This window comes from Rhinolophus hipposideros, assembly GCF_964194185.1.
Source record: "Rhinolophus hipposideros genome assembly, chromosome: 22".
Taxonomy (NCBI): domain Eukaryota; kingdom Metazoa; phylum Chordata; class Mammalia; order Chiroptera; family Rhinolophidae; genus Rhinolophus; species Rhinolophus hipposideros.
In genome coordinates, this window is record NC_138068.1 from 17,878,747 (window position 1) to 18,015,412 (window position 136,666).

General features: G+C 43.4%; 2 protein-coding genes across 7 annotated transcripts; one reads left to right on the top strand and one right to left on the bottom strand.

Moving 5' to 3' along the window:
- Positions 1-23,057: 23,057 nt before the first annotated feature.
- On the bottom strand, positions 23,058-73,039 carry RPRD1B (regulation of nuclear pre-mRNA domain containing 1B). 3 transcript variants are annotated; one of them, XM_081034527.1, is made up of 8 exons: positions 72,476-73,039; positions 67,033-67,162; positions 59,120-59,253; positions 51,911-52,023; positions 49,941-50,067; positions 44,082-44,257; positions 36,925-37,025; positions 23,058-25,682 (listed from the first exon to the last, which is right to left on the bottom strand). In XM_081034527.1, the coding sequence occupies exons 1-8, from the start codon at positions 72,624-72,626 to the stop codon at positions 25,655-25,657; spliced, it is 960 nt and encodes a 319-aa protein (XP_080890653.1). In that variant the 5' UTR covers positions 72,627-73,039; the 3' UTR covers positions 23,058-25,654. The 3 variants fall into 3 exon arrangements, with proteins under 3 accessions (XP_080890653.1, XP_080890652.1, XP_080890654.1); XM_081034526.1 differs by lacking the exon at positions 36,925-37,025; XM_081034528.1 differs by lacking the exons at positions 36,925-37,025; positions 44,082-44,257.
- Positions 73,040-73,115: 76 nt separating this feature from the next.
- Positions 73,116-116,756, top strand: TTI1 (TELO2 interacting protein 1). Of its 4 annotated transcripts, XM_081034522.1 has the most exons (9): positions 73,123-73,165; positions 84,621-84,758; positions 88,218-90,560; positions 95,586-95,795; positions 98,688-98,836; positions 101,870-102,010; positions 103,987-104,191; positions 104,482-104,569; positions 115,999-116,756. In XM_081034522.1, the coding sequence occupies exons 3-9, from the start codon at positions 88,259-88,261 to the stop codon at positions 116,180-116,182; spliced, it is 3,279 nt and encodes a 1,092-aa protein (XP_080890648.1). In that variant the 5' UTR covers positions 73,123-73,165; positions 84,621-84,758; positions 88,218-88,258; the 3' UTR covers positions 116,183-116,756. The 4 variants fall into 4 exon arrangements, with proteins under 4 accessions (XP_080890649.1, XP_080890648.1, XP_080890650.1 ...); XM_081034523.1 differs by lacking the exon at positions 84,621-84,758 and having other exon boundaries at positions 73,116-73,165; XM_081034524.1 differs by lacking the exon at positions 84,621-84,758 and having other exon boundaries at positions 73,159-73,263.
- Positions 116,757-136,666: the final 19,910 nt, after the last annotated feature.

Below are 136,666 nucleotides of genomic sequence, written 5' to 3' on the forward strand. Positions count from 1 at the left end.
TCGTATGTTCTGGTTTGCTTCAATAAAATTGTAAAAAGTTCAGTACTCAGAGGTTCTAAAATTAAGTCCAAAGAAGGATGGGGTTTCTCTCCATTTCTTCTTCCAGGGAGCTGGTACACCAGTAGGATATACCTCTCGGGATACTGTGAGGCTTAAACAAGATGATTATGTAAATACAGGACCGTAAGGGCAGGGATTTTGTGTCTCATTTGCCATGAATAGTGAGTGGCACATTGTAACAATAAATACGTCGAATGAATGAACATAAAGCTATGTTTCTATGACCTCAGCTAATCCTCAGAACAGGCCATAGAGAGGATTATCTCATTTCCCAAAAGGGGAAACTAAGGTTCACAGATGTAAGACAGTTCACTCAACGTCACCTAGCAAGCTGATAGCACAACAGGAGTTAGAATCCAGTTGACTCTCTCCATGGCATCCCGCAGAAGGGTCTGAAAAGTGGAAGGGAGGACTTGATTCTCAGACCCTTGGCACAGCAATTCTCCACCCGTCAGCACCCCCAAAGGCAGAGCAAGAAGACTGAGCTCATAAACACAGTTATCACACGACCCAGCAATTCCACCCCTAGGTTTATATATACCCAAGAGCAATAAGGACATACGACCACTCAAAACGTTGTACACGAATGTCCATAGCAGCATTATGCATAATAGCCAAAAAGTGGAAACAACCCAAACGTCCATCAGCTGATGGATGTATAAATAAAATGTGGTATATCTATTAAGTGAAATAGTATTCAACAATAAAAAGGAACAAAGTACCAATACATGCTACAACATGGATGATCCTTGAAAACATTACACAGTGAAAAAGTCAGTCACAAAAGACCACATATTTTATCATTTCATTTATATGAAATGTCCAGAATAGGCAAATATATGGAAACGGAAAGCAGACCGGTGATTGCCCAGGGCTGGGGGGATTGAGGGACTGAGAAAGGGTGATGGCTAAAGGCTGTGGAGTTTCTTTGGGGAGGGAGGAGGTAATGAGCATTCAAGCAGATCTCCAATGCAAAGTGAGATGTGCCAGAAGGAAGGATTAGGGATTAGGATAATGGGGACACCATGACCATCAGAACAAAGGTGCCAAATACTCTCCCCAAACACTACATGCGTTAACGTGGGTCCTCACAACACCCTGTGAGGCAAGGGCTAGCATTACCTTCTCCACTCTACAGGTAAGAATACTGAGGCCCAGAAAGTTTACCTGATGTGTCCAAGGTCACGTAGCTAAAAATTAATAGAACCAGGACACCTAGCGGCAGGATGGGTGCACGGCAATTGCTCCTAACCTCCTGCTCTGTTGTCATCTGTCCTATGATGTGGACTTATGACATAAGAGGGTCTTCTTTGACAAGGAGGTCAAAGAAGGCCTCTCCGAGAAGCTACTATGGAAGCTGAGACCCCCAAGGAGGAGTAGTCAGGCCAGGAAAGGGTGGGGGATGGGTTGAGGGCCAGAGGCAGTGAGGGCCAGGCAGAGGCCATTATATTGCCCAGGAAGCTGATGACTAAGCTCTGAGACCCACTATGCAGGAAGCCTTTTTCACAGGAGGAGGATCTCAGGCAGCTGGGAATGTTTCCAGGCAGGGAGGAAGCCAGGTTACTATCAGGAAGCATTTCTATGCAAGCATTTCTGGGAAATCTCCTTAACAACTCTCAGAAGAAAGAAATCTGAAGGTTGAAAGTCTCCAGCAACTTGCTGTGATTTCTTTTCACATTCTTAATAAATATTCACGTTTGTACCCAATTTTATATTCATGATTTTATTTTATATTCTTTTTCTTAAAGATGGTTGCCCAAAATTAAAATTAAAATCACAGTGTTTTCACAATGCCTACCCACCAGAATGGCTCATAAAAAAAGCCCCTCGTCCCCCACCACACACACAAAGTGTCAGTTGAAGATGTGGAAGAACTTTCATGTGCAGCTGGGAGAGGAGTGGAAATTGTACGACCACTTTGGAAAATTATTCACAGTATCTTCTAAAGCGGAATGTTCAGTTGCTCCCTAGGAGGCAGTAATTCCTCTCGTGGATGTTTACCCAACAGAAATGAGTCCTTATGTCTCCCAAAGACACGTGCAAGAATGTTCATAGCAGCTTTTTTTTTTATAATATCCCAAAGGTGAAAACACACTGACAGTCCAATGCTAGTAGGATGGATATATAAAATGTGGTATGGTCGTTCAAAGTAATAGTATAAGAGTGAGAAAGAACGAACCAGAGCTACGTGCAGCAATTTTTTGAATCCCACAAACACATTAAGCAGAAAATGGAAGACACTGACTGGCTTTATTCACGTGAAGTTCAACGCCAGGCAACACTCCTGTGCTGTTAGAAGTCAGACAGTGGTTCCCTTTAGGGGTTGGGGAGTGGCTGGGAGGGGCACCAGAGGAAGGTCTGCGGTGCTGCTGATGGTCTGATTCTTGATCGCCCAGGGTGCCAGTTTACATGGGCATGTTCAGTGTGGGGGAATTCATGGAAGTGTGTGCTTATGACACGTGCCTTTTCTATATGCACGTTATCCTTTAATAACAATCTCCCCAATGGGATAACCTTTGAGTCCCTCAGAGCCTTGACCTGCCTTTGAGATCAGAGGAGGATTTGGATTTTATCCTCGTGCAGTGGTTCCCGCTGGAGGGATGTGAGTGGCAGGTGATATGATCTCCTGATGCTTTAGGAAGCAGCCCTGGGTGGAAGTGGAGACACTTGGGAGGTGCTGTGGAAGGGCCCAGGGAGGGGTAAAGGACAGAGAAGTCTCCCCTGATGGGATTTCAAGGGCAAGACAGGAATAGAGGAGGTGGAGGTGGGTGGAGAGGATTACTTGGGCAAAAATGGAATAAAATAGGGACAACCAGGGTGGGGGGTAGAGAGAGGTCTGGTCTCTGATTATCCCGCAATCAGCCTGGCGCCCTGGCACCACCAGGCTCTGCGCTACCTGGAAGCCAACTCTCTCTTGGCCAACTCCCCCATCATTCCTTCCCTGGGCTGGCCAACCCTGCTCACGGAAACTCCAAGGGGCCCACAGCCAGATCTTGGCGGTCACCCAGACCTTTACAGCACTGACAATTTGTCTCTCTCAATCGTGACTCATTTTTCTTTTTCCTCTTTCCTATTTTATGGACCCATGCCTTCGTGGGGGCTTTCTTGGGGCCGACTTCAAACTCGATGACGTGTATCTTATGTCATTGAGCCCCCTGGTGGCACTAGTGAAGTGGCTGGTACTAACCCATTTCACAGATAAGGAAAGTGAGAACTGACGAGGTGAAGGGACTTGGAGCCAACACCACTCGCCCAATAAGGAGCAGAGCTAGATGTAAACAATAACAACAATGGCGCCTGCCATGTATTCACTCTAAATGGTGCCAGACGCTGCGCTAAGCACTGTGCATACATTTGCCCACCTATTCAGTCCTCACAGTGACCCAGTGGAGGAAGTTGCAATTATTATCACCCCCTCCAAAAAACTTTTTATTGAAGTCTCACATACATATGCAGAAAAACACATAAATCATAACAGCCTGATGAATTTCCACGAACTGAAGCCACCCATAGGACCCGCACCTAGGTTAAAAAATATAACCATTGATACAACACCAAAAGCATAAGTGATAAAAGAAAAAACTGATAAACTAGACTTCATAAAGATTTCAAATTTTGGTGTTTCAAAGGACACCATCAAGAAAGTGAAAAGATGAGTCATGCAAATAAAAACCACAGTGAGGTATGACCTCATACCTGTTAGAATGGCCATCATCAATAAATCAATGAACAAGTGCTGGTGAGGATGTGGAGAAAAGGGAACCCTTGTGCACTGTTGGTGGGATTGCAAATTGGTGCAGCCACTATGGAAAACAGTATGGAGGTTCCTCAAAAAATTAAAAATAGAACTACCTTATGACCCAGCAATTCCACTCCTGGGTATTTATCCAAAGAAATCTAAAACATTAATTCAAAAAATATATGTGCACCCCTATGTTTACTACAGTGCTATTCACAATAGCCAAGATATGAAAACTACAGAAATGCCATCAGCAGACAATTGGATAAAGAAATTGTGGTCCACATATACCATGGGGTTTTCTCTGCCATAAAAAAAGAACGAAATATTACCATTTGCAACAACATGGATGGACCTAAAGGGTGTGGTGCTAAGTGAAATAAGTCGGACTGAGAAAGACAAATGATCTCACTTATATGTGAAATCTAAAGAACAGAATAAATGAACAAACAAAACAGAAACAGACTCAGACAGAGAGAACACACTGATGGTTGCTAGATGGGAGGGGGTTGGAGGTATGGGTGAGAAAGGTGAGGGATTAGGAAGTACAAACTGGGAATTACAAAATAGTCACAGGGATGTGAAATGCAGTATGGGGAATACAGTCAATCATATTGTAAAATCTATGTATAGTGTCAGATGGATACTGGACTTATCAGAGGGATCACTTCATAAATTATATAATTTCCTTCTATGTACTGATTTACCTACATCTACAAATTTTGTTATGAATTTTCCTCATTGTCAATTGATTCAAAATGTTTTCTGGCTTCATTTATGAGTTTTTGGCTTTTTTTTTAAAGTATGTTTTTCCAGGACCCATCAGCTTCAAGTCAAGTAATTGTTTCCATCTAGTTGTGGAGGGCGCAGCGCACAAATGACCCATGCAGGGATCCAACAGGCAACCTTGTTGTTAAGAGCACCGAGCTCTAACCAACTGAGCTAACTGGCTGCCCCTTATGAGTTCTTTTTTGATGCATGGGTTATTTAGAAGTGTATTTTTATATTTCCTGTCATATGGAAAATTTCTAATTACCTCATTATTGATTAATACTTTAGTTATAAGGAATAACTGTTTAGATAATATGTTCCATGTAATTTGGGTTCTTTTATATAAATGCCTAACCACTATGTTGTACACCTGAAACTAATGTAAAAAGGAGTCTTAAATGCATATGTCAGAGAAGAAAAAATGCACCAAGATAGTGCAAAAAGAGGAAAATTACAGACCAAATTTGCTCATAAACAGAAAAAGAAAATCCTTAATAAAATGTTAACTATAAAAATCCATCAATCTATAGAAGGGTACCACAGACAAAATGGGCTAATCTCTGGAACCCAAGGTTGATTTTAACATCAGAAAATCCATTCATGTAATTCAGCACATAAACTGATTAAGGACAAAAATGACATTCCAAAACACATTTGACAAAAATTTAATATTTATTCACGATTTTAAAACTAAAAAAATAATAATCTGGGAAAAAATGACTGGAAAGGATTTTCTGTAGTGTGATAAAGATTGTGTCTGCAGCTAACATAATCAATGGTAAATATAGCAAGGTTTTCCTTTTGAGATCAGAGACAAGTCAAGGATTCCCACTGCACCCATTTTATTCAACATTTTACTGGAGGTCTTAACCAGTGCCATACAGCAAGAAAAATAAATTTTTCTTAACATTTTAAGGGATGTTATCTATGCTCAAGCAGTAGTTCGCAGTCATTAGAAGTGTCTGGACGCTGATGGTAACCACTTTGAGCACCTCTTGTAATTGCAGAAGTCAAACGTGACTTGTATTCATCTTTTGTTATTGGTATATATTGAGTATTACAATTTTAGTAGTTTTTTCCTTTCTTAAACTGTGTATGCATTTTGTTGGCATCCTCTGTATAAGAGGTAACATTTTGGAGAAGCAATAAAAACAGTCATCTTTCAAAGATGGATGGAAAAAGGGGTTCTGTGGAAAGTACAGATCACGGGGTGATCTGATCATAAATTCCTAACTGGGCAGGTCATGGTGGGTTGTCAGGCCCCAGGCCTATAATTTCTTTAGTAAAAGGTTTATCTTCCCCTTAAGCAAGCCCTGTCCATTGTTCTTATGCCTCTAGGTTAACATACCTTTAAAATACCAGAGTAATCCTCTTTTTTCAGACCCCTGTGAAGCACCCACCCTCAAGAAAGCACATAATCTGGTTGACTATCCTGTAATCTAATCCCTGCCTTGCTCTCTCCCACCTTTGTGTAATCTTCCTTAGTTCCCTCCTTAATTCCAAAGCATAAAAGAAACTGCAAAACTGTCACTCTCCAGAGCATTTGAGATCTTGCTTCATGGCAATTGTCATTAGTTTTGGCTCAAATACACTCTAAAATTCTCTACAGATTTGGATGTTTCTCAGGTCGACAAAGGTGATATAATTATGTATAGAGAAATCTCAAAATAATCTACAACATGTTATTTAAATTAACAAGAAAAGGGGGGGTTATCATTTTGAGAATGTCTAAATGTCTATTACATTGCTTTGTATACCTGAAACATTAAAAAAATTAAAGAAAATTCAGCATTTTTATTAGATGCAAAATAAATATAATAAATTATGTTTCTATACAACAACCTACTGAATTATTGAATGAAGCTACTGAAGGGAAGATATGTGCTTGAGGAACAAAAAGCTCTTCTGAGCATCCAGAGATAAAGCTGAGGAAACAGGCTACTCCATACATGAGCGAGTTCCCCGTTATTAGAAGGATTCAAGCAGGGACAGGATGGGTTGCGTCCCGGGGTGCTGGAGACAGAACTTGGGCTCAGAATAAGAGGCTGGGCCCTCCCCAGGCTGGTCCTCAGCTCTTCTTACACTTGGCCCTGGAGTCGGCCTCTCTCCTCTCTTTCTGTGTCTCCTCTTTAAATCAACTTAATCCTCCTGGTAAACTGGGTAAAATGAGCCAGGATTTACAGTTCCAGGAAATGTTTGTAACAATCCCTAATCTTATCAGAGTCCACTCTCTTCTCGTAGGCTCCACTTTCAGAGAAAACCCACAACCGTTATTTCTCTTCCTCTTTCCCCTGCCCCCACACCACCAGACATTTTCCTAGTTCAAGTTCTCTGGCAGAACGCACGACTCCCCAGGTGTGGTAGGTATTGGGCTAGGGGCTTCTCTACAAGCACAAAGCAGAAAGGTCACTCTGGTCAAAGGTTCCCTTATTGCCAAGTGTCATGTTTTTCTTCAACCACACAGACCACGTTTACAAAGGCAAATCCTTCCTAGGTGGCCAGCACTGTGCTAGGGGCTGTGTAGGGTTGACTTCACCAAATCCGCCAGCCATCCCCATAGGTACGGTCTATAAATTGCTCCTCAGGTCACACAGTAAGTGGGTACTTGAGACTAGAACATGCTTATTTCAAATCACACATTCTGAAACACCATGCTACGTGGTTTGGTTTAGTTTAGTTTTTGTAACTGTTTTTCAAGTGACATTTTACATGGTCCTTCAGGGCACAGCATGAAACAGTAGAGCTGCTTTCTCTGAAGCAGGGATGGAGGACTGAAGCCCTGCCTCCTCCGCTTTCCCACCTTATCTCACCCAAACAGCTCCCCCAGACCACTAAGGCACCAAATCCATAACCCTTACCACAGAGGTGCTGAGGAAGCAGAGAGAATAAGCACGCAGACTTTGGAGTCAGCCAGCCCTGTACTTTCCAGCTACATGACCTTGGGCCTTGGTTTTTCTTACCTGCAGAATTGGGCTTACAGGCATTCTTACTTCTGCACGGTTATTGTGAGGATTTAACAAGATGGTGAATGTAAGGGTTCATCACCTAGGAGGTGCTCTACACACGTTGTCTGCGGTTATTGGCAGACAACACCTGGGGTTTGGGGTACCCCGCAACACCTTCCTCTGGACTCTCAACAGAGCAGAGCTGGAGCCATGAGCTGTGGAAATGCTGCAGCCCGGGGGCTCCAGCAGCCCTGATGCCGTTGGAGACACGGCCATAGAGCCGCACAGGCTCTGCTTGCAGCTAGTGCATCAGGGCAGATGCAGAGAAGCGAGGCCGATAATAAATCTGTCAGTGTCCAGGAGGCCCCCACTCCAGGGCCCTGCTCTGACAGGCACCACAGGAAGGCTGAGGCCCAGCTGGCAGCAGACCCCAATGTAGGCTGAGCCGCTAGATAACTCGTAATAAACTGTCCCTCAAGCTGAAGGCAGTAACCTTGCTGCCCACCCAGAGGCCTGGGCTCTGGGGTTAACCCTTCCCTTCCCAGCCCCAGGGAAACCGAGAGCACAGCTTGTGTGAGGGAGGGCAGGATTGATTATCTATTGCCACCTAACACATTATCCCAAAATTTGGGGGCTGCAAATAACAAATAATTATTCGCTCTGTTTTTGTGGATAAGCAATCTGAAAGTGGCTTCACGGGATGTTTCTGACTCCAGGTTTTTCATGAGAGTCCTATCAAGGTGTTGGCCTTCGTGGCAGTCATCTCTCAAGGCTTAACGGGGGTTGGGGGGGGGGTCAGATTCCAAAATCTCTCAGGGAGCCAGAGCCATTGGCAGGCTTCCAAAGATACATTCCTAAGCTCTCGCAGGGGCCTCTCCACAAGGTTGTCTTACTGACTTCCTCCAGCACAAGCAATGAAGAGAGAGCAAGAGAAAGCACCCAAGATGGAAGGAAGGCACCGTTCTTTTATAACCCAACCTTTTCATTCATCACTCCTGACATATTTTGTTTGTTTGCTGCAAGTGTAACTAAGTCCAGTCCACACTCAGGAGGAAATTACACAGGGTGTGAAAACCAGGAAGTAGGAGATCATGGGGGGCCATCTCAGAGGCTACCTGCTTCAGAGGACTGTTGCTGGGACACACTCATAGATCTGGGCCAGTTCACCTTCAGGTGCACCTGCCCAGAGACACAAGAGTTGGTCTCAACTCTTTGTTCCATCGCCAAGTCCTGTTGATTCAAAAACCTAAATGGCCCTCAAGTCTGACCACTCGCTCTCTCTTGACTGTCATGGCTCTAGTCAGCCCCTCATTTTGTCTCACCAGGATGTCGTCACCACCTCCTCACTGGTCCCCCCACATCTATTCTGCTCCCCTCAATCTCCACCCATCCCTTCCACCATCCCCTGTCTCTTTCCAATAGTATTCAGAGGAGTCTTTTCAAAATGCAGATCTAATCTGTCTTTCTATGCTGAAAACCCTTCTGAGTCATCCCACATTTTCTGCATGCCGACCCAAGTCTCCTCCAGGGCTGACAAGATGCTGCAGCGTCTGGCTCATCCAGAACCTCGACGGTCTCACCTCACAACAACACTGGCTCTTTTCAATGCCTCGAACATAATTGTGCCCTCCTGACACAGGCTTTACACATGCTGTTCCTCTTCCAAGAATGCCTTTCTTGTCCCCTTCACCTAGTTGATCTTTCATAACCCTTTGGATTTCAGTTCAAGAGTCACTTCCTCCAACAAGCTGTCCCCATTCAGCCCTGACTCGGTTGCAGTCTCCTGCTGAAAACTCGTCCTCTTGTTCTGGCACCTCTGCTAGGCACACGGTTCCTTAGCTGATTAGTTCCTGTTTGTCGCCCCCCAAGACTGTAAGTGCCCACGAAGGCAGGACTGTACCTGGTTTTCCTAGCTGCCTCCATAGTACCTATCACCAGTGGGTACTTAAGAAACAACTGTTGAATTAAAACAAATTAAAGTCCTTGTGCAGATGATAAAAGTACAAATTTGAAAACATGTTTTCATTAAAATCACAGAACTACAGGGCTCAAAGGGGGCTCAGTAACCAACCAGCCAACCTCCTCGTTTTCAGAAGAGGAAACTAAGGCCCAGAGACAGGGAGTACTTCCCAGGCTGTGGAGTGAATAAGAACAGAAAGAAGCCTGGCCTCTGGTGACCCCTCACCTGCCACTTTCCATCTGTCATAAGCCCCATTTGCCTTCCATCATCACTTAAACTTCACCATTGGCACCTGACAAATGCTAACATATTACCTCCATCAGCCCTAAGACCTTGGTACCAAGACTCTGCAAACTGCTGGCAAAGCCTCCTTTCTGGTACATTCTTTTCTTAATTTTGGAACTACGTAAGGACGCACAACCAGTCCTGAAAACAGCTGTTTGACCCAAATCAAGAACCAGCCCTGTTTTTGAAAAGTCTCCACATTGGGTTCCTCCCAAGTAGAGCCCTAGGCCATTTGAGCTGGCAGGGAGCTGAGATATTCTAGTCCAATTCCAGAAGGGGAAACTGAGGCCAGAGAAAGCCAGAGACTTTCCCAAGACAACACAAAGAATCAGTGACAGGGCAGGGACCAGAACCCGGCCTTCCCCACTCTCAGGCCAGTGCTCTCATCTCTACAGAGGGTTGCAAATAGCCGCATTGGGTTAACTTGCAGGTACCTGCAAGCTCTGATCTGAGACTAACAGATTCTTCTCAGAACTGGGAGCCTTTCTCAGATGGTGGTCAGCGACGCAGACTCCTCTCGCAGATCCTAAGCAGACAAGAACTCTCGACTTGCAAAAGTGGCAAACTGGCATTCCAAAACAAACAAACAAACAAAGTTGATTTTGCAGACATTGGTATTAAAAAAATCTTCCAACTGGGATTCAAATTGTTTGCCAACATTTTAAAAAATTGAGAGATTGTTACATGCAAATCGAGGTTTCCACCTTCTCAGAGACAAATCAGACAATGTGGCAACACTAGTCCCGCCTCCTGGCGTGCCAACACTTGGCTGAATTGCATAACGGTTATCACTCTCGCCTGTCCACAGCTGGCAAAATTCCCTCCTTTCCATTGCCTTTCCAGGTTGTGAAGGCATTTGAGTTTGCAGCACCTCTTCTATTGGATTTGAGAATCCCCTCTATAACCTATTCCCCAGATAAGTGGTCCCATAGGTCCTGTCTGATGCCTCCAGAGAGTTCATTACCAGTCTGTTCCATGGCTGGTCCAGCAGATGGTGGTGGGGAGGAAGAGCTTCATTTGAACCATGGTGAATCTGAATCCATGTTTGACAGGTCATGCTATAATGTAATTCCTGAGTCGAATAAACTTTAATTGCCTCATCACCAGGACTCTCCATGCTTGTTTTGGCTGAGGTAGGTAAGAAAGCCACTCTTGGTAATGACTTCAAAGATTTCCAGGCCATTAAAATTAAATCCAGATGCCACAGCATTCCAGGCAAACAAGGGGCCAGGTCTGGAAGGCCCTTTTGAAATTTCAAAGGCAATGGCCGCTGTTATGTAAAAAAGGGGTTTGGAGGTCCATTTTGGGGTTCTTGAGCAATGATAACTCTCAAATTGCCTTTCGATGACCTCGCCACCAGGAGCTGTCACCACCACCCATATTTCATAATCTATGGGAGGAGTACGGGAGGGGAGGGATCTCCCATTAATGTCAGGCTGCTGAGCACATCATCAAGAGGCAGCCTAGGGAATCCGGGCAGACACTCTTTATAGAGTTCTTGGCAAGCTTCACACTTTGGAACTTTAAAATATCAGTGGCTTTGTTCCCACCACACTTATCAGTCCTCAAATTTCAAAGCCAACAGAAATGTTACAGTCCAGGACTATTAGACCTGGGAGGGGCCTTGTGTGTTTCATCTCCTTCCAACTTTCTGCCTTCATCAAGAAGCTCCCTACAGCACAGCCGATAAGAAGTGTCATCATCCAGCCTTGTGGGGCAACTAGTGTTCCTGATAAGGAGGCAGAGGCCCCCCCCCCCCGACTGAAACTTCCATCTCCTGCCCTCCAAGTAAGAAGCATTTGTATGCTCGTCTTCATCCATAGCCTTTGAGCACTAGCAGGCTTGCCGTCCCCTGGTCTGCAGACTAACCCACTCCAAGTCATCTATTTCTTCCTGGGAGGCCTCGATTTAGAGGCCTGACCACCCTCCTGCCATTAGCCGGTGTCCCTCTTCAGCAGCGACTTCACAACAGCTGTGACTTTAAGAGGACACAGTTCTGGCTCCAGGCCCTCCAGAAAAGAAAGGCTGAGTCCAGCTGTGCCACATCCTCGGCTCACACGCCCAGGGTTTGCACAGATTGTTCCGTATCACCAAACAGCTTTTATTTATTTAATAAATACATAGCTCCGCTTACTCTAGCAGTATTGATTCATTACATCCCCATAACCCTCCGCGAGAGAGCGTCCATTGTTATCATCACCAGGGCACATACGATGGAACCAAGACAAGGGAAGTGACGTCCCTTGGCCACAGTGCCAGTTAGGTGAGGAGATTGAGACTCCAACTCCAATCATTGGAGTCTGAGCTGGTGGAGACCTGTGCCGTGTCTCCGTGTAGTTGTCAATATTAAACATGGGGACGGGTGCCTCCAGGGAGATCTTAGTATTTGAATCTCTGTAAAAGATAATCGACTGTTTAAACAGAAGTAATAACATATTTTGGGTTTATAACATAAGAAAGCAAAATGTATGACAACAATAACATAAAGGTCAGAAGGAGGAGACATGGAAGTATATTATTATAAAGATCTTATAGTATTTGTGAAGTATTATAATGCCACTTAAAAGTAGAATATGAAACGTTAACGATGTACACTAAAAAGTCTAAAACAACCACTAAAATAACCAAAGAGTTGTAGGTAATAAGCCAAAAAAGGAGAGGCAATGAAATCATAAAAATTATTCAACTATTCCAAAAGAAGACAAAAAAAAAAAAGGAGAGGTGAGACAAATAGAAAACAAATACTACGACATACTAAAACCTGATCATATCAGAAATCATATTAAATGTAAATAGTCCAAATACCTCAATTAAAAGGCAGACGTAGTAAGATATTTAAAGTGTGTCAAAGTCACCAAGGAAGACACGACTCACACAGGCACTTGGTGGAATGATGGGTCACTTACAGAGAGAGCAGACAGCGCAAGATCAGCTTCAAAAGTGAGCATCTATCCCCCGGGGCCAGCGGGTCTCGTCCTACAGCTGACACAGGGAGAGACCTGTACACGCCCCTCTTGTGCTGCAGGTGGAGGACCCTGCTTTCTCCTGCTGGGAACAGAGACAGCAGTCGGGTTGGACAGGTACCACATGATGCACACACTTAAACAGAACAAAGAAGTACACTTCTGGCCCTCATTTTCCTGTAAGGAAATGTTTCAGGCCCCAGGTACATGCTTATGCAACTGTGCAAGGGTCACCAGGCTGTGTACGACTGCGTTTCCCAACATATTTACTATCTGGCCCTTGACAAGAAAGAGTTTGTCCATCTCTTGGTTAATGTACACTTCAGCTAAGCAGAGACCACGATGGCTTCTAAGTTATTGGGTTATGAATGAATGAGGTCTCCATGTATTTTCTAACATGTGTGCTTTCAAAATATCAGATGCCTAGGTTGGGTAGTTCTCCTCTCCTTGGCCCAGGGACCCACTGGGTCAGTGTGGCCTGTCAGATATGCATGTGGGCTCCAAGCCAGGTTGGAATGTGCTCTACTGCCCTGGATAGGATCTTTGTGATAATGCTACCCTGGAGGATTTCACTTTGATTGAATCAGATTTGTCCACTCAGCATGCTCTAGGCTACAGCAACGAGCCCTGAACTTGGAATCCAGTTGAAGTTCCAACTCCGTCATGCAGAATGGAGTGACTTTAGACAAGTCACTTCACATCTCAGAGGTGGGGCTGACTTATCAGGAAGGTTTCGTATTTCTAGATCTCCCTGGAGGCACCCGTCCCCATGTTTAATATTGACAACTACATGGAGACACGGCACAGGTAACGTGCACCAGCTCAGACTCCAATGATTGGAGTTGGAGTCTCAATCTCCTCACCTAACTGGCACTTTGGCCAAATGACGTCACTTCCCTTGTCTTGGTTCCATCATATGTGCCCTGGTGATGATAACAATGGACGCTCTCTCTCAGAGGGTTATGGGATGTAATGAATCAATACTGCTAAAGTAAAAATACTTAAAAAAATACTTCCCCATGTAGTTACTCTTTTCAGTGATCTTCATTCCTTTGTGTAGATCCAGAATTCCATCTGGTATCATTTTTCTTTTGTCTGAAAAACTTACTTCAATGTTTCTTATTGTTCAGGTCTACTGGTGATGAATTGTTTCAGCATTTGTTGCTTTGAAAAAGCTTATTTTGTCTTCATTTTTGAAAGACATTTTTATCAAATACAGAAATCTAGATTGACAGGTTTTCTTCCCCTTTCAAAACTTTAAAGATGTCGTACCATTCTTTTCTGGCTTGCATAGTTTCTGATGAGAAGTCTGCTGCCATTCTGATCTTTGTTCTTCTGTATACGTTTCTTTTTGCTCATTATCACTGTTTCAGCAATTTGACTATGATGTGTCTTAACATGTGTAGTTTTTTCATGTTTATTCTTCCTGAGGTTTACCAAGTTTCTTGAGTCTGTGGTTTTATAGTTTTCATCATATTTGGGTAATGACCATTATTTCTTCAAATATGTTTTCTATCTCTGCCTTTTTCTTCTCCTTCTCATTTATATTTTCAATACTTGGTATCATCCCACAAGCTGTTCAGTTCATTCACTTTCTGGTATTCTCTCTCTGTGCTTTATTTTGAATAATTTTTATTTCTGTGCCTTTAATTTCACTGATCTTTCCTTCTGCAGTGTCCAATATTCTGTTAACTATTCAGTTTAGTTTAGTTTCAGATATTGTATTTTCATCCCTAAAAATCTGATTTGGATTTTTAAAATATATATCCTTTGTCTTTCTTTATTATGTTTATGTTTTCTGTTATATTCTTGAGTATTTACAATATAAATAATAGTTGTTTAAGGTCTTTATCAGCTGATTTTACCATCTGTGTCATTCTGGATCTATTGATTTATTTTTCTCTTGGCTCTGGTCATATTTTTCTACTTCTTTGCATGCCTGGTGATTTTTTTATTGCTGTTGGATGCCAAACATAGTAAATTTTACATTGTTGAATGCTGGATTTTGTTGTATTTCTTCAGACAGTGTTGGACTTTGTTCTGCCAAACAGTTAAGTTACTTGCAGATTAGTTCAAGGCTTACAATTAAGCGTTTGAATGGCAGGCTAAGAGCCGCCTGTACTCTAGAGCTAATTTGACCCCACTACAAATGTATGACCTTTTAGAGGATTCTACCTAATGCTCTGTGTATTACAAGGTCTCTCCACTCTAGCCAGCAGAAACTGCAACTATTCCCAGATCTGTGTGAGTTCTGGGAATTATTTGGCCTACTGCTTTTCTGTTTGTTCTTTCCCTGGTCTCATGCAGTTTCATCCCACATGTGTCCTGATCCGAACTCCCCTAAGGGTCAAAATTTTCTAAGATGTGTTTCTGCACAGCTCCCTCCTCTCTGTTATTTCTCCCTGCAAATTCTAGCCATCTCAGTCTTCTTGAACAATGATCTCTGTCTCCTTAATTCAGTGATACAATGGGCCTGTAGGTCCTCATCTCTGTACTGCAGATTGAAAGCACTTTGAGTCAGATGGGGCAAACACCTCTCCCTGTTTGTTGTCCTTCTCTCGGGGGCTCACAGTTCTGTTCTTGATGTCCAATGTCTGAAAACATTTTTAAAAATATATTTTGTCTTCTTTTCTAGTTGTTTATAGTGGAGGGCAATTCCCATAGCACTTAATTTTTCATGGGTGGAACTCTACACTTGTTGTTTTCATTATTGGTTTATACTTTAAAATATCATTTAACTAACAGATGGTGACTTCATTAAAGGTTGTTAGAAAATTGTGTTTGGAGTTAGTGCATGGATATTTTTGAGTTTTACAATTATACCAGGAAGCCAGGCTCTGTAAGGATTGTTAGGAGTATGTTGAACTGGAAAGAGATCTCAAGGCTAACCTGAGTGACCAAGACTTAACTCATCACAGGCATACCTCGTTTTATTGCGCTTCATTACATTTCACAGATATTATGATTTTTACAAATTGAAGGTTTGTGGCAACCCTGGGTCAAGCAAGTTGATCAGTGCCATTGTTTCAACAGGCTCAGATAATGGTTAGCATTTTTAAGCAATAAAGTACTTTTTAAATTAAGGTATGTACATTTTTTGGACATAAGACTACTGCACACTTAATAGATTACAGTGTAGTGTAAATATAACTTTTATAGGCACTGGGAGAAAAATTTGTGTGACTCATTTTATAGCCATATATGCTTTATTGTGGTGGTCTGGAATATCTCCAAGGTATGCCTGTATGTAAGATAACTTTTAAATTCACTTTTAAAAGTGTTCAAACTTTTGATAAGGGTACCAAAACCATTCAAGGGGAAAGAATAATCTCTTCAATAAATGGTGCGGGGACAACTAAGTACCCACATGCAAGAATACAGTTGAACTCTTACCTCATACTCTGTACAAAAATAACTCAAAATGGGTCAAACACCTAAATATAAAAGCTAAAAGTATAAAATCCTAGAAGAAAACATAGGAGTAAATCTTCATGACCTTGGATTTGGCAATGTTTACTTAGATGTGAGACTGAAACAGGGCCCAGTTGGGTCCCCCATAATAAGGCCTCGCAACGACCAGGCCTCACCTTTCTTTGACCTACACATAGCTTAACAATAGACCATCCCCCTATGGGTTGAGCTCGGAACATACCTTATCCTACCCAGTTCCCTGTTTTAGGAAATTACCCTGAAACTTGTGATTAATACCTTAGGCTTATTGATCACAATCTCTATGGTCTAGCATTCTTTCCAGGCTCTTCCCATCATTGTTCCTGGGTGGCTGACTCCACCAGAGAATCACATGGCCAGAAGGAAGGCTCCATGCAGACCCCTGGAACCATCTAGTAGCCTCTAAAGGAACACCCAGTTCTTCCCTTAAATACCCCACGCCGGTCTGAGAGTGTTAAGGCAGTTTTTGGAGGTGTTAACCTGCTGCCTTCTCAGACCACCAGTCCATTGATAATAATTCAATATAACTTATTCTGTGGCCCAATTCCTATGTCGGTCTATTGGGTGAGAGAAGCAGGCAGCATGAGTCCCAGACTCAGTTGTCCTCTGGTTTCAAGACCAAAAGCATAAGCAACAAAAGATAAAAACAGATAAATTGGAATTCATCAAAATTAAAAACTTATATACATGAAAGCACATTATCAAGAGAGTAAAATTATACCCGCAGGATGGGAGAAAATATTTGCAAATCATGTGTGTGGTAAGGGTCTGGTATCCAGAACATATAAAGAACTCTAACAACTCAACAATGACAGAGACAACCCAATTCAAAAACGGGCAAAGAACTGGAATCGACATTTGTTCAAAGAAGATATACAAATGTGTGACAAGCACAGGAGCTGCTCAATGTCCTTAGTCACCAGGGAAATGCAAATCAAACCCCCAAGGAGATATCACTCCAACTAGGGTGGTTACTGTTATGGATTGTGCCCCAGAAATATATGTTGAAGGTCTAACCACCAGTATCTGTGAATATGACCTCATTTGGAAATAAGGTCTTCGCATATTTAATTGGGTTAAGATAAGGTTATTAAGCTGGACCTTAATTCAATACGACTGGTATATTTATAAAAAGAAGGAAAATTCGGACCGAGACATGGAAGGAAGATGACCACGTGAAGATGGAAGCAGAGATTAGAGTTACATTGCCACAAGCCAAGGAAAGCCTGGCGCTACAAGAAGCTGAAAATGGCAAGTGTGGGGACAGAGTCCCAGAGAGCAGTTTCCAGGCTCTCGGCCTCACGTGGAAAGGTGGGGGCTCGGGTAGTAGATGGCCGTCAGCGGTGACTGGTTGGCCATCAGCTGTTACCGGTTAGCCATTAGCCACTGATATAACTGCCGTGGTTAAGTTAGCACGGGGGATTGCAGTTAGCAAGGGGTTGGTCAGTTGGCAGAGAAGCGGATGGCAGGATGGAATCGTGTGGTTCCTGCTTCCTGTGTCTCCAACCCAGGCGCCAGTGAGAATATAGTGGTATGACTCCCCTATCTATGGCTCCGTGGGTGTTCCTTTTTGGCCTCACCATGTCCTGCGTTCACATGTGGGGAGCGGGACCAGAAACCCCGCATGACACTCCGCGTGACAGCAAGGAAGGATCCTTCCCTAGAGGCTTTGGAGGTACCACAGCCCTGCAAACACCTTGATTTCAGATTTCTATTTCCCAGAACTGAATCAAGATATTTGTTGTTTTAAGTCACCCAGTTTGTGGTACTTTTTTACAGAGCCCTAGGACACTAATGTAGGTATGACTTTTTAAATGGAAATAAGTGTTGGCAGGCGCGATGGTTAAATTCTATGTGTCCACTTGGCTGAGCCATGGTGCCCAGATATTTGGTCAAACGTTACTTTGGATGTTTCTGTGAAGGTGTTTATTGGATGACGTTCATGTGGATGTGCCTCACCCGATCAGTCAAAAATCTTAATGCAACAGAGACTGACATCCCTCGAGCAAGAAGGAACTCTGCCAGCAGACTGCCTTCACACTTGAATTGTGATTCTTTCCTGGGTCTCCAGCTGCTGGACCCCCTGAAGACTTTGGGCTTACCAAGGCTCCACAATTGTGCGAGCTAATTCCTTGAAATAAATCTGCCTCTCTCTCTCTCTCTCTCTCTCTCTCTCTCTCTCTCTCTCTCTCTCTCTCTCTGCACACCCCGTTGATTCTATTTCACTGAAGAACCCCAACAAATACATCAAGGATGTGGAGAAATTGGAACCCTCGTACATGGCCAGGAGACATGTAAAATGGTGCAGCCCTGTGGAAAATCATTTGGGGGTTCCTTAATTAGTTAAACATAGAGTTACCATATGTCTCAGCAGTTCTACTCCTAGATGTTCACCTACAAGAATTGAAAACAGGTGTTCAAACAAAAATTTGTACAAGAATGTTCACAGCAGCATTACTGACAATACTCAAAAAGCAGAAACAATCTAAATGTCCATCAAGTGATGGATGAATAAATGTGGCATATCCATACAATGGAGTATTATTCAACCGTTAAAAGGAATAAAGTTCCGACAAATATTACAACATGGATGAACTTTGAAAACACTAGGCTGAGTGAAAGAAGTCAGACTCAAAAGGACACGTATTGTAGATTCCATTTATATCAAATATTTAGAACAGGCAATTTCATAAAGACAGATTAGTGTTGCTGGGAGGGGCTTGTGGGGAATTGGGGGGTAATGAGAGGGACTGCTTAATGGTATGAGGTTTCCTTTTGAGAGTATGAAAACGTTCCGGAACTAGATTGTGGTCATGGTGACACATTATGAATGTACTAAATGCCATTGAATTGTACACTTTTAAAATGGCTAAAATGGTAAATTTATGTCACGTGTATTTCACAATTTGAACAATGTATTCAAGTACACAGAGAAGGATAATTCATGAATTCATTAATCAACGAACAAATCAAAGTTGCAGAAGTGAACTTTTCAAGTTAACAAAAATGAAACAGTGAAGCAAGAACTAAAGGTGTTCAAATAAATCCTAGGAGTAAGGACTGCAATAAATAAGGAGGCTTGTGGAACCGGATTCACAAAATAACTTTATTGTTGTCTCCTACTGTCTCCTGACATCCAGTCTAGGGGAGTAGTGCATTCCCCAGCTCTAGAAGAAAGCTCGCCTCCAAAACTTCTCTAGTCAATCTTATTTAATAATAATAATAAAATAATAATAATAATAATAAAATAATAATAATAATAATAATAATAAATCCTGTAGTTATTTAAGGAGCAAAACAGTCTCAGAAATGTAAATGACCAATTCCACGTTATAATCAAAATGGCTTATCATTTGAAATGGAGGCTTCTGGGCCTGCTGCGGGTGGGAAGCCAGCATCTGGGAAGGGAGGCCTTGATGTTTATTAAGGTTTAGGGCAGTGGGAGTGAGGGAAGGAAGGCAAAGCAAGAGAAGAGCCTCACTTGAGGCATTGTGGTGACTAGGCACTGGCTTGGCAAATTTCTTCTTTCTCTGGACACCCCTCAGAGTGAATCATCCTATGCCTTCTCCCACCCATCCCGTCTTTGCCCCCATCACCAGGAATCTCTCAGGGGTGGTGCCTATCCCGCTGGCTCTTAACTTTCTGCTTGTTATTCAGCACTGCAAGTCAGAAGTGCATGTCCTGGAGAAGACCCCTGCCTCTTGGGTCAGCCTGAAATGACCCCACGTTGGTTCTCTTCCAGGCAGCTCACATCTGACCCACGGGAGTGCAGACACGCATGCCCTGCCCCGACAAACTTTAGGAATGGATGCTGCACCCAACTCAGCCACCTCTCCCTTGCTCCAGCATCAAAACACCTAGCCAGCCACTGGCACCGCCTCCTTTAGATTTTTTCCAGACATGGGTCTCTCTAGTCCACTGCATCACCACCTTACAGGGGACACATATTAAGCTCCACTGAGGCCCTTTTCCTAAGCCTTGAGGCAAGGGGCAGGTGGCATCTACTGGTCTCCCTTAGGAGATTCAAAACACACAATGGCTCTCGTTACAGAAATCCCCAACCCAAATCCTCTTCCTTCAACTCTAACTCCTGACTCTTATACACTCAATGTAGGTGAGAGTTTGAGGGAGCTATAGGTTTTTGCCCATCTTCCATTGTAAATACAGCATATGGTATCGGTATGTGGTATCTATTGTTGCCTTCCAAAACATGTCTTTTAACTGCTTCTTACATGTGCTTTTAAATACCTACACTGATTATTGAATATAGTAACAGCTACCATTGAACCCTTCATTTGCCCCAGACATGACACTAGGCCCGTTTTGCAAACATCTCATTTAAAGTTAATAGGTGTGTTTGAAATACTTCGATTTATGATTTTCATAATTAAGAGTTCATACAGATAACTGGCATTTAAAACTCTGTGAAGTGCGTAATTAATAAGATTTTTGGTAGGAAAATATATTCTGAAAGCCTAGTCACAGAACTTTAGTTCTAGAAAGGACTTCTCTGGTTAGTCAACCTCCTTCGTTTCCTTTAAAAAGTTGCTGAGGTCCCGAAAAGCTGAGGGGTTTGCCCAAGGTCATCACAGTGAGAGATCAGATGTGTTATCATTTGCCACAGCTGCCTCTTATTTGTAAAAAATATTAGATAAATTCTGATTCATGCTGCTAATTTTCAAACCAGTGGTAGAAATGAATTTTTAATGCAAAATAACTATTTCACAGTCTAAAAAAACTGAACAAACTGGGCTTCCAATACTACATAGAACTGCATGAATCCCAATCTACTGTGCAGTAGAATGGATTTTTTTTTTCAGTCATCGGGGAATAGTGTGTTTCTCCAGGGCCCATCAGCTCCAAGTCATTGTCCTTCAATCTAGTTGTGGAGGACGCAGCTCAGCTCCAAGTCCAGTTGCCATTTTCAATCTTTAGTTGCAGGGGGTGCAGCCCACCATCCCATGTGGGAATCGAACAGGCAACTTTGTCGTTGAGAGCTCACGCTCTAACCAACTGAGTCATCCGGCCGCTCCTCTGAAGCTCAGCGGCAGCTCATTGTCTTCAATCCAGTTGTGGAGGGCGCAGCTTACTGGCCCATGTGGGAATCAAACTGGCAACCCTGTTGTTCAGAGCTCGTGCTCTAACCACCTGAGTCATCCGGCTGCGAGGAATGAATTGAATCTGTGCCTCAGAGTGGAAGAATAATTTTTAAATGGAAAACCTCATGGAAGTGGTGATGAGAAATGAGTTGAGCCACATGAATGATCCTAGGAGAAAGTAAGATAGCAAAGCAGGCTGGAAAATACCTTTTTCTTAAAGATCTCAAGTCAACCAAATGCAGATTGTTTGTGCCTAGACAGTGAACTATCTTTAATACCATCTTCCTAGTCTTGGGACTCTTCTTGTGTTCTGATCCTTATAGATGACGATCTCCAGGATTTCATGTATGCTTACATATACCGGGGGTGCCAAAAAATTGTGTACAAGTAGACACTTTGGCCAATGTTACTCAAGCAGTAGTTCGCTGCAATCAGAAGTGTCTGGACGCTGATCGTAACCACTTTGAGCACCTCTTACAATTGCAGAAGTCAAACGTGATTTGTATTCTTGTTATCTGCATATGTTACAATTTTAAGTTTTTTTCTTTCTTAAAATGTGTATACATTTTGGCACCGTCTGTATATATTATTATTACATGCCACCCAGCGTTCTCAGGCTTTAGTCCTGCTTTCTTTTCATGCAACACAATCCTAAGCTTTCTGGGTTGGCAGTGAGCCTAGAAATCATTTAGTCCAATACTACATTTCAAAGGTAAGAAAACTGAGGCCCAGAGAGAGAAGTACCTTGCGCAGGAAGGTCACACAGAGTTAATGGCTCTCATCACGAGTTGAGCATTTTGACAGATTCATGAACTCTTGGGTAGTTCCATCTTCACCTCTGAGGACCATAGTCACATTTTGTAGCCTGAAGTGCTAATTAAACCAGAAGAATTATGGACTTACTATTTATAGGTAGGAGTGAAGACATTAACTAGGCCATGAAAACTGGGGACACAGAAGATCTTGTCTCCTGAGATCCACATATTACATTCCATCTTTATATTTTAAGAAAGAACTGGGGTAATGCACAGCCTCAACTTTCCTATTTCTCAACTTCAACTTGAGTTGCATTTGGTCTTGAAGGACCAAAGCTACTGCCATTTTCTGCCTAAGATAAGCAGGTAAACCCACTTCTTCTGGTAAATGCTACCTTCATCAAGTAGAAAAGTTTAAGCCATCTTTCCAAACACCAATGACTTCAAAAGGAACTATTTCAAACCATTTTCCTATTATTTTGAATTCTAACCAATAATAGTCAATATGCTTTCATTGAATTTAAAAGTGAAAGGGAGCAAGGAAACCCACAAACATGTTTTTAAAGGCATACCACTTGGGTTTCAATTATCTCAGTTTTCTTTTCACTGTTCAGAGTGTCTTTTGACTGTTTTGCCCAAATCAAATTCTCAGGAGGCCTCATGGTGCGAATGAAAGTGCTGAAAACAAAGAACTTGCAAGTTTTAATCTGTCAGAGACTGTGTGGCAGTGGGACGAGAGTCATTTTTCTCTCTTCACCAGTTCCCACTTCTGTACAATGAAGATAAAAGGATGGAGGTACCTCTCTCCTGGGTACTGTGCGGATTGGCTAATTAAGCCCCTGGAATGAACCAGAAAATACTGTGTAAGTGCTGAGTATTTATGGGCCACTAACAGTCACAAAAACTCCTGAGGGATAAGATTCTGTGCAGACAGCACAATCTCTACTGGTGATTACTAATTACCCACTGCTTACAAAGCACTGGGTTGGGTGTTCCATAACAGGGCAGGGAAAAGAAACATCACGCAATGTCATTCAACAACACCTTCTTTATTCAAAAATATATATCTATGAGACATTTCAGAATATACTGCTGCCACCAATGACAGCCTATACTTCTAAATAAAGTCCTAAATTAATATACAAATTTAAGCTTTAAAAATATTCTTTAAGAAAAAAAGGGGGACGATTAAAGACTTTCTGAGGAATATGACCTAAAGGAAAGGTCCTTTGAGGCCTATGGACGCTGGATGGATGCCCTCAGTAAAGATGAAAAAACCCAAAACAAAAACCACCCACCCCACCCCGCCAGATCACCTCATACATCCAAGGAGAAAGGTTCACTTAAATTAAACAAATGAAGTAAGCACACTTGGGGAGGATGTGGGAGGATTAAGATTTAAAAAACAAAAGCATTTAATTAAAAAACAGAAAAAACAAAACTAACTTCCTCACAGGAAGTCCACTAGTAACAGGTGTTAAGAGGCCAACCCATTCATTTACATAATTGCTAGTTTTATTTCTTGCTCTTGCTGTAATAATAATTATGTACCAATTGCTGGTCAAAGACTCAATCAGATAAAACATAGCAGGGGGTGAAATCCATTACGTTCTAACATCTTCTCTAGCTGATCAGAGCAAATATCTACTGTACCCTTTTGGTTGGTTTGTGGCTAGTAAAATTCTGCTTCCTTGGTGAAAGTACAGAGAATGTCCAAGGGTCTGTTGAGAAACAAGCTTGTAAGTAGGACTAAAGCAGCACGCCACACAGGGAGAGGGTATATATGCAGAAACAGGCAAGACTGGAATTCCACCTTTCAATTTTAGTAAAGTCACCCACTGCCCTATGGCCTCTGGGAGAAAAACTTTATATAGATGCATTAATTTAATAATGACAGGACAACAGGCAGTGTCAATAAGCGAACACAGTCCATACAGTCCGTATTCAAATCTGAAAGAGCTTAAATGCTAGTAGGTTCTACAGAGTTAAACTGAATAAATACCTGCTGTGACTTTCCATTTTTCTCACTTCATGGCAGGCAGGAGGGCTCCCTCAAGGGAAGCCCGTTACACTTTTTAAAACATAGGTTATGTTTTAACATGTTTAACATGTAAAATTACATGTAACTGGCTTTTTGGTAATCCTGAAAAGAGCAACTCAAAATAATGGAGATTCTGAAGCCCCCTCCGCTGAATCCTTTTATAGCTTTTGGATTTCAGCCTCTGGGCTATAATTCCTAATACACAATTGGGGCAAATCGTTTTCTGCCCTTTCCAATGTCAGAAATAAGCCTGCCAAATTAGAATGATTTAGTTAGCAGGCCTAACTGTTACTAAAAGCAAGGTAAAAACCCTAACTACGTTATGTAGTTTTAATGTCAGCTGGCATGATAATAGAATTAAAACCCCAAATTAATGTCCCTGACTTCCCTCCCTCCCCTGCCTGAGATGACTATTCAATAACGTCTGATGCAAAGTACCCCTCCTCCTACGAGCACAAGGACACGTGCAGTGGCATGAACTGACGGACAGACGAACACGCAGTGTCTTATTTGCAAGGGAGACATTCAAGTTTAGTCATCATACTGAGGCCATGCGCCCACAGTGAACTCAGCCCGACTCCCTCAAAGAAAGGGTCAGAGCAACACCCACGCAGAGCCGACTCTCAGCATGCCTTTAGCTCTTGGGGCCCACCAGCGCCATTTCTAACAATCGCCTTCACAACCAATTATGGTCAAAACATTGTGTTTTTAAGAACGAGCTCTATGACAGGGAGTGGGACCCTCGATAAGGGAGCCTGGAAGGCTGTGTGTAGGAACCTGAAGCAAATAATTTTGAACTCATACTTGTGATTCCTGTTACTCTGTCTCTGAACTGACTTTATGCCCCAGATGAGCTTTAAATCTTACTCTACATTCTCTAGTCTGCTTACGAAACAAATGCACCTAGCCTCTGACTGTACATGGCTAGAAGTAATGGTAAGGGAGAACCAAATTTGGCAAACTCCTTATGGCAAAGCTGCTCCATGGTTGTGCCTCCACCCTTTGGGGCGGATGGTAGTCAGGAAAGCCAACGATTCCAGAGTGAGTCCCTCAGGAGAAGCCTGGACTGAACTTGAACAAGCCCAGCTCAGATAGGAGAAGCTGCTTTCATGACACAATGCTGTCATCAGGAACAAGATTCTTCTGAAAGCTTCCAGAAGCACACGTGATTTTCATAACATCTTGGGTGTAAAGAGAGTGCTAAGAATGGAAAATCAACAGTGGCATAAAAACACAAAGTGGGAGTTTGTATTCTTTCCAAATATCCACTCGCCACTGTTCTGAACTGTGCTCCGCAGAGAGGCCGGAGAGGAGAATCAGTCTGTGGTTCTTTCTTGAGGCTGGGGGGCTGGGGGACTTGGGTGGAAAGAGGGATAGAACCAGGGCTGTGAGGTTATTTCCACCCATGACCTGCCCTCTTCTTTCTGCTGGTAAGAGACGGGAATCTGGGGCACGACATCTGCCCTAGTCAGTAGAAAACAGATCACCGGCAGAGGGCAGAGGGGCCAAGCCCCCGGTGACATTGGGCAGCAGGGAGAGGTCTGGCAGGCTCTGAATGTGGGACTTGAGTTCCTTGCGGACCTGGGTTACCCGAGCAAGCTTCTGTTTGTATTCCTAAGGAGACAAAGAGGAGACAATGTAGTTAGGAGTGTGGGCTGAGGTCAGGTTGAAGGAGCTGCTACAGACACCCTCACCCTCCTGCTCCACTTTCTTCCCACCAGATCATCCCTCCCCTATGCAGCTAAAGGGTTTTCAAACTCTCAAAAGGTAAAACTTCGTATAAAAAGAGGAAAGCAGAGCTCAATTCTGGCAACAGTATTCAATAGTATTTAACTTAGCACTTGAGATTTGGAAGTAAAAAGAAGTGACACTTTCTATTTGCAGTGTCCTTTTATTTGGTTCTTACCTATTTCAAAATACCTTATAAAATAAAATACAGATGCTCAGGAAATTATTTTGAGGGGTACCCCCTGGACATGGCTAGAAAAATCAGTATAAAGCTATACTTTCTGTGTTAAACTTAGAGATTAGCCCAGATTGATCACTTTCGCAGAGAAGGACTACAGATCCCATAATGCCCGACGCCACCACCTGTGTGCAGCACTTCCTTATTCCATGCACGAGTAACTGCAACAAGTCTCTCATGAGGCTTCCAGTCGTTTCCCCTCCACATGCCACATGTATCTTCCCAAAGCCCACCTTTCCTCAAGCCACTCCTCTCAGGTGAAGCACAGCAACCGCGCTCTCTACACGACTGCTCACAGCTCAAGGTCTAAGATTAGCGCCCGCCCAGATGCATTTCTCACAACTTCCCCGCCCTGGCTGCACAGGCCACTGCCTGCGTGGCCCTTTGTCCAGGATTCTCCTCAAGCCTAGAGGGGAACACAAACCTAGACAAGGACCCTCCACCCGGTCCCAGCGTGGTGCTGCCTACCTGCCGAGTCCCACCCGCCTCTCTGGGAAACCTTCTCCCCTCATCCAGGAGACGGGTCCCCATCACAGCCTGCTCTGGGTGGCGCCCTCCTGTGCGCTGAGCGTGCATCTGGGCCCCTCGGAGGCGCTCTCTCCTTCCCCACTAGAATTCCATGTTCCTCTAAAATATGACTCTCCTGACGACAGGAACTGGTATCCTATTTTCTCTCCTCAGCTCCCAGGTAAAGGTCTTCTTGGTCTGTATAGAACCACCACCCTGGGCCCTGGGAGGTCTGTGGTTTATGGTCCCCCTGGGGCTGGTCTTGTGTCCTCTAGCTGTGTCACCCTCCTTGGTGTTTCTGCATACTCCTGAGGCTGAGTCCCTGCTGACTAATGCCTCTCCTGCAGGAACGTTAATGGGAAGAGCTGGACTTAGACTCAAAGACCTGGGTTTAGTTCTGGCTCTGACTCTTACTTGCTGTGCAACTATGGACATGTTCCCTCTCTTCCTTCATCCTCACCTGAAAATGAAAGAACTGGACCACCCCTAAGATCTTCCTTCAAGTTCTATATACCTCCATGCCAGACACCTTATACCTACTTGAAGAGGCAGAGGGTTTGAGGCCATAAGCTTAAACACACCTGGGAAGAGCGGTAAGAAGAAATAGGTTAAATAAAGAACACTCAGTTCAAGTTGTAAAGATGATGTCCAAGCAAGGAGTGGGACAGGGGAACTGGGGCGACGAGCAGGGAGGCTCTGTCCCCACATCACTACAGGCCGTCAGCCTTCTACCTGAAATGAGCTGCTCACACAGAACATCAATGAAAAGACAGGAAAGAAAGTAAGCTCTCGTGGCACCCCATTTCTTTCTTGTGTAGACTTAATATAACTAAAACAGTGACTTACGTAAATGATTAATTCCTCCCCCATCAAACTTGTCAACTCCAGGAGGCTAGGACCACCCCATCTGCTGCACCCAGCATCCACCATGCCCAGCAGGGCCCTGAAAACAGCAGGTGACCAATACAGTTGCCCAAAGAATTAATAATATATAAAATGTATAAGTACACAACATTAATCAGCTTTCATTCTTAAAACTGAAGACTAATTTCAAATGTGAGGATGTAAAATGTCAAGGTTCCCTGTTCTTCCATCTACAAGATTTTTTCTTCCTTGGTTTTAGATACTTCAAGGGAAAAATAATAAAGAAGACCAATTCTCTATTACTTGGATTCATTTAACTAATTTCTTCTGAATTCTAGGTATAAAAAGGGTAAAATAGTTACTAAATAGGTACCCCTTGCTCCCTGCCCAAATCCTCTGACCACAGGCAACAAATGAAGCCATCTCAACGTGGAGCCATCCACTCCTGGGAGTTACACAGCACTTCAGTTTGAAGGAATTCCTTAAGAACAGTTTGAAATCATTGAGTCTCTAGTGAGCTGAGCTGAGATCAGAATCCAAGGCTCTCAACTCTTGGGTGATCCTCAGACTAACTTAGCAAGTCCATCCAAGGTTAAAAGAGAAGGCAGTTGGTATGATTCAATATCACCGAGTACCAATAACTCTCTCCCAGGTAATTGTTACACAAATAAACAACAAATTCCCATCTGTTCCTGTTTGGGGTGAGGTGGGGTTGTCTCATCATGCTTAGGCTACTATTATATTCTAGATATTATAAAAAAAAACTTCATTTTAATAGAAAGAGTATGTTTCCACATTAAAGTCCTCTCTTCAGTCCACTATGAAAGCCAACAGATCCTGTCCACATCTCCTCATGCCAGTGGGTTACTCTTTCCATAGGGATTTCTATTTTAAAAGCAGGTGCATGAGCCTAGGAAAAGGGCAGTGCTAGAGAAAGGATGAGAGTGGCACTGTCACTTAAGAACCATAAAGTTTAAAGATACACGGTTAATAATATACAAGCCAATCACTATGCTATGTATCAGCAACAAACAAGTGGAATTTGAAATTAAAACACAATACGATTTACATTAGCACCCAAAACAATGAAATACTTAAGTATAACAAATTAGGTACAAGATATGTATGAGGAAAACTATAAAACACTGAAGGAAACAAAGAACTAAATAAACGGAGAGATATTCCACGTTCATGGATAGGAAGACTCAATATCATTAAGACGTCAGTTCTTTCCAACTTTCTCTATAGATCCAATGCAATCCCAATCAAAATCACAGCAAGTTATTTTGTAGATATAGACAAACTGATTCTAAAATTTGTATGGAGAGGGAAAAGACTCAGAATAGCCAAAACAATATTGAAAAGAATAAAGTTAAAACCTACTTGACTCTAAGACTTACTGTAAAGCTACAGTAATCAAGACCATATGGTACTGGCGAAAGAATAAACAGATCAATCAACAGAATAGAAGGCCCAGAAACAGACCCATATAAATATAGTCAACTGATCTTTGACAAAGGAGCAAAGGCAATACAGTGGAAAAAAGACAGTATTTTTAACAAATGGTGCTGGAACAATTGGTCATCCACATGCAAAAAAACAAATCTAGACACACAAGATCTTTGGTTTGATGATGACTTTTTACATACAACACCGAAGGCTCGATCCATGAAAGAACTGATAAGCTGGACTTTATTAAAAGGAAAAATTGCTGCTTTGTGAAAGACACTGTCAAGAGAATGAAAAGACAAGCCACAGCCTGAAAGACAATGTTGCAAGAGACATCACATGTCATCAGGGGAATGCAAATTAAAACAACAATGAAATATCACCATGCATCTATTCCAATGGCCCAAATCCAGAACACTGGTAACACCAGATGCTGACGAGGATGTGGAGCAATAGGAGCACTCATCCACTGCTGGTGGGAGTGCAAAATGGTACAGCCACTTTGGAAGACAGTTTGGGGGTCTCTTACAAAACTACACATACTCTTACCATCCGAGCCAGCAACATGCTTACCGCCAAAACTTGGAAGCAACAAAGATGTCCTTCAGTAGACGAATGGATAAATCAACTTTGGTAAATCCAAACAGAATATTCTTTAGCATTAAAAAGAAATAAGTTATCGAGTCATACAAAGACCTGGAGGAACCATTCTTAAACGCTTATTAGTAAGTGAAAGAAGCTAACTTGAAAAGGCTAACTACTATATGAGTCCAGCTATATGACATTCCGAGAAAGGCAAAACTATGGAGAGAGGGGTTGGGGGGGAAGGATGAATGGACAGAGCACAGAGGATTTTTAGGGTAGTGAAATTGCTATAATGATGGATATACTAGGTGTGATAAAAAAAAAATACGACGAATGCTGCTGCCGAGTGCTATCCAATGAAAAGAAGGGATCTTCAATATGAGAAGTGGCACTTCCAACCTTAGTAACAGTGTGTGACAAGTTTCAACTTGTTCGGTGCAGTTAGGTGTGAGCTACAGGTGAAAGAAGGTGTGTTTTCAGCTACAGGTGAAAGAAGGTGTGTTTTAAAGTGTGCCGTAAATTGTGGGTCACGAACAACACATTAACATGAAATTTTGTTTCAAACTGCAAAAAAGTGCTAACGAAAAACACAAAATGTTAAAATTAGTTTATGGTGATGCTGCAGTGACCATGAAAACGATTCACAAGTGGTTCGAGCGATTTCGTAATGGTTGTGAATCAAATGAAGATGAGGAGACATCGGGACGTCTTCAACATCAAAAACCCAAGAGAATGCTGAAAGAGTAAGCGAAATGATTCAATCAAATAGGCGATTGACTGTTAGGAAAATTTCTGAGAAGCTGAACTTCTCTTATGGTTCCGTTCAAAGCATTTTAACAACAGATTTGAACATGCGTGAGTGCAAATTTTGTTCCACACGTTTTGATTGTTGAACAAAAGCAACAGCGTTTTGTCAATTTCACTGGAGTTGCACAATCACGCCACTTCAGATTTCAGCTTTCTAAGACATGTCATCACAGAAGATGAAACTTGGGTCTATGGTTATACTCCTGAGACAAAGGTTCAGACTTCTCAATGGAAATCACCCAGTTCTCCTACTGTTAAAAAAGTATGTCAATTAAGATCTAACATCAAGGTGATGTTACTTGTAATTGTTTATTGACCTTGACGGAATTGTGTGAGCTGAGTTTGTACCTGGGAACACCACAGTGAGCTTTGAATATTATGAGGGCTAATTAGAGCATTTAAGAAACGATGTGAGTAGAAAACGGCCTGAGAAATGGGCAAACGGTTTCATCCTCCATCATGACAACTCTCCGTGTCGCACATCACTTCTTATATGGCAATTTCTGTCAAATAAAAACATCCGGTGTATCCTCATCCACCTTATTCACTGGACGTGGCACCATGTGACTTCTGGCTCTTCCCCAAAGTCAAAATGATCATGAAAAGTAAACGTTTTGAATTGATTCAGGACATCGAGGCAGCCATGACAGCGCAACTAATGACACTCGTGAAAGAGGACTTCCAGAACTGCTTCAGAAAGTGGCAAGAACAATGGGATAAGTTTTCAAAGCAAGAGGAAATATTATGAGGGGGATTAATGGCAATGTGTCTTTTAGGGTAATACATTTTTAAAAATTTAAACATTCACTGTATTCTTTGATCACACCTCATATGTCATTATACATTTGTCCAAATCTGAAGAATGTACACCGATGTGAACCCTGTAAATGATGGACTTTGGGTCATTATAATGTGTCGATGTAGGTTCACCCACAGTGACAAATGTACCACTCTGGTGGGGGAAGCTGACAGTGGGGGAGATTACACATGTGTGAGGGTAGGGTAGGGGGTTTATGGGAAATCTGTACCTTCCTCTTACTTTTGCTGTAAACCTAAAACTGCTCTAAAAAAATAGCCTTAAAAAAAAAACACCACACACACAACTTACTAGGCCAAGAGTTTTAAATGCATCAGCAAAGGTGAGTAGGTATATATTCTGAATATCCAAATACAGGTAAAGCTTTCCTTTAAAACGGTTAAAACACGTACCTGCCCAACTGGGACAACTGAATGACCTAGTTTAATGCCTTGAGGAGAGATGAGCACGTTAGAATCCACGGCAAGCTCTGACAAGGTCAAACTGAAACTAGAGTAATTTTACGGTCCCCTAAATAGATTCAGTAGTAACTGACCGTGATCCCCCCTGCTTCCTTTTTAAAACAGATTCAGCTTTTTTCCAAATGAAGTCATCTATAAATGCTGCCATGAATCAACAAAAAAGTTAAGAGTGAATCCAATCAAAACCATCCCCCAAATACAACTCCAGTCTTTACTTGCCTCCCAATTCTCCCCCTTCTGAGGCTCCCTCAGTTAGGTTACATTCCCTCAGTAGCTGCCTTCCCAGTTCTTCTCTTTGGTTCTGCACAGCTTAAGGAGGCAAATCCAGAAAGATCCAAGAATCTTTTTTTTCAACACTACCAGCCTGCTTTTTGCCAAGTGCGGTCCATAAGCTTGGCTGCTCCAAGGTTCCAAACTGTGCCCTCAGACACTCCCGTTCTCAGAAATCCAGGCTTCTTTTCATGATACCACTAAAACCAACTTCAATGTGATGAGACCCATTCAAGTTCTTTTGACTCTTTAAGTGTGCCGCATCCCACAATCTCTTTAGTACACAAGTACCACTCAGACAGAGAGAAGATGTGGCAATATGGTTACGTGTGCTTTATAAATACCTGACACCTGTGTGCAACGGAGCACTGAGCCTTTAATCTAACACTCACGCCACGTGGCCTGGTATAGGGATTCAAGAGATCAAGACCTGCACGATTTTTATCGCAGGATGGCACGGCTGCAGCACGCCCGCTCATCACTCTTCTCCCTACTGCGTGATTCATCCCAACCACAGGCCACATGGCTCTTTTTGGTACTCTTGTCTTCAGACACCTGCCTTTCCTCCACTACCAATCTAAAGCGCGAGAAGACAAGGCAAACCCAAGCAATCCTGTTGCCGTTCCTTTTCTGCTCATGCATAATTTATACTGGTGCGGGGGCAGAGGAGAGGGGTTGAGCTGAAGCCTCCATTTGGCTACTTCCTGCAGCAAAGAAATTCTACCTCACAGCTGAGAGGCCATGGGGACGCATGAAACAGATAAATATTCTATCAGACTTCTGCTGTACCTTATTTTAGGATCCGTGGAGGGAGGTGGGGGAATGGGGCACTTGTGATAAACTGCCTGGGTTTATTTGCCTGCCAAGAAATGTTTAAAACGTACAGGGTAAAGGCCCAATGTGCAGTTCTGAGAGAATGCCTAGGATTTATGCTCCTGGCAAAGCTTTGGAATCTTGCCTCACAGACTCTCCAAAGTTGCAAGAGAAAATGTCCCCAACATGCCCCTGCTTCCTGTGAATCCAGCTGACACTGTGACGCGGACCTTTATGGAGCATCAAGACAACTGGCTGAAAGGAGTGAGCCTCACACATTCTTTGCCTTTTTTGGTTAGAGCAGTAAGCCAGACCTGACATGCTGCAGATGAGCTCCGGGATAAGAGGGTTAAAAATGACAGGCGCTGACATTGCAATGACCTTTCTGTAGGAATTTCATTTTCAAAACAAACAGAATTACAAGCATTTCCTTTAGCAACTCATGTAAGAAATACTGATCAAAATGTAAACATTGTCAAGCCTACATTTTTCTTGCTGGAAGTATTTACATAAGAAAAATTATGTTAGAAATAACACCACAGGCAGGGGCTTGACTTGACAATACAAGACTTCCAGTATCAAGACTCAGGTTTTCCTTTATCTTGCCCTGTTGTGCTATAGCACATATGGCATCTAAAAATCACCCACTGCTCGGCTACTGCCGATTAAGATTTAAGGGTTGTTATGCACAAAACCGTCTAAGAAGAACCCTGTTTTAAAGGTGACCTGCCTCACCGAATGTAAGTCAAAGAACTGATTCATCGCATGAAAGAGCTCAGCAGAAGGGGAAGCTGACTTTCACCCCACTATTATTTAACATGCCCATTCAGCCCTCCTAACCCTGCCAGGAGGCTTCACTTTTGCCACTAAGGCTCATGGGATCTACACTCAGAAATCAGTTTCTACTTCAATCACAACGCTCTGATTTTTCCTTCTGTTTTTTAGGGAAAATACAATATATAAATGTTTCGACTGAAAATAAGAACACCACTTCTAATTTTCCTTCAAGGACCTATGTAGGAACAAAAAAGCCATCACTGACCTGCACCTCTCTCCCAGCCAGTTCCACGCTCCCACATGACTTAGTGGCAGCTGCGACACTTCAAAATTATACTTTCTGAGGTGTCACAGCAAGGCTAGAGCTGCTCGGTAAGAGGCTGGGGAAGACACAAGGACAAGAGGAAGGTGTGGATGCCATCCCAGTGCTCAGGGCCTCTCCGCTCCATCACCCAAACCAGTAAGAAAGGCACACACACAGCATTTCCCAGAAGGAAAAATGATAAAATGGCTACCATGAGAGCCACGTTCTCAGAGCAATCCAACCATCCAGTGGAGAAATCAAGTGGGAATGCGCTTCTTAAGCCTGAAATCGTACCACGAAAAACATGTTTTCAGGGTACTTCCTCCCCCGCACAGGGCCTTTACACCAAAAGGTTTATGGGAGCTTCTACTGCCACCACAAACGCCTCAGACAGGGATTTGCAGAAGCAAGGGAAGAATAAAAAGTAAGTGTTTACACAAAACTAAGCTAATAAAAATAAAATCCATTTTAGGGCTGGGCAAATTTTCAAACCTTAATTATAAAGCTAAATATTTACAATGTAACAGATATCCATTACATGCTTTAAGAGACTTATTTAAAAATGCACCTGGGGCCTTCAAAAATTCTCACATTATTTACCCGGGTACCTCATTACATAAAACCAGAATACTAAAGTACAAGAAGAACTATTTATATAATCAGTTCTATTTTTTTTAAGTTAACTGTCAAAAATGTAAGCTTTCTGCAAGTAAGTAACAAAGCCTCACAAACAGGCTTCCTTAAAGTCCACTTTAATGGAAAACTGGGTTACTGATGTTGTGAAGGCAAACAAAGGTGCAGACCCTTCTGTTGTTTCTCCTTTGAGCCAAATACTGCGAGTTGAGCATTCCTGGAGGGCAGCTGAGAAGCAAAGGGTAGAAAGGAAAAGGGCAGTTTTCGCACAAAGTAATTTTAAGCAATGTTTATTATCATTTTAAGTGCTAGAAGGTCTGCCTGGGCAAGGCAGCCTGTAGGTTACTGCACTGCATTTGGATACAGCTCTATACAAGCAATAAAAAGACTTCAATTCCTTTCCATTAGCAAACAGGAAAGGAGGAAGTTCTCTATGTTAGAACAGAGTCAGAAAATCCAATTTCAAATCCCCCTGTACCACTTGCCTGTGCGGGGGGACATATGACTTCACCTCGCTGGGCTTAGCATCCTTCCATGTAAGACAGGAATAGAAATAATGCCTGCACCACGGAGTGACTGCGAGATTTGAATGAGACCAGGTACTTATTAGTCAATGTGAATTAGCAGATCTGAGAGGGAAAAGAACAATCACACCCCCATGTTTATTATTTTATGAGCCCTATTTAATCTTCCTGATTTATATGTTAAGACATGCAGAACTGAAGAAAAAGAATTATTAATGGGATACAAATGATTCGAGTATGTCCTGAAAATTTAGCACATTTACTAGAAGCTGGCTTGAGAAAATGAAAGGGCCCTTGAGCTCCAAGATGGGGGACAAGTCACAGAATTGTACGAACGTCCTCAACTTGGGAAGAGCTCCCACCAAATGTATTGACTCCTGAACCCCTTTGGGGGTTAGCAGTGCCCACATCTCGAGCAGTCAAAAACCTTGGTGTAACTTCTGACCACCCCCAAAACTTAACCAGTCTACCCTCGGGATCCATGGGAACTGGTTCTAGGACCCTCTGCAGATGCTCAAATCCCTTCTATGAAACGGCACAGAACAGTACAGACGGTCTGCCCTCCACATCCAGATTCCCAACTGTGGGATCCAAAACACTGCTTCTCACCCCGCAGTGGGTTGAACCCACAGATGTAAAACCAGCCACAGAGAGGGCAAACTGTATACTTACTTAAAAAAAAAACCCAAGTATAAGTGGGCCCAGGTAGTTCAAGCCTGTGTTGTTCAAGGATCAACCATACTCTGTCTGATGTAGCCACGCGATGAACCAAGCTGCAAGCGTACTGGCTACCTGTAGGGGGCTGTAACAGGACATGTGGGGAATGGGAGAGAAAATCCTGGCTCCGTTACGGGGTAGAAATGGGAGTGGGGTGTCAGGGAAACACTGTTTGACTTGGAATATAAACGATAAATAGGAATCAACTAAGGGTAATAAACGGGGCAGAGTGTTCTAGGCAGAGGGAATAGCGCATGTAAAGCCAGAGACAAAAAGGCCAGCGAGGACAAAATGCAATGGAACATGGCAGGAGACAATGGCTGATGACATCAGCAGGGGCCAAGTTACGGGGTGTATGTGGGAGAGGGGACAACATGTAAGGATTTGGGTCTATATTCCAGGAGCAATGAGAAGCCATTTAAATGTTGGAGCAGGGCAATGATGCTCAGGGCTACATCTGAAAACATCACAGAGCTGCCATGTGAAGAATGGACGAGGACACCTCCAGGCAGGGGAGACTTCTTCCGGAGAAAGGAGAATACACTGGCCCTTTAAGGCCCTGCGTGGCGGTTAGACAAGTGCTGGAACCTGTTTGTCCCAGGTGAGGGTAAAATTGTTCTTTTCTAAACGAGAACCACAGCGAAGAGAAAAGGCTGCCAGGACTACGGGCCTCGATAGCGAAAGCACAGAGTCTGGAAGAGGCATTGCAGACCCTCATCACTGAATCGTCACTGGGGTAATTGGTATCCTTATAGGAATAACTCCGAGTAAATCTGTCCCCCACAGACTAGAAACTGGGCAAAACAGCAGGACCTGGTAAAGCACCAAATATATCATACCATATATCATGATGAAAAAATAGGGTGTCCATTCAAAATCACTATCTAAACACCAAGAATGCTTAGAAGGCTGCTGGTAAATTTCTGGGTTCAAATTTGCAAAGTTACTCTGCTTAAAATGGTCCAAGTTTATAATGGCAAGAGAGCTGTCCACACTTTTTCCTAAAGATGCTTATAGGATCTGAATATGGAAGAGAACAAATAAGGGCTTAGGAAATCTGAAAAACAGCTGGCTGGTATCATCACTTCTTCACATGAAGCATACCACACGTTGGGAGCTCATGGACTTTGTTTGCAAAGGTTTCATTTTTGGATTCCTGATTACGACCATGCACATTTTTGTCTTAATCATGGAAAAAGACTCTTTCTGACCTTATTTCAGATCCCACATCTTATAGACAGGAAAAGGAAGTCAGAGATGTAATTTCCGAGATTGCAAAGTATACCACGATCGATTTTACTTTCTTCAAAGACCACAACTTGGAGTGGGAGTAGAAGGCCCACCTTAGTAACACAGGCATACCTCAGAAGATATTGCTGGTGGGGTTCCAGACCACAATAAAATGAGTCATCATCTTTTTGCTGGTGGAGGGTCTTGCCTTCGATTTGTAAAAAATGTAACATCTGTAAAGTGCAATAAATTGAGGTGCAATAAAACAAGGTATGCCTGTTGTATGAACATTTATAAAGACTAAAAATAGATCTTTGCTCAAAATAACATGTACCCACTGGGTCAAATAGACACTTAGACACCAGAGCTCTAATTTCTGTAATCTGAACTCTGCTCTCAGAGTTATGTGTACTCCAGTCAATGTTATAATAAGAAATATCTGCTATTTTTTCCACAACTGTTTCAAATGTAAACAGATAATTTAAAACCCAGGAGAGAGCCCCAATTGTATAATTAAACTATTCAATGTTCATTCCTTCATAAAACAAAGATTAGTCTTTAATTTGTAGAGATATCTATCTATCTTCTGTCTGTCTGCCTACAAAACTCAGTGAAATTCTAAACTGCTTAAGATGCTTTGGAAAAGAACAAGAATTCCTAAGGCAAGAATGCATTCTGGTGACAAAGACCTTGAAATGTGTATAACCTTCAGTGTATATAAGACAGGCAGACATCTGTCATACACACAGAATCCATTTTTAGAAATTACAGGAAAGAAATAATCCAAATACTGAAAGTTAGCCTAAAGTAAAAAAAAAAAGAAAAGAAAAAGAAACATAAATGCTCAATAAAAAGAATAGTTGAATATCCAACCACAGGTATTCAAGCAGCTATTTAAATGTTTATGAAGGGAAATGATCAAGTAAAAAAATAAATAAAATAAAAGCATGACAGAAAACTCGCTACACATTACGATCATTTTAATTTTAAAATAGGGGGGGAAAATAAGGAAATATACCAAAATTAAAAGTAGTTGTCTCTAGGTAGTGAGATTTTGATTTTTTTCCTTTATACTTACTTTCTAAGTTTCCTATGATGTGTTTCTTTTGTAATGAGAAAAAAGAAATAAAGAAAAAACTGAGAGTATCAGTTGAGCAAGAATGAATGTTCTGGCAGATAAGCCCAGTGAAAAGGGGCCCAGATGCTGTTTTCACTTTAACATATATGTGTACTTTATAAATGTAAAAAATTAGTGCTGCATACACCAGCTAAAATTCTGTGGAGCTTCAGAAAGCAGGAGGAGTCACCAAAAGTTGGGCTATACATATGAAAACAAGGCTATGGCTAAAAGTATGGGATTCTAGCTGGGAGAGCTTTGAAATCATGTCAGTTTTTCAATGTCAAGTCTCAAATGTTGGCAAACCATGCCTTTAGGTCACCAAATATGTGAAGTACACTACAATGATTATAATGTGGCATTTTTTCCCTGGAGTGAGGAGACAAATAAATACCAAACGTTTCACATCGTGATATGGAAAGAATGCACACACGTATCTTTGCACACGCACCTTGATGCTGCAGCTGCAAATGTGGCCTGAGCCATAAGGGTCAGAGTGACTGACATGAATGACAGGAATCCTAGGACCCAACATACAGTCTGACAGTTCATATTACTCACAGAAACATGCAACTCAAGAAAAGCCACCTACTGGAGGGAAACCTGGAAAAAAAGAGAGGCTCCCCTAGCAAAGCAGGGATGAGAAAAGCAGTGAGCAAGCCATGGCCTGCTATTGGGGAAGTAGGAGTGCAAGCCCCCATGATCACCTGACCAGTAGAAGCGGACTGACCTTTTTAACAACTGTTCTACCAGCCCATGGTGCTGATAGCACGGCTCATGTCGGGAGGAAAGAATTACAGGCTAAGGAAGAACAGTGAGTGCAGAGGACTGGTGGGCAGGCAATGCCAGGCCAGGCAGAGCTGTGAGAGGCGACTCTCAGCAAGGGCTCTCAGTTCCCTCCGAGAGTCAGAAGTCAGGAGATCGGGCTTCTGGTCCTCACTGATTTCTTCTGTGACCTTAAACTGCTCAAAGGAGCCTGGAACTTTGTTTTCTCATCTAAAATGAGGATTAGATCACCCGCTCCCATCTGCTCTTAATGGACAATGAGATAGTGGCTTTGATCATCATGGGGGAAGGGGAGAATTTCCTTCAAAGTAGACTCTCTATCTCCACCTATTGCCTACCCCGTTATTGAAACAAACGCTTTTAACCATCTGCACCCTGCAGGGAGGTGGAGCATGCTGCCAAAAACAACAGATGGCCATCAGTTTGGTTTAGTACTCCCTCAGCTATAGCCAAAGAATTTCTCAAGTTGTTATAACCAAATTACAAACAGAAATATGAAGAGTCACAAGGCAATGTTGGATTCTGGGCCATTTTCCCTCCCCAGCTGTGTTGTCTGAACTAGAAGGCTCTATTGCTGAGTATTCTTTACAGCCAAAGGGGAGGTGCAAGCTGGGGGGAAACAGCAGCAGTTTCAAGTTCAACGAGCCAAACTTCCCCTCCCTCACCTCAAAGCAAGAACATGCACAGTTACAGAGAGGAGGGTACTTAGAGCCTTGGCGGCAGAGTGAGTACTCCCCAACTGAAGGTATTCTTGGAGGCCAGTCTGGAATGCATCATGCAACCACTTTAATCCCTCTCCATAAAATGTCACTTCACCAAAACAAGGTTCTTGGGGATTGCCGACATGATTCAGTTTTGGCTACTCGTCTGTGTAGGATGTCCTCCTGCTGTTGATCTTATGGAATCAAATTTAAAAGAAACAAAACAAACGAAAACACAAACCCAACGGAAAGTTATCAGATGTCTGCCTTGGATTCTATTCCTGGTCTGTGGCTAACTCCCTCCTCTGGGTCTTGAGTTTCTTTACCAATTCGGGAAGTCAGACTACACAATGTCTAAAGTTCCATATCCAGATGTGTTAAAAGCCTTTATCTAGACATCCAGGCCTCTCTGTGCCGCTCTACTTTGCAGAGTAAAGTTGGCTGTCTTACGACTGTGCCCTAGTAACTTTGTTGAGCACAAATGCATATATACCCATTACCTCCTAGAGGTGGGGGGTAAACACTGTCTAGTGAAAGGTGACCCCGATACCTACAGCATCTAAACAGAACCGCTGTAATGTCAAATGCATCAGTAAGTGGTACTCTAGCATGCTTTTTAAAATTCTGCAGTAGAAATTAAAGATTTAAAAAAATGAAAAGAAATCCCATGTTCATGGATAGGATTGTTAAGATGTTAAGAGTCCCCAAAGCAATCTACAGATTCAATGCAATTCCTAATTAAAATTCCAACTGGCTTTTTGAAGAAGTGGAAAAGCTGATCCTCAAATTCATATGGAATTGCAAGAGGCCCTCTGATAGCCAAAACAATATTGAAAAAGAAGAACAAAGTCTGCGGACTCACATTTTCCAACCTTAAAACTTAATATGAAGCTACAGTGGTCAAAATAGTGTGACACCAGCATTAGATCAATGGAACAAAATAGAGTCCAGAAATAAACCCATGTATCTCTGGCCAATTGATTTTTGACAAAAGTGGCAAGCATTCAGTGAGGAAAAGAGTAGTCTCTTCAACAAATGGTGCTGGGATAACTGGATCCACATGCAAAGGTGAGCTGGTTCCCTACCTCACTCCATATAAAAAAATTAAAATGTACCAACGACCTAAATGTAAAAGTTAAAACTATAAAACTCCTAGAAGAAAATACACGAGTAAACCTTTATGATCTAAGATTTGGCAATGGATTCTTAAATGTGACACCAAAACAGGAGAAACCAAAGAAAAAAACAGATACTGGAACTTACCAAAATTTAAAACTTATGTGCTTCAAAGAGCATTATTAATAAAGTGGCTAAGACACAGAATGGGAGAAAATATTTACAAATCCTATATCTGACAAGAGTCTATTACCTAACATGTATACAGAACTCTTGCAATTCAACAATAAAATAAACCACCTAATTTAAAAAAATAGGCAAAGGTCTTGAAAAGACATTTCTCAGAAAGAGATATACAAGCACATGCAAAGATGCTCAACCATTAATCACCAGGAAAATGCAATCAAAACCATAATGAAATACCACTTCATATCACAAAACCATAATGAAATACCACTTCATATCCACTAGGATGGGTAAGATTTAAAAAAAAAAAAAGACAAACAATAACGTGTTGTCGAGAAACTGGAACTCCCATACATTGTTAGTGGGAATGTAAAATTGTGCACCTGCTGTGGGAAACAGTTGGGTGGTTCCTCAAAAAGTTGAACACATAATTACTATATGATTCCAATTCCTAGGCATACATATACCCGAGAGAAATAAAAACATTTGTCCACACAAAAAACTTTTACACAGGTGTTTATAGCAGCATTACCCTTAATGGCCAAGAGGTGGAAATAATCTACATGCCCATCAGTAGATGAATGGATAGACAGATTGTTGCATGTCCATGTAATGGACAATTTAGCCATAAAAAGGAATGAACTATTGACACAGGCTGCAATGTGAATGAACCTCAAAAAACACGGTAAGTTAAAGAAGCCAAACACAACTGTATGAGATATCCAGCACAGGCAATCCACACAGAGAGAAGGCAAACTGGTGGTTGCCAGGGGTGAGAGGAGCGCTGGCTAATGGGGTATGGGGTTTTCTTTTGGTGTGATGAAATGTGAAATGTCTTAGAATTTGATAGAAGTGGTGGCTGCACAATACTATAAATGTACAAGATGTCACTGAAATGTATGGAGTTTAAATGGTTGTCTTTAATGTTTTGTAAATTTCTCAAAAACAAAACAAACAAAACAAAAAACTGCAGATAAACCACTTTTCAAGCAACCTAAGAAAAAAACTCCTATATAGAAAAAGATTATATCAAGTGCTGGATTTCACCAACGAAATATTTACAAACTTAAAAAAAACTACTAATGAGTAAAGGAATTAGAACTTTGAGATAACAGACCCTCAAGCAAATAATTACATTTCCAAAGTTCTAAGAATTTGCATTAGGTTGGTGCAAAAGTAATTGCGGGCTTTGCAATTATTTTTAACCTTTTAAACCACAATTACTTTCACACCAACCTAATAGTTACACATGTATTTCTACATTGAAGGCAATGAAAGGATTAAAAAATAAAAGCACATTCCATTAGCACTCTGACATGACAGTTTTAAAACAAGGACGGGCAGTGTTAAAAAAATGAATGCTAAAAAGATAGGTATGCTTTATGCACTGTGCTCATCAATAAGACTTTTGGAGGCTTTAGAATTCAGAAGTAATAATGTATCTTTCAAGTGGCACACACTAACATGTTTTACCATCACCATAAGGAGATAACAAAATAAGACCAGTCTATTATGGGATGTGAGAGAAAAATCTTAAGATTCTAGAGAGCAGACTGTTCACATTTTTAGCAAGCATAAAGAACGAACTAAAGCCATCTCTCAACATCTTATGTTGTATCTAGTCATTTGCTTTTTCACATGCTTTTGCTCAAGTGGCTGAGAGACATGGCTTGGGATAAGAACCTTTAGTTCAGAAATCTGTACTTTCCAGTGGTGGGTCCTTCCAGCTCTGATTCTTCAGCAACAGAAGTCCAATGCCCAGGTGAGTAGGGAATTTAGGCTGGAAAGCTACAGAAAAGACCCAAATCTCTGACCATCTCTCTACTTCAATAACCTCTCATGGTTTCTAACAAACCTCTAGTTCTACAGACACTATAAGGAGGAAAGAATAACTGTAAAAAGGAAAAGGAACAAAGAGTTTATCCATTCTACCAAACCAATCTCCTTCCCAGACTCTGATCTCTATGGTTGCTTGCCACGTTCCGCCCAACAGCTGCTCATGATAATCAATGTGTGACAGATCAGAGAAAGCCCTTAATGTGTCGCCAAGGGGCAGTTCAACATATGGCATGGTGACTTACAACCAGAATCATTAATTACACTCTCTTATTAGTCCCGGGGCACAGTGCTAAAAATGCTTCCTCAGTGAAAGACGAGCATTTCAGATAAATGACCGTCTGGTACTGCCTATGAAGCTCCCTTTAGGATTTTTGGTCAGTGTTGATTTTTAAATCTAAGCCATACTATTTTTACAGTCGTTTCCCACATTCCACTTTCAAGCTGGCTAGGAATATCACGTTCCCAACACCATGACCCATCATCTTTCCCATAATCACTGCAGGGAAGGATATGATAAAAAGTGCCCATCATTCATTCCCCGCCTCAAGTCAGGTGACTGGGTTCAAAGGCAAACACAATAATCTCAGCCACCGGACTAGCTCGGTTTTCCCTCCAGCGGTGCCAGAGAACAGTGTTTCCTGAGCGTAGGAAGGGGTAGGGGGTCTATCCCCTCCCTCATCTACTCTGGTCCCTCATATAATATGTGATTAGTTCTCCAACTCAAAACTGTACCCTCCTCCCAAACCACTGGCTGCAACTTTTCTCCAAATCTCTTTTTAAAAAACGAAGGGCAGAAATTCCTGAAAAGGAAGCCTAGCAGCCTGCGGCAAGCAAAAGGTCCCCCGTGTCCACACTGCTGGCTCTGTTATCCCAAGGGACCAAGCACTGAAGTTAAACCACCACCTCCTTAATTAACAAGCCAAATAAATGCAAGTGAGGAACTCATTCTGAACCTCCTCTCCAAGGGCATTCAGACTCAAGTCAGCTAAGGGTGGAAATTAGTTCTTTCTCAACAGTCTGAGAACTGGATTCCCATAAACAGGACTGAATTTTTAGAACTGACTGCAGACAGGGCTTGGAGGCAGGCAGCATATTTACTGGCTTTTGCATGATACAAGTCAGAAATAAATCTCAATATGATCCAAAAGATAGACATGTTTAAGCATTTCCCAAATACTACCAAATAAATCACCACATAAATAGTCATTGGTTTTGCTGACCTCCTGTTCTTTTTTTGTACCTCAATCTCAAATCGTTTTTGTTTTAATGTGAGTTCAAACTAACACAACATTAAAATCCTATATGCTATGATTTAAAAGTTCATCGTTTGTGTTTCCTATATTCTGCTTTGTTCTCTCTTAGATATATAAAAATGTGACTTCAACTTTCAATTAGGTTCAAATAATTGCAATATCTGATGGATGTTCTCATCTCATAAAATTTTGAAAGACAAAAAAATGTGTCAAGGCATAATAAAAACTTTCTATTGTGGGCTACAGGAAAGGAAACTTGGGAAGTCTAGGTCTGCCTTGCAATGTACTCACTTCTAGTTTTTTCTCCTTTTCTGACAAAACATCTTTCTGGTTCTGGGTGTACTCCACCAACATCCGAGCCAGCTGGCGCCGGTCTTCAAGTTCTGCTGCCAGGCGCCCGTTATATTCTGCTAGTAACAGACATGCTTCATCTACTGTTTTCGAAAGACGTTCAGCTGCCTCTTTGTCTAAGCACAAATGAGACCAAAAAATAGAGACAATAGACAAATCACATAGGCACGATATGCAAACATTTCTGGGGAGGTTATCAGTTTCTCTCCCAAAGTACAAAGTCCAAGAATAAGCCAGAACCTGTGGACAAAAAATGGACTGGCTGACCAAAAAATCCAAAGGCTCTCAATCCTGTTAACAAGACAGGACATTTCTGAATTACCTGAAGTGAGGCAATTAATTGTACAAGGAGGGAAATGTGGCAAAAATTTCTAAATGCCTGTTACTGCAAAAGCTCTACAAATAAAACAAACAAAGTAACATTTAAGGTCATACATGAAATAATTTTCCTTGTCTCTGAGAATGTCAAAAGTGCTTTCATTCATATTACTTTCTTAAGTATTCTTTGAACATTCCTCTGAAATACAAAATACAAGTACTATATGAAATACAAAAGCAAGCATTCATTTCTTGGGTGTGGAAACTAAAAAAAAACAAAAAAAAAAACACAAAAAAACCCCAAAACACTACATAACAGGTTAGACAGAAGGCAGTTAACTAAGGAGTTGGGACTCAAAAACCAAGTCTCTAAAATGGACTTAGGGGACTCTACTGCTTAAACTCTGCAAGCCTTGAACCTGGGTATAAGCTCGCTTCTGCCATTCAGCAAAGTATCAGGTGTGATAAAACAGGCTTTCAAATGCTTCTGAACATGACCCACAGTAAGAAATACAACTTTAAATATATATACTTTATGTGAACATATATGAAAATGAAAGAAACAATTTCATAAAACAATATTCTTACTATGTACAAAATGTTCTGTCTTGTATTCCATTAAAAAAAATGTTGGTCATTACCTAACAGACTGATTTCGTGTCCAATTGATGGGTTGCAACTCATTGTTTGGAGAGAAAAGAAAAAACTTTGCTGAAATATCAAAGAATCTGAGAAAGGGTATTCTCAGAAAGAAGTGATAAAAAAGGCTCAACGTAGGAAATGAGAAAAGAGACAAAAGGATGATTTATATTTAAAAGAACAGATATAATTAATTATCCTTGGGTGATGGTGAGATTAGAACTTTAAATATGTATACCTCATTTTTAAAAGGTCTTTAAGGATCAAAAGAGGAGACGGGTGTTTTGAAACAAGGCACCAGAGACTCCAGCAGCTCTATGGGACAAATTAAAAGTGCGTTACACAGTGATACAGACGTGGTGCCACTACTCCAGGTTGTGAGAGGTGAGAGACCCCAGCATTCTCACAGGTAACTGGGGATTCTGAATTCCCAACACAGTGTCTCTGGCAAACGGTTTGTGCGGCTTTTCGATGCCTTCTTAAAATGAGTATTGGGAGATGAACAGTTGAGGGATTCCAGAGAAGGCCTGATGCCAAAGATCAGGCACTTCTACCCTCTTCAGGGATAGGGAAACAGAAAGATGCTCTTGGTGAAAGAGAAACAGACCTCAGCCTTAGAGGGAAGAGAGGACAGCAAAACATTCTTCTGGATTGGTGGTCTGGTCTGAGAATAAGCTGCTGGGGTGGTTAGGCTGGTTTTAGCTTTGTCGTTGCTTGACTACATGATTTTAAAAATGTTTAAGTACCTGTGGCAAAAACTGGCCAGGAAAACACAAATATATAAGATTTTTTTTAAAAAATCAATTCTCACCCTCTAAGAACTTATGCAAAGGAGAAAATTCAAACACACAAATAATTGCAACCCAGAAAGATAACTTGTACAAATTTTGAGCCATAAAAAAAATGCCATCAAAATGTAGCAGTGAGATGCTCACTTCAGAGAACTTACCTGTGGGGGTCCCTCAGGTGCTCTGCCCTCCCTGTTACATATGAGTGGCCGTGTGCCTCTTTCAGCCAGCCCTCCACTCATGCTCAGGCATCCCATTCCCTCTTGCTTACTCCAAGATTCAGTTTCTGCACCTGTCCCGTGTTTCCCCATCTCGCCAACCTCTCTCTTCCTCTCCTGCAGCACTACCATCAGCACGCAAACATGCTGTTCTAGCTTCAGACCACATGTCACGCCCCAATTACTGTCCCATTTCCCTGCTCCCTTTACAGCAGAACCCCTCAAGGGAGTTGTCTATACTCGTGGTACCCATCTTCTTGCCTCCCACTGTCACTAAACCCAATCCAATCAGACCTTTCTACCTGTCAGGCCTCTGCGCAATGAGCTGAACAGGTATTTGAGCTCCTTACCGTGCCCAGCACTGTTCTAGGCTCTCAGAGACAGCAGGGAACACAAGGGACAAAACAAAAACCTCTCTGCCAAGTTTACGTTCTCAGGTAGAAAAGAGAAACAATGTACTATGTTTCACTTACTTATCAGCTGAAGATAAGAACTCTAGAGGAAATAAGGCAGAGGAGAAAAAAACAGGGCATGGTGGGGGGGGGGGGAGGGAGAATTGCAATTTTAAATAAGGTGGTCAGGGTAGGCTTCACTGAGATGATTTGTAAACCAGAGCCTGAAGGAAGTTAGAGAACTAGCTGGGGAAGATCATTCCAAGCAGAGGGAACAGCAAGAACAAAGGCTCTGGGGGGATGGACGGGAGTGTCTGGCAAGAAGTCCTTGGGACCTGAGCAGTGAGCAAGGGCAAAGCAGTGAAAGTCTATGCAGTAATAGGGGCCAAACTGTAGAAGCCGCTGCAAGAGTGTGCTTTGTATTCTAGGTGACTGGGGGTGCCAATAGGGAAGACATGGTCCAGACTTCCATTGTCACAGATGTCACAGAGCACACTGCTCACTGTGTTGAGAACAGAATGAGCTGCAGAGAAGCAGCAGGGAGACCAGGTAGGTGGCCTCACTAATCCCAGCGAAGATGGTGGTTGGCTCTACCAGGTGGCAGCAGTGCAGGTGGTGAAAAGGTGTCAGGTAACTGATTTTGGTTCCAATCAACAAGAATGATAAGGGGGCATTTGTTAAGATAGGGAAGACCATGAGAGAAACAGGATTTGGAGGGAAGATCAGAGATTTGGTTTGAAGCAGTTTAAGTTTGAAAGGTCTACTGATGATGAGTAGGAGGTTGGATACAAGGGTCTCAAATAGTAACAATGAGTAGGAGGTTGGATGTAAGAGTCTCAAGGTCCAGAGAGGTTTACATTAGATATGTAAATTAGGTATCATTAGCATTTAAAAAACCTGTTATTTAAAGTAACCAAACTAGATAAGCCCAACCTGCAGTGAACTTAGCTAGAAAAGAGGGCAAAGTACTCAACATTAAGAAGTCAGGAAGTGAGGAAGCCAGCAAAGGAGAATGAAAAAACTTAGCCAGAGAGAAAGAGGAAACTAGGAGAATACAGGGTCCTAGTTTCCTACTGCTGCTGTAAGGAATCACCATGAACTTAGTGGCTTAAAACAACACAAATGTATTAAGATTTATTATTGTAGCCCTTTCTTCCATCTTCTGCTGCCAGTCACATCTCCTTCTCTGACTCTTGCCTTCCTACCTCCCTTTTATAAGGACCGTGGGGACTGACCCCACCCCCCTGCAATAGTCCAGGATCACCTCCCCATCTCAAGATCCTTAATTTAATCACATCTGCAAAGTCCCTCTGACCATGGAAGATAATATATTCACAAGTTCTGGGAGTCAGGACGTGGACATTTTAGGGGATTATTTTTCTATCTACCACATCAAGTACTTTCTGGAAAAAGAAATGATCAACTGGGCCAAATGTTACTGAGATCAACTTAAGATGACCTCAAGCTAAGAGTGGGCAAAACAGTCACCACTGAATTTAGCAACATGGAAGTCAGCAGCAACAGTGATAGAAGCAGTTTCAGTAAAGTATAATCAGGAGAGAATGAGGAGGGGCAATGGAGACAGATGAGCACAGGCAATATATTTAGGATGTTTTGCTACAATGAACAGAGAAATGAGGCAGTAGCTAGAAGAAGGAAATGGGTCAAAAAAAAATTTTTTTCCCCACACAGAAAAAAAACTACATGTTTTTACATTATGGATAATGATCCAGTAGAGGGGAAAACTGGGAGATACAGGAGAAAAGGGGAGACCTGTTGGAGAAGAAACAGGTCTAACAAACAGGTAGAGGGGCTGGTTTAGAAAACAGCATGCTCATCCACACAAAGAGGAAGAAGTCAGCCAGTGTGTGTTGTTTTCCTCAGCCACATTCAGCTGTGCAGTTCCAAGACATAAACAGACGAAAGGCTAGATTTAAGAATGGTGGCTGCCAGGAGCTGGGGGTGGGAGGGATTTGTTATTTAATGGGTATAGAGTTCCAGTTTTGCAAGATGAAAAGAGTTCTGGTAATTGGTTGCACAACAACGTGAGTGTACTTAATACTTCTGAACTATACACTTAAGATTATAAAGACCCTAAGCTGAATAAAGAAAATGAGGACATACGGGGAGGGAAGGCTGGGAAATGGTAGACTGTTAAATCCAGTAGGGTTTCATTGTTGGAGGTGGGAAGTAGAGGGAATAAGTGCAACTGCTTCTTGTATGATTTGGAAAGCATAGTGCTGTGCTCCCCATCCATCCAAGCACACTGCTGCCTGAAGGTCTTTACAGGTACTGTTCCCTCTGCTTGGGGGCCCTCCTTCCCCTCAGAGAACCTCATGGCTAGTTTCCTGTTTTGGGTGGGGCCTCTGATGGAAGAACATCTCATCAGAAAGGCCTTCCCAGGCCACCTTTAAAATAGTACCTCCTTCAATTATCTCCACCCCCACATCCCTGCTTTATTTTTCTTTTTGGCACTTAACCCAGGAGGGGATGTGGGTGGGACACCCAGACCATTTGCTATACCGTGTACCTCAAATATTTATTGAATGAAGGAAATATTTCGTGAGCAACCTTGGTTTTCTTTAAATGAATATGGAGGAAGTTTGTGAAGCAGCCAAGTCAAGGGACTGGAAGGGAAAAATGGTAGCCCTTGGATGAGACTGTAAGGAAAGATCTGAGCTTTTGTAATGAAAAGAGCATAGGCTTTGCAGCCTAGGTTGGAATCCCAAGATGCACTACTCATGTGACCTTGGGTAAGACCCGTAACATCTTGAAGCCTCAATTTCCTCCTATGCAATAAGGGGATATACATGCAGCGATCTCAAAAGATCATCTATCACAAAGAGTAGAAGTATTATCTGGCACAGAGCATACTCTACAAATATTAGTTCATGCTTCATCCCTTCCTTGTGGTATTAAGAGAGATAAAGGATAAAGAGAGAATAATGTCAACTGCTCCTCCCTGTTTCATTGGGGGTGATCATCAAGAGGGCAAAATGACACACTAACAATACATACCCAGAGTTCTTGGCACTGAAGGCACTGTTATCTATGGGGTGTGTCAGTGCGCAGTGTATAAATCACAGAACACTGAATTATATAATTTTTTTTTTAATAAGAGGGTCATAAGTTTAATGCCTTCTGCTCTTAGCACCTCCGCGCACGCACACAATGTGCCCTGTTTTCAACAGACCTTCCTTAGAGTGCCATAAGTTGTGGCATGCCAGCATTTCTGCAATAATTCCTAGGATCACTATGCAAGCTTGTACTTTTCCAGCAGCTTCACTGTTCAACCTGTGAGTTATGTTTGCAAATCCCAAGACGGCAGAGCACCTAATACCAAATGAAAAGTCTATACTTGCAGACACAAGCACATCCTAGGGTTTGATGCATTAGCGGTATGTACCTCTTCCCTCATCTTTCACCCAAATTCTACCTTCTCACCTGTTATTTTTTCTAAGAGAGAAACATCTTGCACTTCCTGGGGCAAAGAAGCAATTTTCTGTCGGACCGTAGCATCCCCTGAGGCGGCATTTTCCAGGTCCTGTAAAGCTTTGATTAGCTCCTCAGTCTGTACAATAAAACACAAACAACACTATCCATTAAGACAGACGGTGTTTAAAGAAAATTAGTTGGAGTTAAATGAGGTGGAGGCAAATTTTAAAAATGATCTTTCCTAACATTTAATATTGCTCTTAGTCACAGACCTTATACCACAGTCAATGATATGGAGTCTAAGAGAATGTGTAAAGTCAATTTTTCCAAGTCTGTGGCAGAACATGAATAAAATTCTACATAATTCTTTAAAAACTGTTTTAAAGAGCATTTTTGGGCAACTTAAAAAATAGAGTCTGTTTTGTATTGCTTAGTACCAAATGATGCATGATTTCTATAAGGTACGTGCAAAAGTAATTGCGGTTGAAAAGGTTAAAAATTGCAAAAACCACAATTACTTTTGCACCAACTTATGGTCTAGAATGGCCTCCAGTATATAATAAAGGTATACATATCAGATCTTAAACAACTGTTGACTGATTAAATGAAATGACAAACACAACATTTTCAATTTTGGTTGCCCCCAAATTGTGTCTTAATTCATCAATTACAAACAAAGGGATTAAAAAAAAACAACAAAAGCAAACTAAGAATGCATACGCTACAGACCAAAAAGGGGTTTTTAAATGATCAGAAAACAGAATGCTGACAGGTTAGTCAGTCCATAATGACCTACCATGTTTCCCGAAAATAAGACCTAACAGGACAATCAGATCTAATGCTTCTTTTGGAGCAAAAATTAATATAAGACCCAGTATTATATTACATTATATTATATAAGATCCGGTGTTGTGTTGTGTTATGTTGTGTTGTGTTGTGTTGTGTTGTGTTGTGTTGTGTTGTGTTGTGTTGTGTTATGTTATGTTATGTTATATAAGACCTGGTCTTATTTTACTATAATTTTTGCTCCAAAAGACACATTAGAGCTGATTGTCCGGCTAGGTCTTATATTCGGGTAAATATCGTAGTAGTAACTAAGCAGATAGATATAGATGGTAGTTAGGTTATCCTGAAAGTTGATAATTCAGGCTGTTCTCTTGAAAGTTTTCAAATGCAAAAATATATGGCTTTAACATTGCTTTCATTTAACTCCAGTCTAATTCAACACTTTAACATAACACAAATCACACGCTATTATTTATTATACAAAGGCCTTAAACACCTATGTGTAATAAAGGAAAGCTGTTTTAGGCAGTATAACTCATGGGCTTTGAAGTCTGACCCAGATTCAAATTAAGACATTGGGTAGATTACTTAATCTATCTTCCTGAGCCTCACTCTCTTTGACTGTAGAGGTACAGACAGACAAACAGCTAGCTAGCTAAAATGAACCAACCACATCGAGTTCATGAGCTAACATAGAGGGCCAAACAATGCAAATATATGATTAAAAATTCAGTAAATGGTAGCTGTTTTACTATTTAAATAGGTCATAGTGTAGCAAATCTGCTATTGCCACACAAACTGTCCTTAAAAACTAAAAGTGGTTTACTTATAAAAATCAACCACGCTATTGGAGACAAGACATTGCAGAGGCCTTTTGAATGTCTTTGTAACATTACCTATCCTACGCTTTTCACCAAAATCTATTGTTTTGAGAATATTTTCAATGTCTAAGAATGACCAAAACCAAGTCCAGGTCACCGTAAAACATTAATCCATGCCAGAGCCCTGGCATGCAAAGACCCAGTCCAGCCCGCGCCTGGCAGGCCTTGCGGGTGCATCTTGCCCCTGGGACCCAGAGCTACCCCTAGTGACTCCACACTATTGGACACCGGCGCCACCTTGTGGTCATAATCTCTAACTAGAGGTCATTTCAATCAACAGTTCTGCCCAATTCTCTGGGGATTAAAGCATACCAGCAGGGGTCCTGCAGAAGGATCTTGGGGAGAGTAGCTTCCAGGGTAGTCGTCATCCTCCTCCTCTTGTATCTGCTGAAAAGTTCGCTTCAGAGATTTCTTCTCCTCTGTTGCTAGAGGAAAGAAAAAAGGGACAAATTTGGGTCACCACAGCCTGTCTAGGAGGAATCATACGCTATGCACAAATGGGTCATAGGTAAAAAAAGGGCAGGAGGGGTGTCCATTTCCAGAGACAGTTTAACATTAACCTTTCTGCCAGTTCTTTTAAGTTGGTGGTAGTTCTACTGCAAAGAGTCAAAATGGCCTTAGTCTGTCATCTCAGATTGACTCACTGGAAAAATACTACTGAAAACAAGCACTGAAAAGTGAAACTTAAAAAAACTAACACATTTCGTTAAAAAAAACACCTCATTATCTTTTAAAAAAAGTTAACAGCAAAGGTAAAATGGTAAGAAACCCATTAGACAATATAATGAAGCAAGGTGATGTGTGTGAAGGTTTAGAGAGAATATACTGGGTATAAATGTGATTCTTTACACTTTCCAGGATAAATTCAGAAAATAAACAGTAGTGAGAAACCCATCAATAAAATTTTGTCAAAAACTCTAAACACAAATAGCCTTTAAACTATCCCTTTGAAAACAAAACAGTATTACCTTAAAATTAAAAGTAATCATTATTGAGAAATATGATTGAAACCACTGAGAAAAATTACTTAAGTTTCCATTTTAAAATTAATCTCTTTTGGGACTAACAGGCTACATTTTTAATTATCTGTAGCGAATGCTTTTAAATTGCTACGATAGATGTGTTAATTCTAAAATCATTCCTTTTGCATCAAACTGAACAATACAAAATAAATGTCCAACAACTGTGGGACATAAATCTAAATGATAAATTTAAGGTTTGGAAAGTAAAGAAACTACTGGACAACTCACACGTGCCAGGCATTGCAACAATTTAATCCTTCCCACAATTCTAAGGTTATATTTCCATTTTACAGGTGAGAAAATGAAGACCCAGAGAAGTTAAATAATTCATTTAAAGGTATGACTGCAAAATCTGTGCTCTTTCTACTGCTGCCAAATTACTTAGCACCACACAATTACCCTCCCATCTGTCAAATGAGGGGTCACTATGCTTCTTTCTCAGAACTCTGAGTTATAAACAGAATATACGCTTCTTGCTTAATTAAATATTTTCTTTTAGTACCAAGGATGTAGTTCCTGTTTTCTACCTTACACATTAACTGACCAGACTGTTTGATGTGAAAGCCAAGTCAGTATCATGGGTTTTATTTTTTTCTTCATGTTTGTCTGTTCTACCAAAAAAACCCATCATTTGCAATACAGGCAGCCCTCACTCTGCACAACATAGCTCAAATACCATGGCATATTAACTATGAGTAACTGCATAAAGAATGAGCTTCGCTACTAATTTCAGTCTATGAATTACTCTAAGTAAGAGAAGTGGATCATGACCAGTGACCATATCATTTCTTTCAAGGTCAGTGACTGGTCAATGCACATCTGTCATTCAATTCACACACCGACAGCAAAGTGGTGTTGTCTCCCAGTGGTAAAATCCGCATTTTATAAAATGAATAATCAAAACAGGGAACTGACTGACAAAGATAAAAGAGCCGCAAAGAAACTACAACTAAAACAATGCTGGGAATGAAATCTGAATCAATGGAGTTGTAGCAGAAAGAGGTGGTTGTGGGACGAGTGGCACTGCCACACTCTTCTAGAGACTCTTGATGCAAGCCAGAGAAACTCAGTGAAGACCAACTTATAACATAAATGAAGGAAGTGTTGTGATGAAAGGGTGACAATGGCCTGCAGAAAGTGATGCTGACAAAAAAGCTTCACGTTAAAGGAACTCTCGGAGATCTTTCACGACACTGAAAGCGCAAAGGATAAAATGTTGGAAACTGATTCAAACTTAGAAAGGGGTATGACAATTCACTAAGAAAAGATACTTGCTCCATATTTTAAATTATATAAGCAAGCAAGCAAGCTTTGTTTAAACCACTCTTGAAAAGTTTGTTAGAAATACACCTTAATTCTCAATGTTTCTAACTAGTTACAGAATGCTGAATAGTTTTACTATCTTTATCTTTTTTGTTTCACTATGCAATTACAATCAAGAGTGAGGTTTGAATTCTCTGGCAATAAATTTTAGTTCCAGAACAACTATAAATTTCCCCATTGATTATTAAGATCACTGCATGGTTTCAGCTTGCCTGGTCATTTTTACCGTCCTGTGCTAGAATGCAAAGCAAGGCTGCTAATTCTTAAAACAAAATCCATCAGGATATAACTTACACATGAAATACCTAGCAGTACTTTGCCCACAATAGCTAATTAAGCTGTAGTGTGTGGTGTGACCCACGTAGACATTCAGTCACTAAAGCATCAAAGTGGCCGTGTGTGAGGAATGGACACAAGAATGTAAGTACAAGAAGAAAAAATGTTTACTGTTTGGTTCACTTCCAAACATCTAGAAGAGCGCTCAATAACTAATTGTTAAAGACACTAAAGAAGGTAGAAAAAAATTATACAGCTTGCATCCTTCAGTTTTCAAACTCTCACACAGAAAATTTTATGTAATATACAGAAACCACGCATCACTGAATACCACACGGCACTGAGTATCACTGAATTGAGGACCTAGAGGGCTTTCCTCCCCTCATTGTTCATGAGAATATCAAGGCCCGCAGGCCACGGTTTGTCCTAAGTCAAGAGAGCTCATTAGTCTCAGTCTGGGTCCTACAGCTGAAATCATCTGCCTCCTACTCTGGACTTCCTTTCAGCACTTCGTGCTTCCTCTCATTCGTAGACTAAATCAAATGGATGCAAACAATTTTAGGGCCATATCTGTCCTTTGCCATTCTGATGGAAGAGGGTGTAACTGGGGGGGGGGGGATATAACCATTATATAACCATTACCATCATACTTTTCTAGTTCTCACCTATCACTTGGAAGACCTACTGGAAATGAATTATTCATCACGGAGCTACCTATTTCCACCATGAATACTTCCACTGGCTGCATCTTCCAAGTATAACGCCATGGAGAACACCAGAATTTCTCCCCGAGTCCCAACTTCCAGCGGATTCCACACCTCTGACAAATCTTACCTATCTCCTCTTTCTGCTCCTTCCCATGGCCTCTCACCAGCAATCTGCCCCTTACCATGCCTTGTCCAGACCACTGTCCCAACTGGTCTCTCTGCCTCCAGTCGCTCCTTTGCCAATTTAGACTCCACGCTTATTCCTGGTGATGGGACGCAGTGGCATCTTGAGAACTCCCTCTCTCTCTGTCATCAGCTCCCTCTGCCTTCCACATCACTTGGCCACTGCTACTTTGCATGGTCAACTCTCTGATAGAAACACTATCTTACTCCTTTACATCCCTCTACTACCTCGGAAAATGTTGACCGACTTGAGTTTGAAGCCTCTTCCAGGCAGAGGAAGCACTAAGCCTGGAAAGCCTTGGTGCTGTGCCGGAAATGACTCTCATGGCACCCCTTTATACAAACAGGACGGTTGCTCTGGTAACTCTACCCTGACTCATCTGCACAAGTTAGCAGTCAGGATGCCCAGTATTCTCAATCTAGTCAGCCATTAAAAATAACCTAGGAAATCTGTCAGTCTGATTCTTATGGCTAAATTTAAGGTAAGGCATCCTTCCACTATCTCTTCAGCTTCTGACCACAGGATTTGTTAATACACTCCGTTTTTAACTCAAACAGTGTTTGCAGGCAGGGCAAACACTACGGGTGGCCAAAATCTTTCTGCCTGAATATTGGTACACCTTCTATTCTGTCCTCCAACCTGTCCGCCTCTCTCAGGGGCCTTTTACTCGGGGAACTTTCAAATAATTCTGGTTCCCTCAGTGTTTATGGTATGCCTTTTGGAGACCTGCATTGTGGCAGAATTTCAGACACCATGGCAGACTGTGAAACTAATTTTAAGGTAAAAAGGTAGCCTGAAGGTTCCCAAATCACATTACAGAATGTAGTCATCTACTTATAAAGCTGGATATTCTAAGGAATGTACTTGAAATTATCGGGGATTAAAAAAATATGGAAGACTCACAGATTTTTATATAACTTTTATAATGAGAAAAGAATTAGGAAATATTGTTTGCAATAGCTCCCTCATTCTTTGTTCCCTCCTTGCAAAATGAAGAAAAATATTTTTTAAAGCACATACAACTTTATTCGTGAAAAGAAAAAGATGTGCAGCGAACAAAGGACGGCCAGTTGAGGCACAATTCTGACAGCACTTTACCCGTATCATCTCATGGAATTGAGTGGCCAGGTCCGGACTTGAACCTGGGAAGCTGGGCCTAGAGCCTGGGTTCTTAACCGCGATGCTTTCTAGTCTTGCACAAAATCTGAGAAACTGAAAACACTAATAAGTCTCCTCCTCCTTTTGCTACTGGTTCAAATTTAGAAACTCAGAATATCAGACATCAGAACTGGGAAGGACAAGTTCAAGTCCGATCATCACTCGACTCTTAACATCTTACCTATATTATCTCAAGTGACCCTCACAACCCTATGATGTATTACTATTAAGATCCATCATGCACAGTGAAGAACTTGAGGCTCAGAAAGGTCACACAGCCTGAAAGTCGAAGAGCGGAGATTTATATTCTGGAAGTCTGATTTCAAACTCCCGCTCTGAGTGGCTAAACTAACCATACCAAGGTCCAGGAAAGGTGAGTGGCCTGCTCATGAATTTATACCTTCATTCAAGTCTATTGCATCCATGTGCTTTCGGGTCAAAGTATGGTATAAAGCACATAGACTTTAAAGTCATATAGATCTGGGTTTGAATTCTCCACATCAATTACACCTATTTGGACAAAATTACTATATCCTTTTGAGCCTTAGTATCCTCATCTGAAATACGGAAATAATACCAAATTCATAGAGTACTTGTGTGGATCGAAAATAAACATGAAAAGCAGTCAACAGAAAGGCTGGTACCTAATAGATGCTCAATGAATGTCATTTCCTTTGTATCTGTCATTCCTTTCCAAATCCCTCTACAACTACAGGATACTGTGTGCCTCATGCGTGACTCAAGTAAATAATGACGTTCCAGTTAGTCAGGCAAAAGCTTGAGGATTCCTAAGAAAAGAGAGATTACTTTAGAATACCTGGGTCTTGCACATGGGGAGACAGGTATTATCAACTCAAGAAATCTCTAGTTCGAAAACAACACTCCTAAGCTCATGCACGTTCCAATGTTAGAACTGTCAAAGTTCCACAGGAAAAGTTTTATTTCAAAGATAAATTTGAAAGCTGTCTGAAAACAAAGAATTATCCACGAATCAAGGGTGAAATATAAAAGGACTATTCAAACTTGGAAATAAACGTCTGGAGAAATCATCAATATTTTGAAAGGGGTGTGGTAAAATATTCTGATAACTCAAGTCCAAAGAAGACAGTGAGAAGACAGAGTGGGTTATAACTTGGACTAATATACACACGTTGGAACCTTCTGATAGGTGTTTTCATCTTCACAGAACAGAGGAGAAATTACCTTTCAGCAGCATTATCCTTCCACGTACAGAGACACTGCCTCTATTGTTAATGTCTAGCTACACAAAAAACTCAGAACCCCAACTGAGATATTTTCAAATCTACCATGACCACAGATTTCCTCATTTGTCTGACTGCTCCCTGAGTGTAGAACTATTTCTCACTCCTCTCCCCCTTTCCTATAGCACCTAGCATAACTGTTTACTCAAAGCACATGTCCAGCAAATGTTTATTGAATTGAAATTCAACATTTAGTTTCAAACATTGTCTTTCAAAGCTCTCCTACTTGCCCAAAGGTGTTTTTAAAAACCAGCACAATTTACCAATGAACTGGAAGGCAGAGTAAAGAAAAGAATGATGGATAATTCCCCAACAATGCAGAATCTCCAAGGGATACAATACAAACACCACCAGAATCCAAAGTAGGAAACATCCCACTTTTCAGAAGCTACAGCCCAGTGACCCCAAAATTGTTATCAACTCCAAGTAAAATAACAATAACCTGCACGTATGTCATTCTTAGAGAGCCTCTAATCTCTAGTTTCACAGGAAAGTTACCCCGCCTTAAAATGCATGTAAACTCAGACCTGGAAAAGATCATGGAAGGTACGCAAACAAAGGACTGCTATTACCATGTGTCCTAATCCCGGTGGTATTCTCCAGCAGAGGCATGTAAAACATACCAGAGGCACATGGAGGGAATGGCTACATGCGTCCAGACGAGCTAGGGAAGATGCCAGGAGGACAGTAGCATTTTTGAAGAATGAATTCACCACACGGTGAAAGGGGCAGAAGGACATTTCCGGCAAAGGTACTAACAGATGCAAGGGAAGGGGCACCGACAGAGCAGCCAGAGGGGACATTGTTGGGTTTGGCCAGGGGATATGGTGCATATGAGGGAATGGCAGAATGAGCTGCAAAAGTAAACTAGTTCAGATTATAAAGGGCACTAAATACTATGTACTAGTACTTGGACTTGATCCTCCAGGCAATGAGTACGTGTGCACTTGGATCAGATCTGTAGCTTAAAAACATGTTATGCCAACTAGAAGCCAAAAAACCAAATAATGTTTGATCTTCCTTCTCTTTAAAGGAAAAAATAATATAAGCTCTTAAGAAGGACTTGGTAAAATTCACACACATGTATGTACCCACTTCCCAAGGTCATCCTTGGGTTCAGTAGAGCCCCAAATCGATTTGAGACAGCAAGCTGACAAATAGTGGTCTAACACCGCCCACATCAACATTTAATGAAACCAAGTTCTGCAAGGGCTAAGGGGCCCCGATCTTACAGTCATTAGTGGCAGGGCTAAGATGAAATCTCAGTCCAGGGTATTTCCTCGTTCCCCACAACCCTACACAACGTTGTTGTTCCTTTCCCTTGTCCAAGGAAAGTCTCTGACAGGCAGAGGAGAGCCGAGGAGAACACAGAGCAGAGGTCAGGGTGTGAGATGACGAACAGCATGAACACTAGAACCGGGCTTACGCGCTGCAAGCACTACATAAGTTCTCACCATCGTTCATGAGCCTCTCTCCCTGAAGACTCACACACTCGCTGATGGTTCACAGTGACCCCCACTGCAGCTTTCCACATTTGATTCGAAAGCGGGCAAAGACCAAGAGCTGTAAACATGTGGTGATGTTTCTACCTTTGGGGGGAGGGCTCTTGGAGTCCTCCATAGACAGCTTCAGCTGCTGTATGAACTCGCCGCCATACACACTTCTTTCTTGCCAGATGGTCAGCAATCTTTCTAAGGGTTTTTTACAGCCTTCATCTGCCTCTCTGCCCAGAAAAGATGAAAAGATATATATATAAGCTTAAGATTCATTGTTTTTAATTAGGACAGATCTACTCAAAAAACAAAAAAATCAACAACTGACTAAATGATTCACACATTTAAAAACAACAGGAAAAGTAAAATACATATTGTTGTAAATGGATACCCCAAAACTCGACCAGAAACTACATTCTTCCTGGGGTGCACAGGGGAGAGAGGGATTACGTGATAGAAATCATCTGAGTCTTTTATCCCCTTTGAAAGATGGGGCAGCTGAGGTAAAAAGCCAATGGATGATTTTTACAGATGGAGAATTATCAAAAATTGCCTCTGTCCCTTGTGACAGCTCGCTTTTTAAAGAAGACATTAATCGGAATCTAGTGCCAGACATTCTGCTGGAAACTAAACTTTTAAGGATAGGAAAAAAACATTTTTTTTAAGCCAAATATTTAAAATGGGGAATTCACTACACACATCAACACCAACGCACTAACACCTCTACATGTATCATTGCAATCATACACACACATATGCCAACACTGGTCTCCACTTTAACTGAACTACTTCATCATTATTTTAATTCTGGGCTAGGTCTGCAGTCCATGTTCATATAAAGATGTCTAGTAGATGATCTTAGAACACACTGAGCATAATACAGTTCTTAGTAATTTAGACAGCTTTTTTCCTGACACATTACACTCTTGAAACAGAATATGAGGCGACTATTACTAGCGCTCAGTGTGAACCAATGGCTACCTCACATGTCAGACAGCAAGTGGAAGAGTAGGGAAGACTTTCTGAAAGGAAAACAAATTAAATTCCCTCCCCATCCATCCACTAGCTACTATAAATTTTTCTAGTTTGTAAGCTGTCTGGATGTCAATTATCTTACAATGAATGACTTCAAACTAAGTCAATATCTTTAATAGAAACTTCAAGAAGAAACCATCCCAAATCAACTGGGATGGGAATTGCGTCCACCCTCAGCCCTGACAGCCATTTTTCTAAAACATATGTTAACGCTTGAGGGGAGGTGAGGTTTTGGCCTAATCTGGTCAAACTGTGTCACTTATGAATTATTTGTGGCAAATTTCATCGAATTGGGGTTCAAGTACTAAATCAGGGCACATACAAATTAATTTTTTGTTGTTCAACCCTTTTCTTTCAGTCAGAGGTGAGCGGGAAAAATTTCTACTTATAATTAAACATAAAGATATGACCTAAGTATTTGATATTTGTGATAAAACACTTTTACTCCACCTTCAAAATGCATTTAGAAACATTTTGTCACTTCGCACTCCTCACTTCTGCTATCAGCCTCGTCCGAGCTACTGTCATCTCTCGCCTGATTACTACAAAAGCCTCCTTCACCACTGACCTCCTTGCTTCCGCCCTGGTCCTCCTACAATCTATTCTAAAGCTTTAAAAATATAAGTCTAGCTGTTGTTACGGCAGATCACGTCCCTCTTTTGCTCAAAACTTCCGACAGTTCTTCCTGTGCTCCCTCAGAGTAAAAGGGAAAGTCCTTATAAGGCCATTCCTTACCCAGTCCATTATTTCTCTGGCCTCCCCTCGTCCCCTCACAACAGCTACCACCGCCGCCTTCCTGCCTCAGGGCCTTTGCACTTTAAGTTCACTTTGCCTGGAAGCACATTTCCCCAGATGGTGGCATGGCTCTTCGGCTTTCCTCTTCCAGGTGTGTGTTTACTCACACAGCACCTTTTCAGTGAGTCCTCCCCTAGCGTCCCTATTTAAAAGTACACTCCCTACCCCTACTTAATTTTTCTCCACACAACTTATCTTCTGGTATGCTATATAGTTACTTGTTGTTTACACGCCTTCCATTTGAAGGCAATTTCCACAAGGACAGGGATATGTCTTCTTCCCCCTACTGCTATTCACCCTAGAACAAGCACAATATTTGTCTAATTGTAATCTTTTTTGAAAAACTTCGAAGTAGGTTTCAGTAAGCCAATTAGTTAACTTTCAGCAATCACCTTACTACATCAAGGTCATTCACAGTCAGACATCAACTAGGTAACCCCTCACCTGCGCATTCAATGAGGTTTATGAAATACTATGCTTGGAATACAAGGGATTAGGCCTAGGTCCTGACCTCTAGGGCTTGACCCAGTAGCCTCTCACCTTTCCACACCCTACCTGGGGCTTCATATTCTAGCAACACTTGAACATATGTATTTTCTACTCAGAACGTGCAAACTCTCATGCATGAGTAAAGGCTCCTCTCCTTTGAATGGAACCCCCAAAGTAGAACAACGTGAAAAGGGAGAAGTTGTGAGTGATTCAAGTGGCTAAAGTGCATGGGGAATGTGTAGAAACAGCCGAAGAATCTGGAAGGACAGAGTGGAATTAGATTTTAGAGGGTCTTGAATGCCTTCTTAAGTGTGTGGCCTTTACCCTGAAGGCAAAGGGAAGTCCCTAAAATGATCAAATTTATGGTTTAGAAAAATGGCCATTTTAACTAGTACAACCAAGTCACAACTAATCAGAACTTAACTGGTTGGTACTTTTAACATAAAATCTGTTCTCTGAAAATTCTCCCTTCACTTAAAAGAGAATCCAATCATGACAACCAATTCTTATCTAGGATTTAGTTAAAAGAAAGGAGAGGAACACAACACCCACCTACCCACCATCTCTGGGGACATTTGGGACTCAATTAAGATTTAAGTACAGCTTCAGCCATACACTGTACAATAGAAACTGATGCTCAAACCTGTTATAACCTAAAGACATTTTCAAAAGACTTTCACCACGAAAAGCTAAAGTCAAAAGGGGGTCGGGGTTAATTGGTGAATGAACTTAACCAGGACTGGCTAATTCTTTGAACACTATAGTAAGTCAAGGTTTTGCGAGATAAATTTCAAAGTTACACATTTAACAACAGTCAAGAAACCTTTTTACTGATGAGGTTTTGCCATTAAGTAGCTCCAACAAACTGGAAGTCACTTTAGCACCTAGAACTGTACACAACTAAAGCAGTAACGTAGAGTTTTACAACAGAAGGAGCTATTTTTTCAGGTTGCACTAACTCCACCCTAAACTGAGAAATCTTTAAATGAAAAAACACCAAAAAAATCATTGCCACTCATCAATGAATAAACTGGAAAATGATAATTAATTACATATATAATTTATATTAAACACAACTTAATATGAATTTTAATTCTGATTAATTCAATCACTGCAAAGTTGATCTAAAAAGTGAAGAGCGTGTATCATACACACATAGGACTGTGCTTGGAGTGTCAGCTGGATACCTGAGGTCTTAACAAGCCAGCTTGGAGGGGCGGGGGGCAGGGGAAGGCATTTCTCCCTTTGCAGTTTTAATGGCATTTCCTTGGTACAACCACTGTAATTTCTGTGTTTCTGTCTCATCCCATGTACAGTAGGTCTATGACAGCCTACTAAGGGCAGGAATTCTTTCTAAGTATCTCCAACACCTCCGACAGCATCTCTTGTGTAGTTGGAGCAGAAATGTCCCTTTGTAATTGGGCAGAAGAGAGTTAACAAAGCAAGCCTGAGACAACTACCCTTAGAAAGGCTTGCGTACGAGGCTGGCCCTTGGTGGGCATCTGGGACCTTGGGTTTCAGGAGTGTTGCTGCCACTTCCTGATAAGGGTGTTTTACTCTGCCGAAATTGTGCATAAGGTTTATGCTGAACACCTGCTTTCCTTCTAGGAGTCCGAAACTTTGGCAGAGGATGCCAGTGGCCAACCCTAATCAAAACTCTGGGCACTGGTCTCTAATGAGCTTCCCAGGTATACATTTCATACCTGTTGCCATAATTCAATACTGGAGGAATTCAGTATGTCTTGAGTGACGCTACTGTGAGAGCACTCTTGGAAGCTTATGCCTGGTCTCCTCTGAACTTCATCCCATGCACTCTATCCCTTCGCTGAGCACAACTATATACTGAGTCTTCTAGTCCTCTTATTAAGTCACCAAACCTGGGAGTGGTCTTGGGGACCCATGAGTAAATAAGTATGTGTATGGTGCTAACTCCAAAGTCATGTCTCTAGAAATTAATTTCCTAGAGCTTCAGACTACAGGCATACTTTGGAAATATTAGGGTTTGGTTTCAAACCACCGCAATAAAGCGAGTATCTCAATAAAGCGTGCTGTGATTTTTTTGCCAGTGGAGGGTCTTGCCTTCAATTTGTGAAAAATGCAGCATCTGTGAAGTGCAGTAATGCTAATAAGCACAACAAGGTATGCCTGTATTTTACCCATCTACTTATCTGGCATTGCACGTTGGAATGTCTACTAGACATCTCAAACTACCATGGCCAACACAAAACCCTTGATTTCCTCTACCACATCTTTTCCCCAAACCTCATTTTAGTAAAGGGTACCATTGGCCATTCACTTATGTCAAAAGCCTAGAAATAATCTTTGATTTCTCTTTTCCCTTACTACCAGCTCCCATAAATTCTATCAGTTTTACATGGGGGTGGAGGGAGAATCTATCCACAAAGCAAATTCAATAAACAGAAGCTATTATCTTCTCATTGCTTCTGAGTCCTCGCTGATGTCACCACTAGCCTGTACTAGAGCAACACCCTCCAAACTAATGTCCCTGCCTCTCCCTTGGCCCTTACAACCCATTCCCCAAACCAAGCCAGAGGGATCTTTTAACAGTGTGATGAAACATATCATTCCCCTGCTTAAAACCCTTCATGGACATCCCATCAGAGCACAATCCTCTCCCCCAAGGCTTACAAGGCACATGTGACTGCCACCTGCCTACCTTTCTGATCCCATCTGGACGCCCCCTTTCCCTTTGCTCACTGTGTTCTCATCTCGCTGGCCCTTCTGACCCTCTTAACATGCCCAGCTTATTTCCACCTGAAGTTCTTACAGCTGTTGCTACTTCACGTGATTGCCTCCAGCGTCACTTCCCGAGATGCCTTCCTTCCCCGCACTAGGAGACCACCCTCCAGAATGTCATTCTCTTGTATCACGTCCACATCAGCGCTCTCTGAAAGTATCTTGTTCATTTCTCTGTCCTCATCTGCATTCTTCACTGCTGCTCCCTACTGTCTGGATCGGTTCTTGGCACGAAGAAGGCACTCAAATACATGCTGAATGAAAAATAAGGGGCACAACTATCTCCAAACTGGGGAGAAAACAAGAAGGCATTTGTGGGGGGTAAAGTTCAACGTCTCGTTAATTAAACTGCTATTCAAATTAAATCTACCCTATGAGTCTGGCAGCTTTCTCTGACTTGAGAAGTTTGGTTTTGGGGTTTTTTTGGGGCGGGGGTGGGGGAACGAGGGAGGATGTAGGAAATTATCACAAAGAGATTCCTAATCAATTTTGGTCAGTATTAACAGGTCAACTATCTTTGTTCAACTGGCCACAGAAAAACCATACAGAGAGCACTTCTTACTGTTGATAAGGTGCGTCAGACCTGAAGTGGAGTGACTGGGCTTTCTGTTGTAACAGTGGTGGGGGAGGGGGGATGGAAACACGGGGATCCCAAATATAATACCCAAACAGGGTATTCAAAGAACTAGAAGAATGCAAAAAAAGAAAGAAAAGAAATGAATGAATGAATAAATAAATAAAAGCTAATTTTTAATTTTAATTTTATTTTATTAAAAAGGACCAGATTTATTTTCCCCACAATGCCACAGGCTCTGCCAAGACCTTTTTACAGTTCCTGCTAGATAGATTTTAGGATGTTACCAAGTAGAAAAGGAATTTTCAATCTTGGTATTCCCATCCCCCTTCTCCCACCTCTTTCTACTTATCCTTTTCTGGTTTTGGTGCAGCTAACGATTAGTGTTCAATTTTTACATAAAAACGTTATATTTACTAACCCTATAGGAAACGATTTTAGTCAACTTCCTATACGCTGAATTATCTTCTTCATCAAATAGTGACTGAATCTCTCTCTGTGCCAGGGTAGACCACGTCGCCCAGCTCTGAGGACACCGCCCATTCCATGAAGGCTACATAAATGGTGTTCTCCAAATCTATGTAACCCAGCAGCTCCATACCACACACTTAACTAGGTGCTTGGGATACAGGAAAAACCAAAACAGAAATGGACTTTCTCTTCAGTTTATAATTTAGTATATTCCCATGAAGGAGCAAAGACTATGGATTGGTCACTGTACTCACTGTATTATGTACTTTCAAACACAGTTTTACTTTACCTTCACAACAATTCTGAGATAGGTGGTGTCATCCCCTTTTAACCAATTGGGCTCAATAAGCTAAGTAACACATCTAAAGTCACTCAGTGTTGGAGGCAGAGCTACAGCCAATGTCTAAGGAACTGAACTAAATCTCCTCGAAACAAGAAAATGCCCGTCTCTAATTTCAGACATCTACTCTAGTCTTTTGTTCTAAGCTTACTCTCTGTGATGACTAGTCAGTATTTACTCAAGTTCATAACACATTCTGCTTCTTCAGTGTCCATGTTCACCAAAAGAAAGGACAATCAAAAAATCCTTTTTTTCGGGTAGCCAGGTGGCTCAGTTGGTTAGAGCGCAAACTCTGACCGACAGGGTTGCTGGTTCGATTCCCACATGGGCCAGTGAGCTGCGCCTTCCACAACTAGATTGAAGGACAACGACTTGGTGCTGATGGGCCCTGCAGAAACAGTGTCCCCCAATATTCCCCAATAAAAAAAACTAAAAATCTTTTTCCCATCATTAGAAAGCTAGATGTCATTTCTTTCCTTAGGAGTTCTCATTTTATTTCTTCAAAAAGTTTCAAATCTTTCATGGAATGCCAGACTTATTTTCACATTTAAGACCTTTCACTTACACGTTAGTCTCTAGATCAATTTTTATTTAACCCACTAGTCTCCTTTGTGCCTTTCCCAATTTCTTTTTGCAAAGATGTTTATTTTTATGTTTACCTAGTAATGGGCTAGTGAAAAATAATCTTTCTCTGCTCCTCCTGAGCAACTTATGTCTCCAGAGTTTTGCTTATTTGTTTTTAAATAAGGATAATTGATAAAAACCTCTAATCAATGTTATGTTTTGTGATATTAGCTGTATGTATGCTCTTAAATGCATAGTTTGTTTTAAAACAAGGATAATTGATTTTGTTTTTAAATAAGTTTTTAATATAAGGATATATTTGTTTTTAAATAAGGATAATTGATAAAGTTTGTTTTTAAATAAGGATAATCGATAAAACCTCTAATCAACGTTATGTTTTGTGATATTAGCTGTATGTATGCTCTATGCTCCAGCCCTCTGGTACAAAACACGACCGTGACAGACTTCATATGGTATAGAGCCAGAGCAAACACCTACTTTCCACCTTAGTGATTACCTTTGCAGTTATAGTAGTGACTCTTCCTAGTAAACCATACATCTAAACATCCAGAAGGAAGGAAGTAAAAATGAATGCATAAGCAACAAATTTCTTGCTAATTAAGGTTTTGTTACTGGAAGGTTCCCTTGTACTATTTGGCTGTGTTTTTTGACCATAAGCTAATGAGGCTATTCAGCTAAAACAAGAAAAATACCATGTTTAAAAAATGAATTCAATAAATGAATACATCTAGGGAAAAAGACGTACTTCAGGGGCTAGATCCCTTCAATGCATCAAAACGTTGGCATGTCTGAGAATGTTTCTAAGGGCCCAGCAAAATATACAGCAGTAATTTGGCCTCCACACCACTCTCTGTAAACTACAAGCTGTCAATTTACAAAGGCTATCTTGGAGAAGGAAAGAACAGAAAGGAGAAGAGGTAATGCATTTAAAAACAAAACAGAACAAAAAAAGGGACAACATACCTGGCAACATGAGAAAAAGCATCCACAAGGACAGATTCAAATTCTCTAGTGAACTCAGGTCCTTTCCTCTTACTGTTTTGGATGACATCATTTGCTAAGTACAAAAAAGTAAGCTTCCTATTTGATTTGGCTGGAAAAAAAGAAAAGAAGATAATTTAACTTACACCAAGGAAATTCTCAATTCACAATTCTTTTTCCCTAAGCTACCCCCCAAAAATTTTTAGAACAAGTATTATCTACTTGAGATCAAGGCTTGCTATGTGTTTGAAAAACAACTTAAGGAACTCTTTGACATCTTTAACAAAAGAGGTTTGAGAACACAATTTTTGTAAAAACAAAAACAAAACAATAGGTCATCTTCATTTCCATGTTACTTTAACCAGGGTTAATTAATTAGCGGTAAAGATGAAGATAATCTGAAATTACTACAGGATAAGCAGTCAATATTCTCCAGAAGACATGCTAAAACCAAGACTTTCATTTATTCTATTGCAAAGATGAACATTTCTAACTCACCGTTAATTACCAAATACTGCAGAATGCAAGACTGAGTTAGGTTTTAATTTTAAAATAGATTCTTGTAATCGATGCTCCTAGACTAAAAATTTCTCTTTGAACATTCCAATAACCATAATCAATCAATGACATCAACTCTACAATCCAGAGGAATTTCTAGATGCACCAATGGATATTTATCTCAAATACAAACATATATTAATGCTACATTATTATTGAAAATTTACACACGTCTGAGATCTGGGTATACAAAATTATGACTCCTATAAAAACCATAATTCTTCTCTTTTATACATACTAAATGTATCATTTCCTATTATTCTATCTGGTGTCATATTTTAAACCATAAAAACCTCATGCAATATGTCTGAGTTACAGTTGCTTGGGGGAACATTACTGAATTTCCTGGCTTCTGTGCACATAACTCCTCAACTGTGAAGTTATATCACTACAATTTTTGGTCCCAGTTTTCTCTTAAAAGGAATAAATAAAAACACAATCAGTAGTTCAAAACACTAAGTAAGTTTTCTCCAATGCCAAAGTACCTGAAAAACTCAACCAAGCCCTAGGTCAACCTTTACACACTTGAGTAACTAGTCCTTACTCCATTTCCCTCAGAAACCACTTGTTTCTTTTGAGATGCACACATCATGTATCAATTTTGAAACAGCAGGCATAAGTGCTGACATTTTTAAATGTAGCTACAGAAGAATAACCCAAGTTAAAAACAAGATTTTTGAAGCACAGTATAGTTTAAACTGATGACTTAACGTGCTCATTAAATTAAATATGGATATCCTGAATTGTATTAACCTTCTGGTAATAACCTAATTTTGATAGCCAATTGATGAGAACATTTAAAACCTAGTTATGGTGCTACAAAGGTATGATTATGGCAAAAAACCTTTTTAAAAAAATATAATTTGTTTATTTTAGGTGTGTTTTTCCAGGACCCCTCAGCTCCAAGTCAAGCAGCTATTTCAATCTAGTTGTGGAGGGCGCAGCTCACAGTGGCCCATGCGGGGATTGAACCAGCAACCCTGGTGTTAGGAGCATCGCCTCCCCGACTCTTTTTTAAGCAAATCTTATTCTGAGATGCTGCAAGTAAAACTACCAAGTCTATAAGGCCATGAAAGTTAACAGATTCAAAAGTAAAACAGAACTGCAACAAAGCAAAAACGTGGTACAATTTTCAGTATTACAAATATGACAGCTGAGAGGCCAGAGAGCCAAGGTTTTCACTATCTACAAGGCCAATTAATTTTCATCATCCTCAAACATAGCAATGGGGATTGATTTAGGATAAAACTTCCGTCCCTCCACAACCAACACCCTGAATAGACAATAAGAGCATGTGTGTGAAAGTGAGATGACAAAGCCCTAGCGTACTTCAACATAGTTATAATGCATACAACATACACACCCTCCACTCCAACCCCAGGTGACAGTTCACCTGTTCAGATGTCTTTCCAGTATGACAACATACCCATATATCTTTTTACACCCCACCTATGCCCTTTCCAAACTGGTTATTGAGCAAAGTTTAAATAACTAGGTAGACCAAAAATTTTCACTTATATGGCTGGTTTTGACATCTAGAAAAGTAACTTTGGGGAAAAAAAGCCCTATTTAGCTGCATTCAGGCCATGATACAAAAACATTACTGAAAAATATTCATCTAAGAGCATTCTACACCAAACTGCTCCAAAAAGAAGGGGAGTTCTACCTAGAACAGAGCCCAAAAGGATAAAGAACTATTCCTAGAAAACGAAAAGAAAATAACACATCAGGAATAGAGGCAGTAGTAAAGCAAGAAAAAGTAATTTTTTGTTAAGTCTCGTAAATATTTTGAAGGCAACTCAGAGACAATCGAACACTTTAGGAAAAATGACTTGCCCATAGATAGAAATGTCTACTTTTAAAGACCCAGGGTGGGCTAGAATCCAAGGGGCTGGTCAATTTGAACATCAGGGCACAAAATCTTTTCTACTGTAGAGTGGTGGCATTGTCAATTCAAGAAGGAAGCGTGGGTCTCCGGAGGCTGTGTTCTGACGCTTGGAAGAGCATCCTCCAGCTCTGCACTGTCCAGGATGGTAGCCGCTGGCCAGATGAATGAACAACTGAATTGTGGCCCCTTACTAAAGCTCAGGACCTCAATTTTTAATTGTATTTATTTAAAACTTTAGTTCCTTAGTCACACATTCCAAGTGCTCAATAACCACCTGGGGCAAGTGGGCCACCTTGCTGGACAGAGCAAATATAAAACATTTCTATCATCACAGAAAGTTGTATTAGTGTTGTTTGGATCCTTTACTCAACCATGAAAATGATGTTGAAAGACCATAATTTAACCCCTAACCTATTTTTAACTGTGTAACCGGCACCATGCTAAACATTGTAGGTGTTACAAAGACGCAAGAGGCCTAGTTTCTCCCTCAAAACACAATCTAGTGAAAAAGACATAACTAGTAAGGATGAAATACAGTAGGCCCTTGGTATCCAAGAGGGATTGGTTCCAGGACAACCCCTCCCCACCCCCACTCTCCCAACCTGCTGCTCGAATACCAAAATCCACAGATGCTCAAGTCCCCTTAATAAAATGGTATAGTACCTGCATATAACCTAAGCACTTCCTCCGTATACTTTAAATCATCTCTAGATTACTTATAATACCTAATAAAATGTAAATACTATGTAAATTGTTATACTGTATTGTTTAAGGAATAACAAGAAAAAAAAAGTCTGTGCATGTTGTTCAGTATAGAGGCAACCATCCTAGTCCTAACTAAGTACATGTCAGCAACAATATAATTTTTTCTCTAGAACATTTTCAACCCCCCCCATGGGTCGAATTCAGGGATAGAGGACCAACTATAAATGCTCAACTGGTGTGGGAGGCAGTGATTAATTCTAAAAAACAAAAGCACTCCAGCTTTGGTTGGAAGGTTATGATCTCCTTCACGTATTATTAAGTGCAATGAGGCACTGCGTACTTGAAAGCACATGTTTTGGTGTCAGAGAGCTCTGGGATCCTGTCCCAGCTGTATGCCCCTGAACAAAGCACTTAATCTCTCTGTATCTTTATCTTCTCATCTATAAAACGGGGGTAAGAATGTCAGGCCACTCCACTTACAACATAAGGTTCCATCATATGAAGTTAGGGTTCAAGGAGCTTCATAATGACTACACTCTCTAAATTGCTTTTTTCAACAACTCAAGTAGGGCGAGCAGGGGAATCAACTAGTACTAACGTTTGAGATGGAGTCTGACCTGTCTCTGAGATCCTACCAGATAGAATCCTGCAGAGGCGATTCCTTTTTTTCACATCTCAGATTTTGGAAATATTTGAATGGCACAGTGGTGTACATAGTGGGGATCGAGGCTGGAAGCTCCAGGCTCTATCCCCCAAACTGCCCAGGGGGCTGAGGGGTCTTCTATCTCAGTAAAGCACATGATATTGGGGAGGGGGGGAGGTTCTCTGCTAAAGGGCTAGCGCTGGGTCTCCTGAAAGAACCCTGGATTTTGGTGTCTGCCAGCCTCATGTAGTCTGAAGCTCACCAATTCCACTGCCTTAAAAATACCACTTAGCCACTTCGGTTTCCTCATCTGTAAGACAGGGTACAATTCCCACCTTATAGATAGTAGAGAACACATGTAAAGTTGCTTCCTACGCTATAAAGAGCCTACCACCTATAGGCTGCCCAAAAGAGCTCTAAGCTTCATTCCTCAGCTTTCTGCTACGCAACTCATCAGAGTATCAGATAGCTGGTGACCATCTTTCCCCACCAGACTCCAAGCTACTTGAAGGCAAAGACCATGCCTCACATTGAATAATCAATAATCTCATCTCCACGTTATTTCTCGAATGCCTACGCTGATCCAGACACCATGCTGGACCTTCGTTTGGATTATCCTGTTTACTCCTCACCACAAGTTGTATGAGCCTCTGAGTTTCCTCATCTGCGAGCTTCTACTTCAGAGGGCTCTGAGAATTTAAAAAAATGACAATGTATGTAAAGGTATAAGTACTGCGCGCGGCACATACTAAAGGCTCAGTAAATCGGGTAACGTCATCTCCACTTTACAGAGAAGGAAACTGAGGGGCAAAGAGGTTAAGCTGCTGGGACCAGTAAACGCCAGCCAGGCTTAAATCCCAGACAGCGGGCCTCGGGAGCCAACGCGCTTTCCATCACCCAACCCAGTGCCTGGCACACAACGGGCTGAGCGCAATGAATGTCAGCTCCTGAGCAGGGTCCCCAGTCAATGAAAGCTGCACGCGAGGAGCTCAGGTGGTGTGGCCCCTTAACCTCTCTGCGTTCAGGAAGTAACTACCCACTTCGTAGGGCTGTTCTGGGAACTGAGTGCCAGGACGCCTGCCAAGGTGTTGGGACCGCGACTGGCACAGCATAAGGTGTAAGGCTCAGAGACCGTGTAAGTGGCAGTGACCGCATCCCCGTTTTACAGAGGGGAACACAGAAGCGTCGCGATGCAGACCCTCCCCCAGGGCTCGCTCGGCTAGGACGCGGCTGTGCCAGGCTGCATCTCGGCCCTCCTACTCCGGGGTCTGCGGCTCGGACTCCCGACGCCCGGCGACGCGCCCGGCTCGGGCCAGCCCCCGCCACGAGGCCCGTAACGCTCGAGACAATGATAGTCAACAAGTGTCAGGAGGGGCCCGGCCGGGGGAACTGGGAGCCTGGGCACTGGAGCCCCGGCCGGTGGAACCTCAGACGAGTACCTTCAACCTAACGGGGCCTCAGTTTCCTTCTCCGAGAAATGGGGATAACACTGTCTCCAACCTCAGAAGCGCAATCAGGGGCCCGGACCTGGAAAGCAAGGATCGAGGAAGAAGCTAGAGGGGCCTGAGCAGTGGGTGGGAGAGAGGACAACCCGGGGGGGGGGGGCACGAGGTGGGGAGGGGGCTGTTTACCTTTGCGGAGCTCGCGGTGCCACACCGAGACGATGGGTCCCGCGTGCTTGCGGTGGTGGATGAGCCACAGGGACAGGGTCTGCACGCTCTGCTGAGAGTTGCTCAACTCCGAGAGCTTCTTCTCCAGCGCCGACTCCGAGAAGGAGGACATGGTGGCGGCGGTGAGGCCCGGCAGGGAGCGGCCTGGGCCGCCCAGTGCGGCGGGAAGAGAGACGGCACGAGGCCGGGGCCTCACCTGACCGCCTGGGGGACTCTTTCCTGACTGACAGACGGCTAGGCGGGCCAGGGGGTGGGGGGATGGGTCTCCGCAGTAACAGCCGCCCGCGCCGCCGCCACAAGATGGCCACCGACCTCTCACCCCACCGCGAAAGCAGGGTTAAAGGGCAAGGGCCGGAGTCGCTGGACACCGGGAGATGTCAGAGCTGTAGGAAAACGCGCCTGCAGTGGCGGCGGCCTCTCTGAACCTCGCTCGGGGCACTCTGAAAGCTACAGATGGGGAAAGCAACGCAGTTCGGCGGCCTCCGGAAGGCGCTTCGACCGCTCGCGCCCGCACGCCGGCGCAGTGAGTCTCGCCGGACCCTTCCTCGCGCTCGGGTGGAACCTGTGTGGCGCTCTGCGGCGCGCTCCTTAGCGCGTCACTACCGGCGGGGAGGAGGAGGCGGGAGAGTGAGGGAGAGGCTGGAAGACAAGGTAAGGGAAGGGTGGCGGGAGCAAGAGGGAGCCCAGCAACTGGCAGCCTGTGGAGGGGGGTCCTGAGGGGACAGTGAGGCTGAGAGATCGTGACTTAGGTATGAGAGGGGGCCTTCTCCCCCGCCTGGCATGCCCCCCGGCCGCACTCTTCCTCCATACGTGCCCTGCTCCCTGGCCTCCCTCCCCCCAAAGCTTCTTTTTGGTTCTGCCAAGCCACCCACGTGCGCTTTTCACGCCTCCACGCCTTGGCTCTCGCTGTTCTTTCTCCAAAGGTGACGCCCCCTTCTCACCTGATGGGCTCCCACTGGGCTCCAGGGCCACCCTTTAATGTCCAGTTCTGACCTTTGCTCTGTGACAGCAGCGCCATAAAATACACTTTTCCCCTCTTGGCTCCTAATTGTTTGCTTTATTCCCAGAAGAACGTGCTACCCTCCGGGGGTCCATTTGACTGTGTCTCACGTTTAAGTAATGTTAACTTTTTTTTTGGGGGGGGGCGTGGAGGCAGAGGGAACATTGACCTTTAAAACACACTGTGTTTGAGACTCTGAACCCCTTTCCTATTTTTAAAAAGTTTAAAATTCCAGTTATCAAGTCAGCAGAGAAATGTGTCCTTCTGCTATTGGGGTGGTGGTAGGGAGTTAGGTTATTGTAGACATACGGAAATTTTAAAATTTCCTAATCGTCATGGAACGTAGCAGTTGTGGACAGATTCTCTTCCTGCGCTGTGTTGTAGTTCTTTGCTTAGATGCTTCTCTTTCTCCTCCAGACTAGACTCATAATCATAGCCAGCATAGTGAGCAGTTGCTGTGAACTGGACACTGTGTGTTCACATAGTAACGCATTTCATCCTTACCACAAAGCTATGGGGTAGGTATTACATTATTCCTGTTTGGCAAATGAAGAAACTGAGAGAGGTCACATAGCTAAGAGGAGAGGGAAGGACCTGCATCCTACCTTTTTTACCTCAGCACCTCATTCATGGCTGATTGAGTGAATTAACATAAAAGAGGCGACTAGCGTAACATCACACAGTCATATCTAGTTGTCATTGTAACCTAAGGCCTTTGAGTCAAAGTCTAGACGATCTTTGTGTATTAAGTAACACTGTCACATACTGAGCATTTTTATAGCAAGTCACGGTGTATTAAGCACATTCCATACCTTCTTTTATTTAATCATTACAGTAGTGCTATGAGTTTCGGATTATCACTATTTGATAAATGAGAAGACATAAAGCACGGGTGAGTGTGTCCAATGTCACTTGAACATAGGAAATGACAGAGCAGGAGTCAAATCAAGGTTATGATCCCAACATGTGATCCCAAATGTTTCATTCCCAAGCCCGTGGTTCATTCATTCACTCAGCAAATAAATTTGAGCATCTTTGAAGCACTATTCTAGGCAAACAGTCAGAATCCAGTCCTCGGAAGCTTACCTTCTACAGGGGAAGATAGATAAACATGCAAGTATAAAATGAGTCAGAAAGGTGAGTGCCTTAAATACAAATCAAGGAGGGTAAAGGGGGATGAGGAATGTATGTGTGGGTAGATAGGAATCTATTATATATGCTGATCAGAGAAAGCCTCATCGATATGGTGACACTTGATCAGAGCCCTGAAAGAAATGAGAGAACAAGCCATGTGCTCTGTAGTGGGATGTTGTTCCAGGAAAAGGGAAAACCAAGTACAAAGTCCTGGGGTTGGATGGGCCACGTCTGAGGAACTGCAAGGAGGACAATAAGGCTAGAGTGATAGGAACCAGAAGGCTAGAAATGAGCTCAGAAAAGTAGCCGGGGATCACATCACATTGTGGGTAATAGTAAGGACTTTGGATATTACTCAGTGAAATGACAGTCCATTAAATGGTTTTGAGCAAAGGAGGAGCGTTGTGGATGTTAAGGAGAAAATAGTAAAGGTGTAAGAAGCAGGAAGACCAGTTTGGCAGTTATTGTAATAACCCAGATGAAAGGATAACTCAGACCAGGGTGGAGGTGGTGAGAAAGGGTCAGATTCTGGGGATACTTTAGAAGAAGAGGTGACCGATTAGATATGAGATGTAAAAGAAAGACGAGTTTATGCGGTAGCCTAAGCAACCCTAAGAATGGATTCTTCGATTTACCTAACTGAGGAACGAGCTGGTTTGGGGAGTAAGAGCAGGAGTTTAGATTTGTATATGTCCAGTTGGAAATGCCTATCCAAACAGAGATGTCTCATAGGTAATTGGATCTGTGAGTCTGCAGTTCAAGGGAGAGTTTGGGACTGGAGGTATAAATGTGTGAGTCATAAAAGGGAATAAGTGTGGAAAGAAAAGGGGTCCAGTGACTGAGTCCTAGGATACTTCAGGATCTAGAGGTATGAATGTGAGGATGATATCATCATGTGATTTTTCTTCTTTAGCTTGTTAATATTAATTACACGGATTGATTTTCAAATATTGAGCCATGCTTTCATCCCTAGAATAAACCCTACTTTGTCATGGTGTATAATTCTATTTACATGCTACTGAATTATACAAGGTATGACAATTAAGTTTGTGACCTCATCCTAGAAAAAGTGCTACATACCTCATTGCTGAATATCACTACGGTCACCTTCAAAGTACTCCCCTTGGGAAGCCATGCATCAATAGAGAAACAGTTAGGAAAATCTTAACTGAAAATCTTGGCATGAGAAAGGTGTGTGCAAATATAGTCCCGTAGGAGCTCTTGCATCACGACAATGCACCAGCTCACACGGCACTGTCTGTGAGGGAGTTTTTAGCCAGTAAACAAATAACTGTATTGGAACACCCTCCCTACTCACCTGATCTGGCCCCCAATGACTTCTTTCTTGATCTGAAGATAAAAGAAATATTGAAAGGAAGACATTTTGATGACATTCAGGACATCAAGGGTAATACGACGACAGCTCTGATGGCTATTCCAGAACAGAAAAAGAGTTCCAGAATTGCTTTGAAGGGTGGACTAGGCGCTGGCATCAGTGCATAGCTTCCCAAGAAGAGTACTTCGAAGGTGACCATAGTGATATTTAGCAATGAGGGATATAGCACTTTTTCTACAATGAGTTCACGAACTTAATTGTCAAACCTTGTATTTCCTAATATTTTGTTTAGGGTCTTTGCATCTATGTTCATGAGGGAATTTGGTGTGCAGTTTTTTTTTAATTTTTGTATTGTCTTTGTTGAGTTTTGGTGGTATCAGGGTGATACTAGCTTCATAAAATGGATTGGAAAGTATTTCCTCCTCTTCTTTTCCTGAAAGATTGTGTAAAATTGGTGTTAATTATTCTTTAAATGGTCGGTAGAATATCCCAGTGAAACTATCTGGGCTTGGAGATTTCTTTAGTTCCTTCCCTCTCTCTTTCCCTTCCTTCCTCCCTTCCTCTCTACCTTTCTTTCTTCTTTTCCTTTTTTACTTTTTCCTTTTCGTTTTTCTTTCTTTTCTCTTCCTTCCTTCCTTCCTTCCTTCCTTTCTTCCTTCCTTCCCTCCCTCCCTCCCTCCCTCCTTCCTTTCTTCCTTCCTTCCTTCCTTCCTTCCTTCCTTCCTTCCTTCCTTCCTTCCTTCCTTTCTTTCTTTCTAGTACTTAAATGACAATTCAATTTACTTAAAAGTTATAAGGCTATTCAAATGATCTATTTAATTTTATATGCGTTATAGTAGTTTGTGTTTTTTGAGGAAGTCACCATTTCATCTAAGTTGTCAAAGTTGTTTGTAGTATTCCTGTATTATCCTTTGATATCTACAGGGTCTGTAGTGCTGTCTCATTTCAGTATTAATATTGCTAATATTTCTCTTTCCCTTTCTCTCTCTCTCTCTCTCTCTCTCTCTCTCTCTCTCTCTCTCTCTCTCTCTCTCTCACACACACACACACACACAATCAGTCTTGCCAGAAGTTTGACAACTTTATTGATCTTTTCAAAGAACTAGTTCTTTAGTTTCATTGATTTTTATCTGTTGTTTTCTGTTCTCAATTTCATTGATCTGTGCTCTGTTGTTTATTATATCCTTCCTTCTGCTTTCTTTGGTTTGATCTTGCTTGTCTTTTTCTAGGTTCTTGAGGTGGGAGTTTAGATTATTGATTTGAGACCTTTCCTCTTTTCTAATATATATATATATATATATATATATATATATATATATGTGTGTTTATAAATTTCCCTCTCAGCATGGCTATAGTTGTGTCCCACAGATTTTACGTTGTATTTTTATTTTCATTGATTTCCATGTTTTTGTGTAAATTTCCCTTGAGGTTTCCTCTTTAATCTATGTATTATTTAGAAATGTGTTGCTTAGTTTCCAAGTGTTTGGATCTTTTCCTGTTAGCAATTTCTCATTTGATTCCATTGTGGTTGGAGAACACACTCTGTATGATTTCAATTCTTTTAAATCCGTTGAGGTTTATTTTATGGCCCGGGGTATGGTCTATATCAGTATATGTTCTGTGGGCATTTGCAAAGAATGTGTATTCTGCTGTTATGGGTTGAAGTATTCTCTAAATGTCGATTAGATCCTGCCGGTTGATGGTTGTTGCGTTCTTTTGTTATCCTTGCTGATTTTCTGCCTAGTTCTTCTATCAGTTGTTGAGAGAGGAATGTTGAAGTCACCACCTATACTTGTGATCACCTATACTTTCAGTTTTATCTGTTTTTGCTTCACACATAGTATTAGTGTAAGTGTTCTATAGAGGACAGCTATAAACAAAGTACTAAGGGAGTCTGGAGTAATTTCTGGAAGGATTTATGTGAAATCTTGATTCCCCTCCTCCGCCTTCTATTTTGTATTCTTAATGTTCTGCAGTACACTCCCCCTGCAGGGCTAGACCCTCCGGTTAACGCTGTATCTCTGTTCCCTCTTCAAGAACTTAGCACAGTGTATGGCACATAGTATGTATATGCTAAGGAAACATGTCTAGGTAGAAGGAAGGATAAGTAGGAAGCTACAAAACTTCAGGGTATGCTGGAAGTTTAATGTTTATCCAGCTTTTACTCATTTATTAAACAAACAGTGAGTGGGAACTGCTTGGCAGACACTGTACCAGATGCTGGGAAAACCACATTAAACCTGCAACACTAAAAAAATACACCATTCAGTTGAAGAGACTTACAAATTAGCCCGTCTTTTTAACGCAAGGCAGTAGTCCCCCAGCATACCATGAGCACTGCTGCCAGATGGATTATCGAACAAGTACCTCTTTTAATCACCTGACTCTTGTTCTTTGGAAAACAGAATGTGTCTGGAGTGTATACAATACAGGATTCCCACACCTGGTTGGTTATCAGACTGACCTTGCGAACTTTTAAAATAAATTCCCGAGCATAACCCCCCATATAGATTCTGATTCAGTAAATCTGGTGTGGGGCCTAAGAATTTGTACTTACATTGTTCCCCCTTAATTCTGATAAACAGTTGGGTTGGGAACCTCTGGTATAGTGGAAAGAGTACATACAGCCTTTGGAGTCACACAGGCTTGCGGTGAATTCCAGGTCTAACACTGCTTACTGTGTGACGGTGGGCATCACTTAACCTCTCTGAGCCTTGGGTTACTCAGCTTATGGATGAGGAATTTACATACAAAAAATTATGTATGTAAAAAATACATAAAATTTTGTACACATTGCCTGGCATAGGATGGTTTTTTTCAACAAATATTAATTCTCTTCTATTCAAGAACTTATACTGGGAATTCTTACTGTCCAAACTCCTGTCTCTGGGATCTAAACTCCGTCTTCCAGTCCATATGCTGATTAATCAAAGCTAGAAGTTTGGAGATCATCTTACCCACCGAGTTTATTTTAGGTTGAAAAAAACAGAAATTCTTGGAAATCACACAGCCAGGTACTACAAAAGCCATGACTAGAACCCAGATTGTCAGACCTGTGTTCATCTCCTCATTCTATTCCTGTCCTGGAAACAGCCTGAAAGTGGGCTGCATAGACCCAAAATCGAGAGCTATGATTGCCCCCTGAGAATGCATCTGGCAAGATCCTCCCAGAACGGATCACGTCCACTACCTATGGGAATAACTCACCCCAAGAAAAGGAAAGTGGCATTTCTTTTACCCAGAATCCAGTTCAGAGGTAGCCGATATCACAGCTCTATCAATGAGAGAACCAGACCTTGGACTATGGCTGTTGGTTCAACAAGCATTTACTGAATACCTGCTCTGTGCCAGAAACAATAAGCAAACCTGTCAAATATCACTACTTTCATAGAGCCTATGTGCTGGGGAGGGAAGAAAGACAATAAACAAATAAATAGGTAGATAATCTGGTGAGATGGATGGTGCTAAGTGCTATGGAAGAAATTTTCAAAGGCAGGGAAAGGAGAGAGTGAGTGTCAGGGTGGGAGCGGGGGAGTGAGGATGGGTTGCAGTTTGAAATAAGGGTGATCAGAGAAGGCTTCCCTCAGAATTCCCACTTGAGCAAAGCCCTGAAAGAGCTGAGGAAGTGAGCCATGAGGATATATGATGGAACAGGAAGTGCAGAGGCCCTGAGCAAGTGATCGGATGTCACACCTGGTGCGGAGAGGGGGGGGGGCTCTCTGGCCGTAACGGCATCTCTATCTCGTCTCTGCTTTGTCAGGTGCTATGCCTTTTCTTCCTCTGGCCTTTGCTCGTGACATGCGTTTTACCTTGAGCAGCCTTCCCCTACCGCCCCCCATCCCAGCATAGATCTGCCTCCCTCCACAAACACCTCCCTGTTGGTCCTTCTTTGTCCACATTTTTTTCCGCGCTTCTTTTTTTTTCTCTTCCCCTTTTCACTTCGGATTGTGTGATATAAGTACCTCGTGATCTGCCAGCTTATCCTTTTTTTAAGTGTCTGTAACGTTTAGCACCTTATGCTGTACAGGTTGTCCCATTTGTCTTCACCACCTGTATGCCATGGCCCGGGGACCTTACATAGCCCCTCCCTGTGACGAGGCAGAAAGGGACGAGAGGAGGGAAAGATGCCACCAGAGCAAATGGCTTCCCTTGTGCTGTATGGTGGCAGATCCCCCTCACCTCTCGCGCGACGGCCTTCCACAACCACAGGAGGAGAACACTGAACTAGGGAAGGTTTCGATGGCCATCAGCAGTCAAGAACTGGTTATTCAGGCTCATGTTTATTCAGTCACTGTCTGCCACAGTCAGACTCGGGGTTGTTTTTTCTGCTCACACAGGGAGTCAGCTTGTTCTGAATGCCTCACCCCAGTATCATTTTCTGGGCCAGAAAGCCCCTGTTACTGCCAGTTATATCGACATCTAACGTAGCAGCACCACTTTAAATAATCAGAGTTGTATTTTATAGGGATAGAATCCAGGACTCCTAAGGTTCTAAATCTCTAAACAATTCCTTCTGTAATTGACATATTGTCACACAAGTGTGATTTCATGGCCATCCCATAAAGGTATATGATTGCCTTTTATAGTCATGTCAAAGTAGCAATTTGTTATACTGTCTTCCTCACAGAAAGCTAGCTTATATATTTCTGAGCCCGAAACCCATCCTTTTGAAGATGTTCGGTTGTGGTAAATCTTCATCTGTATAGAATTCCGTTGAGAGAATATACCACAATTTATCCATTTAACTACTATATCCACAATTTATCCACTATAGACGGGCATTTGGGTAGTATTTGTTTGAGGGCAATTGTGGATAGTGTATTCCAGAACCTATCTTTTGGTAAATTTATTTATGCATTTCTGCTGGGTATATATGAAAGAGTGGGAATACTAGATCATAGACCGTACGTGTATTTTCTTCTAGAATAATGGATATGCTAAAGTGGTTCCCAAAGTAGCTGTACCAATTTACTCCTACCAGCCCTGAATGAGAGTTCTGGTTGCTTCATATCCTTGCTACTAGCACCTAGTATTTTCTTTTTCTTTTGTCCCTTTTTTTCAGCTTTGCCCTTCTGGTGGTATATAACAGTATTTTATTATGGTTTTAAATTGCATTTTCCTGACTAATGATGTTGAATGTCTTTTCATGTTTATTGGCTGTTTAGATATCCTCTTTTGTGATACGCCTGTTCGAGTCCTTTTCCATGTTGAGTTGTCTTAAAGATTTATTTTTTAAATCTTTTATGTTATAAATACTGTGTTTTGTCAGGTATATAGGAAATCTCTTTCCCCACGGGTCTTTTCACTCTTTTTATGGTGTCTTTTGATGACTACAAGTTCTTAATTTTAATGTAGTTGAATTTGTCAATTTTTTTATGGTTAGCCCTTTTCAGTATTCTGTTCAAGAAATCTTCGCCTACTCCAAGATCACAAGCTATCTTATGTTTTCTTTGGAAAACTTGGTTGTTTCACATTTCACATTTAAATCTGGTGTGAGATAGAATCAAGTTATATACAGAGGGTGCCAAAAAATGTATACACATTTTAAGAAAGGAAAACTGTATTAAAATTGTAATACTCAATATATACCGATAACAAAAGATGAATACAAGTCACGTTTGACTTCTGCAATTACAAGAGGTGCTCAAAGTGGTTACCATCAGCATCCAGACACTTCTGATTACGGCGAACTACTGCTTGAGCAAGGTTGACCAAAGTGTGCACTTGTGTACATTTTTTTGACACCCCGGTATATATTTTCTCATGTTGATAGCCAGCCAAGTTACACAGTACCTTTAATTGAAAAGACCATTTTCCCCAGTTCATTTCAGTATCACCTTTGTCAGGCATGTAAGTCTATATATGGACTCTATTTTATATGTGGGGCTGTTTCTGAACTCTTTCCTGTCCCATTAATCTGTTTGTCTTTCTTTATGCCAAAAACACACTGTCTTTAATTATTGGAGCTTTATACCGTGTTTCCCCCAAAATAAGACTTAACCGGAAAATAAGCCACAGCATGATTTTTCAGGATGACATCCCCTGAACATAAGCCCTACTGCGTCTTTTGGAGCAAAAATTAATATAAGACCTGGTCTTATTTTCGGGGAAACACGGTAGTAAATCTTGAAATTAGATGGTGTAAGAATTTAACACTACCACAATTTACCAATTTAATTCTTCTTCAAGGTTGTCTTTGTTTTAGGTGCTTTGCATTCCCATATCTATTTTAGAATCATCTTGTTATTATACTTTCCACAAAAATCCTGCTAAATGTTCATCCTACACCAATGATTCTCACCGAGGGGCGATTTTTGCCCTCCATGAGACATTTGGCAGTGTCTGGAGACATTTTTGGTTGTCACACCTGCGGGAGTGCTACTGGCATCTAGGAGACAGAGGCCAAAGACGCTGCTAAATATCTTACAATGGGAAGGACAGCCCTCCACCAACAAATAATTATCCTGCCCAAGATGTCAATCTTGCCACCGTTGAGAAACTCTGAATTAATGTAATCACTGTTTCAGCTGGGCTTCTGTCTACCTTCTTATTGTTTGTTTTCTATCTGACCCACCAGTTTTTCTTTCTTCTTTTCTCTCATTTTTTTTACCTGCTTTTGGATAAATTAAAAATATTATCCCATTTTTACTGTTCTCTGAACTTGTTAGGTATATATTATTTTGCAATTCTTTTGGAGCTTACCCTACAGATTTCAACATCCATTTTATAGTCCAAAACAAATTATTTTACCACTTCCTGATACTGCTAGCCTTTTTTTTTTTAAAAAGATTTTATTGGGGAAGGGGAATAGGACTTTATTGGGGAATAGTGTGTACTTCCAGGACTTTTTTCCAAGTCAAGTAGTTGTCCTTTCAATCTTAGTTGTGGAGGGTACCGTTCAGCTTCAAGTTGTTGTCCTTTCAGGCTTAGTTGTGGAGGGCGTAGCTCAGCTCCAGGTCCAGTTGCCATTGCTAGTTGCAGGGGGCGCAGCCCACCATCCCTTGCGGGAGTCAAACCGGAAACCTTGTGGTGGAGAGGACGCGCTCCAACCAACTGAGCCATCCGGGAGCTCAGTGGCAGCTCAGCTCAAGGTGCCATGTTCAATCTTAGTTGCAGGGGGCGGTGCCCACCATCCCTTGCGGGACTCGAGGAATCCAACTGGCAACCTGTGGTTGAGAGCCCACTGGCACATGTGGGAATTGAACTGGCAGCTTTTGGAGTTAGGAGCACAGAGCTCCAACCGCCCGAGCCACCGGGCCGGCCCCTAGACTCTTACTTAATACACTTAATTCTTCTTATACCCCCGCTATGAGCCTTTTGTGCATTTTTGTCTTGCATTTTAGTTTTGTATATATACTTAAACTACAAAAGACATGATAATTATTGTTTTGTAATTAATATTTTATATTGACCTGTTGCATTGTTCTTAATTCCCTCCTAAATTTACATGCTTCTGTTTAGGTTCAATTTCTCCCTTTAGTTTTTCCGTTAGTGCAGCCCTGATAGCAATGAGTTCACTCAGTTTTTGTTTGTCTAAAACATCTGTATTTTCAGTTTTTTTTTAAATTTAGTTGACAGGCAATATTATTTTATATTAGTTTCAGGTGTACAGCGTAGTGGTTAGACATTTATATAATTTATGAAATGATTTCCCCCAATATGTCCAATACCCATGTGGCACTATACATAGTTGTTACAATATTATTGACTATATTCCCTGTGCTGTACTTTACATCTCTGTGACTATTTTGTAACTGCCAATGTGTATTTCTTAACCCCTTCACCTTTTTCACCCAGCCTCTCGACCCCCTCCCATCTGGTCACCATCAGTTTGTTCTTTGCATTTATGAGTCTGTTTATGTTGTTTTATTTGTTTGTTTTGTTCTTTAGAGTCCACATATAAGTGACATCATATGGTATTTGTCTTTCTCTGTCTGACTTATTTCACTTAGCATAATGTCTTTCTATGTCCATCCATGTTGTTGCAAATGGTAAAAATTCATTTTCTTTTTTAAGGCTGAGTTTTTACCTTCAGTTTTGTAGCGTGTAAAAGTCAAGGATGGCAGTTATTTTCTTTCAGCACCTTAAAGATGTCATTCTATTGTCTTCTGCATTTTATCATTTCTGTTGAGAAGTTGTCCGTCAATCTTATTGCTCCATTACTTCTAAGACTTTTTATTTTTGGTTTTCAGCAGTTTGACTATGATGTATCTATGTGTATATCTCTTTATACTGTTGACTTGGGGTTTGCTGAACTTCTTGAATCTGAGTTGATCTCTTTCATTCGTTTGGACGTTTCTCAGCCATTTATCCCCCAGCAGCAGCCTTCTCTCAGAAGTCATGTATTTTGAGATCCTTGGAGACTGCAGTTTTGCCCTCCGCTCAGCCCTCCATGACCACATTAAAAGCATTGTGGTCTCTCTTTCCTCAGCGACAGCTCTTGGCCTGGGCCACACTAATCCCGAGGTCCTGTCCAATATCAGCATATGCACCAAGGGGGGAAAAAAAAGGCAGCTACTGATTGCCACCTCCCTCTGAAATTCACCCTTTAGTAGAGTTTTAGTTCATCATGTTGCTTCCACAACTATCCGATGCTCTAAGAAATGATTTTTTGTAATTTATCTGGCCTTTTCTAGTTGCCAGCAAGAGGATTGGCCTGCCACACCCTACTACATCCTACATGGAAGCAGAACCTGTCTAGTTGTTTCTGAGTGCTTGTCAGATGATACGTGCCCTTCTAGGCTGTCGGTATAGGATTGCCCAGTCTAAAGCAGGTAAGACAGACATATACAGAAGAACACAACATGCTAAATGCTATAGTAGCCGTGTGTACAGCGGTAGGACAAAGTAGGCGAATATGAAGTAGCATCGCCTGTTTGGGACATTGCAAGTTTCATAATTTTACATGGTGGCAATTTCAAGTTCAAGGTGTGAAGCAATAGAGATGAGGTTGGTGTAGAGGCCTGCTGATGAAGGCCCTGTAGGCCATTGTAAAAAGGTGTTTGTACTTGAGGCAGGCTTCAGCGATCTGTGGAAGAATTTTAAGCATGGAGGAGAGTGATCAGATTTTTATTTAGAAAGATTACTTACATGTCTGCATGAAATGTGGGTTCACGAAGGACAGGTACACAAGGCAGGGAGCCAGAGAGGAAACTGTTATAGTTGGTTCAACATCAAATAGATGATTATCACCATCAATAGATTGAAAGATGTTGAAAGGGTAGAACTGATGAAACTTAAGGGAATGGTGGAATTAAGAGGGAGGTGAAAGAAAGCAGAGTCTAAGGTTTCTAGCTCAGGTGAGGACTATAAATCACAAAGAGACTATAGGAGAAAGAGGAGATAAGTTCAGTTTGGGACATATTTTGTGTTCCCACTTCATCAGCTCTATTACAGTTTTTGTCATATAATCTGAGAACATAGTTCAGGGCACCCCAGATTTTTCTCTTGAAACTCCTGAGATAAGTAAGTCAGATGCAGAACTCCAAACCATTGCCTTCACCTCAGCTTTAACCAGACTCTCTGATTTTATCTGTTTTATATGTTGGGCTTCCACTCAACCATTTTATTTGAAGAAAGTTTCCCATGCTAAAAAAAAAAAAAAAAAAAAAAAGCTTTCTCAGCAGTGTTTCCTTTTTCATTCATCTTCCCATTTAAGGTCACTTTTGACTGTTGTTTGAACAGAGTCCTTTTTCAGGTATCTTTTAAGGTCTATGCATACCCTCTCTCAATTCTTGCATATTGTTCTTTCACCATGACAGGAGAATATCTTGGCTGTATGTGGGGTTTGGGGGCCACCGTCCTTCATTTGCAATCAGTAGATAGATGTTATTCCACTGTCAGTCTTACTACTCCATTACTTACTACTCCATTGTTGCAAATGAGAAATCCAAAGCCAGTCTTTCTTTCGTAAGTCACTTGTTGTTTCTTCTGGAAAGCATATGATTTCTCTCTTGATCTTTTTACTATACAGGAATTTTATCAGAATGTGACTAGGTGTGTATCCTTCAGTCTTTTCAATCTCCAGATAAATCTTGTTTTGCAGCCCAGGAAAATGTTTCAGTTATTTGTTTTAGCTCCTCCATCTATTCCTTTTTCTCCTTCCAGAATTCCCAGCTATTTACGTGTTGGTTCTCCCATATCTGTCTTCCAGGTCTCCCAATGTCCATCTCTGCGTTTCTGCTCAGAGTTTTAAGATAACTCGACATGATCTTCCAGACTACTAATTGGTCTCAGCGGTTAGCCATCTTCCCCACCCCCCATCATTTGAGCTTTTTTTGATGTGGAAAATTATGCTTTAAAAATTCTAAGAATATCTTGTAATTGAACTTCCTTTCTGGTCTTATTATTTTTAAAATTTTTGTCTGTCTCCTTGGGGTTCTATTAATCTAAGATTCACCACGTCGTGGGTGCTCTGTTTGCTTTTCCTGCCTCTGACTGCTAGGTTCCAGTAAGTGGTTGTCTTCCTTTTCTTCTATTGTTCCAACTACCAGTAACTCAAGCAGGGGATGGCACAGCAGCTTCTGGGTCACCAACGTGTGAACCAGTGCAGATGAGGTGTCAGTAGTCCCCAGCCAAGCTTTCTGGCATTCACATCTGGCATCTTCCTAGCCTGAGATAGGGACAGTTAGAGCTCCTTCCCTCTCCTGGTTTCTTGGGGGGGGTCACAGACACCAGGAGATACTACTCCAAGAAGTCTCACGGAGACCAATTGCCTTTTCTCGCGGGGGTCCATGGAGCTCTGGACCAGACTCTCTCCAGGGTATTGGAGCCTGATTGCTGCTCTGGAGCCCTCTCCTGACCCACGGGGACTATCCAGCACCAGCTCTCTTTCTGGGCTGAGCATGTCTTGCCCACACCCACCAAATAACACTTGCTTGCCAGCCCTAGTCACTGGGGCTCAATAGAGTTCAATGGATTGGGGACAGGGAGAGGCAGCAGAGATACTTTCTTGTCATCCTCTGTTCAGAACCCCCCAGCAAGTAGAGCCAGGGTTGGGGGGGAGGGGGGAGAGAGAGAGAAAGAGAGAGAGAGAGAGAGAGAGAACCAGACTAGATAGTCTCTATCCAATGCCAACAGTTGTGCAACAGTTTTACAGTTGTACACATTTATGGTCTCCAGCTTCAGCTCAGTCCTCTGTACCCCTGGGCCACATTTTCATGTCTTCCCAGCATGCTTTGCTTCCCCAAAGGGATTGAGATTTTTATTTCTCTCTTCAAGCCCTCTGTTTACCCTCCTGTTCACTGCCAGCCCATGACTTTGAATGTCTCCTCATAGAGAAAAGAGACTCTTGTATTACGTTGCTCAACTCGATCGTTTACCCATAAACCTATCTCCTTTCACTATCTGCCTACAGGCCTGCCTGCCTGCCTGCCATCCATCTTTCCATCCTGCTTGAATCTCTCCTCTCCCATGATTTCTGTGGTAATGTGTGCTCCTGGTTTTCACATTTCTCTGGCTACTCTTTTTCAGTTTGTTTTGCTTGCAGTCTCACCCAGCTCTGCTTCTTCTCCCATATTGCTGGCTGCCAGGAGATCTTTTCAGTACATGAAGTTGATCATATCTCCCTCTGCCTAAAACTTCTCTATGACAAGAACAGGTAAAACTAACCTGTAGTGATAGAAGTCAAAATAGTGGCTACTTCTGGGAAATAGGAATTGATTGCAGAAGGGAATCAGGGAGCTTTCCAGGGTGCTGGAAATGTTCTATATCTTATTTTGGGTAGTGGTTACATGGGTCTCTACATACATAAAAATGCACTGAGCTATACATTAAGACTAATGTATTTTACTTTATGTTATGCCTCAAGTTAAAAAAGACAAACCCTTCAGTGGCTCTCCATTACTACCATGGGTTAAAATCCAAACTTCTTAGACTTGCCCACAAATTCTTATTTATTCCTCCCTCAAGTCTTGGCTCAAGCATCTTCCTGTAAAACCCATCCTGGTTTTCCCAGGATTATGACACTTGGTCTTCCGTATTCACATAGGACCGTCAGCATGGGCCTGTCCTAGTTCTTCACAGATGGTGTTGTCGCTGTACATCTGCTTCCCTTGCTAGCCTGGGGGCTCCCTAAGAAGAGGGACCATCTCTTTTCAGTTCCATTGCTCCCCTCGTACCTTATGCAGTGACTGGGACAGAGGCCCCAACTGCATGTCTGTTCAACGAATGCAAGTTCACTCTGTATTTGCACTGCGCTTGACCTTCTTTACTGAAAAGTGTCCTTCCTCCAGCCTGCAGGATGTCTTCTCGGTGAGAGGAAGGCTTTTGCACTATGGCCGTTTTTGATACTCCTGAGGAGGCCTTTGGCGTCTTACGTCCCATCTGCGTTCAGCTCACAAAGACCCAGACCGTGGAGAATGTGGAGCAGCTGCAGGTACAGTTACAAGCCGTGAGTGACTCTGCCCTTCAGCAACTTCAGCAGTACATCCTCTTCCCTTTGCGATTTGCCCTAAAGACCCCTGGTCCCAAAAGAGAGCGCTTGATCCAGAGCGTGGTGGAATGCCTCACGTTTGTCCTCTCCTCAACATGTGTGAAGGAACAGGAACTTCTCCGGGAACTCTTTTCAGAACTCTCTGCTTGTCTGTATTCGCCCAACTCCCAAAAACCTGCCACTGTGTCAGAGGAGTTGAAATTGGCCGTGATCCAGGGACTCAGCACATTAATGCACTCGGCGTATGGGGACATTGTGGTGACTTTTTATGAGCCCGCCATGCTGCCTCGTTTAGGATTTGCAGTGTCTTTACTGTTAGGCCTAGCAGAACAGGAGAAATCAAAGCAAATTAAAATTGCTGCCTTAAAATGTTTACAGGTTCTTCTCCTTCAGTGTGAGTGTGACGACCATCCAAGGTCCTTGGATGAGCTTGAGCAAAAGCAGCTCGGGGACTTGTTTGCTGCTTTTTTACCTGGAATCTCCACTGCACTGACCAGGGTTATCACGGGCGATTTTAAACAAGGGCACACCATTGTCGTATATTCCCTAAAGGTCTTTTACAGGACTGTGGGCTTCATCATGGCTGATGAACAGCTCAGAAGAATCTCCGCGGTCCAAGAAAAGCCTGCCGTGGAGCACCAAGTAGCAAAGCTGATGGTTCACAGGGAAGCCGATTGGGTAAAAAATACTGGCGACAAGTTGACTATCCTTCTTAAAAAGATCATTGAGGGTGTTTCAGTTCACCCACACTGGAAGGTGAGGCTGGAGCTGGTAGAACTTGTGGAGGCCCTTCTTTTGAAATGCACTCAGTCACTGGTCGAATCGGCTGGCCCCCTTCTGAAGGCTTTGGTGGGCCTACTAAATGATGAGAGTCCTGAAGTCCAAGCCCGGTGCCATAAAGTGCTGAGACATTTTGCAGATCAGAAAGTAGTGGTGGGCAACAGAGCCTTTGCTGACATCTTGGCAGAACACCTGCATTCCCTTGCCACCTCTCTTCCCCGCCTAATGAACTCCCAAGACGATCAGGGCAAGTTCTCTACTCTCTCCTTGTTACTCGGGTATCTGAAACTCTTGGGCCCCAAAGTGAACTTTGTCCTCAACTCGGTGGCCCATCTCCAGCGCCTCTCCAAAGCGCTTATCCAAGTTCTAGAGTTAGACGTGGCTGACATCAAAATCGTTGAAGAGCGGCGTTGGAACTCGGATCATCTGAGTACTTCCCCGAAGACCTCCGCCTCACGGCCATGGAGTCAGATCCAGAGAAGATATTTCCGCTTCTTCACTGATGAGAGGGTATTCCTGCTCCTGCGCCAGGTCTGTCAGCTTCTTGGTTTTTATGGGAACCTCTATTTGCTTGTGGATCACTTTCTGGAACTGTACCACGAATCCGTGGTTTACCGGAAGCAAGCTGCCATGGTCCTTAATGAACTGGTGGTAGGAGCTGCTGGCTTGGAGGTGGAGAATCTTCACGAAAAGCATATTAAAACAAGCCCAGAGGAACTGAGCGAGATTGTGGCATCTATACTTGAGGAATACACGAGCCAAGAACACTGGCATTTGGTCACATGTGTCGAAGCTGAAGAAATGGGGGAGGAGCTAACAACGCAGCAGTCAGGCCTCCAGGCTGTCACATCTGGTTCGTCCACCTGCCAAGTGACATCTTTTCCAGCCCTCTCTACGCCAAGTCCCACTATTTGCTCCATGAACAGCAACATCTGGCAAATATGCATCCAGTTGGAAGGGATTGGCCACTTTGCACATGCACTGGGAGCAGACTTTCGTTTGCTCTTGACGTCAGCCCTCTATCCAGTACTGGAGAAGGCTGGGGACCAAACCCTGCTCATTAGCCAGGCAGCTACCAGCGCCATGATGGACATTTGCCTTGCCTGTGGCTATGATTCCCTGCAGCACCTGATCAACCAGAATTCAGACTATTTGGTGAACGGGATCTCTTTAAATCTGCGTCATCTGTCTGTGCACCCCCATACCCCAAAAGTGTTGGAAGTCATGCTGCGGAACTCAGATGCTAGTCTGCTTCCTTTGGTGGCAGATGTGGTTCAAGATGTCTTGACCACCCTGGACCAATTTTATGATAAGAGAGCTACTTCCTTTATCGGTGTTCTGCACGCCCTGCTGGCAGCATTAGGTACATTGAGAGTCCTTTTTAATGCTAAGTTGGGGGAAGGACTGGTATCCTTGTTTGCCTAACCTGATTTTTACTTTGTTTGTGCTACGTTTATGCTACGAAGGACATTATTTGAATATTGTTTGAATTTGAATATTATTTGAATTTGTCCAGTCCCATGGTGGGGTTCCATTGCCTTTTTATGTGTGTGTGGGGGGGAGGGGTGTGCACATGCGCACGCACAAAAAAATGTACACACATTTTAAGAGATGCTATCTATGCTCAAGCAGTAGTTCACCGTAATCAGAAGTGTCTAGATGCTGATGGTAACCACTTTGAGCACCTCTTGTAACTGCAGAAGTCAAACGTGACTTGTATTCATCTTTTGTTATTGGTATATGTTCAATATCACAATTTTAATACAGTTTTTTTCCTTTCTTAAAATGTGTATACATCTTTTTGGCACCCTTTTTGTGTGTGTGTGTGTGTGTGTGTGTGTGTGTGTGTGTGTGTAAATGTGTATATAGGTATACCGGGGGTGCCAAAAAAATGTACACATTTTAAGAGATGTTATCTATGTATTACTTTTCGAAGTTGAATTGAATTACGGTGGCAATTTGTAGTATGACGTTCACGCAAAAGATGGCATTAATCAAATGAACGCTAGTGTCATTCATTGTATTACAATTTTAATACAGGCTTTTTTTCTTTTCTTAAAATGCGTACACATTTTTTGGCACCCTCTGTGTGTGTGTGTGTGTGTGTGTGTGTGTGTGTGATGTACACACATGCACATTTATACTTTTAATAATCTCTGCCGTCTATTGAGTTTCTGCTCTGTGCCACGGACATAAATCTTGCAGACTAAATATAAATATTTTTGTTTTACAGATAAGAAGAGCTAAGGCTCAGTGAGATCCTACTTAGCCAGGGTCACACAATTAATAAGGAGTAAAGTCAGGATTTATGATTTTGTTCTTTTCAATATACCAAACTGCTCCTGACGATGCTTAAGAATTAGCAATATCCATGCTCATGGAGAACACGAATAGCATGAATTATTCAGTCCACAGATAATCCCATCCAGTGCTGCCCAATAGAACTTTCTGTGCTGATGGACATGTTCTGTATCTCTTCTGCCCAATATAGTAGCCACTAGCTACATGTGGCCAGTGCAGCTGAGGAACTGAATTTTTAATATGAATTTAAATAATCACGTGTGGCTAGCGACTGCCATATCAGACAGAGCATGTCTGGAAACTTTTAACTCTTTAACTGTGTAAGGCGGTTTGAGTTTCTCTCCTTCGCTTTGATCCTGTTGGGTATCTATTGGAGATGTTAGCCACCATTAAAATGGCAAAGTTTTAGACTGTGAGAAAAAGAATCCCTCAGCTGGATAGTCAGTCTTTGAATTAAAAAAATAATGAGCTGTACACCTGAGTCCCTTTTATCCAAAGAGCATAGCTCCGGTACGCATTTCAGTACCGCTAACAGCCTCTAAAGTTCATGGGAAGGTTGCTGCCCTCATTTTTTCAGCTGAGAAAGCCAAGACCATGTGAGAAAATTTCTTTCGAAAGGTGACTGGAACTGGGACAGTCCTTTGGCCTGTAGCTGCTGCTGTCTGCAATTTCATTCATTCATTTATGAACATTCACATGCAGTGTGACAGGACAACGAAACGCATGGAGCTTTCCTGCTGCTTCAAGAGAGGTCCTAAACTTGTAAACCAATCGTTAAGCTCATTTCAGGTTCTAATGAGCATTATGAAGAAAATAGACAACTTGATGCAAGAGACTCACGTGGGCCAGACTACTTTGAGTAGAGATATGCTCTGTGGATCAAAGTAAGTAGTCCAGGAGGCCCTCTCTGAGGAAGCGACCATGGAACTGAGACCTGAAGGCTGAGAGGGGCCAATACAGAGCTGTCACATCCTCTGTGTATTTTTAAGAATATTCAGACAAAGGGAACAGCAGCTGCAAAGGCCTGGAAAGAAGAAAGGGCTTGTGGTCTTTGGAGAATGGAGAGAGGGTGTTGTGGAGAGATTGAGTACAAGGTGAAACTAGAAAGGTGGGCAAGGACAAATCCTGTAGACCAAGGGAAGAAGTTTAGGTTTTATTTTGCAACCACACAGAAGCCTGGACTAGTCACTGGGACGTCAGCAGTGACCAAGAAGAACCTGGCCTCTGCCTCAGGGACCACTACTAAGACTGGCTTCCATGGTCCAAATACACTTAGACTTCTGCCTTTAGTGCTTTGGGGAACTAGACTGCATGTGAATTTGAGATTTTAAAAATATATTATGAGGGCGTCCGGATGGCTCAGTGGGTTAGAGCGCGAGCTCTCAACAACAAGGTTGCCGGTTTAATTCCCACATGGGATGATGGGCTGTGTCCCCTGCAACATTGAAAACGGCGACTGAACTTGGAGCTGAGCTGCACCCCCCACAACTAGATTGAAGGACAACGACTTAGAGCTGATGGGCCCTGGAGAAACACACTGTCCCCCAATATTCCCCAATTAAAAAAAAAAAGGAAAGCAATTGAAAAAATTAAAAAAAAAAAATATATATATATATATAGGCCTATTAAATGTATCCTCTCAGGAGATACCGCAATTTGGGCCTTGAAAATGGAATTGCCTTGGATTGCTGATGACTTTGGTCATCTTTCAAGGAGAAAGCCTGTATAGCACTTTTTTAAAAAATGGAAGTGGAAGAGGAGGAGGAGTGGTCTCCATTGCAGAGAGGAAAATGAGGGCGGGTAAGATTGACATGAGAGCATCCTAGGAAAAGAAGCAAAATTGGGGATAGCTTTTCTGAAAGTTTTGAGACAACCCAGAATCCACTTATATCCTGAACGGTAAGCGGTACCAAGGTGGAGTTGATCAGTCACATACCAGTCCCTGTAGCTGCCCATTTCTGGTTTGTCATCGAACTGTCTAACTGATGCTCACTGTTTTAAGGTGGGAGTGGAAGTGTGGTCTCAGGGAACTTCCAAAAAAAAAAAAAGTTCTTAAAAGACCCCAGTACGTGTTTTAGGAAAGTGAGTTGCCATAAACATAGGGCTTCATGTGCATTGACCAAAAAGCGTTGGTAGCACGGTGAGGACGACAGCCGTCCGTTAAATTACTCCTAGCCACCAACCACGGGTTGGCTGATCACCCATCCCAACAAAACAATAAGGGAGTTTCCAAAGGCCAGCACGTGGAGGGTGTGCCCCCCATCTGCCATGCAGGGCTGTCACGCTGTTTGAATGGCTGCGTACGTAGTCTTCTGCTGTGTAGCTGCACCCATTTTTATTGAAGTACTCCTTTCTTAATGGACATTTCAGTTGTTTTCAGTCCTTTTGCCACCACAAAGAAATGCTGCAGTCACTATCTTTGTAGGTCGTTTTAAACATGTCTGCGTCTATCAGTAGGGTCAATTCCTGAGACAAATGCTGGCTTAGAGGGTATTACAGTTAAATTTTTGATAGAATGAAGTTGCTCTCCAAAGAGCTCACACCAATGTAAACTGCCCATCAGCAGTGTGCCTCTTTGGCGACGCCCTCACCCGCTCTTCGTATTACCCACCTTTTGGATCTTTGTTAATCTAATAGAGAACAATAGCACCTTGTCATAGTTTAATCTGCACTAGAGCAAGGTTGAGCTTCATTGCATGTGCTTAAAAGCCGTTTGTGAACAAAGACTTTTTAATGCCTGGCACTAGCCTTATGTCTAGAAAACAATCTTCGTAGCCTGTCTACTTTTAGCAGCGCAAGTGCTGGATGTTGACTTTAACTCTTTGGGAGTGCAATACGGGCCTGATTTATGTCTGGGAATGAGGCACTGAAGAAATGTCATCACTGCCCCCTACATGTAGGAACCCCCAGGTCCTGGATCAAAGGCTCTGGTCTCCAGCATTATCTCTGCTGCTCCCAGTTGCCTGACCCAGCATCTTCCAACTGTTGCTCCAGCTCTGTGCAGATGCTTCTAGATGGAAAGATTAGCAGGTGCTAAAGGTTATCAGGCACTTTTTCCCTGCTGTCTGCAAAAAGAGGGTGAAAATTCAGGCTGAGGGGTTTTCTTACTGTTCTTTCATTTTTTAAGTGCTAAGAGCTTTTTTTAAATGAAGTCTTAGTAGGACCCCAATATACAAAAATAGTTGAAATGAGAGCTGTTCTGGTTAAATAAGTGGTAGGAACCCTGAACCCATCCCCTTTAGCCTGCTGTCTCAGCGTCTCTGTTGTGATTGTAAGACAGTTCTGCAGAGCTGGGGCTCCTCAAGGTCCAGTTTGAAAACCACTGGTTCAGTGAGCTTTAAGGCTTCTTCTGTGGTGACACATCGGGGTATTGGGGCATCACTGCAGAAGGAAAAGCTTTGGAGAAAATGCCCGTCTTCTGAAGCATTTTATGTCAATACATGTGTGAGACAGTGTCCATTCTCAAGGCTCCAGAGAGCCTGTCTTCTGCTAATGAGTCGTAGATCCTGTACTGAGAATTTTGTCACCTGTGTGTGTGCTCCAGTCCAGCGCATTCATTCTTTCAGCATATATTTTGAGTACCCACTCTGTGCTGGGCATATTGGATCCATGGGGCATAGAGTCTATGGGAGATTCAGACACTAAACAGCACACACACGCAAAATATCGTTACACAGTGTGATGGGTTGATAGGAAAGGAGAGACCACGCTGCCATAGAAGACAGCATGTAAGGGACCTAAGTCAGATTGGGGAGTCGGGATGGCTTTACTGGGCAAGTTATATTTGTGTTGGAATTTGCCATATGTGACATGGGCGGGGCAGGGGTGGTGGGGGGAGCATTCCAGATACTGAGAACAGCGTATGCAAAAGTTCTAAGGCAGGAAAACATCTGGTGTATTGGAGGACTGGAAGATGGTCAGTTAACAGGTGCCTGGGAGTGGGTAGGAGATGAGGTTGGAGAGAGGGGTAGGGACGACTGGCTCATGCAGGGGCCATGCAGGCCGCGGCAAAGAGCTTATTCTACTTATAACGTATTAGTACCCATTGTCATTGCCCAAGGTGATCATTGCACCACTTTATTTGCAGCCCAGTGGTTCCCAGACACAGGTGATCTCGGGCAACCCCAAGCACAAAGTGTCGGGGAGAAGGGAAGTCATTTGAGCCCAAGACCAGCAGCTCTTGAGAAAGGCCTTGAGAAATCCACCACAGCAGAAGACATTGAACAGTTTTTGCTGAACTACCTCAAAGAGAAGGATGTGGCAGATGGGAATGTCTCAGATTTCGATAATGAGGAAGGTAACTATTGTTTTGGCTTAGCCGGTTTTTTGTTTGTCTGTTTGTTTTTGAAGCAGATTATTGTAAAAACAATATATTGATGACCCATCATTATAGAAAGGTTGGAAATAAGAAAAGTCACTCATAACCCTACCATGCTAATGTAGGCATTTTCACTTTTTGTGATCCCATTCTTTTTTTGTTACACACCCATTCTTAATGTGGTTGCAGCCTCCGTTTAAATGCATTATGCCCTTTTTGCATTTAGTTATATAATAAGGATCTCTCCTTGTTGCTATAGCATTTTCATAATTAATGTTTTAATAGCTGCTACTAAGTATCCATTCCCCCGGGGGAAGTTTAGGTTGCTTCTAGCTTTTCACTCTAATAAACAGTGCTGCAGTGGATGATTCTGTGCACGTGACCTTTTCTTCCTTTTTGCTTATTTCTTTATAAATCCCAGAAGTGGGATTTGTGGGTCAAGGGTATGAACATTATTTTATGCTTGCCAAATTGCCTTCCAGAAGGGCTTCCCTTCAGCAGTATAGGACTTATACTGGTTTCGCCACAACCTTGCCTATTTGGCTATTACCAGTTTTACTTCTTGCTAAATTTAAATAGTTCTTGATATTCTACTTTGTGTTTCTCTGATTAGTGGAAAGGCTGAACATTTTTCTGTGTGCTTCTTTCCTAACAATTGTTTTCTTCTTAATGCCCGTTGTCTATTTAAATGCTTTGTCCATTTATTTATTGGTGGGAGGAGATTTCAGTGTGTTTTCTTATCAATTTATATGATAAAGGAGAAGGGAGTGCAGGCTAGCTGAAGCTCTGGCCTGTTGTTTTATTCACAAGCTCAATCTGGAGCTTCAGGTCACAAAAGGATTAATAAATTATTAGAATCTCCTCTGCAAATATATAATGCCAAGTTATAATGAGCTTGGTGGTCTCAGAACTCTCCTAAATCGAACTGAGTCCCAAATTAGTTTGTTAGGTTGGAATCGAACAGATTTCTTTTTCTTTTTCTTTTCTTTTTTTTTTTTTTTTGGCAGTTTGTGCTCAGACGCTGATAAACTGAAGCCAACACTTCCAGGGTAACAGGAAATACTAGCTCCATGCAACTAACAACAGACAGCAAATTCTTTCTAAATAGCAGGGAAGCAGGGCCCAAATAATAATTTATGCAAAGTTAAGTCATTGCTCTCCCCAAGGACAGAGTTTTCTGATCAGCTTTTTCTTCTCAGGTTTGTTTCTTGAGCCAACCCAATCCTTCTTTTCTTGAACTGTAGCCCTAGCGCAAACCTGGAAACCCTGAAGAAGGGGAGGCATCTGTATCCCTCATAATCTGGATTTGCCATTCTTGTTTGAAATTGTAGCATTGTCAGTGAATCCATTCTTTTCATGATTAGGATCTTCTGGTTGTAGTTGATGTCCACTAGGAGCCGACTCAATGAATCAAACCTTTCTTCCACTAACAGAAAAATCCACATCCCTCAAATAACGTCCCACAGTAGGTGAATTCCAAACAACAGAGCCTCCTCTGGGAAGAAAAGCACAGCCTTATCATTCTTATAATTATCATCCATCATGAACATGCCACATGCTTGGCATTATAAAGAATGTTTGGCTTGATGTTGGTTTGACATCGTTTTTTTTTTTGTTTTAACCACAGTGAAAGGAAAGTACCTTGTATATCTGAGGTCTCTTTCTCCAAGAAATCCAAGCATTGTGCAAATGCATTTTCATTTATCTTTTTAGCATCTGTTAGAGACAGGTGTGGCCTCTAACTATAAGATTCTGTTTTTCCAGCAGAGGAGACTGAAATGGGAAAAAGTTAAGGAGCAGCATTTAGCTTCATGGAAACAAGCACAGCTGGTAATGGGAGCGAGGCGGGGAGGCTGGAGACGAGGAGTAGACAGGAAACATTTTCAGGATAGGGATTTTGGCCTGGGTTTCGTGAAACTCTCAGGTCTTTTTGTTGTTTTAATTGACAAACTTATACCTTTCTCATGCAACACAGCACTCTGTAGGCAGTGAAAGAATGAGAATAGCTGGTGACATTCATTCTCCACAAGCAGATAAGGTATACAAGCTTTATCCCTTTTTTTCAGATGAGGAAATGTGGGATGAGAGGAGTTGCTAATAGATTGTGGAGGCAAGACCTGCACCCACCTCCTCCAGTCAGACCCTATCCATTTGTATTGTACCAGGCTGCCCTCATGTTATCTCCCATACAAAGATAAGTAAGCCTTGATCTTGCCCATCAGAAGATCTGAAAGGCTGGTGGAGAAGACAGACACGTACCCCCTTTAGTCAAAGGATGAACCAACAGGAAAGAGAATAAAGGGCCAAAGGCCAGCCAGGGAACTGCTCAACCTCAGGGCTCCATATTAGAACCTTGCCATCTTACGTTTTTATTTGAACTATTTATTACTGGAAATTTAGAAAAGACCAAAGGTACAGGAAAAAGTAATCATCTGTTATCTCATGACCTCGTCTCTGTTAATACTTTGTTGTACTTTCATCTTTATATAAAAGTGTATACAATAGTGCTCCCACGGTGTGCACAGTTTTGTATCCTGCTTTTCTCTTCTTAACACTATTATTTCATAAGCATTTTCCCTTGTCATTAAAGCCCTTGGTAAACACCAATTTTAGGAGCCCTCATAGCTGTACCAAGGTTTATAAACCATTCCTCCTTAGTGGACCTGGAGGGTTTTCCCCCAGTTTTTAGCTGTTACAGTTAATGCTTTGAATATCTTGACTCGCATCTTGACCCAAAGTTTACGTGGTTTCCTTAGGATCCTTCCTAGACATTTTCCCTCATAAGTCTCGTTCCGGATCTGAGGTGGGGAGATCAAGTCGAAGTGGGACATCTCTCATAAAATACTGTCCCCGGTTCTACTCTCTTTCCAGAGGAGCAGTCAGACCCTCCCACAGTGGACGAGAATGACACCGTCCCCGATGTGGAGCCGCCACGGCCATTGCAGATCCAAATAGCCGCAGACGTGATGGAGCGCTGCATCCACTTGTTGTCAGACAAAAATCTGAAAATCCGCCTGAAGGTCAGTGTGTGGCCCTTTCCCTGCACCCACAGAGCGGCGGGACCACGGCTCGGTCTGGTTGGCAGTGACTATACAGAGGAGCAAGTAGCTGCCCTTATCTCCTGGTCCACGTGGTGGCCTGGAAAAGCTACCAGGAGGCATTTCTCTGTGGGGTGACAGGCTTATGGCTTTGTGCATCAGCTGCCAGGCCAAAAGGAGCGGAGTCCCCTGTGTGGAATTAAAAACCCACCAAGTATTGGAGATTCGTTGAGTCTCCCAGGGAAGAAAGGCGTATGTTTTGGAAAGGAGGTCATTTTCTGAGCTTAATGCGGGATGTAGGTTCCAGGACTTGTAAAGTGGTCACTCTTCCAAGCCTGACACTAGCCCTTATCTCTGTTTCTGGTTCTATTTTCATCCTAGGAAACACACCAATCCTTTTCTTAATCTCACATCTTCGTTTGGTGGCAGTTTCCCAAGCAGCATCCCCATCGGCAAGGACTTAAACTATACAGGAGTGACTCCAATAATAGGCCAGTGGGGTGTGGAGGAGTGAGCGTCGAGACAGGCCTGTCAAAATCACTTTGGATCTTAACATCCAAAGAAAAACAACACAGCCGGGCCCACTCCTCCCCACCCACAAGCCAGGGTGAGAAGCACAGCTGCGTCCACGAAATACCATTAGTGAGGAGAGCGCATTGCCTTGCTCAGGGGTGGAGGGCTGGGAAACCCTGACCCACAGACTCTCTCCAACCTCAGCATCTGTGTTTTTGCAGAATTTGTTTAGTCTTCCCAGAGACACTTCTTTAGCATTCATCTGTGTTCTATTCTTTCGAGTGCCCGCTATCTGGATGGGTTTATCGGGTGTCTGGTCAATGCATTAGTGAAGTGTCTTCCCTTTCATGGAGGCTTTGTAGCAGTTGTTTACACATTACCGTAGTTACGGAGAGTGTCAGCATTTGAGTCAGACCTGCAGACCTGAGTTCAAATCCTGGCTCCGCCCCTTCCTAGCCATATAACCTTGAGTCAGTTAAGTCACCTTTTTGAGCCTCAGCTTCTTCATCTGTAAAATGGGAGTGATCTTACCTACCTACCTCACTGGGTTGATTATAAATATAAATGTGAAATAGCGTCAGGTATGGCACACATTCGTATTTATTCACGAAATGTTTATTGAGGATTGATACAGGTCAGGCAGAGGGTATATAGAAGGAAATGAAGCAGATGCGATCCATGTGTTCATGGAACTTTCTGTCTCTTTTGGAGAAAGAGGCGATACACAAACACACACTTACACATTGAGGAAACGCTCTGACGTTAATAGGCAGGTTCCATGATAGAAACTAGTAATTGAGCCATGTCGTAACCATGTATTGGGAACCTACTCTACCAAACCCTGTGCAATGAGACAGAGCTTACGTTCTGATTTAGACCAGGTCATCAGGAAGGCCTCTGAGGTGGGAATATTTAAGCTGAGACTTAGAAGGTTGAGAAGGAGCCAGCAATACAAAGGGACAAAAGCAAAGGGAAGAACATTCCAGGCAGAGGGGGAAAATATGTCTTTGAATCAATGAAGTAAGACGTAACTTGCCCAGTGAGTGACAACTCCAATTCAAAGCCAGCCAGTGATACCAAAGCTATTTGCACTGTACTCCTCTCCTCTGTGCTGTATACTCTTATTCCCCTGCCTATCTGTTCACCCCTCGAAGGCAGGGCTTCTTCTGTTCTTTGTTTCTGTTCCAGTCTCAGTGCGACCAGCTCATAGTGGCCCTGCAGTAAGGATGTTTACGGCTTCATGTTGGCCTTCACTCTGTCTTTCTGACTCAGACATGCACCCTCACCTGCTCTGCGAAGGCTGGCGCACCTGTGCAGGAGGGAAACCGGCACTGGTCATCGTGGTGACCACTGCTTATGCCACTGGAGCAGCCCACCTGTTTTCAGTGAGCTTTGAGATACAGGAGATTAGTAAACATCTTCTCAGGGAAGGTGAAAACTCCAATTTCCATCTAGGCTACTCCAAACCTTTCTTCTGAGGTTGACCTGGATCTCAGCTGCCTACTTGACTTCTCCCTGGAGTCTTAACGGAGCCTGAACTCCCCCTGCCTCTCGATTTGCTCCTCCCTCCTTTGTTCCCGTCTCATTAGGCAGCACCTGCATCTATTCGGCTGTCGCTAAGCCTGAACCCAGGCAGCCCTTTGTGGTAGCTCTTCATCTCCCCGGTCTCGAGTCTTTCTGCAAGGAAAGCCATTTCATCTCCAAAACAGATAAACCCTTTCTCTTCTCTGCCTCTGCCACCGTCATGGGGCCGCATCTTTTGCCTCTCACGCGGACATGTGCCATGGCTTCCTAAAGGGCCTCCTCACTTTTCTCTTCTGCTCCAAGCCCCTTCTCCACTCGGCAGCCAGAATGACCTTTTTAAAACATGAATTGTATTGTGTCACTTTCCTGCTTAAAACATTTTGATGGCTCCCCGCTGCACTTAGTACAAAATAAAAGATTCTGAACATGACACCTGGGTCCAGCCCCGTCGTACCCTCCTGTCTTGCTCCACACTGCGCCCCCTTAGCTGCCTCAGCCCTTTAGGCTCTCCTACCTCTGTGTCTTCCTCATTACTCTTTTCAGTCCTAGGAGCACTGTCGCCCTCTTGTCATGACTTTATGTCTTCTTCTGTCACTTCCTCAGAGAAGCCCGCCCAACAATCTGTATGGTTTAGGTCCCTCCCTCTAACTTCTTTGCATTTTACCCTTTACTTTCCTTCCTATCGCTGTCACTGTTGATAGTCATCCCTTAATTTGGGTGTTTTCTAATTAACGTCTTTCTCCAGTTGACCATAAGCCCTCCAAAGGCAAGGGAACATATGTATTTTGTCCCTGTGTTCCACCCCCCGCACCCCCCCCCCCGAGTGCCTAGCCAGTGCTTGGCATGTTGTTAGGACTCAGTAAATATTTATTCAATTAATGCGTTTCTAAATGTTATTCTTTTCAAATGGTGACTTGATCCCAGGTATCTGGTTTCAAGCCTTTACTATGGCTGCAGTCATGTCCCCTTATCTTCCAGGTCTTGGAGGTGCTGGATCTGTGTGTGGTGGTTCTGCAGTCCCACAAGAACCAGCTCCTTCCCCTGGCCCACCGTACCTGGCCCTCGCTCGTGCATCGCCTCACCAATGATGACCCCCTGGCAGTGCTCAGAGCCTTCAAGGTGGGCACTGGTGGGTTACTGCTGCCGTGGGGATGGAGGGGAGGAGGCACAGAGCTCACCAGTGTCTTTTGGGGTTGGTTCCCTTTTTATCTCATTGCAAAGTCATATACCTTGAAGAAAGGATAGAAAACTAAGGAAAGCACAAAGAAGAAAATAGAAGTCCGTTTCCTTCTGAATTTGAAGCAGAGCACACTAGTAGGTGAAAATGTCTATTAAGGACCCACTATGTGCCAGGCAGCGTGCTTGGCACTTCCCCATGCATGAGCTCATCTCCTTGTAACAGCCTTGCTAGATAGATGTGATTATCCCCATGTTTGACAGAGGAGGAAACAAGCTCAGAGAAACTAAGGAATTTTCTCAAGCTCACACAGCTAGAAAGACCCCAAATCTGTGAGTTCACGCCGTGTGTTTTGCACCGCACAAAAGCCAAGGTGAAGGGACCTTGGTTCTAGCAATGGGCATCCTGTGCCAGCCAGGTGTCACTGGGCAAAGCCCATGACCACCCATTGTCAGGTCGGGCTTAGGGATACCTGTCCCCTCTTCCTCACAGTGTTGTTGTCAAGGATAAAATGACTGTTTGGTGAAATGCTCTGAAAAATTAAAAGCCCTGCATATATGTAAGGTGGTATTCTCCCTGACTTAGTGTCGCTTATAGTAGTTCACGTATTGTAGTTTATTTATTTATATTCTCCCTTGTTCTAAAAAGCACTTACGGCAACCTACAGAGATACATTTACCATGGCAAGCTCATGTAAATTAGAAGTAGGCGAGCAAGATGAGGCAAAGAAAAAAGATGTGTAGGGATATAAAATGAAACCAGGAATGCAACTAAGATACTTGGCAAAGGTATTTTGGTTTTCTGTGAGATTCTTCAGCATAAACCAGATCAAAATACAAACTTACATTTAAAACATATAAAATTGCTAATATTTTATTCAAAAGCAAAACATACAAAATGACGTGTGTGTGTGTGGAGAGAGAGAGAGAGGGAGAGCGAGAGAGAGAGGAGGTTGGGGGAAGGGTCCTTATTAAGTCTTATTCAGATATGCTGCTTTCCTTTATGAAAATTAATAGGTTACCTGAAATGATAGCAAGCGTAGAAAAATGAAACAATACAAAGATGTGTGCGCTGTTACTGAGGCTGCTTTTCCACTCCCAGACACGCTGATGACACCTGAGACCTGTATGGCCTTGTGCAGTCCAGCTGGGGGACCTGAAAATAAGCACCTTGTTCTCTGCAAAGTTGGCAAACACTCTCTGTGCTAGTTATGCCTTGCTTACCAATTTTTAAAGAAATTCCTGTTATCCTGCATACTCAGTCTTGTGCAGCAGGGCAAAACATTTCAATATGTTCTGCTAGAGAAAGTTTAAAACGAAACATGCAAAGAAACTGCCTGTTGTGAAAGATGGAACGAGGGTGATATACATAAGAGATTGGGCAGTGGAACAGAAGGAACTCCAGCTGGGCTCCGACCCCTGGGAACACTGGCCCTACTCGGCCAAGGCACCTTGGTCAGCCATTGCCCTCCTAGTGCCTGCACGTGGCAGCAGCTAGGCTGCTGTGTTGGTGTTTGTTCAGCTAGCTAGAGTGAAAAACGCAATTCTTTTTTCAGGGGATGTTAGGAAGATTCAGAGATGATCTATGTGAAACGCTTTAAGGTCCTTTTTTTTTTTTTCTTAAGACAAAAAAGGGAGGAAAATCAAGGGATTAATCATATTCATCTAACCCAAGATTTCTTTGAATTATTCTCCGTGTAATCTGTATTTATGGAGAAAAGCAGCCATGCCTTGGGAGCAGAGACCTCCGAATTCATAACTGTCAGAATCACAAACCATGGGCAAGGAATTAACAGCAGTAATTCTACTTTTTTTTTTTTTCAAGCAAAGACCTAGAGGGAATTGAATTACCAAACGTTCTTTAGCTCTCCTGCTGCCTTGGCGATGTTTAGTCACCAGGTTGGGGGCTGTTTCTTCAGGTTTTGCATACCCTGGGAGGCAAGTGTGGTGATTTCCTCCGAAGCCGGTTCTGCAAAGATGTCCTGCCAAAGCTGGCTGGCTCCTTAGTCACCCAGGCCACTGTCAGTGCCAGGGCCGGACCAGTTTACTCCCACACGCTGGCCTTCAAGTTGCAGCTGGCTGTCTTGCAGGGCCTGGGCCCCCTCTGTGAGAAACTGGACCTGGGTAGGTACCAGCCCGTCTTCCCTGGACACACCCCCTGCATTCCGTCCCACCCCACCATTGCACTGTCCGCTTAGTCAGGCTGCCCTCATCCTCCTTCCTGTGCTCATCCTTCAGTTTTACTTTGACCTCACGTATCCACTTACCTTGATGTGTGTTTGGACTTGTGGGGTGGAGGGAAGAGCCCAGGACATCTTGCCTAGCTGTTCCAGTTTCACCAGACGGCAGTTGGTTACTGCTTGTCCCAAATGAAGTCTGAGGGCCAGCGCTTGTTTTGTTTTTCCTCTCTGCAGGTGAGGGTGACCTGAATAAAGTGGCTGATGCCTGCTTGATTTACCTCAGCGCCAAACAGCCCGTGAAATTACAAGAGGCTGCCAGGAGGTACGTCTGCTTGATCATCTGCAACTCTTTACGTTTGTCCTAAATTATAGATGATTTGCTAATGGCAGGCCGAGTCGAGGCATCTCTGTTTTTGCCTCTTCTCTCTGTTCTTGCCAGGTTAAGATGACTTCTTTTAACTGTGCCAACTCTAGAGATGGTATTTTTCCTAGACGCATTTGTCTTTGCAAGTAACCTTTACCTCTGCTGTCACGTCAGCAACAAATCCAAAGGGGCAAAAAGCAGAAAGATGGCGCGCTGGAGGGGGCAAAGCACTCTCCTGGTTGGAGGGCGAGCTGCTTCCAGGCCCTGCGCGCCTGCTGACCAGGTGATGCTGGCACCTCTCTAGGCCTCAACTCCCTCAGCCACAGAGTGAAAGCATCGGGTTACTGATCTTGCATACCTTGACGCTAGAGAGCATCTTAATGGGTGTCAGATGCCGTGAACCCTCACTAATTATATGCAAAATTGGGTGTGTGCAAGCAGGCACATAACGTGCCTTTTTCTAGACAGTCCTTACCATTCGTCAAATTATAATGAGTCTGTGAACCAAGAAATGTTAAGAACCACAGGGCCAATGGCACAAAGGGCCTATTCTGACTCTGAAATGATGTAATTCTTATTTTCAAGAGTTTTTGCTTTTTCAAGAATAGCTGCACCCCCTTTTATGGAAGAAGCTATACCTGGTTCTTTGAGTCCTAAAGGATTGTTCTCCAAAGTAAAACTCTGAGCACAGCAGCATTCCGCAAACTTGAGACCCAAAATGTACTCTGGCCCCCTTTCCCCAGCTCTCCTTCCATCTGGGAGCAGCCTGTTCCCTGGAACTACCATCCCCTGGATGTCTGCTGCTGGAGCAAAAGCTGGCCTGGCACTGGGTACTGGTCGGCCCTGCAGCTCTATGTCCCACAGCAAAGAAACAGCCCCTCCCCCCTTCTTAGGCTCTGGAAACATGTCCCAGATCTTCCTCAGAGGTAGGAGTCATGTCTTTCCCTGAGGGGGGCTGACCGGCTGCTCTCACTGAGAAATGAGGAAAGTCAACTTGCTCCCTTATAAACCTTATACTCCCTGGGAGCGATGGAAATATCTTTTTGAATTGATTTGTTGTCCTTTGCAATTTTTTGCTCTTGATTTCCCCTTTCTTCTCCATCACATCCCTTAGGCCCAGAATCAGTCATGGTTTCTCCAGTACCAGGGGTACACCCCAACCGGCTTCTTATCCCCAGACATTCTTATTCCTTAGAGAACCAACTGAGGGTGAAAATGGTCCTGCCCTGGGCAGTGTCCCTGAAGCTAAGTGCGCTGTAATGTAAAGTACAACTCAAGAACATCATGAATTCATCTTGAAGTACATTCTTTCGTGTGCCTGTAAACAACCAAGAGTTATGTAGATCCGATTTTCACAATCCCTGTCCCATTCTCCTTTTTCTACACCCCATACTCAGCCTTCAAGTTTAGACCCATCACACAAGCTAATATTCGCAATTCATTATCTTTTCATGTCTTTGTTTTTTTGTTTCTGCCGCTAACGGCAGTCATACCCGGAAGTGGGCCTTGCTGAATCTTGAGCTGGTCTCCAGGATGCCTTCCCTGGGAGGAGGAAAACGCAGAGACCACTTGACTGAGCGCCTTTGTTTGCTTCATCGCATTCCTTTCGGGGTTGAGTCCCTTGCCCTTGCCCTTGCAGGGCTGGGAGGGGAGGAAGTGCAAGGTTGATTGCTTCACAAACAGATCATCTGTAAACTTACTTTGAAGTCAGGGAAGAAAAATCAGTGTTGTCCTTGATCCGGAGCTGATTTGGCATCCTGATTCAAAAATGAGTAAGCTTTCTACATGGGAGGAGAAGCCTGAGAGATGGGAAAGCTGGTCTCTGTGAGCCTCATTACCGAGTGGAGAGAGGGAGATGGGCGCCGCCGAGCCTGGGAACAGTCCTACCGACAGGGACTGATGGAAAGGTCCCTGGGATGAGACGGGAATCCCCAGCTCAGCCAATGGCCGCACCATCCATCTACTTGTTTGTCCTTAATTCTTCTCTTTCCTTCACACCCCACATCCATTCCAGAAATGAAGCCTGTCTCCCTAACTTACAAAATGCCTCTTCAAACTGCCTGTTTCTCTTCACCTCCCAGCTGCCAGGTCAGGCCAGGTCGCCCTCATCTCTTACCGGAAAGACTGCAGAAGCCTCCCTGCCAGCCCCCTGCTTCCACTCCTGTATCCCCCTCACAGCAGTCAGTGACACCCCCAGCCCTCATGGGAGAAGAGAAGGCTGTTATGTTCGTTGCCCCCCAGGGGGGGAGCCCTGCACCCAGGGTTACACAAATTCTAGCATCAGCTCAGTGCTCAGCAGAAGCAGTAAAGCCAGAGCTGTCCAGGGACGCCCCGCTCCCTCAGAGGTAGCGAGTTTGCGACACTGGGCAGGGGCCAGCTTGCTTTGAGAGTGGCCCCCTCCGGCCCACAGGGCTGGCGAGGAAACCAGTGAGGGCCGGTGGCTGCTCTGAAAGGACGCGGGTGAACAGCCCCGTCCGTGGGTCCTGCGGGTGGGGGTTGCGACCCCTGAGGGGCAGCCTCCCTGCAGTTGGAAGGGAGGCAAACTCAGCCTCTCCATAAAAATTCCTCTTTGTGTACATTACACTTGGGTTTTTCCTTCCTCCTCTTTGCTTTTCCTGGCTCCAAAGAATGACCAAGCCTGTGTTTGCTTTTTAAATTTGTCATGTTAAATACAGCCTTTGTGGCAGGCTTTTACATCCAGGCTGTAAACTCTAGAAATGGAAATTGATCAGGGGGTGGTTGATATAACCAAGGCTGTAAATGCTCAGAACGTAGATGCCATTCCCGTTTAATGCTTTTATCTAGCGAATGTGCCTTGTAAGGAGGGGCATAAATCTTGCAACTGGGGGAGGGGTTAGGGGAGGGGCAGGGTGTAACCTTGCTGTGTGTTACCGCCAGGTGTCACTGTTAACTGGCTATGCAAGAAAAGTGCCAGCTCCCCCAAAGTCCATCTGGTTAAATAACTTCAATGGATAACAAATAGGAAAATCATATTTGGGGTTGGGAGGAAGGCTCAGCATACCACGAGCTATAAGGAAGGCAGTATCCCTGAGGGTTACAGAACTGGGTTACAGAATAACCGGCCCTGTCAGCCACGCCCCCACCTCAGCCACGGCTCAGGCCGCAGCACAGCCCAACTGAACTGATTTAAATTCCCAGGTGGCCTGGGAAGCCTCTGAGATATTTCCCAGCATGCAGTGGGCCTCCACAGTTCTGTGCCTTTCTGGCCACGGAGCTTTTCCTTCCCAAACATGAAAGGAGTTTGAGATGTGAACGCATACCCCAACTTTCTGTTTTCCCTTCAGGCCAGTACGTGCTCTCAGCCTGGTTCAGCTCAACCCCACTGCAACCACACTCCCTGAGCCTGTCTGAGCAGCCGCTGAGGCTCCCTGTCTTTTCAGGGAGGTCTTAAATCATCCAGTGAGTTTTCTGCCCTGGGGCTAAAAGGAACAAAGTAGGCAGTGCCTATTTTTAAAAAGGTGAAGTCCATGCCCAGCAAGACTCAGGATGGAGGAACAGTGCATTTAGGTCAGTCACTAGGTCTCCTCCCCCAGTCCCACCTCCACCTGCCAACCCCCGAGCCCAGGTGGGGCTGCAGGGTGCCAGCAGGCAGTGCTGGCCAGTGCACCTTGGGTCGTGCAGGCACGGGGTTCTGCCGTCCTTGGTGCGTGTGGGGGTTGGGAATGCCCTCCCAGCATCCTGTGCCTTGCCATTGTATATGAGGGCAAAGGGCACCCACCCGTCTTGGAGGTGGACAAACCTAGGTTCAGATCTTACCTGCTCTGTGACCTTGAGCAAATGACCTAGTTGCCTTGTGCCTCATTTCCTTCCTCTATAAATGGGGGTGGTGATAACACTTTCCTCCTGGAGTGATTGTGCAGATAAGGGAGCCTCCGCCCTCACGGTGCTTGTGTTCCAGATGTGTATTTACGTGTGCGTACACAGCTGTGTGGGCTATGTGTAGCTGCACCAAACACGTGTATTACACATTATGTTATATAGACACATATACACCTGGGCATGGTGTTCTTTGTAGTAAGCTGGCGTCATCTTGACTGAAATCTGGACAGGTTTTCACCTCAGAAAGATCTTTTTCGTGTTAATTGTGCCACCTTCCCCTGCCACCCATTTGCTTGAGAAGTCAGGACCAGGTTTGAAGGTTCATTTACTGACTGACTTCCCCGCTTGCTTTCTAACGGCAGGATCCCAGCCCATCAAAGAACCAGCCGGTGCCTTCAAACCCTGGACACACACAGACTGGCACAGGCTGGTTCATTTCATCCCTGTCGGAGCCCCAGCGCCTCTCTTTACCCACACCTGGCCTATTATATTTGAACGGATCAAGGAGCCACAGAGTAGTGATCCATTAGTTCAGCTGAGCTTGAAATGAGTAGCTCATCCCCTTAAGTGGTGTGGGCAGTTTGTTGGAGCTCGGGCTGCAGAGCTGCTTCCACCTTGGATTGCACCCAACATGGAAATGAGGGCACTCCTAATATTTTTCCTTTTGACATTTGATTAATAGTTGACAAATCCAGACCCAAGTAGTTAGCTTTCCCATTATCCATCTTTTGACAGGCATTGCTGCTTTTCAAGCTCATTGTTCTAAAAATACGCTCAGATCTGAAGCTGTTCACTGTGCATATATAGAGGCATGATTTCCTGGTGCCAAAGATAAGAGACATCTGCCATGCAGATTACAAACAAAGAGGGTTGCTGGGTTTCAGATCTCACGGCAGGGCCCTCTGTGCTGCTTAAATCAAATGCTATCCCCCACCCTTTCCCTGCTTCCTGGGTGTTGTCATATGATTGACAGTCTGCCCGGGTTGACCGTTTCACCACCCAGTAGGTGGGGAAGGCGAGTCTGGGCTGTGCTTGCGCGTGTACGTACCGTGCTGGGTCGGGAATCAGGAGGCTCTGATGCTCCTGGAAGCTGGACCACCTGCACAAAGTGGATTCCAGATATCAAAAGCCTTGGCAGACGGCAGGGTAGCCATTCATGACTTGGCAGGGTCTGTGGCCTGTCCCAAACACCTCAGAGGCTTGAGTGCATGTGATCTCAGTACCGACTAAAGGAACCAGGGAAATGGCCTCGATTGTTTTATTATATGTGTATTTATTTAAAAGATGTTTGGGGGTGAGCCAAGAATTGTATTGAGAGTTGAAAGATTTCAAAGATGAGTACCACGTTAGAGTCGGCCTCACATTTGCTGCCCGATAGCGATATAACCTTGGATAAATTAACTTCTCCAAGTGTCAGTTTCCTCATCTACAAGACTAGAACAAGCCTCTCTGATAGAATTATTACAAGGATTTAGTAAAGTCACATAGATTATTCTTTCGCACAAAATATCAGCACAGAGTAAAAAAGTCAATAAGTAGTAGTAATCATTATTTAAACTTCCTCCTTATTCCAAAAAAAGAAAGACCTAGCGCATCTTATAAACTAAGGGTATGCAACAAGAAAACTAGGAAATGAATACGTTTTTTAAAAGGAAAACGAATAAGAGGAAAATAAGGTGAAACCAGAGTTGAGGGTAACGTATAAAATGCGGACGTGAAGCTCTGCACCCTTGCTAGAGAGGAGCCCGCTGTGTGGCTCTGGGCTTCCTGACAGAGCAAAGAGGCAATTCTAGTTATTGCTGGGATAAAAAAAGAAAGCTTTTCAGAAAGAGGCGCAGCTTTCCTCAGTACTGAACCCTAAGAAAATTTCTCCATGGGTCATCAACACTGGGTACGTCGTGACTAATATCCCTAACACCCTTGCAATAAATACAGAAGTACATTTTCTAGAGCTGTTTCTTACAGCATCCATCAGTGAAGGCTGCTGGCTTAGTGCCAAAGCGTGGGTTCCAGGAAAACAGTTCAGGGGGAGGAAGGGAAAATAGGTAGGCTGCTATGAAGATGTCTTTATCTTCAGGAGTACGCATCTTCCAGGGAGGAAGCAGGAAACCCTCTGTGTGGCCTGAGAGGCCAGCCAGCCGAGGCCAAGACCCAAGCCTGCCACCTTGGTGCTTGGCACGGGGCCACTTTGAAATCCGTGCCTAGCAGTGTGGCCATCATGGAATCTAGGCCTGCGGGACGCCTGGAGGCAGGAGAGCTAGCCAGATGGAAGGGGCTGCTTTTAAATCCTGTCCCAGTGGGATTTAAACCCTTCAGGTTCTGGTTTATTTTTGAATTGCCTGTAACAGATTGGTCCTCTCAGTGCCATATCTTTTTAAATATGCACAAAGCAATGGAGTCATTCCACTGCATTTATGATACTCTGTCTTGTGGTACTTTAAAGGCGCGATTAGCATCATAAGCTTCTACTGGTGTTCATGGTTTTAAATCCTGTCCCCGTTGCACTTAAATATTTTGAATATCAGTCTCTGCGTGAGTATGTGGGTTGGAGCTGGGTTGATCAATGAAGGGTCTTGAACAGGTAAATACGGTTAAGTCTAACGAGAATGTATAGCTGCAAAGGTAATTGGTAGTATTTATTTAGAGAGTAAATCGTTGCTTCAAGTCATAATCCTCCATTTTCAACATTTAGAAACAAAAAAACGACCTCCGTGCAGGGGAAGATAGCTAAATTGAATAGCAAGGAAAGACAGGCTTGAAATACTGGTTAACCAATGAACCGAGACCCATTAGAGTAAATTACCGAGTATGGAAACATCGGCCCACTGCTTGCTGGCTGAGACACGTGGACACCCTGAGTGTCCATTTGTTTAAAAGGAAACACACACCCTCGTTTGTAGCATCAGCATGTGTGGAGGAGTCACAGGAGAAGAGATGGCCAGAGAACAGAAGAGTGTGGAGGCTATTCAAGAGAGGAAATAGCAGGGAAGCTAAAATAACTGTGGGTCTGCCTGCTTTCCAACGAGTGAGCTGATCTTCCGATTGCATTTAGTTATGCCCATGTAGAGACAGCCTGTGTCATGTTCCTAAGGAGACATCCTTGAGTAACTGCCTTAGAAGCCCAAAATAAATAAATAAACAGAGAAACAGATCACAAAGCCACAAGTTCTTTACCACTGGCATTTACACAGACAGCTCATGAGAGCATTTTATAAATCCAGAAAGAGACAAGGAGCAGCAGATCCCTCAAGCAAGTAATTGACAGAGAAAGAATAGCCTGTCTCACCCAGGAGAGCTGGAAGCTCTGAATTTCAGTTACAGTTTGTTTAGCTTTCCTGGGCTTTGATTGGCTGGCGGTTTTCTAGAGCCCCCCCACCCCCAGCAGATGTTGTCTAGACTGACATGGTGAGGACACCCTGTGATATTTGCGTCTGCAGCAGAGGGGTTTCTTTTTGGTTTTGCCACATTTTGGGGGGAAGGGCCTGTGATCCACTGCCCACACTTGTGAACCGCTGTAGACGGTTGGAGCTGGAAGGGGCCTTAGATAAGTATCTGATGCACGCCCCCACCCCCGCCCCCTTTACAGAAAAGAGACTTCCATGTTCCTGGGTCCACCCCACATGTGACTTCTAGCATGGCCCTCTCCACGTTGCATGATGGGCCTCTGATTAGTCCTCCCTACCAGACAGGGAGCCGTGAGGCCAGAGTCTTTTTGTCCGTCCAGCTTCCTATCCCACACATCTAGCGCAGTCCCTAGACCAGATCAGGTGTTGGTAAACCGTGAAGAGATGGATCCCAAACCCAGCCGACCAGATTCAGGTAGCGTAGTTCCTACCTCCTCAGCCTGCTTCACCCCCAGCTCGGTCACGAGAGCACCCTGATATTGATCGTAAAGGAATGAGCTGCTTCTGTTGGTTTGGCATCTGGAGTTTATTAGGTACTTACTGATACCCGTCAATTGAAGATAGGGCTGAAGTGCAGGGAAATGGCTGCCTGCATGAAGTGAAATTCAATAAAATCGCATTTTAAGTGAAAAATCAGTATAAACACCAGGCTTCTTTGCCATGGAAACAGAGGTTGCTTAGAAACTGCCTAACGGCGAGTTCTAAATTTTTTAAAGTCAAGTTATCATTTAAGCTACACGGCCCTACAGGTTATTGAGAGATAATCACTCGCCCCAGGCCACTCAGAGAGGCACGAGGCACAGCTGAGTACCTCCCCAAACTCTGGGGACCAGATAATCTCTTGATATCTGTGCTCCCTTAGAGCCACTGATGTGGGCCTGGGGGAAGGAGAAAGAAATTTTTGTTCAGAAGTTAAATGGTGTACATATATTTTTTAAAAAGTACTTCTCTCTGGGTTTGAAAAAAGATGGAGCTGGCCATTTGGCATGTTCAACAGCCATCCCTGCCATGTCTCAAGATGTATTAGGAACATTTTCCCAGCAGTTACTGCAATCACTTCAAAGCAGAGGTCCTGTCTTTGTCTTCTGGCTTTTGATTATACAAAAAGGGCTTTCGAGGTCTTCAGCTTTCTGCTCTTCCCTCTCCAGTAGCCCCACGGTGGGTGGGAACTGGCCCCAGGACGAAGTGGTGCCAGAGTTTGGAGCAAAGCTGGGCCACTCAGCACACAGACCAGACCTCCTGGGCCTCAAGCTCAGCTCCCAGGGGCTTAAAGTAAACAAGGGTCCAAGTGCAGAATTTGTCGGTGTTTCAAGTTCAGCGGGTCACTTTTGCCAACCAAGAGCACAGCTATACCTGCCAGCACCTGACTGCATAGAACCCTGTATGTTTCCGACCTCAGGCATGCAGAGGGGCAAAGACTATTGCGTTCCTTTCTTCCTGAAAATAATGGGCAAAACCAGAACCCATGTGGCTGAGCATTGGGACCCCCGCCAAGTCAGTATGAAGGAAATTATGAGTGAAACAAAAGACAAATGTCCAGCCCTTTTCAGAGTGTTGAGAATTATCCATGGCATGGCCGTGTGCCAGGGTTGGTAGTGATAATTATTCCTTAGACACACACCCACTTTCTCTGGAAGGAACAGTGTTCATTAGACACTTCAAAGTGTTTTCTTGTGCCTCATCTCCTTAAAGCCTCGGAGCAAACCTCTGAATAGGGTAGGGCGGGTATGATCATCTTCCTTTGGAGAAAGAGGAAGAAACAGGTTCACTGAGGCAAAATAATGGGGCTTCAAGCCCCAGAGGTGGGAGAAGAAAGTTGCATGGCTACCTGCCAATCTGCGGAGTCTGTCCCTTTAAGAGCTAAGGAGTGAGACCCCAAATAATTCTTCCAAGAGTTTGGCTCTTGCTTAATAAAAGCAGGTGAACTTTGCACACGTTTTTGCTTTGCTTTCCTGTTAGCATTTTATTTAGAGATCTCACAGGGCAAAGAGAGCGGCTTTTCCTTTCCTGCCAACGAATACAACGTCCGCACTTAGCATGTTAAAAAGGACTCAGAAAATGAACCTTGCAATGTTTTTATGCCTCTATGACTGAACTGAGCCAAGGCACCACTTGGCTGGGTGTTGCCCAGTTTAAAATATTCCTTGAAGTAGAGAGTGTGCCATGCTGTAGCTTGAGAAATTGTTCCAGTTCTTGAAGGGGGAAAAAAAAAATCAGATGAAACCATTTGCATTCTAACAGTCTTTGGCACCAGGGAAAACTGTCAACTGTGTCACGTGTAAATAGAAGTCTGCTTCCCATTTTTGGTGCATTTTTTTCATAATTTCCCTTGCCACTCTAATTATCAAAGATATTTTTGTTTTTAAACAAAAATCGTCTCCTACGCAGGCCCATCTCCTTTCTGCGGTGAAGTGGAAACGATGAATTGGAATATTCTAATCACTTCTCCAGCAACGACCGCTGAGGTTATAAACACAAGATTATCCTAAGTAAAGAAAACTTGAATTGTGTAGGCACAAAACAGGCCAGTAAAATTTTCAAAGTGCCCCCCTCCCACCTGCCTCCCTTGTCTCCTTGGCATATGTCTTGTAAACCCTAGGAAGAAAGCAAAAGTGCACGGGCTTTTCAGATTAACATAATTGAAAACCAGAATTTAGCTCCGTTCAGCAAGCATTTAAGTCGCTGTTTGATGGCCAGCTGTATGGGAGAGGCTCCTAGGAATGGTCGTCAAGAATAAAATGTGGTCCATCAAATAGATATTCTCCACTATTGGTAGATAGGGATCGCATTTGCGAGGCACGGGGTAGGACTGGATCTGCGTTTTCTCGTTTAAATCTCTGCAAAACCCTGAGGGAAGTACATTCCCCCATTTTTAGAAATGAGGAAACCGAGACTGAGACAGATTGAATTGTCTCCCACAGCCACATCGCTACCAGTGTCGCAGTAAGTGAACCCCATAACGAACATCCCTTAGTCCTTCCTTGGTGGTGAGCAGTTGACCTGTCCTTTAGATCCTTCTACAGAATGTGAATATTCCAGGGAGCGATGTCACCTTCAGTCATTAGTGGACAACCTAAGAAGTCGCTTAGTCAGTATGTGAACCTGTACCCACTAGTACTGGTTGAGTGTTTACCATGTGCCATGCTAGGTGCCCGGGATACAGCAGAGAGCCAAACAGACATGGTCCCTGCCCCCCAGGAGCTTGTATTGTGAGGAAGGGAAATGCTCCATAGACAAGTAGTTGATAAGTGCTGGGTGTCCTGAGAAAGAAAAATAAGCGGCAGCCACCTAGGTATAATGGTCCAGGAAGGCCGACTTCTCTGAGCGGGTGATGTGTGAGCTGGCGTGGGCATGATGGCTGAGAGGGAGCTGCCCCACTAGGGGAGGGCCTCGGCCTTCCTGGGATTGAAAAGCCAGGCTCTCAATCCTAGAGTCGGCCAAGTGTATGGAGTTGACACTTAGACACCCGGTACAGTGGCCCTGGGCGTGACTGGTCATTTAGAAATGGGATATGACCTCACAGTTCAGGCCAAAATAACCGTGGTAGGTGTATCGTGTCAGGTGGTCCAGACCCTTCAGCTCCGTCCTTATCATGTGGGACACCAGTGCCTTGCCTTTGCCCAAGGTCACAGGACAGGGCTCAGCCAGTCCTGCCCCAGGAAAGGAACGAGCTGAACCCTGTCGGAGCATGTCTAGACCACCGAGAACAGCTCTCTGTGGTCAGAAAGGGCCAGCTACAGCGGTCGGCAGCGAGCTGGAGGGCTGGTGCTCTGAGCCGAGGGGAGCCTGTCGTGAAGGGTGGGCCTGTCCGTTTTCTTCCTTCTGAAAACTCGGGCTTCACACCCCAAAACCGGACTTTGCCAGGAGCTTGCTTGATGCCAGTCCTGTTCTGCTCGGACTAATTACTCTTCTTCTCTATGTCGGGGGGTACAACACTCCTTACCTGTATTTCAGATAGGCTTTGGGGCCCTGCGAATCACCGTGCCTTATGAACTGAAGTGGGTTTGTTCTGCTGTTCGTGATTTGATGTTGCTGTCAGTTTTCTCTCCAATAGCCCAGTGAGTGGCCTCTTGGGTAGAATACCAGCAGGTTCCCCTCCCTGAGCCCCCACCCACCTCCTCACTCCTGTTCATCTCTCCACAGGGTTTTCTTCCACTTGATGAAGGTAGACCCAGACTCCACCTGGCTCCTCCTGAACGAACTTTACTGCCCTGAGCAACTCACACCTCCCCACCCCAGCCTCCACCCTGTGCAGCTGCGGGGGGCCGTGGGGCAGCAGAACCTTTACACAGCCAACGTGCTCCTCCTGCTCCAGGAGCTGCAGTGACCCCTCCTTCCCCCACTGGGCAGGCACCGGCCAGAGGAGGTCACCTCCACTGCCTGCAGGTGGGGAGTTGACCCCGCCCTGGCCGAAGGCCTTGGCTGCTGCAGCAGAGAAGACTGCAAAGGTGGATTAAACAGCCAATCGATTTATAAATTGATTGATCACGCAACTGCTTAGAAATTGGATTGAAGGAAAGTAGCTGACTGTTATTTATATTTCTGTACCTGGTGTTTTCACATGACATTGTCGGGCAGCTCTAAGGGCTTAACTCCTTAGCTTACTCTCTCCTGAGGTCCCAGCTGCCTCACCGGCCAGCCCTTCCATCACCACACACACACACCTGAGTGTGGGACAGAGGCCTGTTCTGTGCAGTGTGTGTCCCTGAGTGCCTGAGGACCACGTGGAAGTAGCACTCATCCAGGCGTGTTCAGAACACAGCCCAGCATCACAGACACACACACAACTTCCTCACCACGAAGAATGAGATGGAACTAACGTGTTGCACCTTACCTGTTCTTGGGAAGAAAATGAAATAAAGGCATTTCTTGGATGAAAAGTATGATCCAGAGCTCACGTTGAAGTTTTTTTTTAAATTGGGTGATTTGTTTTAATTGAGTATATATTCTTGAATGGATAATCCAGAGCCATGGCATAAACATCCAAGCAGCACAAAGCAGAAACTGAGGTCAGTCTCCTCGTGCCCCAGACATCTGGTTTTCCTCCCCAAAAGCAAACAGTCATGACAATTTTTTGGATACCTTTTGAGCAGGAGATGAATTTTTTTTACTTTGTATTATGGATAATAGTATTCTGATGCCCTAGGTACCCATAACCCAGCTGCCCCAGTAGCCAGCACATAGCCAGCCAGCCTTGCTTCTTCAAGCCCCCTGCCCACTTACCTCCCCACCCCCACCAGCCCCTGGATTATTTTCAAGCAAATCCCCGCGATTTTTTTTTTTAAACCTCCAAAATCACACCTACAAACTTTAACGATGGTCCTTTAATATTGGATTCTGTTGGTGTTTCAATTTCCCTAGTGTGTGTGAATTAGGATCCAAATAAGGTACGTACATTGCTGTTATCGATATGGCCCTTAATGCATCTCTTCTCATTTATAGATTCTGCCTCCATCTCTCTTTTTTTTTCCCCTGAAAGTTTTATGGTGAGGAAAGAAGGTCATTTATCCTACAGCATTCCCCACAGTGTGGATTTACAGATTACATCCCTGTGGAGTCATTTCACAGGCTCCTCCTGTCACCTGTATTTCTTGTAAATGGGGAGGCACAAAAGGAGGCTTGATCAGGTTTGGTTTTTTTGTTTCTGTTTTTTGGCAACACTCCTCCATATGTGGTGTTGTGGCGTTCCTTCCATCGGGCGGTGTGTGATGTCTGAGCTCCTCTCATGATACTGACAGTCCTTGGTGCACCTCGCCTGGATCCACTCATTCTTTAGCGATGCTTGCCAGGTTGTGCTGCTCTAGTCGCACCACGCCAGCTTGCTTTTAGCTAGAGTGCTTGTAGAAGGAGACCTGCCCTTCCTCAACCATACGCTAACCTTGAGGGAGTTTGTGTACAAAAGGCAGGATAAGTACTTGATTTTTCTAGCTGGGGGATTTACAAGGCACAGATTATGTAAATTTAGGTAAACTGCACAACACACAGACTAAAGGCCTCCTCACCACATGCATGGGGAGACACCACCATCTAGATAACTCCTCCAGTAATTTAGGTAATCCTCGAGCACTACAAAAACCCGGAAGGTGGTTGGCTTGGGGACATACTGGAACAAGGGTCCTCAGCCAGTTCCGACAGGCTCCCTCATCTCCTGTTAGGGTCTTCCCTGCAAGGGAAGTGGGATGTCTGGGTGGCAGCAGCCTGGCTTCCAGTCTGGCTCTGCCAGAAATCATCAGACACACTCCCTTTCTTTGGGCCTCAGTTCTCCCACCTTTAAAGTGGAGCCAGAAGGAGAGCTCTTAACTCTTTTGGAATTCTGGGCCCCTCTAGGAATCTGATGAAATCTGAGGACCCACTCCCCAGAAACTCTTCCTCCTCCAGTGTCACTCCCGGGAGGGCACTGCATCCCCACAAGACTGCATTCACACACCATCCCATCCTCTGCTGGGTCTGCTCAGTTGACATCACAAAATGCTCTGTACAATTCCAGAGCCTACACACATGACCCTGCAGGGACCCCCCAAGTGAAGAACCCCTGAAAGAGAGAGGACTCCAGGTTTTAAATTCTGGGATGATTTTCTTTGGGAAAGGGAGGGTCTGCCCTCTAATTGAGGAGATTATAAAAGGATTCACAGCATTGTTCCTAATTCCACTGGGGACACAAAAGGATAGGCTAATTCCATCTCTAAATCCTGACAAATGAGAAAACAGGTCAGAGGTGGCGCCATTTGTTGAGCTCCCAGTGAGATGAAAGTAACCAGCCTTCCTGGGGCCCCTGGGTGTGGCCGGCTGGGCTGGGGTCCAGGGAGGCAGGGGACATGCACACACATCCTGGGCTGTGATCAAACCTGGCCTCTGCGGACGCTCTGCCCGGGATAATCTGCATGAGAAGATTTGCCATGGTGTTCTAGAAACCCATCTTCCTCTAAGAGTTAAGACATCCTGAGTTGCTTTCAGATTCCTACAGGCAGATTGTTGCACTTGATTGATTAAAAAAAAAACTAATCAGAGTGCCTCTCCAGTTATGATTATATTCAGGCAACTTTCATTTTGAGCCTGTCCGGTTGACTCAATCGCGGGGGCACCAAGGGATCATCTCCCCCTGTTAAAACTTGCTGGTGGCGACAAGGGGCTCTCCTTTCACTTCGGGTTTTCGAGTGTTGGTTTGGCTGGAGTTAGGGGTCAGTGAGAGAGTCATAGGTGGGCTTCAGATTTCGGATTTCGGGTTGAGATGGAGTTCTGATTCGCAGGCAGAGGAAGGCTCCTGGCGGATTCGGGAAAGTGGAGAGCTGGATCCGGGGTTCCTGTGAAGGGTTGGATGTGGCCCTCAGGAGGCACCATGTTGTGGAAAGAACGTGGGGAGCCAGAGCTGGAGTTGATTTCTGTCCTTGCCTCTATGTAACTGTGTGACCTTGGGCGGCTCACTTTACTTCATTTTCCTATCTGTCATGTGGCATTGCCGCCTCTGCTTGCAGCCTAAGGAATACACACGGTCATGTTTATAGTGTTTAGCAGAGTGCCTGGGGCTCAGACAACAGGTATTCCTTCCCCCCTCCGACCCCATTGCTCATGGCTTTGTTAGGGATGCAATACATACTCCTCCAGACAGTTATAGCTGAGCAAGTAGATGGTTAAATCTCAGAACTACCCAGGAACGAAAGGGGACCACAGCAGAGGAGGAGGTAAGATCGCAGTAGGACAAGCAGACTTTGGCAGGCAGAGAAGATAAAGGGCATTCCAGACAGGGAAAATAACATGTCCAGAGGCACCTGGGCATACCTGCCAACATCTGTACTCGTCCTAACTTCCTCAGTTGCAACAAGAGGCCCAACTCAAACTGGCTGGAGCTGAAAGGACTGTCTTTGCCATATAATCAAAAGGCCCAGCTCGCTCCAGACCCCACATCCGTCTCTGCATTTTGATTCTGCTTTCCCTGCTGCTGGCTTCCTTTTCTAGCAGCCTCCCTCTGTGAAGTGTCAGAGATGGCCACCCGTAGTTCCAGCCTTCTATTCTCAGTTAACAAACCTAGGAGAGTGTTCCCCTCCTTCAGACAGCTCCAGCACATGCCCGAGGGTTTGCTCCCCTCAGCTCAGCCAGCCCTTGGCCCCGCCCCAGCCAAGCATTGTGCATCCGAGCAGATGTTGGCAAACTTTCTCTGTAAAGGGCCAGGTGGTGAATATATTGGGCTTTGCAGGTCCTAGGGTCTCTCTGGCAGATTCTTCTTTGATTTTTTTTTTACAACCTTTTAAAAATGTAAAATCATTCTTAGCTCAAGGGCCTTACAAAATAGGTGTGGGGGGGAGCTGCATTTTTTGCCTTAGTGTTGGGGGACCTTAGTTTGCTGACCCCTGATCTAGAGCATTCTCACGGGCAGAACTGGAGGCAGGCAGGCAGATCAGCTCACCCAAACCATATGCAGGGAGAGCTGGGGTGGAGTGGTTTCCCCTGAAAGGCAGCACTGCATTTGGTTACCAGGAAAAAAGAGACACAGGGTGGGGAGAGGCAAAATTGACAGGCATCCATCCACCACCCCACATTTGTGTCCCAAGACAAGGGTGCTGGCCTGGCAGTCTAGGAGTGCATGTTAGAGATTAGAGGCCACATTTATGGAGGGACTTGACTGCCAATGTGGGGTCCCAGCCTTAAGAGATCAAGAAGTTGGAAGGTTCGAGGCCTTGGAAGGTTCTCGAAGAGGTGAGTAATGAATTGAAAGCAGCGTTTTAGGAATATTCATCTCGTAGCAGCATACAGGAGAAATTGGAAGGGAGAGAGGCTGGCGATGAAATTGTGTTTCTGAAAGTCCCAGGACGAGAAAATGTACCTCTTCCATCAACCCCAAACTGTTTGACGTGCCGTGGTTCATGGGCAACTTGAGGCACATAAATATGTGCTTTCAAGTTTAAAAGTAAGAAGTGAGATGAATGGAACCTCTGATGAGGCTTCCTCTGGCTCGTTCTGGAGACTTGAGGAGCCCTAGAAATGATTTTCCAAAGCTCCAGCTGTGATGAACAGTGCAGGGTACATACCTCTCCCTTCGTGTGACTTACCCCAGCCTCTGTGTCGGGCTTGATTGGAAGCAAAGTGCCCGTGCTGCCTTTTCTCCAGAGTAAGGAATAGAGAGTCCAAATTCCAGAAAATAATTCTGAGTGATGGCTGACTCTGCCAAAGCTTTGATTGCATTATAAATGGCATTCTTCTCTCTGCACCCCCCACTCCCCGCCACCACTGTAGTTTGGAGGCAGCAGCTTTTCAAATTACGCTTGAAAAGCAGCCTGATTTCCCACAGGAATCATCTCCTAGATTAGGCGCCGTTCTACCTTTTCCGACAGTTTTACCCAGAGCACAACGCCTGTCTGCAAAGGGCAAGAAGGGAGCAGGGCCGGCCTCCCTTCAAAGCCTTCAGCACAAACCATTTAGGAAAATGTCTCTCACTGCAGCCGTCTGCCAGCATCTGGGGCTGCCTGCTTTTGCAGCAGGAAAGGGTTAAAAAGCACCAATGAATGGCTGCCTTCACCACCCGCTTCTGGTTTCCCTCATATAATTTGCCATTCTTTTTGCACAACAGCTCCTGGGTCTCAACCTGCTCTCTCAATCAGTACCCTCACGTCCTCAGCTTCCTCCCACACAGGCGGGCTCAGAAGTAAGGAAAGCACCTTTCAGAATCTCCGAGGCCGTTTCCAAGGGAAAGGATGTTGAAGGGGTGGGGGAGGCGGGGAGAAGAAGTGGAGAAGAGTTAAGAAGTTTCTTCATGAAATAAAACATGTTGCATTCTCCAAGGCAGAGGTGCGGAGTAGAGAGACCCCGGTGCACCCCACCTCCCCTTTCACCCCATCTTTGTGTCCTTGCTCACCTCATGCACTCCACCCGGTGCTCTCACACATTCCACCCAGGACACTGCCAAGTTCTCTAGGAGAGAACAGAGAGGCCGGAAATGGGAATCAAACTGTGCCACAGTTCACAACTGACCTTGGGCGCTACCTCCCCCACTCCAGGCCTCAGTTTCCCCATCTGCTAGGTAAAAAGTTTGAGCCAGTCAGTCTCCCAGCATGTTCCACCCCCGGAAACATCTATGATTGGATAATAAAGCGGTGACAGGTATGTAGGGAAGTGGGTGCGTAGATGGGTACAAGTTCTTTGGCAGTTTGGCAGACTACCAAATTTAAACGAGCACACCTTTCAACCAGCAATTACGCCTCTAAGAATTTAATACTCACACACGTGCACAAAAATGTACACACATAGGTAATTCAAGGTACTATTGTTCTTGTGTACAGAAACTCACGAATACTCGATGCCCAGTACGTGCCAGGCATCATGCCTCAGGCTTTACATTCGTATCTCAAGAGACTGGAAGCAACAGAAAGGAAATGCCCTCGTCACAGGACTTAAACATCTGTCGGAAGAGACTGAAACCCCCCTCACCACAACCCCCATCACAACACAGAAATCCTGGTGAACTATACTGAAGAATAGTACGTCAAAAGTCATGAGATGGGGGCGGACGGGTGGCTCAGTTGGTTAGAGCCCAAGCTCTGGGCAACGGGGCTGCCAGTTCGATTCCCACATGGGCCAGCGAGCTGCGCCCTCCTCGACTAGAATGAAGACAATGAGCTGCCGCTGAGCTCCCAGGTGGCTCAGTTGGTTGGGGTGCAGGCGCTCAACCAAGGTTGCCGGTTCAACTCCCGCAAGGGATGGTGGGCTGCGCCCCCTGCAACTAACAACAGCGACGACCTGGAGCTGAGCTGCGCCCTCCACAACTAAGATTGAAAGGACAACAACTTGACTTGGGTGGAGCTGATGAGTCCTGGGAAAAACACACTACTGATCCCCAGTAAAAAGTCCTAGAAATACACACTGTTCCCCAATAAAGTCCTGTTCTCCTTCCCCAACAAAATCTTAAAAAAAAGAAAGTGGACCAAGGACTTAAATAGACAACTCCCCAAAGAAGATATACAACAGCATCTGAAAAGATACTCAACATCACTAATCATAAGAGAAATGCAAAACCACACTGAAATAATACCTCATACTCATTAGAATGGTCACTAGGAAAACAACAGAAAATAAGAAGTGTTGGTAAGAATGTGGGGAAATTGGAACACTTAAGCACCGTGGAAATGAAAAATGGTGCAGCCATTATGGAACATAGTGTAAGGTCCTAAAAAAATAAAATAAAATAAAGTCATGAGATGGTACTGTTAACTCTTTCCTGAAGGTAAATGTAGAATTAAAAAGAAAGCTGGAGAAGGGCTTGGGTGGGGAGGGAAGAGGGGTGGACTTACTGGTTCAATGAACCGCGGCACATCCACATAACAACGTGAACAAAACAGCAGTGGCTATCAGACTTTAAAATGCACATACCCTTTGACTCAGCGATCCTGCTTTGAGAAATTTCCTTGTCCGTGTGCAAAGATGATGAACAAAGTGTTCGCTGAGGCATTGTTTGCATTAATAAAAGAATGGCAACAACCTAAAGGTCCATCCAGAGAGGCCTGGCTAATTAAGTGCCTTACTAACACGTAGTGTGCCATGCCTTTCAAAAGAAAGAGCTACTTCTCTGTGCACATCTCCAAGAGATATTAAAGAAAAAAGCAAGCCGAACAATGCTCCTCTTTATGGGGTTGGGACATGTGGAATTTCTCTTAAAGGACAACCAAGTGGTAGCCTCTAGGAAGGGTTAACAGGAGCAGTGATGAGCGATCGGTTCACGTTACACCCTTTAGACTCTTCACATTTTTTAGCCATACACACTGTGTAACTTATTTACTCACAAAAAAATTTTATTATTAAAATATAAGGCATTCGTGAGTCTAAAATTCTATGGTAAACGCACCTTTTGGTGTTAGGAAATTAACATCGTCATCCGGTCCCTTCCCCTGTGCTTTGCATTTCTCAAGGGGAACCAGGGCTGGGGGAGGGGAGGCATTGCTTATTGCTTAGTCCAAATAAGCAAAGAGGATGCCCTTCAGGGCATGGGTTGTGCACTGTGCAGGCAGACACCCAATGGCCCCCCGTGTGCATGCAGGAAGGCCATCTCCCACTCATGCCCTAGCTTGTCTGAGCCCCTCAGAGCGCCAAGACAAGCAGCTTGAGCCTCAGAGGCTTTCCTGACCAGGCAGAATTCAGGGCTCCCACTCAGTTCTCTCAAGGCATTGCATGATGCCCTCTGCCCCTTCCCCCCGCCCCTCCCGCCAGTCAGCTCTCTCTGGGGCTTACAGCCTCCCCAACCCCGTGGAGGGGTGACATTCATTCCTGCATCTTCAGCGCCTTAGACAGGGCTGTGACTTGCGCTTTCCTCTCATCATTGGGATGACTGTGCTCTCCAGTGACCGGCCCAAAATTATCAGGTAAAAGGGGCAAAGCTGGGATTTGAACCTAAGGCTGCTGACATCCCATGATGAGTCACATGACCAGCTACATCAAGGTCTGGGCAACAGGATCCCAAATCTGCAGGTTGGAAATTTCAAGTCAATAAGCCTTTTCCCAGGCTTTCTACGTGCCATACCCAGAGACAAAAGGACATAAATACTGCCTCTGAGGAGCTAGGCTTAGGAGAGTTAAACAAGTCATCACAAAAAGGAAGAGGTTGGGAGCAGGCAGACATCCTGGGTTTGAATCCCGACCCAGGTGCCTTGGGCAAGCGTCTTCCTTGCTCTGAGACTTGGTGAAATGGGAATAAAAATAATTTCTCCCTGAGATGGCATGGTGAGAATTAGACCGATGAAGTGCCCGACTCAGGGCCTGGCCCCCGGGCAGTGCTCTGTAGAAGTGGTCCTCACCATGATGATAATGATACAGTAGAGGTATTAATAGCAGCACAGAGGTTAAACTGCAAGGAAACTGAGAGGCTTCCCGGAGGAGAGGCCATCCAAGCTAGCTCTGCCGTGTCTGCTCATCAGACTCAAAGGCAAGAGCCCCTGGGGGCAGAGGCTCACACAACCGTTGGGGGTGTTGCTCACGTCGTCGGTGGGAGGTGGGAACAGTAGACAAGGAGGCCGAAGAAAAGGACAAGGCTACAGGGACAGAGGCTGGTCTTGTTCAATACCCCACAGGTGGGTCAGGGCTCTACCTTGGGTGACTGAGGAATGGGTTGGTAGGACTGCCTCGGGAAGTTGTTCTCTGGGGCTTTTCTGCAGGGCTCTGGTTGGCTGGAGGGCAGAGTGCACCCTTACCAGGCCACTTCCAAGCCGTTCCCTCCTCCATTCTGGTGGTCTGTTGTGGGAGCAGAGCGGTGCTCCCAGAGGTGAAGCCCAATGGGCTACGAAGGCAGACTGCCTTTGCCCTTTACCATCCTTACCAGCCACGTGACCTTGACAATCAGTGTCGTCATCCATAAGCTGGGGATGATAATAGTAGCTCAGCCTTGTAGAATTTTTGTGAGGACTCAATGATTTAATGCGTGGAAAGCAGGGGGCACGGAGGCGATAATGGAATCGGGTAAATGTGGCTGTTCTGTCTCTGCAGAGCACCAGGTCCCTGGGAACAGGACGATGAGTCAGATCCAGAAACGGCAGTTCCACCTAATGGAGCCCAGACTGGGGAGAGCAGCCATTTCTGCCTCAAGGAGGCCGCTCAGCGTGGGGAGGAGAAACGGCCCTGGGCAAGTGTCTCTTCTTCCAAGCCTCAGTTTCCCCATCTGCAAATGCAGATAATTAATGGCTACCTGTTTGATCTTGCTGTTTGGATTAAATGAGCTCACACGAGGCATGGGTGAGCCCAATGTGGCCTGTGAGCACCCTCTGGACACGGACTGCTTAGAAGGAGAGAGGAGCCTGTTTGTTAATAAAACCGACAGAGTTCAAGACAGTGGTCCGATGACTGGTGGGGCTGCTGGGGAGCATTCATTCTCAAATCAGACCCACCCTAGGCGATCAGGGAGGATAATACCAAGGTGTGAGCGGACACTCCTGGCTACACAGCTCCCGCTAATCTTCACAACTAGCCACGAAACTGAATTCTGTGCCCATTTCACAGGGACAGAAACTGAGCTCTGAGAGTTGAAGAGGCAGGTTCCTAAAGTCCTGCTGTGAGGAGTAGGTCACAGCTCAGGGTGTTTTCAGCTTGTGAGCACCAGCTTTTGCAACTTCTGGCAAGTCTGTACAAAGGAGGGGGTGAAGCCCTTGAATTTACACTCCAGTGTGGGAGGCCAGACTTCCCCTAGAAACGTTTTCATTTACTAATGGATTTAATGAGTGCAGAACTTCCTGTTTTAAACAAACAAGTGATTAGCATTGACTACAGACGTGAAAATGGATCCTAATGAATTGCTAATTAGCCTCCTCCTCTTCTCGGGTCTTTAGCTGGTAAATTCCCTCTCTGGCTACTGGGAGTCTTAATCTGACTGGAATTCGTTCATTCATTTATGCATTCATTCACCTAACATGCATTTTTTGAGGACCCACTATGCGTCACTGTGAACAAGCAAGGTCCCCTGCTTCACAGTCTCATGGGGAAGACAGTGTTAATCAACTGACTTCACAAACATGTAATGACACACTTATAGGACAGAGCTAGGACAGCATGCAACAGGACTTGATCTCGCCTTTGGGTGGGATGTCCCTCAGAGAAAGTTACCTAGAGGAAGGGACATTTGAGCCAAGATCTGAAGAATAAATAGGACTTAACTAGATAAAGGGGGATGGGAAAGTAGAAGAATGTTTTAGACACACAGGATAGTGTGTGCAAAGGTCCTGTGGTAGGAGGGAGCAGGGTGAGTCTAAGGAAAAGGAAGAAGCCACTGTGAGAGGTGTGTAAGGAGCGTGTGTGTGTGTGTGTGTGTGTGTGTGTGTGTGTGTGTGAGAGAGAGAGAGAGAGAGAGAGAGAGAGATGAGGCTGGGGGTTAAAGATGTTGGTCTGACTCTTGTAGCAGACAGGGCTGAGTGCGCAGCCCACATCCCTCGGGTCTTAATCACTTCAGTGCACTCCAACCAACTTCCAGCTGCCTCATTTTTGCATCTCTTTGCCTGAGGACTTTCTGCAGGTAAGGAGGGCCTTCTGTCTCCACACTTGCCAGGCCAGAAGTCCTGGCAAATTAACACCCGTAGAGCAGCCCTCAGTCAATGACTGATGGAAGGTGATGTGTAAAAACCCCAGCTCCCCCAGTCCTCGGACAGGATGATTTTGAGCTGCAGTGCTTTACACTGGCTCCCAGAGTTCCCTGGTAGGATGGAGCCTTATCTGTCACAGTGCTCACTTGCCTGACCATACAACCTTTCCCTATTTCACTTTCCGACTTCCCTACTGGTGCTTCCTGGGATCACCTTTCAGGTAAACTACTTACCCTTATATCTTTGTTCCAGCATCTACTTCTGGAGGAATCCATAGCAAACATCCTGTCGACATAAGAAATGTCCAAACCTGTAGAGAACTTTAATGAGTTTGGTGGAGTCTAATTGACAATTGCTAGGAAGCAAAATCTCAGCAGATTAAGCAAATGCTCTGAAGAATGGCGGTTTTGTGACTTATTTTATACCCTAAAATCAAAGGAGGAGGGTTACATGAAGGTGGTAGATTAAGGGGGTGGGAGAAAGCAAAGCAAGGAAATCTCTGGGATTGGATAAAGTAAAATAGAGAGACAAATACTTCTTTTACATTGGTGGGTACAAGATAGTTAATAATGAACATTTTACAGCACGAAGAGATGGTGTTTGGGGAACAAGATAACAATGAGCTTTCTGTGGTCTCCTGCTCTGATGCTGTATGTTGTGCCCTGAGGGATCTGGAAAAAGGGATCACTCTGACATTCCAAGGGCATGTTATCTTAGAAGCAAAAAGACTACAGACAATCTCACTTAAGGTAAAGATTGAGCTTTGTAAAGGAAGCTCCAGGCCAAGGATGTGACCACCGGCCATGACCCACTTTTCATTAGGAATTTTTAGGTTCAGACCGTCCTATGTGGTTAATTTCAGTCTCTGAGTTTTGTAGGGCCTGCCATGAAGGCCTCTCCTGAGCTTGTCAGGTTTAGTATGTTGCCCCTTTTTTATCCACAATCCTTTAAATAAGACACAGTTACGTTTCCAGCCCCCTCCAACCCTGGTTACCCTTGCCTGAACCCCTTCTTCTCTCTCATTTGTTTCTTTTGCAAAGCGTAGGGCCTGTGGACCCTGGTGGTTCAGCTGGGCTTTGCCTGGCAAAGTGCAGACGGGCCCCATCGCCTACCTTTTTTTCTTGGTACTCTGCCTCTGTCCATACAACCTGAGATGTCTTTCTTGTGGAGCAGTGCTGTCCAGTAGAACTTTCTTCAATGATGGTAATGTTCTATATCTGTGCTATCCAGTATGGCAGCCACCAGCCACAGGTGAGCACTTGAAATGTAGCTAATATAACTGGGGAACTGAATATTTTGTTTTATTTACTTAAAGTGAAATAGATACACATGGCGAGTGGGTGACCCACCGCTGTGGTACATGCCCTATCCCCTGGGGGCTGCTAAATTTCCTTAAGACCAAGCCTGATGGGTTATGGGGAGGGCAGCTGAGTGGACCCAGGTCGTTGCGCTCAGCCGTCAGGCCCACCAGCGCGTCCTTAGGTAGACCACCCAGAAGACAGCCATTCGGGTCCCAGGGACGTGAGCAGTGTGTCCAGTCTACAGATCCCATCCCTATCTTTCCCTTCTTTGAATGTGTTCAGCTGTGCTCCCCACCCCTATAGCTGGAGCTGACAACCTTGAGGGACGGGCTGGGTGAGATGGCTGATCTGGGTGGCGCTGAGTCAGACGATGGCTTTCTTTTGGTTAGTGGATTGAAAGGTTCTTCCTGGAGTTGAGGAATAAACATGTTCCAACTACTATAGTATATTGAGCTCAAAGTGCTTAGTTTAAGACAAAGTCAGGCCAAGGGTAGGGCCTGCTAGAAGTAATCCAATATCTATCCTCCTCTCCTTCTAAATAAACGAACCCTGTTATTTATCTAGGCACACAGCTGGTCAGAATAAACGCCACATTTTCCTGTCACCCTTAGGCCCATGTGACCATGTGACTATGTTCTGGCCCATGATAGGTAAGTAGAAATGATCTTCAACTTCAAGCCCGTATCCTTAAAAAGAGGGTGTGTGCCCTCCTCTCTCTCTCTCTCCTTCCTGCTGGCTGAAATGCAGACCCACTACTGGGAGGTAGAGCCACCATTTGGGGCTGTAAAGAGAAGCCTGGCTGAAGGGGTGGTAGATCTCATAGTAATGGGGTAGAAATGCCAACTGGTTCCAAACAAGGATCTTGTGAAATTTAGGGAAGGAGAAAACAGGGCTCTGAAAAACTTCCTTTGGTTTAAATAAGATGCAATAGGCCAACACTTTGACCCAATCCTCGTAAGCTGTTAATGTCTGTCAGAGACAAATCTTTATTCATTGATTCATTTATTGAGTGTGTGCCAGGAGCCAAGACCTGTGTTAGGCACAGGAAATGCAAGAGTAAACAGGACGCTTAGAGGCTGAGCCTTCATCACCATCCCTGGCATTTCTGTAGCTCAGGGTACATTCTAAAGTGTCACCTCCAGTCAAGATAGCACTGGGTCCATGGTTTTAAAACACCTGCTCCTCAGCTAGAACTCTTATGCATTGCAGATGGGAATGCAAAATGGCTCAGTGACTTTGAAAAACAGTTTGGAAGTTTCTTATAGTTAAACATACACTCATTATACTGTCTAGCAGTTTTACTCTCAGATATTTATCCAAAAGAAATGCAAATATGTCCACATATGTCCATACAAAGACTTATGTATGAATGTTCATGGCAGAATTTTATATAATAACATCAAATTAGAAACAACTCAAATAGTCATCAATAGAGATAAACAAATTGTGATGTACCCATACAAAATACTACTGAACAGTAAAATGGAATGACTATTCATTCCATGAACAGTAAGTCTCAGAAGTAAGTCTCAGAATCACCATGTTTGGTGTGAGAGGTCAAACACAAATAATATATACTGTCTGATTCACTTTATATGAAATTCTAGGAAAGGCAAAACTAATCTGTAGAAAGCAGATCATTGGTTACGTGGGCCTGGGGTTTCAGGAAGGGGATTGATAACAAAGGGGCCCAAGGGAAGTTTGGAGGGCGATGACGGTATTCTTTTCTTGATTGTAATAGTGATTATATTTATCAAAACTCAATGAATTATACACTTAAAATTAGCGCTGTTATTGTATATAAATCATACCTCAGTAAAACTGACATAAGACAAATTAACCACACTGTTCGTAAATTAGTGGGAAAATAAACCTCTGTTCATACACTACAATAATAGATAAATTATATATTTTTTAAAATAAAATTACATAGCCACACAAATATAATAAACTTTTCTTTGGAACAGAAAGGGAACAAAACAAAAAAAAAGTAAATGGAGGCTGAAGCCTCAAACCTGCCAGGCTGTGGGTCTGGAAACAGGCAGAGGTGGCCAGGAATTTAATTCCTGTAGAGTAAATGGAGACCAAAAGGATTCTTTGAGAACTGGAAGTCGACTGTCAGACTCACCAGTTGAAACCGTATCTTAGGTAACAGGGGAGCACATGTAGATCTGGCAAGTGGGACCTGAATTAAACCACCTTGACTCACGAACTGCATCTGTGACATCTCTGATGTCACCAAAAGGTGGAAATCCTGAGCTGCCAATAGAAAGCCTGGTTTGGGTCTAGAGTCCTGAGGGTCTGGGTTCAGACAAGAGCAGAGAAAGAAAATGGACAGAAAAATTAATCTTCAACATAATCCTGCAAACCAAAATTCTAAAGCACGTGAAGGAAACTGACACTAAGAGAGACAGCCAATAAACCCAGCTCTTTCACAGATGAATTCACTCGTGATAAGTGCAAATAATAGAGCAATCTGGAAATGACTTTAAAATAAGTTTAAGACCCTACTAAAGGTAAAGAAGGGAATGACTTGTAAAAAGAAAAAGTTATGAAATAAAAACAGATACAATTAACCGTTGATGTGAAAAAGAAACTATTAGAAATCCTAAAAGTGAAAAGTAGCATTCTTGAAGTGAGTTCAAATAGGATAAACTCTAAATCAGACACAGTGGAAGAGACAATTAGTGAATTGAAAGATATTCCGAGTAATTCACCTAGGAAACAGAACAGAGAGATAAAGAAATGGAAAATGTAAAAGAGGTTAAGACATGGTGAGACAAGGGTGCAAATGCAGACTGAATGATTGCAACATATACAAGTATGTAACAGAAATTCCAGGATAGAATAAAGGATATGATATCCACCATACAATATCCAGATGATTGCTGAGAATATTTTTAAAAAACAAAAAGAAAATGAAAATGCGTATCATGCCAAATAGGGTGGGTAAAAAAAATGTCAATGAGAAACATTGTGATGATAGAACAGAATGTCAAGGATAAAGAGAAAAAAATCTTAAGAGTTATAAAAAAATAAAGACAAATTGCCTACAAAGGAATGCCAGTAGAACCAACAGCAGATTTCTCATTAATAGCAATGGATGACAGAGACAGAGAAGTAATATCCTGAGTATGCAAAGGTAAAAATATGATCAACCTACCTCAATACACAGCTAGATGGACATTGAAAAAGGAGAGCAAATTACATTTTCAGATTTCCATAGATTATGAGTTTACCACCTGTACCCTCACTGAAAGGGTTACTAAAGCATGTACTTCAGCAAAAGGGAAATTGAAAGAAGGAAAATATTAAGTACAGAAATTGGTAAAATATATTGGTAAATCTAATTAATTTCTGACCATGTAAGTATGGATTTTTGTGATAAATAGTGGAACTAAAATTCTAGACAATAACAAGGAAGATGGGACGGGGGCCGTTTGATTGGTAGTTACCTTGTGTTAAAGGAGTTGTTTTTAAAGAGGAAAACAGAGATATTGAACAACTTTATACTGTTAGGAAAACACATAGTTTAGTAATTTAATGTTAAAAAATTAAAATGAAATCAGTAAAAGAAATGTGATTTACAGCCTTCAAATCAGTGGGGAGGAAAATAGATGGGGTACTAAAAACACTATCCATCAAAAGTCAAGAAACAAGAAAAAAATTAAAGTAACCACACGTGCTTCCCCCACCCCCAAAAGAAATCTCATGGTAGTAGAAAATACAACACACACACACACACACACACACAAAATGAGATGGTAGAAAATAAGTCCAAATAAATCAATAATCACAATAAATGTAAACGGATTAAACTTATCTGTTTAAGACAGAGACTATCAGATGAGATCTTTTTAAAATCAAAATCCAGCTATAGCTGTGTATAAGCAATATACCTAAGACAATGACCCAGAAATGTTGTAGACAGTAAAACACATCCCAGCTGAACACTAACCAAAGGAAATTGGTCTAACAATGTTAATATCAAGTAAAACAGAACATCATGCAAAAAGTCTTGCTAGGGATAAAGTCAATATATTTCATTATGATAAAACCAAGAATCCCACCAAGGAGGTGGAAAATCATGACCTTAAAGCCTTCCCTAGCATTTGGATGGAGTCCTTTTGCAGCTACACTTATTCAAGGATTTATCATTCATTAAATTGAATCTTCATGCAGGCCTAAGTGCCTTCATGTGGAAAAGGATGAGGCATGCAGACAAAGGAAGATTAAAAAATAAAGTTGCTTACTAAATTATTAACCACAACGCTATGGGCTAAATCAACATAACTGCAACTAGAACAATAAAAGCCCAGAACACCCTAAATCACTTGGGGTACATTTGTATATTAAATTAGAACATTTATAAAAAAAAAATTAGAACATTTATGTCGCTGTAGCCTAGAAAATGGCCTTTATTAAAATGTGTCCACAGTTAACACTTTCAGATACCAAACTCACGAGGGTGCAAATGCATCTCAACAAGCCTGACCCTCTTCTCTTTGGGGCCAGGAGTCAGGGCAATGAAAAAGCTGAATTGTGGGTGAAGGAGATAATGGCGGCCCAAGAAACCTGGGCATTTGACAAAAATCACATTTGATGACCTTGTAGGCAAAAGCAAGAAATGAGTTGGATGAGGCACAATTAGGTAAATTTGTCTTGGGCCCCCAAAGGGCAGCTGATTAATAGACGCTGTTAAGCAGGAAGAGAGTTCTTAATTATAGAGTTCTATAACTCAGGCTCAAATCCTGGGTCCCTCATTTATTTACCAGCTGGGTGACCTTGAAAAGTTTTTTTTTCTTTTTTCTTTATTTCTCTGGCAACAATCTCCCCAGAAATAGATAGCTGCCAATTTCAAGGGCTGTTATGAGAATTAAATGAGATAACTCATTAAAGCACTCGGCACATAGTAAGCACTCAACAAGCAATGCTTCCCATTCTATCTATAGAATAAAGAGAGAGTTTAGGAGCTACGTGTATGATACAGGTTTCAGAGTTTTGGAAACAGAGTTAAACAGTATGAAAAAGCAGTTTGCAATTTCGGTCACAATAATAGCAACACGCTGTTGCTATTGAGGGGAGTGATAGTTCTACTCTGCTTAGCACTAATCAGACCCCTTCTTGAGTAGTGGTTTCATTTTGGGAGCCATGTTTTCATAGGGACCTAGACCAGTGGTTCTCAAACCGTGGTCCCCAGGACCAGCAGCATCAGCAGCATCTGGGGATCTGTTAAAAATGCAAATTACTGGGACTCACACCAGCCCCACTGAATCTAAAACTGTGGGGGGTGGGGTCCAGGAATGTGGGTTTTAACAAGTTAATGTTAAATATTAGCATGATTCTGATGATTGCTAAAGTCTGAGAACCACTGACCTAGAGACATATACATGTCAAGGGGAGACAAAGGTCTCAAAACCATGCCTCTTTGAGTCCAATTGAAGGACCTGAAGACGTCCAGCCTCAGGGAAAGAAGATCTGACCAATCAGATGGAAGAAGGAGCTGGCTTGTTTCTCCATGTCACCCCAATGACGGGTCCAAGCATGGAAAACGGAAACAAAACTAGCATAGTGGATCTCTCTATAAAAAACAACTGAGCCAGCTGGCCTAAATCATAAGGGGTCAATTGATTGATAACAGAATTGATAGAAAGGTTCTATTGGGCTAATTCACCAGGTCAACCACATCCTCAAAGCCCCAGGCTTTTCCCATCAGTCATTTCTGCATCTCGATTGGATCAGCTCCTTATGGTGGCACAATGGTGGAAGACATTCCCGGGTCTCATGCTCAGACACTACATAAGAAGCAGAGGAAGAAAGTTTATTTTCCTTGTCTCCTTTTAAAAAAACCTTTTCCAGGTGGGATTCCACTCTCCTTCCAGCAGATGTCCCCTGGCATCTCACTGTGAATGTGACACCACAGGTCCCACAACACTTCCTAAACTAGTCCCCAGTTAGGATAATGGAATCGCTAGTATTGTCTGAGACCAGGATTCATCCACCTCTTCTGTGCCATGGACCCCTTCGGCAGTCTGGCGAAACCTATGACCCCTTCTCAGAATACTGTTTTTAACTACATAAAATAAAATGAGAAGATTACAAACAAACCAATTATCTTGAAATACGGCTTTCAAAATATATTTTTTAAAGAGTGATATAGGAATAAACTTGCTTTGTTATTAGTGCATTAAATAACAAAATCTAGCAGCAGATCTAATAACAACTATAATTTTGAAGTAGTGATGAGTATAAACAATGTTCTGGGATACCGGTAATAACTGTTTTGTGATGGGAAAATATTTGTGCTTTCTGTTGGTGACAAATCACCAGTTACCGCTAATGCTACTGTAGTTTGTTGCTTACATTCATAATAGAAGGAAAGGCTAAATTTCAGTTGGGGGTTAGTGAAAACAAAGAAGTAGTTTGATTTTTTTTTTTTTTTTTGCCCACGCCAGTTTTCGAATCCCATGCATTTCATCCATTAATCCTTGGTCGGGGTGATCTGTGGACTCCCCCGTAAGAGTCCCTAGCTTATTTTAATCAAGATTCACACACTGGGGCTGGGAGAGGACACAAGTTTTTTTCTGAGACAAGTGGCCTTTTCAAAGGAGTGTGGATACTTAAACTAAATCAAGCGAAAAAAGAAGTGGGAGTGGGAAGAGGGTGGGAGAGGAGTGGGGTGGCTATGGCTGCAGGACCTGCTCCATGTACGTCAGCCAGGACTTCCTTCAGGAAGAACAGACCTTGTCAAGGGGACTCAGACACCACACAGTGCTCGTAGCGGGATTCCCACCAACCTTGACATTCTTTCTTTTCCCCCATTTTATTTACTTTTGTTGGTTTTCTTTAAATATTTACATGTGTATCAAGTGATAGATATAATACTTGCCCTTTATATTCAGCCTATTGGGGTATTCCTTCTATCCCACTTCTTAGAAATGACCACAGCTCTCAACTTGGTGGGTATCTTTTCAGACAAATTGCTGTGCACACGTGATATCCCAACAGCTCACACACTTTCTCATGCAGAAAAACTTAGCAATGCCGAGTCCGGGCTCTGCCCTCCCCTAGGCTGGTGGATGAAAACAGCCTCCGTGAGCCAGATGCTGAGCTCACAGTGTCCCCCTTAAACTCTGTGAGGAAACATTGAGGTTCAAAGAGGGGAGGTGGACATAACCTCATAAGTGGCAGAGCTGAAATGTGAACCCATGTCTATCAGATCCCAAAGTCCATGCTCTAAATGCCATACCTGTTGGCTTCCAGAGCTGTACCTGAAGATGACCAGAGTAAGGCAATGAGCAGCATTCCAGGAATGTTTTATTTTTAAGGAGTGGAGTGGGCATATTCCTGGAACCTGGCTTGGATGGTGCCCACTTGAGATGGGCATTCACAATGAAGTGTTTGAGTGCTTCATCAATAAGGCTTCAGCACCCTAACATTCACAGGAGACTCCAGAAGTATATTCGAAAGCCAGCAGTGGAAACACAGGAAGCATTCACATTAAAAGTAAAAGCAAGGCAAAGATGTCCTCTAGGAGCTCTATGATTGAACATTATCTTGGAGACAGTGGGGACCATATTTGTTGACTAAAGGCTGGCTGCTGGCTTGAGAGCACCAAAGGTCACAGGCCATCCAGCGCTGGGATGCCTGGATTCTGGGACATGTCCAGAGCCCTGCCTGCAGCATAGCCTGGTTTATTTGTATCCTCATCCCTCCATTCATTTATTCATTCATCCTTCAACCTACCCTTCTCTGAACCTCAGTTTCCTCATCTGAATACTGAGGACACGTGCCTCCTTTCAGATCAGCACAGGGCCTCGGACCCACTTCGTGCTCATCAGTCATCATTTCAAGTTCCCAGTGGCCGCCCTTCGGGGAGCCTTGCTCAGTCTGGCTGGCCGAGGAGCTCAGAGACAGGCAGTTGCCCCAGGCTCAGTGTGGGTAGTGTCTGTGGTTTCTACAGGCACACGGAGGAGGGATCAGCTGGCCATGCTGGTTATGAGGGCTTGACCTGAGAGCCCCGAAACGACACACCCTCAAGCAGATTCTCGGCAGGACCATGGTGGATGGACCCTCCACTGGAATGAGCCAAGGGGAGTCCAGACCCCAGGGCATGATGGGAGCGGTTGGGGAAAGGGTCCAGGCCTGGCAGAACAATGTTCAACTGTGTGACCTTGGGCGAGCTACTTAGCCTCTCTGAGCCTGCTTCTTCAACTGTAATAAGGGGATGGTGATACCTCACGGGAGACAATAAGGTCCCTAAAAAGTGCAGTGCCTTACTCCGACCTGGCAAATCCACCCCGGAAAATCTTGGGCTCCTGTGCGCCGGGAGACATGGCCTAGAATGTGGGTGATACTAGTACTCAGATGAGAACACCAAGTCTTGTCAACACTAGAATGGAGAAAGAAGTGGATCAGTTGGAGGATATCCAAGCAATGGAATATTATGCAACAATAAAAATGGAC

What these genes read in the sequence shown, in the direction of transcription:
- RPRD1B (XM_081034526.1), bottom strand. Translation starts at nt 72,626, where the DNA reads ATGTCCTCCTTCTCGGAGTCGGCGCTGGAGAAGAAGCTCTCGGAGTTG. An exon ending in GCACCGCGAGCTCCGCAAAG is followed by an intron (nt 67,163 to 72,475) that starts GTAAACAGCCCC and finishes CTTTTTTTCCAG; the next exon opens with CCAAATCAAATAGGAAGCTT. An exon ending in CAAGAGCCCTCCCCCCAAAG is followed by an intron (nt 52,024 to 59,119) that starts GTAGAAACATCA and finishes TCTTTCCTCTAG; the next exon opens with CAACAGAGGAGAAGAAATCT.
- TTI1 (XM_081034523.1), top strand. Translation starts at nt 88,259, where the DNA reads ATGGCCGTTTTTGATACTCCTGAGGAGGCCTTTGGCGTCTTACGTCCC. An exon ending in CGCCCTGCTGGCAGCATTAG is followed by an intron (nt 90,561 to 95,585) that starts GTACATTGAGAG and finishes CTTTATTTGCAG; the next exon opens with CCCAGTGGTTCCCAGACACA. An exon ending in AGATTTCGATAATGAGGAAG is followed by an intron (nt 95,796 to 98,687) that starts GTAACTATTGTT and finishes CTCTCTTTCCAG; the next exon opens with AGGAGCAGTCAGACCCTCCC.